The sequence below is a fragment of the Mustelus asterias genome, chromosome 18 (genome assembly GCF_964213995.1).
Source record: "Mustelus asterias chromosome 18, sMusAst1.hap1.1, whole genome shotgun sequence".
In the NCBI taxonomy this organism is placed as follows: domain Eukaryota; kingdom Metazoa; phylum Chordata; class Chondrichthyes; order Carcharhiniformes; family Triakidae; genus Mustelus; species Mustelus asterias.
Window position 1 is genome coordinate 48,216,533 of NC_135818.1, and position 144,179 is coordinate 48,360,711.

Sequence of the window (144,179 nt, forward strand, 5' to 3'; positions counted from 1 at the left end):
TGTCAATGAGAATGGGAGAATGCAATGTCCAATGAGATGCAGAATGAGAAATAGTGGAAGGTTGAATGGGCGGCACAATGACACAGTGGTTAGCACTGCTGCCTCACAGTGCCAGGGACCCGGGTTCAATTCCTGGCTTGGGTCACTGTCTGTGCGGAGTCTGAACGTTCTCCCCGTGTCTGCGTGGGTTATCTTCGGATGCTCCGGATTCCTCCCACAGTCTGAAAAACATGCTGATTAGGTGCATTGGCAATGCTAAATTCTCCCTCAGTGTACCCAAACAGGCACCGGAGTGTCCATGGGGAATAAGGGATTGATCTCCCCGTGGGGCTTGTTGAGTATGAGTTCCCCTGGTAACAGGCAGTGGCCTACCCAGCTGGAACTCATTACCTGAGCCTTTTATAAGTGAACTATATCCCAGGCAGGATATACAGCACGGTAGTGGTTTTACTTTGCACTCTGTCAGGTTTCTAATGTCACGACAAGGAGGTTTAATGTGTGCTAGCACAGGAAGCCACTTGAATTGTGTTGATTTCAACTCTACCAGAAATAACCTTCATGACTTCTTGGAGTTGGATATCTAGCATGTTTTTTGTGGCAGCTCCTGTGGCAGACTGAGCAATAGTGGATGATTCACCCACAGACAATGAGCCAAGGATCTGCCTTCAGGCAGAGCAAGAAGTTTAACAACACCAGGTTAAAGTCTAACAGGTTTACACAGGGAATGGAATTACAGTGGAGCCCTGTTTTAACGCGATGGTTGGGGTCTATAAAATGTGATCGCAAATGTTATCGGGGTCGTGCTAAATTGGGGTTGCGCTAATTCACTAAACCGGAAATAGTACAAAAAAAGGGTCCGTCGCGCGATCGCGTAATATCCGATTTCGCGCTAAATCGGGGCGGGTAAAATCGGGGCTCCACTGTATATCTTTCAATACTTTTCCCTGCAAAAAAATTATTGGAGGCAGCACCAGAAGCAAAGTTCATGTTCTGAAACAAGGGCACATATTACTAGCCAAATTCTACTGGACATAAAACTTTTATAGCGATATCAACTTGATTATATTGTTGAGGAACAGGAATATAGGCCTTCAGGTGAATAATAGAGATTTTACCCGGATGGCAAAGAAATGGATAAGTACACAGGCAGCTTTGTCATGAGATTTCAGAGAATGAAGGCAAGGAAAATATATGCTGTTCTTTTGTCCATAGTCAAATCCACTTGATATCATCCAGGAATTTCCAATCTTTAACAAGATTTGATTTAGTGCTGGTACAGCTGCGGCAGAGCTGATCCTGTGGTGCACTGGGTGGCATCGCTGCCTTTGAGCCCGAAGTTCTGAGTTCAAGTCCCACTTCTAGATTTAATGGCCAAGAAAAGTGCATTTGTAATGCAGCCTGAGGGTAGGAGTGTCTGGCCCACCGCAGCGGTGGAAAGCACAGAAAGCATTCTTTCTGGTTGTATCACAGCTTGGTATGGCTCCTGCTCTGTCCAAGGCCACAAGGAACTACAAAAGGTCGTGAACGAAGCCCAGTCCATCACGCAAACCAGCCTCCCATCCTTTGACACTGTCTACATGTCTCGCTGCCTCGGAAAAACAGCCAGCATAATTAATGACCCCATGCACCCTGGACATTCTCTCTTCCACTTTCTTCCATAGGGAAAAAGATGCAAAGGTCAGGTCACATGCCAACAGCTTCTTCCCTGCTGTCATCAGATTTTTGAAAGGATCTACTTCACATTAAGTTGATCTTTCTCTACACCCTAGCTATGACTGTAACACTACATTCTGCACTCTCTCCTTTCCTTCTCTATGTACGGTAGAGCGCAAGAAACAATACTTTTCACTATGTTAATACATGTGACAATAATAAATCAAATCAAAATCAAAATGTGTTTTCTGATGGTGGCGGCAGCTTGCCATAGGCCGCTGGTGGGATCTTCCAGTCCGACCAATATCTACAGCGTTATGCGTGCCTTGCCCATCCTGCCGTCAGAGAACTCGCCATGGAGGATCCCCTTTGGAGGGACTGGAAGATCTCATCTTGCCAATGCGAAGGGCTGGAAAATCTCACCCTGAGTGTTAATCTGTAAATCCTTCCAACATATGGCCAATAGCAGGCAGTACGAGTGAGAGAGTTTCCTGGCCAGCCATGTGGAGGAAAGGAAATTGGAACCTCTACCATCACCATCCATATCTCCAGACTGCAGCATGAATGTAAAAGTGCATGTTGCTACAGCAACTCAGATTCCATAGGTGGCTGGTTGGCTCAGTTGACTGGGTGGCCAGATTAATAGATCAGTTTGGTGCCAACAGCATGTGGTTTGATCTCTATCTGCGGTGACGGTCATGGTGCTATGGGCAGAACTTGCCCTTCGGCAGAGAACTGAGAAGGTTGGCATTGCGATTAAAGTTTATCTATAAGACCCCATCTATCTTTCATTAGGGACAGGTCCTCAGATCTTTTTACCTTTTCACTTTTGCTTCCAATGACTGGAAATCTGAGTAATCACAAAGGTGTCACCCGATGCTGATAATTCAGGCCACTGCATGAGCCACTTCAGACCGTCAGTGGTCAGGTACAAACCTACTTCTGGACCACCCAGATAGCCAAAATGACCAGAAAAGGGATACATTCTCATCCTATCTAAATCAATTGATGGAGATGGAATGTCACCGGCTTCAAACAAGCAAAGAACATGGACCTGGCTTCAGGTCGGATCAATCTGAATGAAACATTGCAAAGACTAGGCAGGAAAACAGATTTAAATAGAGTCTTACTCATGGGAGGAAAAAATAACCATGTGGAACTTTGGAAATCAAATATTTAACACAAACCATTCTTTTATTTTGTAAATCCAAAGAAATGGCACCATTAATTCAAAAAGGCATCATTCATGGTTGGCCATGATAACACCTTAAATGATGACGGTGCTGTAGCACTATGCATTCACAGAGAACATCTTTTGGCTAGATTTCTTTCTGAACCAAATGTTCGTTTAGCTAGCCATCCAGTGGGAGCTGAAGAAATCTGAGCAGCAAAAGCCTCTTGCATTCATATCGTACCTTTGACAGATAAACATCCAAAGACAATTTACAGTAGTGTACTCAGATGAAACCAGCTTACCAAAGCAGGGGAGGCCTGACACTTGCTAACTCTGTGTGGCACGTCTCACTGTTACATTGGCATATTGAGCCCATTATACACCCAAAAAGCAGGCACAACTCATACATTTGTCTTTCTACATCAATGCCACAGGAGGATTGTTACTCATCAACTGGTTTGGATTACATAAGAACTAGGAGCAGGAGTAGGCCATCTGGCCCCTTGAGCCTGCTCCGCCATTCAATAAGATCATGGCTGATCTTTTCGTGGACTCAGCTCCACTTACCCGCCCACTCACTATAACCCTTAATTCCTTAATTTACAGCCTCAATGCTTCTCTTGGTTTAAAATGGAACAGGAATTACAGCAAATCCATGAATATACAGACGCACCATTAATTTTAAATAAAATAAAATAGTCTTCAGAAAACAGATCAGCCATCCAAAAATAAAGAATTCTTAGCCAGCTTTCTGACGGCATGCTGACTCAGTCCCCTGGTGCTGCAGTGAGCTGTAATGACTCAGGAAGCCCAATGGAAAGGATGATAGTTTATTACAGAATGCAAAGTAAAACCACTATCATGGTGTACACACACTAGTTCCTGTCTGAGACTATAGCTCAGTAGGCCCAGTCCTGGACCTGCCTTATAAAAAGCTCAGGGAATGAATTCCAGGTGGGGCCTGTTACCGGAGGAACTCACACCCAACAAGCCGCATAGGGAGATTAATCAGAGATTCCCCATGGACATCCTAGGGGTTATCACATGAACCATGCTGAATAAGAAGGTCCCAAGTTTGATCTATGAGTTGGCTGATCACAGTCAGAACCTGGAGGCTTTTCCATTTCTGGGGGCTGGAAAGATCCTCCCGTATTCCTGCATCCAGTAATAATGCAATGACCCCTGTTGGAATGTGCATATATGAGGACAAGATGAGGACATTGTGCACCTCTGTACATACAAGGTGACATCTGACAATGGCAAAATCATCAATGACTGTGATGGCTGGAAGTTGCCTACCATGCTGAGTACATTGGATGAGAGAGAGGAAGCCTCATGGTACCAAAACCCGACCTGAGTCAGTCATCTCATTCAGAAAGGCTAGAACATTGGAGGGAAAAGGAAAAATGAATAGCAAACGCTTAGTGGAGTGTTAAGCTGTGGATTAGCCCTGATGATTTGCTTAGTAAGTATATGCAGAGCAACCAGAAGTCAAATCTCTATGACAAGCAAATGCAAACCAAGCACTATAACAGGTGATAGAACTGTGATAGAAACCCAGAAAAAAAAAATCTACCCACCCTTTTAGCTGGAGAATGGTTCAGAGAACACAATAACTACCATATGTTGCTATCATATATAATAATCAGACAGTGAAAAGATCTATAATATCTGTCTACAAATCCTCTATATTCCTGATATTCATGACAAAATGGTCCTTCAAAGTATATCATAGAATCATAGAATCCCTATAATGCAGAAGGAGGCCATTTGGCCCATCCAATGTGCACTGACCCTCCAACAGAGTATTTTACCAAGGCCCTATTCCTGTAACCCTCGGTATTTATCCCATTAATCTCCCTAACCTACACACTTTGGGGCACTAAGGGACAATTTTGCATGGCCAACCTACCTAACCTGCATATCTTTGGATTGTGGGAGGAAACCGGAGCACCCAGAGGAAACCCACGCCGACACAAGGAGAATGTGCAAACTCCACACAGTGACCCAAGGCTGGAATTAAACCTGGGTCCCTGGTGCTGTGAGGCAGCAGTGTTAAGCACTGTGCTATCATGTCACCCACAGTACATGACAGTGATCTATATTTTAAATTATTATATATGATAGCAACATATGGTAGTTATGGTTTAATATGCATCAATATTTAATGATTAGGTACAGGAGTAGCTGCAGTTATTATTTCAGTCGCTGATCTTTTGCTGAAACACCCTACCTTATCCAAAATGTTAGGTTCGAAAAATAGAAATCCTTGGCTTATATAGATCATTATGCAATGACATCACTGCAAATAAAGGATCTTGAGTTTAATTTTAGGGCAAGATAACTTCTAACTCGATGGAGATTTACATACTGCAGTACAATAAATCAGCCATTAGAGGGCAGACTAGACTAGTGCAGTATTCTGCACTCAGGGACAGACTTGGCAGAGTTTAACCATACTTGTCACATCCAGTGCGTCATTTATCATTTTGTATTTCTAAACTGAAGGCTGTTTTCTATTCACTTCTACAAGAAAGTAAGTTGATTTGACAACTGTATTTAAAGAAGCATTATATTAATCAAGGAGCCATATAAATCTTCCAGTGAGTTTAAGTTTAAGATTATTTATTAGTGTCACAAGTAGGCTTTCATTAACACTGCAATGAAGTTACTGTGCAAAATAGTGAAGGTGCTCATGAACAGTTTCTATGATATAATACAAATTAAGTCTTTAAAACTCTTCACCAATTCAATTCATGTGATGGTCATTGATGTTTTCGCAAGATTTGAAGTACATTCTAGTAGTGCAGAAATTTCAGGCTTGCAAGCCAGAATGTTTAAATGATAATACCCCCTTTAAGATGTATTGACATGTTTCCAATCCCAGAACATACTGGAATATTATCAGTGTAGCATTGCAAGGTGTTTCCCACAATTGCCTGGCTCTAATTATAGACTGTGATTATTAATAAAACAAAAACATAAAGGTTTAAATCATGTGAAAGACCAGCATGTATTCTGCTAAAATTGATCAAAACCAACTAAGTTGGACACCTCCCAAGTATGGAAGTATATCGACACACTGCTACTGACAGTGCTTCCATGTGCACACAACGGAAGCTGATAAAGTCCAAAGTAATCGTACCTATAGGGAAGTAATCTTGTGAAACCTGGGTTAAAATAAATGGTAAAGCATTGTTTGCATGCCTATGACAGGATACAACAGGTACGAGTGACTCCTAACACAAACTCACAAGTGATTATCAAGGGCAAAAGTTTTGCTTTGCAGTAGAAATAATTGATGGTGGTGGGGAATGCTGGTCATGTTCTTTTTTTATATATTTGTTATCCATTATTAACTATTATTTTTAGAGATTACTCTTTGTTAGCCATTTCAGAGAAATCAGTGCAAACCATAGTGATGCCATTCACAACAGTAACTAACTTTGGAATTTAACAGTTATTGGCTTTCATTTTTTCCTGCTGTCATTTTGATGACTTTATTTGCAGAGAGGTCTGGCTCACAATATCTGAGAGTTTGAGAATGAAGCATATTCTGTGAGTTTGTATTTTTAGAAATACACAACATGGAAATGGAGATATTCAATTCAATTTGAATGAAGCTATTGAGAAAAACATATGCACTAGACCACACAGAAATTCAAAGCCCATGTTTGAAAGTTGATATATTAGTGTCACAAGTAGGATCACGTTAACACTGCAGTGAAGTTACTGTGAAAATCCCCTAGTCGCCACATTCTGGCGTCTGTTCGGGTACACTGAGGGAGAATTCATCATGGCCAATGCACCTAACCTGCACGTCTTCTGGAGCACCCGGAGGAAACCCACCCAGACATGGGGAGAATGTGCAGACTCCACACAGACAGTCACCCAAGCCGGAAATCGAACCTGGGTCGCTGGCGCTGTGAAGCAATAGTGCTAATCACTGTGCCACCCCTTACGTCTAAAGACTTACAGCAAATATTGTATCAAACTGGAACTATGTGGTACAAATAATGTGTAAAATCTTGGTGGAGTTTTAGAACTTTTTTTGATTGAAACCTAGACATTTAGTGAGAACAAAGAGTGGTATGTACTACTTAGGAAACATTATTATAATAAAGTTGCTTTGATTAATCTAATACATTAAACTGATGGGAATTCCATTTAAAAATCTGTTTTGTAAAATATTAAATTTAATCATGCCTGAAGTAAACTCCACATTTTAAGCTATTTAATGCAGATCCTCATATAGGAAAGGGAAAATAATATTTTTACTGTTTTAGTTCAAAATGGACACTGTATACAAACATTATAGATGATTTTGGAAATATTAAAAAATATTAAGATGTGAATATTAATTTATCCTTTATTAATGTGACAGCTGAATCCCCCTGCGGACAGAGAAAGAATGGCTGCAACAGTGATTTAACAACAATAATGGCAATAGTGGCTTTAAAATGGCTTTTCTGGCTGAGAGTTAAGCATGCTTGGATTTTTGGTCAACTTATAATTAAAACCAGATGCAGGTTGTCAAGTTGGTCTGGTCTGGGAGCTGTGATCTGAAGCTTCCTAGATAAGGGAACTTGTTTACATTAACCCAGACAGTGTGGCTTCGATTTATTGCCGCTATGTGTGGAGCATGCAGTTTGAACTAAGTGTAATGGCGTCATTTGCAAGTAATTTAATTGGATGTTTGAGCCATGTGATTGGTTTCTAGTTACACAGTTGGCTGGATGACAGAGAATCTTCCGGAAGTGAGTGGAGTATTGTGGATAAAAGACATGTGCAGTCTTTGTTTTGCCAGCAATAACTCAGAAGAGAATAACCATCGCAAGACAGGTACCCTGAAGGATGCTTCAGAGAAGAAGAAGATAGATTCTTCACTTTAACTGAACATCAACTTTAATTATTTAACTGAAAACAAATACTACCGAGTTTAGGAAAAACCTTGGTCAAGAAATATCCTTGAAGAAGATAGATTCTTCATCAAGGATATTTCTTGACCAAGGTTTTTCCTAAACTCGGTAGTATTTGTTTTCAGTTAAATAATTAAAGTTGATGTTCAGTTAAAGTTAATGTACAGTTAGAGTTAAAGTTCAGTAAAGAGTTAATGAGTGGCAACTGTTTATGTTTGAGTTGGTACCGGAAGTATTAATAAAGAAATAGTTGAATTACTGTTCTTGTTTGTCTCATTAAACTGGAATGCTTGGAGGATGTTTAAATTAAAAGCTGGAAAACACCCCACTATCAACATCTTAGGGATTGCCATCAACCAGAGACTGGACTAGCCATATAAGTACTGTGGCTATAAGATCAGGTCAGAGGCCAGGAATCCTGAGGCAAGCAACTTACCTCCTGACTCCCCAAAGCCTGTCTGCCATCTAAAAGGCACAAGTCAGGAGTGTGATCGAATACCGTCCACTTGCTTGGATGAGTGCAGCTCCAACAACACTCAAGAGCTAAACACCATTCAGGACAAAACAACCCAATTGATTGGCACCCCATCTACAAACATTCACTCCCTCCACCAGTGATGCACAGTGCCAGGAGTGTGTACCATCTACAAGGTGCAGTGCAGGAACTCTCCACAGGGCTTCTTAGACACCACTTTCCAAACCTATGACCAATACCAGCTAGAACGACAAGGGCAGCAGAAACATGGGAACACCACCACCTGGAAGTTCCCCTCCAAGCCACTCACCATCCTGACTTTGAAATATTTTGCCGTACCTTCACTGTTGCTGCATCAAAATCATGGAATTCTCTCCCTTAACAGTACTTGGGTGTACCTACACCACGTGGACTGCAGTAGTTCAAGAAGGCAGCTCACCACCACCTTCTCCAGGGCAATTATGGATGGGCAATAAATGCTGGCCTAGACAGCAAAGCCCACATACATCCACATATTTCCAGTTTGATACAATATCTGCTGTAACTCTGCACAGGGTTGTAGAGCTTTACAGCACAGGAAGAGGCCCTTCAGACATGGGCTTTGAACTTCTTTGGGATTCAGTACATATATTTTTCTCAACAGCTATTGTTAATTTGTTAGAATGCAGGAATAAATATTGACTACACAAGCAATATTATTCTTTGCATTCTTTCATAAGTTCTTTGCTTTTCTTTTCAGAATCTGAAAAAGCAACGTAGCATTACAGGATGCATGTCTTGTTAAAATTAAAAATGAGAATACATGCTCATGTGACAAGATGCTGCAAACATTATTGTCTCCTTTGGGAACAAGTACCAATCTTCTTAATTCAGCTCTTGACTAGAACTGAAGGCTATTTTCAATTCTAACGTTTAACTTGTTGAGTACCCTTGTGGTATATCTTGTTACAGCCCCATGCCAAACTTCTTCTGTCGTTTCAATAATCACTTTGTTTGGCATTTTACCTGAAGCAAAAAATGACGCTGGAGTAAATGCTATGTGAGTTTTTAGTGGTTAGTTCAGTTCTATTACTCTGATATTATCTTTATGTTTTAATGAATGGAATTCTATTCAGAATTCTTATTTTCTTTTATTTGTCTATAAGTTACCAGAAGGTTGAAAACTTTGACTTGAAATTGCCAAGGTTTCATTTTAAAGCCCTAATTGACTGATGTTCAATTCCCCATAGTTCATTGGCTTATTTAATGACCCCTTATGTTTAATGCAAAGCTCCTGGCACAATAATAACTTCTGACCAAGATAGAAGTTTTCCTGAGATAGAAGTTTTCTGGAATCTACAGAATGCTACCTGACATGCAAAGTTTGCTCCCTGGGAAAACCACAATGTTTTCATTGTAAACTAAGCACTACATTTATAGAAATTTCTGATGTGTAAGTTCCTTCCGCTCAGATCCCGACTTTATGGGTAAATATAGGAACCAAATAGCAGCCTGCCAATCCACAGTGCTCTGTATTATCGCAGGAATGGACAGACTGATGACTTGAGAAGTTTATTTATTTGTTAGTCACAAGTAAGGCTTACATTAACACTGCAATGAAGTTACTGTGAAATTCCCCTTGTTGCCGCAGACCGGCACATGTTCGGTTCAATGCACCTAACCAGCACGTCTGGTACGTCTGGGAGGAAACCGGAGCACCCGGAGGAAACCCATGCAGACATGGGGAGAATGTGCAAATTCCTCACAGACAGTGACCCAAGCCGGGCATCCCACCTGGGTCCCTGGTGCTGTGAAGCAGCAGTGCTAACCACTGTGCTACTGTGCCGCCCTCGAAAGAAACTGCAGGATTATTTTATTTCTGTGAAACGTTGGTTTTGAATAGACACGGTGTTAAGCTGACTCAGTGATAGCACTGTCATGTTTAATCAGAAAATCATGGGTTTAACTCCCACTCCAAACATGAGCACATGAATGTAGGTTGTCAGTGCTGTACTGAATGGTGCACTATCGGAGGTGCTGTCTTCTCGCTGCCGTGTTAAACTCAGGTCCAGTTCAAGTGGTGCAAAAGATCCAAAGGCACTATTTGAACACAAGTGGAGAAGGTCTCTTGGTATTCTAATTAACATTTGTCTTTCCATCATAACCATCAAAAGAGATCGGATGGCCAATTATCTCATTGATATTTGTGGCACATTGCTGTCTAGAAAACTTGCGTCAAGTTTGTCTGTGAAACAGAAGTGATTGCACTGCCAAAGTTATTCATTGGTTTTAAAGCATTTTGGGATGTTCTGAGAATGTGAAAGGTGCTATATAAAAGCAGCTTTTCTATTTTCTTCTAAATTGCCTTGAAGATTTCCTTTCCATTGACATGATACGTTCAAGTACTTTCCCTCTACTGTCCCAACTTTCCTTAAAATATGATGAATAATCCAAACATATAAACAAAGAGCTTTTATTTTTTTTTATAATTCTCATGCTGCTTTTATATACTTAGCATCTCAATAGCATAAAAGCCTTCTAGAAACCCTATTTTTAATAAATACATAACAAAATCTCTTGATATAATACAGTAATTGACACTGTTTCATAAAGATTCTATTCAGTTCCTGCATTGTGGGTGTAAATCATTCCAAATTCATAAATAACCCTAATGAATAAAAAAATGAACTAACCTAAATTCAAAATAAAATTAAAAGCTGTGTCAGGGAATTGGATATTATATAACCTCTGGGTTTCACTGCTGCAATAATATGATTTAACACAATCATATTGTTACTGCCTTCAGCCCAGCTGTTTTAATGTTATATATTGTACACACAATGTTGATGTCATAGAAAACAGTTTCAGAATACTCGTGTGCATCATATATTCTGACATCATGCACGCTAATATCACAGATATCAACAATATTTATTCTTTGCAGGGTGGCACGGTGACACAGCGGTTAGCATTGCTATCCCATAGCACCAAGGACCCAGGTTTGATTCCCAGCTTGGGTCACTGTCTGTGCAGAGTCTGCACATTCGTTCTCCCCGTGTCTGCGTGGGTTTCCTCCCACAGTCCGAAAAACGTGCTGGTTAGGTGCATTGGCCATGCACCCTCAGCTAAATTCTCCCTCAGTGTACCCGAACAGGTGCCTGAGTGTGGTGACTAGGGGATTTTTCACAGTAACTTAATTGCAGCGTTAATGTAAGCCTACTTGTGACACTAATAAATAAACGTTAAAACTTGATATCACACAGAAGGAATAAACAAAGAGCTGAGACTGTTAAATCACTAGGTTTCCTCCTCCTCCCGCTTGTTTATCTCCCTTTACTCTCTGTTCAATTTGCCATTTTTAGATATAACTGTGATCGCATTCAATGCGTGAGATGGAGTGAATTGGATAACATTCATGACAGAACTGCTCCGTTAGAACCCATAGAATCCCTACAGTGCAGAAGGAGGCCATTTGTTCCATCAAGTCTACATCACTCTCTGAAAGAGCATCTTACCCAGGCCCACCCTCCCACCCTATCCCCATAACCCTGCGCATTTACCATGGCTAATTCACCTAACCTACACATCTTTGGACACTAAAGGGCAATTTAGCATGGCCAATCCACCTAACCCGCACATCTTTGGACTGTGGGAGGAAACCGGAGCACCCGGAGGAAACCCACGCAGAAACGGGAGAATATGCAAACTCCGCACAGTCACCCAAGGATAGTATTGAACCATGGTCCCTGACACTGTGAGGAAATAGTGCTAACCACTGTGCTACCCTGTCCAGGAAAGAAAAGGTAATACACAAGAGTGGGTCATCATACAGTTATGTGACAAGTGGACGACAGTGACTATAGCAGGGATTGATTCTATGATAACATGGTTTGATAGTTCTTTGTGTTATACTTTTTTGACCAGTCAACTTGTGCCCTGGCCTCTTCTAATGCTGCTCGGAACAGTGCATGATGTGGTCTACATGGACATGAAGATTTTCTTTATTCAGGGGTATTTCTCCCCATCCCGCCAATTCAATACTCCCCCATTAGTCCCCTGCACATTTCCCCTGCAGGAACAAGAAATGGCCTTTTCACAATGCCTCCCCATAACAACAAACAACTTGGAGTTGTACAAGAACAATCAATATCCTTTGATCTTTACCCGCCAATGTCCCTTTCCTGAGAGTCTGGCTGAGATCAAGAATTCATATGTGCAACAATACATTTTATCTGAACATACTTTGTTTTTAAAAAAATCTTTGTAAATTTGAATCACAGGAAACTGAGCCTTGCTTTATTGTTTACAATAAATTATCATTTTATTGAATTCTCAAATTTGGCACGACCAAAATATTGCATACATGCCTGCTCATTTTGCTTTAACACTGCAGCTGCGCTTATTTTTCAAACAAATTCACACAAAAACCTTTTTAGCATTTAATTTGAAATTTAAAATAGCTTCTTTGATAGATTGTTAGATACAAATACTCAGAGAAACTATTTCAACAGATATGGAGTTTATTAATTAACTAAGTCCTTCAAACATTTTCTTTCTCATGTCCTACCGTGGCCTGTCAGGAAAATAACGCCAAATTCACACATTTATGAGACCAATCACAGTTAGAAATTCGCGACTCTTCCAAAATGGAAATAGCACTAGAATTGAAATCGGAACATTGAGATTTCTGCAATGTTGGGTTTGCAAGGCAGTACTCGTTGGAAGTGTCTGAAAGGACTGTGCTGTTACCTGTAAACAGCAAGTGAAAATAACGGGAGTATTTTGTACAAAAAACATTTTTCACAGTCTTCGGCTTTGATTATTCAACCTTTCTCTGCACCATGCTACTTTTTTCATCAAGGCGACAGCTATGTGAAGGGGAAATCTGCTTATTTCTTGATGAGGGTAAAGGGATAAAGTGACAGTTCCGTGTTTGTGATGAACACGGAACATTCGTCCCTTCACCAAATTGGCGTTTTGAGTGTTGACATAACTGCCCGATCAACAAGGATGTGTAACGTTAACAACAGAAAAGCCCTCCTTGTTTGCGTAAAAAAAACAGTTGCAGTGTTAAAATAAATACAATCAACTTCCTGACTCCATTGACAAGCGCCGCACAGCATCAAATCCTACAAATAGATTGCTTTCCTCGCCCCTGCTCTTAGAGGTTATGGAAAATAAACCTACACCCTGATAGCATTCCAATGATCTCCCTAATCTCGGTTGCACTCTGTCAGAAGAGGTAACTGGTAGTTTAGCAAAATACCCTAGATCAAAGGGGGATTAATCACCAATTGAATCCACACAAAGTAAACCTGTCATTCAAAAAAATATTTCCACTGAACTAAACAGGGGGATTTTAAGGTATTTGCATAACAGGGAGTAACAGGCTTGAGCCAGGTTAAAAGGTTCAGAATTCAGCTAACATTTAACTTTTTTTTGTGATTGCAGTCCTCTTTGTAAAAACAGATAACAATCCCTGCAATGTATTCGAACCTGATAATACGGCTAACCCGGCTGAACGGTGGCTGCAATTGGAAAGTATCGCAAACTTTAGTAAAGGAAGTATCGGTTTCACTTTCAGTTGCTACAAATCTGATTTGCTGGCATTTAGCATGTAATCCCAAAAAGTCCCTGAAATCTGAACAATGTTAATTGTTTTTCAACATCTTTGTTAACTGTCTTCTTTTTCCAAATACATCTTATTCTACGCTGTTGAGCTGTACTGCGCTACTTTTATGTGGATAATACTGTTTACCGTCAGTTTTAGCATATTGAAAACTTTCACTTTGAAACTGTGTCAAGGGTTATATCATTCGGCTAATATGTTTAAGCGAGTTCTCGGATAGTTTTCCATAGTTGTATTCCCACCAGTGTTCTCCCTAATTTTCATTAGTTTCTGAACATTCACAATATGGATTGAACCAATATGTCGCAGTGATAACAGTACTTGAACAAGTTTGGTTAGGCAAGGGCTGGACATGTAAGTGCTTTATATAGAGAACAGCAGCATGACTGGCTACTTTTAAAAGGTTAAAATAATTAAATATTTACATCCGCAAAATTTGTTCTGGAAATTGGGTATTTAGCAGTTATCGTGGAATACAGCACTATATGCAGTGTACTGGGAATTATATGTGCCAATGAGTTTTGATGACTAAACATTGAGGAACAAGAGATGGGTTTTAAAGTTTAGTTTATTTATTATTGTCACAAGTAGGCTTACATTAACACTGCAATGAAGTTACTTTGAAAATCCTCCAGTCACCACACCCTGTTCTGGTACACCGAGGGAGAATTTAGCATGGTCAATGCACCTAACAAGCACATCTTTTGGACTGTGGGAGGAAACCGGAGCACCCGAAGGAAACTCATGCAGACACGGGGGGAAGAACATACAGACTCTGCACAGTCACCCAAGCCGGGAATCGAATTCGGGTCCCTGGGACTGTGAGGCAGCTGTGTGAACCACTGTGCCACCAATGAGGGTTCCTGCATGAGATTAATTTATCTCAGGTCAGCCATTAGGGGAGACACCTTCAAATGGGAAATAGAAGCGTGGAAGATGATTGGAAGACAGAACAATCAATACAACTAGTAATGAACAATTTAGCAGTGGTCTTAGAAGTGGTCTGGGAACAAATTGTCTCCTTGTACTTTGCAAAAGGAATTGTAGCTGAGTCCAGGCAGATGTGTAAGAATTGTTCTTAAATGGTGGGTGATGGGGCTGGGCAGGGGACTGGAATTGTGTAAAATTGTGTAGAAGTGGTGGAGTTTGGCACTGAAATCATTTACATAATATTGACATTTGGATTGTTTAAGTTTATGCTTCAGTTTATTTGTTAGTGTCACAAGCAGGCTAACATTAACACTGCAATGAAGTTACAGTGAAAATCCACAGGTTGAAGTACTGGTGCAAGGCTTCAAACCTCATGCCAAGAAATACTTTGCAGTCTCATTTAGAATGTAACGTTTTATTTTAAAATGAACTTCGAAAGTAGATGAAAGCAAATTACCGCAGATGTTGGAATCTGAAACAAAAACAGAAAATGTTGGAAAATCTCAGTAGGCTTCATGGCACCTATGTAGAGAGAATAGGGCCAACATTTCACATCTGCATCATCCAGACTTGAAACGTTGGCTCTGTTCTCTCTTTACAGATGCTGTCAGAACTGCTGAGATTTTCAGCATTTTCTGTCTTTGTTTCAAAGTAGATGAACAGTTTGAAGACATTTTAGAATGCGGCACGGTGGCACAGTGGTTAGCACTGCTGCCTCACAGCGCTAGGGACCTGGGTTCAATTCCAGCCTCGGGTCACTGTCTGTGTGGAGTTTGCATGTTCTCCCCATGTCTGCGTGGGTTTCCTCTGGCTGCTCCGGTTTCCTCCCACTCCAAAGATATGCGGGTTAGGTTGATTGGCTATGCTAGATTAACCCTAGTGTCAGGGGGATTAGCAGGGTAAATATGAGTGGTTACAGGAATAGAGTCTGGGTGGGATTGTGTTCGGTGCAGGCTTGATGGACCGAATGGTTTCCTTCTGCCCTGTAGGGATTCTATGATTCAATGCCTCATGGTTTTATGTCAATGAAGAGGACATATTACCACAATTTTATGCATGTCGGTTGAAACTTCAAGCTCAGAACTGCATTAATGATGAATAAAAGATTGAGGTTAAAAGTTTTAGCACAGCAAAAATTACTTGTGTATCATTATACAAAAGAAAAATTAATAGGTTTATATTTAAATCATTTGCCTACCAAGTTAACCATTTTAATTAGAAATGCACCAAGTATTGTTCTGTCTGAGTTTTGATTTAGTGGTGATCATACATATTCTACTCACACATGAATTATTTCTCTGCTGAAGCTTACAGTCATGGATCAACTTTGATCTCTTGTTAAATCAATTTTTATGTTAGGTTAGTTGGAATTTGAACAGCTATATATGCTGAAATATATTCTATCAAAACTGCATTTTTTTATTATGGTGCTCACTCACTACATAAATTCACTGCCAACAGTAGCTCAGTGCCAGTCCAGCATTGAGGTAGTTGGGGCAGTGATAAGGGTTCTTCAATTGACATTAGACTCTCTTTGGCCGGAGAAGGAAAAATAAATCTACCATTATTGCTGCATCAGAGACCATTAAGTGACCTTTGCTGAAGACTATACCTGAACCTCATGCAAAAGCAGGATTAGACTCAGTTGTGATGCCCTCTGCAGTCAGATAGCTTTTCACTGTCTTGACTCACACATGAAGAATGATCACTTTAGTTAAGTACCAAAGATCAAACTATGTCAGAAAGACAGTTCTTTTCTTTTGTTTGGGGGTGGAAGGGAGTGGAGGTGAGGTAGAATGCAGGAAGAGGGGAGTTGGTGGAAGGAAAGAGGAGGAAGGGGAAGGAGGAAAAAGAGAAAAGCCAATTTATTAATAGTAAAAGTGTCTTTAAGGTTGTTGGGTCTTAATTTGTCTTCAGACACTAAAGACATTAAGACAAAACAATTGAAGGCAACTGCACACCCCAAACCTGATCTCTTTAAATATAATTATTGAATAGGTACAGTTGAGAAAAACAAGGTTATGCTCCAGAATGCAGCTACTAATCTACTTACAACTTCTCAACATGACAAAGTATCTTTTAAAATGTCGTCTCCTGTATAAAAAGCCGTGAAAATACTTAAAACAGTAGCTTTAATGTGCACACTTCCTGGACATTTTAGCTTATAGAATGCCATGCTGCAAGCTACTTTTATGTACACAGATAAAAGTGTTGTGACAGAAGACCGTCTGCAGGATTTGCACAATGTTTTATAACCATGTTGTGAAGCTAAATGGATTTTAGCTTCCTCCCCATCAACAATATAGGTCTGGCACCAATCTTGGGATGAATGCATTTCATATATACTGCAAATACTAAGCATCTTTCAACTTTGTAAAATTGTATAGTAGAATAGTTATAAAAGGAATAGAATGAAATCCAAATGAGATAATTTTTGAAAATGATTGAAGTTTCAGCAGAAGAAAGGACTCCCAGAGTTTTCTTATTGCCCAGAATAAGAAGGCCTTGTCAATCACGATTAAGCTTCTAGAATCGGAATCCCTTTGAAATGCAGCTGTTTCTTCTTTAATTGTGGCAACGGATACTGAAAAAGAGAGAAGACCAGCCTTAAAGATGAGTAAGGAATACAAAACAGCACAGGATTAGCTTCAGAGTTCAAAGGTCACTAATTACACTAAGGAGTTCCCAGACACACTGAAAACACAAAACAGGTCACCTACCAAACTGGAAACAGACTCTGCCTTCAAAAAATCTTTCTGAAGTAGTAGATTTCCAGACATGACCAAAAGCAACTCAGTGGGATCAGCTGACCACAAAAGGTAAAAAGTATGGGCTTCTCTCCTGCCTCCTTTGTCTCCTCAGAGGCCTGATGGAGGGAAAACGAACCCTGCAGATGGCATCGGCCTTCCCATTTGTTCACTTTTTCTCCCCCAACTGGAGGCATGGCAATTATGGAGGGAATATTTCAAATATAAATTAGCACAGAATTTATCTGGCTTTCAAATCCCACCCCCTAATCCATCCCTTAATTAAAGACTGGAATATGTTAATAAGATACCTATATTACCATGATATCAATTTAGTTTGCCATTCCTAACCTACATTAAAAAAACACTAAAAAGAATATTCTATTTAATTTACATTAGGCCTGTGGCACAGAAATCATACTGAAATGCAGATTTGGAAAAAAATAGTTCCCTTTCAAATGGTAAACAGCATTGAGTATCTGTATATAGTTACAAAAGGCTTTAAAATCGTATTGCTCATATATGGCAATACTGAAATGTTAGCCTGAAATGTTTTGTGCAAAATGTATATCATTCTTAAGTAAGTATATTAATTTGCAGACAACAGGGACAATCTGGTGAAGGTTGTCAGCATAGTGTTTGTGCAGACATATATTTCATATATTGCTTTTGTAAAACTTGAGAGGAAATCATGAAATCAGTACAATAGTTGGAAGAACAATATTGAATTAATACATTTGTTTCACCTTCATCACAAGTTTATGGTCAAGTCATCAACAGCTGGTACTAAGTATTGCTTAGACTGGCAGTAATTGCCTGACTCACAAATGTTCATTCATCAATGGTTGCTCTCTGCATTTACAATATGCTGCCCAAGTAACTATTCTTAAGATGCCAACTCAAAATCAAACTGTGCTCTGAGTTTTTAATCATGATGGAGGCAGGGCCAAATTTGTTGGCCATTTTGTAAACGTTGGTTGATATATCACTAATAAGGTAGAGCTTAACACCGCAAGATTTCTTTTCAAGTGCCCCTCTTTTAATTGCCTGAGAAAGGAAGTAATAACAGAATAGCTGTTAAAACTTGGCCCTTAATTATTGGTTGATTTTAAACATCACTACATATTTACCTTGGGAAAGTGTGTTTCTTGCCTATTTTGGTATTTTATTGTGTGGATGACAAAAAACTGCAAATCATTAAAGTATGAATAAATCCCTGGAGATGTGTTCAGTGTTGTTCGTTTGGATTGGATAGGTGCAGAAATAACTTTTCTGCTATGTCAATGATGGAATATTGGTTCATACCCACAATTCTTCACAAAATGAGTTTGCAGTCTCATTTGTTCTATCTAGCTGTGAGTTAGGAGTGGAAACTTAGAGCTTTGCCACAGGCAGGAAGAAAGAGTGAATAGACAAGTGTTTCTGATGTGTTCTTGCACAATTCTTGGAAGCCGGCTATGGAATCACATTTGTAGTGTTCTGGAATAAGCTTGTGTTTGAAACGAGTGCATTGGGACAAGACATTCGAATAAAATAAGACAGGTACAAAATAAAACAAAGGTGAGTTTTGACACTACTTTCCTTAGGATTTGCAATTCTGGTGTAGGGTGATGTTGTTTTTGAAGTAGCTGGATTGTTCAAATACTAATCAACCATTAATCTAGTGTATGGTATGTGAAGCTACAGTTTGAGCAATCTTCTGCTTCTTGGTGAAAATGTTTGATGCGTATCACTGTCATACAATGCGGCACCCAAATACCTTCTTTTAACAATAAATTCAAGTTAGAGTGAATTATAGATTAACTACTTCACTTAAAAATATTAACATTGGGGCAGCATGGCGGCACAGTGGTTAGCACTGCACTAGAGACCCGGGTTCAATTCTGGCCTTGGATGATTTTGTGCGGCGTTTTCACATTCTCCCCGTGTCTGCGTGGGTTTCCTCCGGGTGCTCCGGTTTCCTCCCACAGTCCAAAGATGTGCGGGTTAGGTTGATTGGCCAAGCTAAATTGCCCCCGAGTGTCCCAGGATGCGTAGATTAGAGGGATTAGTGGGTAAATATGAGGGTTAGAGGGATTAGCAGGTAAACATGTAGGGATACGGGGATAGGGCCTGGGTGGGATTGTTGTCGGTGCAGACTCGATGGGCCGAATGGCCTCATTCTGCACTGTAGGGTTTCTATGGTTCTATGTGCAGGTTAGGTGGATTGACTAAGTTACATTGCCCCTTAATATCCAAAGATGTGTAGATTAGGTGGATTAGCTATGCTAAATTGCCCCTTAAGTGTCCAAAGATGTGTAGGTTAAATAGAGTAACCTTGATAAGTTTGTGGGGATATGGTGGGGAAAGAGGGCCTGGGCAAGATACTCTTGTCAGAGAGTCAGTGCAAACTCGATGGGCTGAATGGTCTCTCTACACTGTAGGGATTCTATGATTCTAATTATGTGGGGAGATTACAGATAGTTCCAAGAAAATAGGGTGGTGACAGTAGGGGACTTTAACTTTAAAGTGTATTTATTTATTAAATAATTTTCCCAACATTGACTGGGACAGCCATAGTATTAGAATCGTGGATGGAGAAATTTGTTGAGTGTATTCATGAGGAATTTCACATTCAGTATGTGGATGGCCCGGCTAGAGAGGGGGCAAAACTTGACCTCCTCTTGGGAAATAAGGAAGGGCAGGTGATAGAAGTATTAATGAGGGATCACTTTGGGACCAGTGACCATAGTTCCATTAGTTTTAACATCGTTATTGAGAATGATAGGTCTGGCCCAAAAGTTAAAATTCTAAATTGGGACAAGGCCAATTTTGATGGTATTAGACAAGATCTTTCAAAAGTCGATTGGGGGAGTCTGTTGGCAGGCAAAAAGTCAGCTGGTAAGTGGGGGTATTTCAAAAGAGTATTAACCAGGGTTCAGGGTAAGCACATTCCTTTTACAGTGAAGGGCAAGGCTGGTAGAGGTTGGGAACCCTGGATGACTCAGGATATTGAGGCCCTGGTCAAGAGGATGATGGAGGCATATGATATACATAGGCAGCTGGGTTCAAGTGGATCCCTTGAAGAGTATAGAGGGTTCAGGAGTAGAGTTAAGAGAGAAATCAGGAGGGCACAAAGGGGACACAAGATTGATTTGGCAGATAAGGGAAAAGAGAATCCAAAGAGCTTCTACAAATACATGAAGGGCAAAAGAATAACTAGGGAGAGAGTAGGGCTGTTGGGCCGAAGGGCCTGTTTCCATGCTGTAAACCTCTATTTCTCTATGACCTCTTAAGGATCAACAAGGTAATCTATGTGCGGATTCACAAGAGATGGGTGAAATCCTAAATGAATATTTATCATCAGTATTTACTGCTGAGAAAGGCATGGATGTTAGGGAACTCGGGGAAATAGTGATGTCTTGAGGAATGTACATATTACAGTGAAGGAGATGCTGGAAGTCTTAAAGTGCATCAAGATAGATAAATCCCCAGGACCTGACGAAGTGTATCCCGGGATGCTGTGGGAGACCAGTAAGGAAATTGCGGGTCCCTTAGCGGAGATATTTGAATCAACCACAGCCACAGGTGAAATGCCTGGAGATTGGAGGGTGTCAAATGTTGTGCCTTTGTTTAAGGAGGACTGCAGGGAAAAGCCTGGGAACTATAGGCCGGTGAGTGTTACATCTGTAGTGGGTAAGGTATTCTGAGAGACAGGATCTACAGGCATTCAGAGAAGCAAGGACTGATTAGGGACAGTCAGCATAGCTTTGAGAGTGGAAAATCATGTCTCAAAAATTTGATTTAGTTTTTTTTTGAGGGGGTAACCAAGAAGGTAGATGAGGGTCGTGCAGTTGATGTTGTCTACATGGGCTTTAGCAAGGCCTTTGACAAGATACCACATGGTAGGTTGTTGTATAAGGTTAAATCTCATGGGATCCAGGGTGAGGTAGCCAATTTGGTACAAAATTGACTTGATGACCGAAGACAGAGGGTCTTCTTAGTGGTTGAAAAGAAAAGGGCGGCATGGATAAGTTGGGCTGAAGGGCCTGTTTCCTCTATGACTTACTTTGACGGTGGAAATACAAATCTTCAATTATTCTTTAAAACATGGGGACTGGAAAATTATGTGTAAATTCTTCTTGAATTTCTTGTGATTTGCAGTTGAAACAAAGAATATGTATAGTAATAATAATTAGAATTACACTGTAGCCCAGCTTTCCCAATGTCTTAGTGATATTATCAGTGATTAGCTGTATCAAATAGACCAGAAAAGTCTCACTTTATCCATTGATTAGCTGAAACATTGTGATCAGGAAAGCTCCAGATTTATTCCATGGTCTGACTGTGATGGCTGATCCCCGCTGAGATGAGGATAGTGACACTACAATTGACAGGGAGGGAGTGAGGAGTAGAATACAAAATCTATCAAAGGTTCCTGGTCTGGACCTTCTTTCAACACACATGTTGGCAACACGCGTGTGAGACGTTGAGGACCCGATGAATAAGCTCCTGCCACTGACAATAATAATGGTGATTTCGACAACTTGCTGGAGGGTACCAGTGGAACTCTGTCCCAGTGAGTCAAGTGTATTTGACAGAGCAGTGGAGGAGAGAAATCTTCAGAATTTTACAACTTGTCGCATTTAGAATACAATAGTGTTTCAATCGAGTTTTTCATCATGTTTTATTAATCATATTTACAATTTTTAACACTGGTACATCACCTGATCAAACTTTACCATAAAACATTTATTTTATACAATTTGAAATAGATTAGCTTCTTGAACACAGCTGAATATTTAACTAGTGCAATTTTTAAAAAAGCATTGAATTATCAAACCAGTTATCTTTGTTTTGAAACATTTGGTCCATATATCTACTCTCAGTTGAATTAGGAATTCAATGGCCTGCTGGCCACAGGTGCATCACCTTTGGAGTTCCAGATGTAGTACTCGGAAGAAAGTAGTTCCTTGGCTAGAAAAACAAAAAAGGCACTCAGTTAAAAGAGGCATATTGGTCATATTTCAATGGAATGCAGAACTCAGGATTAACACACACTGACCAAAGAAAATACATTCATTTGTCAAAAGTAATTGCAACTCAACAGAAGTATGGCATTATTAAAAAACTAATAATTTATGAAGTTGCAATAAATTGGCAATTTACATAAGTGTCAGTCTATATTCCATTTGGATATAGAAGAGCCTCTTCACTGACTAGTTCGAAAGCCCCATTTAAAAATAACAAAAGTCAGCCATTTAACTGTGCTTTTGGCCAAGAAATGATATGATACCAAAGGGAGAATTAGATAGCTGGCTTCCAGCCATCTGTCAATGCTACTTTTGAGCTGCAACTGTCTTGAGTGGGAGATCTGGAACAGATGACTTCAAAATCTGGAGCAGGGAGAAGCAAGGCAGTGTGATAACCCCCATACTATTTATAATCTATCCGATCATGACTATTCACCTCACTAAAGATCATCATCATCATATCCTCCCTCTTCCCCCTCTGCGTTCAAGATACTTGACCTGTCCTTCAATGTTTCCAAAACAACCAACACCTGGTCAGCCAAAAATTCCACCTCCCATACACGTTGGAGGGACTCTGGAATACATTGAGTACTTTCTTTACCTTGGCAACCACCTCACTCAAAAGGCCCCCATTGATGAGAAGATCCAATGCCAGATCAACTGTGCCAGTTCAGCTTTCTACTAACTAAGGCAGTAAGTATCTTATGACAAAGGCCTCGGCAAGTCAGCAAAAGTTCTCCTGTACAGAGTAGTTGTCATCACCATTTTTCTGTACTGCAGTGAGACTTGGACTATGTATCAGCAACACACAAGTTTTAAAAATGCATTCAAGGAATGTGAGCTTTGCTGGCTAGGCCAGCATTCATTGCCTATCCCTAATTACCCTTGGGAAGGTGGTGGTGAGCTGCCTTCTTGAACTGCAGTCCATGTGGTGCAAGTACACCAGAAGTGTTATTAGGGAGGGAGTTCCAGGAGTTTGACCCAGCAACATGAAGCAATGGCAATATATTTTTAAGTTAAGATGGTAAGTGGCTTGGAGTGAAACTTCCAGGTCGTGGTGTTCCCAGGTACCCTTGTCCTTCTATATGGTATTGGTCATTTGTTTGGAAGGTGCTAAGGAGTCTTGGTGAGTTCTTGGAGTGCATTTTGTCGATAGTATACAATGCTGCTACTATGGTGCGCTGATGGTGAAGGGAGTGAACGCTTGTGGAAGGGATGACAATCAAGTGGGCTGCTTTGTCCTGGATGGTGCCAAGTTTCTTGAATGCTGTTGAGGCAAGGAGAGAGTATTCCATCACAATCCTGATGTGCCTTGTAGTTTGTGGATAGGCTTTGGGGAGTCGGGAGGTGAGTTGTTTGCTGCAGGATTGCTAGCCTCTGACCTGCTTTTGTAGCCACAGTAGTTAAATGGCTAGTCCAGTAGATTTTCTTGTCAACAGTACGCCTAGGATGTTGATAGTGGGGGTTTCTGTGATGGCAAAGCCATTAAATGTCAAGGGGCGATGGTTAGATTCTCTCTTGTTGGAGATGGTCATTGTCTAGCACTTGTGTGGCAAGAATGTTACTTGCCATTTGTCAGCCCAAGCTGATATAGTCCAGGTTTTGTTACTTTTGGCCATGGATTGCTTCAGTATCTGAGAAGTCACTAATGGTGCTGAACATTGTGCAGTCAGCAGTGAACATCCCCACATCTTATGATGAAGCAGGTGAAGACGGTTGGGCCGAGGACATTCCTCTGAGGAACTCCTGCAGTGATGTCTTGGAGTTGGGATGAATGACCTTCAACCACCACAACCATCTTCAGTTGTATCAGGTATGATTCCAATCAGTGTAGAGTTTTCCCCCCCCCGATTCCCATTGACTCCAGTTTTGTTAACTTCAGTCAAATGCTGCCTTGATAGCAAGGGCAGTCACTCTCACCTCACCTCTGGATTTCAGTTCTTTTGTCCAGGTTTGAACCAAAGCTGTAATGAGGTCAGGAGCTGAATGTAAACTGAGCAACAGTGAGCAGGTTATTGCTGAGTAAGTGCCGCTTGATTGCACTGTTGATGATCCCTTCCATCACTTTACTGATGATCGCAAGCGCATTGATGGGGTAGTTCGATTTGTTCTGCTTTTTGTTACAGGATAGATACCAATGTTGTAGCTGTACTGGAACAGCTCGACTAGGGGGCATGGAAGTTCTGGAACATGTCTTCAGTACTATTGCTGGGATATCATTAGGGTCCAAAGCCTTTACAGTAACTCGTGCCTTCAGCTGTTTCTTGATATCACTTGGAGTGAATAGAATTGAAGACTGGCACCAGTGATGCTGGGGACCTCCGGAGGAGGCCAAGATGGATTATCCACTTGTCTGGTTGATGAGTGTTGCAAATGCTTCGGAATTATCTTATCAGCACAGATTTGCTGGGCTCCTCCATCATTCGAGGATGGGGATATTTGTGGAGCCTCCTCCTCGAGAGAGAAGTTTAATTGTTCACCACTACTCATGGCCAAATGCGGACTGCAGAGCTTAGATCTGATCTGTTGATTGTGGGATCGCTTAGCTCTATCACTTATTGGTTGTTTTTTGGTATGCAAGTAGTCCTGTATTGTAGCTTCACCAGATGGACACTTCATTTTTAGGTATGCCTGATGCTGCTCCTGATTTGCCCTCCTGCATTTTTTATTGAACCAGGACATACCCACAGGATAATGATCGTGCTGTCTTCAACATTATTTGTGAGGTATGATTCTGTCAGTATGACTAAGTCAGACTGTTGCTTGACTAGTCTGTGAGACAGCTCTCCCAATTTTGGCACAAGCCTCCAGATGTCAGTAAGGAGGACTTTGCAGGGTTGACATGGCTGTGTTTGTTGTTGTTGTTTCCATTGTTTAGATCGATGCTGAGGAGTGCATCCATAGAACATTACAGCGAGTACAGGCCCTTCGGCCCTCGATGTTGCGCCGACCTGTGAAACCAATCTAAAGCCCATCTAACCTACACTATTCCAATATCATCCATATGTTTATCCAATGACCATTTAAATGCCCTTAATGTTGGCGAGTCCACTACTGCTGCAGGCCCTTACTACTCTGAGTTTCATTCTTTTTTTTACACTTCGTAACAGATGGATATATTTCAGAGGACATTTAAGAATCAACCATTGCTGTGGGTCTGGAATCACATGTAGGCCAGACCAGGTAAGGATGGCAGGTTTCCCTCCCTAAAGGACATTAGTGAACCAGTTGGGTTTTTAATGACAATCATGGTTATTATTAGGCTTTTAATTCAGATTTTCTATTGAATTCAAATTCCACCACCTTCCATGGTGGGATTCAAATGCGGCACCCCAGAGCATTACCCTGGGTCTCTGGATTACTAGTCCAGCGACAATACCACTATATCACTCATACTAGAGATATTCCATCAGCAATCTTCCATATTCAATGGTAGGACCACCAAACAAATGCTAGCATCCTCTTGAATCAAGCGCCACAAGAATTCAGGCAAAACCTCGGCAAAATCAACTTTGATGGACTGGACACTCTATCTGGATGGCCAAAAAGAGTCTCCCCCACCAGGTCCTGTTCTCCAAATGACCAAAATTCCAGGGGAGGACAAAAAAATGAACATTTCAAAGACACTCTGAAGCTCCCCTTAAAGTGTGTCAGCAGCGGCATTAATAACTGGAGAAGCTGATGCATAATCGATCAAGGTAGAGACAACTTGTCCTTCACTCACGCCTCGAGTCACAACATCTCAATGATCAGGCAAAGTGGCAACAGAAAAGGAAAGAATAGGAAGTAAATCCTACTATTCCGATCCCATTAGCTTGTGGGATGCCCTGCTTCATGTGCCCAAAGACCCATGGGTTGAGAATTGATCTATTCAGTCACATGAAGACCCATGGCAGAAACTCTTGACCATGAATAGACATCATCAGCAAATTGAGGGACAATGGTCAGTGACGATGGTATATGATACAGGGACAGCAAAGAACCTAAAATGTTTACAAATTGGGGTGAGGGGGTGAAAGAGTGAGGATCAATAATTCTACCTACCATAATAATTAGATAATGATTAAATCTTGCAGCATTTTTTATGTTGAATCGGACTTATTTCATCAGGCAATTGCAAGTCTTGTGCCATGACAATATGAATGGACATGCCAATATTCAGCTACGTAAAAGCAGGCAAGACTGACCCCTGCAGGTAAAATCTATTCTGGCTAGAAGACAATTAAAAAATGTTCATGGCTCAAATACAAGAAAACAATTGAATCTTACATGTGATGATTCTGGGCTTTGCTGACGAGTACACTTGCACAGAATGTTGGTCCACATAGCAACCAGTCAGTGTATAATCTGGGATTCGAAAGTAAAGCTGGGACGATAAAATAGAAGCAAGAAAGTAAACGATTAACTTATAGCTTCAGGACAAAATGAGACCACTCAGGTTTTATTATCCTGTCAAAGTCTACTTTGAAAACTTTCCACTATTTAGCTTGTTTCCTATCTAACCTCAATTGCCACAGTGAATTTCTTCTCCAGCCAGCTGAACTCTAAATACCTTTGTAATTGGGATATTAATAAATCAGCTGTTCAACAGGTTCAGTGTACTCAGCTAACTATAGGATAAGAGATTAACTCCAGTCCAAGTTACACGCCTTTTCTATTTTTAGCTGTTAGATATGAAGGATTTAAGTTACCACCTCATGTTGAAAGACGTGAATTACATTTTGGGTATCTCATTTCAAGCAGATTTTCTGAAACAAATCATTGGATTCAGTTAATAAGATTATACCTTGTTTCCTAATACTAATCCAACTTAAAGTTAACCACCACAATCACACCCCATTATACCATCCCCCTCTCACCTCTGCATTTTCAGAAACTTGAATGGATTGGCACTTTTAACCAGCTTGTCTTCATAAAGTTCTATCTTGTGTGCTGCACTGAATAGGTTTCAAATTAGCCTACAAAATCTATACAAACAATGTATTATGGAGAAATAAATCTGCATTTTCTTGGAATAAATTACATACTTAACTCATTGCTCTGTTTAAAGTTCTTGTTCATTCTAAGTTTGTGTAGTTATACATTGCTTAATTAGAGGTTTCCTTTGAACGGACAACGTTTGAAGTGCTTATTGTATCATTTGATGTTGTTCAACTTATTTGAACAGTTAGCTCCCTTCTAAGGTTTTTTGGAAGTTAGTGCAAACACTACTAAACATTTTAAACAACCTTATAAATACATTAATTCCTATTGTAAATGAACTCATTTAGACATCCTTTATCATATCCTACAAGAGACGAAGTTATGTTGTCCAAGATTGTGTAAAAACAGGGAAGAACCACTTTATAAATTAACTTTTCAAAACCAGAGATAATTAAATGATTGTGTCCAAGTATCCAAAAGGCCATCTCTGTTACATATATCTCCCTATTCTAAAGTTTGGAAACTACTAATCCACTTATTTCAGTCTACAAAATGTGAATTTTGTGTGTTTCAGGAATTAATTACATCTAGTCAGAACTTACAGCAATTAATGTTTATATGAAAATCAAAGCAATGTTCACGGTTTGGAATTTTGATCACTGTCTAAAAATGATTTTGATAATCTAGCTAATGGCAGTATTTAGTTTGTCCATTAAGCAAAGTTTTAGCTGAACATTATTTTTATCATTTTGAATTCAGGAAGCTGAACTGCCTGAAATTGTCAGTGTGGCATTAGTAAAAATTGAGGGGATACATACAGTTTTCATCAAAGATAATGACAAGTGATTTTTGATTACAACATTCTTAATGCTGTAGGTTTTTATAGCAGAGTGTGGTTTAAAATGTAGCTGCAGTCACCAACTGAACAGATTTTAATAGGTGGTCAATGTATCTACTAGTTATGGCAAATGTTCCCCCATTGAATCTTTTTGTACTCACCCATTACAAAGTGTTGCAACAATTGTACAATTATCAGTAAAACATATTGTTTGACTAAAAAGGAACAGGAACATTACCCAAATTGCAAGCTTTCTTTGCATAATCTGAATTACTTTAAATGTACACATTTTAAATCTTAACTTCTTCAAACGACAAGTTGAGATAATCATTTTAAAAGTAAAGTATCAATCTACAAACCTTAACATATGCAGTAAGTCCAGTGCAAAATGGATCAGTTGGCTGCATGGAATGCTTTGCAGGGAACATTACTACACCAGTTAAAGATACTTCCAAAGATTTAGGGAATTTCTGACCTAAACACACACAAAGCCAACAGCATTTGCAATATATTCATAATACTAAATGCATTAAAATACTTTCTAATATTAGAGAAAATATTCTTATTGATTCATCAAAATAGTCGATCTCAAAATTAATTTCCATTGTCACATCAACCAAAATTTCTATATAAAAAAATCAAATTTAAGGCTTTCCAACAACTTTACAGGTCAATAAAGAGCACAGAAGCTTCAACTTTCCAAAGGGTTTCCTGTTCCATTATAGAAAGTTAGCTCAATAGGGGGGATGATCAGCAATGTAAACTGAGTTGAGTGATTAGAAAAATCAGGCAATTAACCTCTATATTATCATAGTAATCTTTATTAATCCAACATTAGGAATATGCTAGAAACCAGTCAAATTATAAATATCTGAAATCAGATAAAAAGTTCTGAACTTTTTAAAATGGAAAACAAAATAAATTGGCTTTATTATGCGCAAGGTACAGGGAAAAGGCAGATGAATAACATTAAACCATGATGCTCTTTTGGAGAGCTGGTGCAGACACAATGGGCCAAATGGCCACCTTCTGCACTGCAACAACTCTATATTCAATTACTTGTTCAATAAACATATACCAACACGTAGAGTATAATTCCTCTAATTGTTGAAGGGAACAAGCACAGGTGAATTTGAAGCATTTTTTGAAGTTATTATAAATTAATCTGCTGTTTGTGTTATGTAAGGGGAAGATCCAAAGATACAATTCTTCCCCGACTATAAAACAAAGTAATGCTAAGATGACAGGAAATGCTCAGCCATCCTGAGTACACAACTCCATTTATGTTTGGACAATTTATCTCATTCCACCCTCACAAATAATCTCCTCTCTGTGTCAACAAGCAGACATCTTGTGAATAATAAATGTGTAATTTAATAGTGACACTGATGACATTGCTGTGCAAATAGCTCCACTAGAGCACAGGCCAATTTGAAGTCACCAACATGCTGGAAATGAACTTAAGGCATCCCCTGCATTTTAAAAATGTTTCCTCCACTGCTGGACTACTGAAACATATTGAGTGAATGGCACACAATTAAATGGTTCATAGATTTGGGCATTAACGTGTGGTATATAAATTGTGGACTGTACAAAGAACTTTCTATTTATTAGTAAAGTTGGAATTGCTGCAATCATAGAGGGAAAATCGAGTTAGGTTTCCCTGTGTCACACAAGTTATTAAAAGTAGTTCCATTGATGACTTTGCTAGTAGCTTCAATGATGGATAGTTGAACAATATGTTAACTGATCTGTGTGATTAAATGCAAGGTTAATTTCTTTATAGTGAAGGCTAACATTTTTTTAAAAACGTTTCATGAATGACTACAGTTAATCTTACAAAAGAACTTTTGTTTCTTGAATAAAATTGAAGTGAAACAGAACAGTTGAACTAACCGATGACCCAAATTAGTAAGCTTTTTTCCCGCGACACCTCCAGCTGCCCGTGGCTCACCTTACATTCAGCATGTGCTATCGGACCCCTGAAGAGAAAAAGAGATTAGCAAAACCAGGTACATTCTGAAGCACCTGGAATTCATGTCTGTTTCTTTATTTCAAAGGATTTAAATTTTCTTTTGACTTCCTCCAGGAATAATATGTTTAAACTTATGCTTAAACATTTGTGGCACTTAGTGAATTGGAGAGAATTCAGCCAATACAACAAAATTAAAGGGCGGCACGATAGCACAGTGATTAGCACTGCTGACTCACAGCACAAGGGAACCATGTTCAATTCCTGCCTTGGGTCACTGTCTGTGTGGAGTTTGCACATTCTCCCTGTCTCTGCATGGGTTTCCTCTCACAGTCCAAAGATGTGCAGGTTAGGTGGATTGGCCATGCTAAATTGCCCGTTAGTGTCAGGAGATTAGAAGGGTAAATATGGGGACAGGGCCTGGGTGGGACTGTGGTTGGTGCAAACACAATGGGCCGAATGGCCTTCTTCTGCACTGTAGGGATTCTATGATGATTCTATGAAAAAATAACTAAACAAAATAAAAGTCCAGTATGTTTATCCTCAATAACCCCATCGCTCTGAATTTATTGGAGTTCTGCTGATATTCCAATGATTGTAGACTGGAGCTGATTAGTAGTGGCAATTTTTAAGGCTGCTTTCTACACTCAAAATAATCTAAATAACATTACATCCTTTGCTAATAACTGCATAATATTGTTATATGAAGATCATAATGATGTATTAGGCAACGTTTTGAATTAGAAAACCTCAAAATCTTGATTTCCTTTCATAAAGTGGAATTCTACAATTTTGTTTAGTGATTATTTAATTCAGTGTGGGCATAAAGCGTAGCAACCACCTTGGGAAAATCGTCGACAGACTGAGCTCCTATTTGACTTCTAATGCATGTCCAAGTGGGACTGCATTTTCTGACCCTTCCACTTTTGCAACTATTCCATAGCACGTAGTTGAATTCTAAGGATGTAAACAGAAACCATACACGATTTTCTGTGTGGGCAAAGGTTCCATTGACTTAATCTTGTCTTTAATGAATTGGAATTTATATGAAAGATGTTAAACATTCTACATGCCCTCCAAAAGGACAATTGAATTTCAAGCACAGGAACAATGCACACAACTGGAAGATGGACTATAAATGGCTAAAACATTGCAAAGATTAACTTAACTATTGAAAAGAACCAGAGAGAAAATGTAATTACTGCTGAAATTATTTAAGAGTTAAAGAAAAAATATAAAAGATGTTGCTGTTTTATTTTTGTAACCACCTACTTTGTATCTAGACTATAATGAAATGCATTATTGGGCCATGCAACCCTTTGGAATTTTGTTAAATTCAGAGTAGTTATAACAAAATGAAATATTGTTGGATTTTTAAAATCACTGCAAACAAAATGAAAACATACCATACTCTGTGTAAAGGGTAATAGATAGGATAGTCATAGAATTCAAAAATGGTTACACTTGGGAAAAATAGCTTCCAATAATTTTGTAGTAATGGAATTAATATTTATTTAAAGTGTAAAAATAGTTAGTAAAACTATTTAACAGTTTGGACATGAATCAATCTGGTTAATGTAACTGGTATCTCTAAATGTCAGGCTTGTTTGCAGTGGTTCTAACTACCTATTTAAATTACTAAAGAAAATCCCTTGGATAAACAGTCCACAAGGAAAGTCTGTATAGCCTGTTCTTTTATATACAGAAGGGAAAATTCACAATGTTCAGAGGCAATTCACCAAGGAAACAGATTCCGAGGTCCATGCATTGTAATAAAATTTCATCTGTTGTACAATGAGATTTATATCACAGTTGTAATTTCAGAGCAACTAAGGTACCTTCACTTGCAATTGAATATCCTAATGCAATAATATTTAAGTGTAAATGTCTCACTGGTAGTTTATACTTTTACATTTTCACTAGTCCCACTTGAGAAGGGACTCCACATTTACCAAATCATCTGTACCCAGATTCCTAAACTCAGCCTTTCACAAGATCCAACTCATTCAGAATCCCACTGCTCGCATCCTATCCCATACAAAGGTCACTCAGATATTATCTTCATCAATTTGCCATCTTCACCAGAAATCAGACAAAGTGCCACAAAGCAAACAACTGGGTAATTTACCACACTGCTTACAATTTGCTACCTCTCCACAAGTTTTCTGGTTATTTGCACTCGTTCTCAACATAGACCTCTCAATGGAACATAGAACAAGAAGTCCATTTAGCCCCTTGAGCCTATTCTACCATTCAATGAGCACCTGTTTCCCCTCCCAGTCAGACATCATCCTAACTTACACTAAGAAATAGGAGCAGGGGTAGACTTCACAGTTCATCCAGCCTGCTCCGCTATTCAACATGATCATGGATGATCCATTTTTCCAATGCTCCCCATATTCCTTAATTTCCTGAGAGGTTAAAAATATGTCTATCCCAACCTTAAATATATTCAACAATGGTGCATTCGCAACTATCTGGGGTGGAGAATCCTAAAGATTCACAACCCTTTGAGTGAAGGAACTTTTCATCTCAGTCCTAAATGATCGGCCCGTTATTCTGTAACTGCCACCTGCCACCCACTCACACACCCCCCCCCCCCCCCCCCCCCCCCCCCACCATGTTTTGGATTTCCTGACCAATGGAAACAATCTCTCAGATTGGCACTGCGTAAATCATTCCTGAAGCTGTCACTTGCGTTACCTGTTGAAGAAGGGAATGTGAGCTTCACAATATTCAAATCCATTTTTGACACTTTCATGTAGTTTCAGATTAACTGCAATCTTTACAAGTTGCTCTTCTTCCTTCATTTGATAGGAGCCAAGAATTGGAGGGATTGGTACCTGCAAACAAACAAGAGGGGTCATGTTACTTAACTGTTTTCCTAAAAGTTAACTACATTAATTCAGATGACTATTTAGTTTGACAAGGAAGGACAATTTGTTGTTTTTGCTCAAATCAAGTTGGAATTTTTTTTTGTCAACTTGAAAGATTCTGAAAATTCAAAATAAGCCAACTTGAATGCAGGGAATCTGAACTAAAGATATGGGGAGGCGGGGGGGGGGTGTGTGTGTGTGATTCTCCCATCCCGCTGCGCTGCTTTTGTAGTGTAGCGGGCCGGGAAACTCTAGCGGAGGCCATTTCACGGGCTCCCCGCTGGGCGCCACGGCCTCCACGCGTCTCTGGCAGCCAGATTTCCAGCACCGTCAGCTCTGGGCCGGAAATTGGCGTGGAGCTGCATAATATATGCAAATACTAATTTGCATGCATTTTAAATAGCATTAGCCGGTACAGAAATTGAACACCCGCTGTTGGCGTTGCTCTGCATCACTAACTAGCTGTCCAGCTAACAGACTTAATAAACAGTCTTTGGCTGCAGGCTGCATTAAGGTTTGCGACTGACAGCTAACAGCTTCTGGGAAACATGTACCTACATATTGGTCCAATTCAATAATGCCACGCATACGATTCTGTAACATGATGCATCTGAGAAAAGTCAGCACAATTAAATACACAAAAAAATCCAAGATAAATAATTGACACCCACTGAGGGTGTCTGCACATTTACAATAATTAGTTGAGGGAGAAAACTGAAGTGAATAAAGAAAAGACTTCGATTTACATAGCATCCTCTTTGTCCTCAAGGTGTTCGACAGCACTTCACAGCCAACAAAATACTTTTGAAGTAAACTCTCTGTTATAAAGTAACCAAATGCAGCAGCATATATGCAATAGGAACTACAAACAGCAGTGTAATAGATCGTTCGGTATGTGTTCATGACACATTGCTTTGGACCCATGGCACTCTGACTTTGAGGGGAGAATGCTACCTCTGAGACAAGGTTGACACCTGAGAACAAAATGAATCCAAGCTAAAAACTGACAATCCAAAGCAAGCTAAATTCGATTCCACTTTAAAGAAAATGTCACTTTATCTTTTTTAAAAAATCGCTTATAAAGAAATCGTGCTAAATTCACTTTTTGCTTTAAATTCAATAAATATAATATATTCTTACCTGTGAGGTGTAGCAGCAGAGTTTAAATACATCTAATGGTGGTGTGAAAGGAAATTTGTATGGCCCATTGAACAGTGAATCATCCATATCATCAACACTGTTAAAAGTAAGGATAGTGGAGTCAACTGCACTGACACACGGGTGCACGAGGATATCCTGGAGAGGAGACCCGTTGATGGGTAGATTCAGACTTACTGTAACAGTTGGCATTATTCCTTCTAGATCACACTAAATTGGAACAAATACAGCAAGTCAGAAACAAAAGCATATGAAGAAAATTAGAATTGAGCACTTTCTTTAAATAAAAGAAAGCAAACATAGCCGAGTACTTGCAGCAAAAACTCCCAAGGCTGAATAAAGACAATATACAGATGCTCTTTTCTTTCTATCTGCATATTGTCTTTTTTCGACCTTGGAAGTATTTGTACAGGCGGTTCAAACCTTGGGCTAATATCTGTTTGGAAAGACAGCATCGCTGGCAGTGCAGCACTTGACTGGCACCATCTTTGGATATGGGCTTTTGCCCTTGGGTGGGGTGAATCAATAATGTTCGCACTCTAAAACAAGTGTGTCACCCACGCAAAGGAATTTTCATTTGAGTGAAAGAGATGCTACCTGCCAGAACTCTCATTTTCGAGTCCTAATTAACATAAAAAGGGTACCAATAAGTAGCGGAAATTTTATTCATGAAACTAAACATGAAGCTGTAACTTAATACATATCCTTTCATTTATTTACCAGTTGTTAGAATTCAGCAAATAGGGAGAAATGTATTGAAATTTACAGTTGTAACAAAAGTATTTTACTAAATAAATGAGGAACATAAATGTAAAAAGAAAATCCCTCTCTATGGTGTTTCCATATTAAAAATTTAAATGTTCTTAAAATACAAGACAGCCTTCCTTATTTCAGTTGGAAAAGTGATTTCTAAAACCGGTTTACTGTACATGAACCTCACCTTACATGTTACAGTTCCATACTCCTGCCACACGTCAATGACATCTTTCTTGTCGTACTGCATGGATGTAATCTGTTCAGTGACACATACATTAACCTGTGGTTTCCCTTTGTATACACCAGGCTTCCAGGCTGGTTGCTTTTGTGCCTGCGCTGAAGAGATTGCATTCTGAGGAACAAGGCTGCCAGACAGGGTCTGCATTAATCCAAAATCAGTTGCTGTTGGAGTCCCCAATGGGCAAGCATGCATCAACATAGCAGGGAGCTGCGCCATTTTGGTAGCAATTTCTGATTCATTTCTTTGTCCCATGTGTAAAAAGGCCATTAACCCTGTGAGTAGTGCAAATGCAGGAGAAATTCCACGTAGAGACATTAAAGATGGGTGGGGAGTCAAAGACTGTTCAACTAAAGGAAGACAAGCATAGAGGATTGCATTTTGTGTCAATACAAGGACAGGCCAAAGAACGCCATCTCCAATTGCAACTTCATAAATAGATGTCCTATTTATTCTGCAACAGCCATCCCTGTGTTCCACAAAGTTCTTATCCAGATCAGTCATACCGAGCTCAGCTAACAGTGCATTTAGGAAGATCTTGTCTTCTGGTACCTCCATATAGCTTTCTCCATTGAAAATTCGGGCTCTTTTTTCAACTGTTGGATATCGTCTAGAAAAAAAGGCATGTTTTTTTCTTCAATAATGATCAGTAAAAGTCAATTTAATTGTGAGCAACTAGTTTAAAGCAGTGCTTTATGTGCCTGATGAAATTATACAAAATGCAAATAATGGGTGTAATATTAATGCAAAAGAGGCTTTTTTATTATATTTTAAGTGCAATAACAAAACTTGCAAATTCAACTTGATTTTAAAATTTCTGTACCTATTTCCTGTCCCCCATCCCTACCACAGTAACTTTATTGGCTTTAATGTCAATACACCATTGCACTTTTTTTTTTAACTGGTTTGAAACTATTAGTATTGCCCCCAGTATGTAGGCGGCAAATTTACTGAGTAGAAACAGAAAATGCTGGAAAAACTCAGCACATCTGGCGACATCTGTGGAGAAAGAAATGGAATTAATGTTTCAAGTCCGTATGACTCTTCTTCAGAGTTTCTGAATTACTTTGGGAAATCCTGAGCTCATGAAAGCGGCTGTATTAATGTAAATCATTTTCTCCTTAGCCAAATGAATCATAAAATAATATAGCATAGGAAGCCATTTGGCTCAGTGAGTCTGGCGCTGGTAGACAGTCCCACTCACTCACTCTTTTCCCAAATTTCTGCAATTCTTCCTCCTTCAAATATTGACACAATTACTTTTTGGAGGTTGCTACTGAGTCTGTATTGACTATCCTAACTGGCAGTCCCTTCTAAATCCTAACCACCCATTCCATGAAAAAGATTTTTCTTGTCCTGCCTTCGATTCTTTTGACATTTAAATCGGTGTCCTCTTGTTATCAACCCTCAACCACTAGAAACTTTGTTTCTATTTACTCGAAGACCATCATGATTTTAAACACCTGTATCAAATTCCTCTTCAGCCTTCTATGCTCCGAGGAGGCTTCACCAGTCTTTCCATATAGCAGTGATCCCTCATCACTGAAACCATCTACTAAGTCATTCTACTAAAAGGTTCTTGATCAATAAAGGGATCAATGGTTATGGGGAGAAGGAAGGAGAATGGGGATGAGAATCGCATCAGCCATGGTTGAATGGCGGAGCAGACCCAATGGGCTGAATAATGTAATTCTGCTCCTATATCTTATGGTCTTAAATCGTGCCTGTACCCTGTCCTTCCTACTATGCTTCCTAAAGTGCAGTGACATAATGGAACATAATGCTCAAGCTGTGGCCGAGCTAGTGCTACACATAGATTTTACATTCTATGCCTCCATTTATAAAGCCCAGGATCCCCTATGCTTTATTAGCTACTTTGTTAACCTGGTTTCCCGCCTTCAAAGATTTGTGCACATAAACCCCAAGATTTCTCTCTTCCTGCAGCCTCATTACAATTGTACCTGTCAGCATGTATTTCTTTTCACCGCCTTATCCCTCCCAAAATGTAGCACCTCACACTTTTCTGCATTGAATTTCATCTGCCATGTGTCTGCCTATTCCTCTCTCTCCCCCCCCCCCCCATCTATAATCGCTTGAAGTCTGTTACTGTCTTCCTCAGTGTTTACTATATTTCCAAGTTTTGTGCCATTGGCAACTTTTGAAATTGTGCTCTGTAGCCCTAAGTCCAAGCTAGTAATGTAAGTGGTGGTTCTAGTACAAATCTTGTTCAAGTCCACTATACCATACGCCTCTCTTCCAATCGAAAAACAGCTATTTACAACTTTTTCTATTTTTTAAACTTCTTTTATCCATGCTTCTACTTCCCTTTTTATCACATGGGCATAAAATTGCTAACAAACATATTTTGAAAGTCCGTATACGAAACCTCAATTGCACTGTGCAGTATCTGACATAACCAACATCTACATTTAAGTCTCATAAACAAATAGAAAAGCATACATTTCAAAGTTAACGAAATACACTTTTATCAGGAATGGTTCAATATCAGGAAGTACTGGTCGAGTCAAAGCCTAATCCATTACATTTGTAATTTGGTATAAATGGTATCATCTCCAAGTTATTTATACTTGAAATAGAAAGATATAGTTGAATATATGAATATATAATCAAATATAGTATTGTTACCAATTACTTTACATATATATATATATATAATATATATATATATATATATAAACTGGAGGAATTCATCACCCAAGTTGAACTGTACTGTTAAGTTAAAGTATGCGATTTCCTCGAGGTGTTCCTCACAGTTATGCCCATACTTGCATTGGCCTGAGTAATTTACACATTACAAATATCAAAGCAAATTACATCCCTTTTCATTTTCCTCTGAGAATGTGGTGTTCCTTCATTCCTGGCCTATTGTGCATCCTCCACTTCACTCCATTAGTGGCAGCTGTCTTGGCTTTAACCTCTGGAATTCACGTATCTTCCCCTTTCATCAAGCTTTTAGTCACCTATCCAACGTTTGTTTGGCTCAATTTTTGTCTTGAATAAGCTCCTTTGAATCAATTTGGGTCGCTTGCCCGTTAATGGCATTACACAAATTGAAGTTGCCAGAAAGCCACTCAGCTTTCTAGGCATCACTTGAAATGAAATATCATTTCAAGTGGACATGGGTGGCATTGTGGTTAACACTGCTGCCTCACAGTGCCAGGGATCCGGGTTCGATTCCCGGCTTGGATCCTGTCTGTGTGGAGTTTGCATGTTCTCCCCGTGTCTGCGTGGGTTTCCTCAGGTGCTCCAGTTTCCTCCCACACTCCAAAGATGTGCGGGTTAGGTGGATTGGCCATGCTGGGGTTATGGGGATAGGACCTAGGTGGTATTGTGGTCGGTGCAGACTCAATAGACCAAATGGCCACCTTCTGCACTATGAAAATTGAAATAAAATGAAATTTTCTCTTCGCAAACAAGCAGAGGTTTTTAAACAAGAGCCTAGAACTGATTAAACGACTATCAAAAAGTTCTATCCATCCAACCTAACCTTAGTTAATGTGCAAAATATAATATTTTAACATTATGAGAGCATTATGTTTCCAGTACTCGATACCATTCTAGAGGTTAGTACTTCATACTTGTTTATTTGCATAACATGTTTCGCTAAAACTACATTAATGTCCGAAAGTCTCCTTTGCTATTCAGGGGACAGCATTATGATGAAGAACCGATCCTGGATGATTTATTCATTCAAGAACAGCTTCTTCCCTGCTGCCATCAGACTTGTGAATGGACCTACCTTGCATTAAGTTGATCTTTCGCTACACCAGGGGTCTCCAAACTTAAGCCCGCAGCGGGCCACATCCGGCCCGCAGTTTGGAGACCGCTGAATTACATCATTGTGTTTACCGTGTTCTGAATTCCAACTCACAATTACTGTTGGACGACATTTATCATAAAGATGCTGGGATTCTCACTGAGCAGGAATACTTTGTTGGGATACATATAGCTAACCTAAATGACCAACACGGATAGAGACAAGTAACATTTCGCACTAACGATTACCGTTGTTTAACAAAAGACGTTGGAGCGGTCTCCAAACTGCGGGCCGGTTGTGGCCTGCGGGCCGTAGTTTGGAGACCCCTGCTCTACACCCTAGCTATGATTGTAACATTATATTCTGCACCTTCTTTCCTTCTCTACGAATGGTATGTTTTAAGACCATAAGACCATAAGACATAGGAGCGGAAGTAAGGCCATTCGGCCCATCGAGTCCACTCCACCATTCAATCATGGTTGATTTCAACTCCATTTACCCGCTCTCTCCCCATAGCCCTTAATTCCTCGAGAAATCAAGAATTTATCAATTTCTGTCTTGAAGACGCTCAACGTCTCGGCCTCCACAGCCCTCTGTGGCAATGAATTCCACAGACCCACCACTCTCTGGCTGAAGAAATTTCTCCTCATCTCTGTTCTAAAGTGACTCCCTCTTATTCTAAGGCTGTGCCCCCGCGTCCTAGTCTCCCCTGTTAATGGAAACAACTTCCCTACGTCCATCCTATCTAAGCCGTTCATTATCTTGTAAGTTTCTATCAGATCTCCCCTCAACCTCCTAAACTCCAATGAATATAATCCCACGATCCTCAGACGTTCATCGTATGTCAGGCCTACCATTCCTGGGATCATCCGTGTGAATCTCCGCTGGACCCGCTCCAGTGCCAGTATGTCCTTCCTGAGGTGTGGGGCCCAAAATTGCTCACAGTACTCCAAATGGGGCCTAACCAGTGCTTTATAAAGCCTCAGAAGTACATCCCTGCTTTTGTATTCCAAGCCTCTTGAGATAAATGACAACATTACATTTGCTTTCTTAATTACGGACTCAACCTGCAAGTTTACCTTTAGAGAATCCTGGACTAGGACTCCCAAGTCCCTTTGCACTTTAGCATTATGAATTTTGTCACCGTTTAGAAAATAGTCCATGCCTCTATTCTTTTTTCCAAAGTGTACAACCTCGCACTTGCCCACGTTGAATTTCATCAGCCACTTCTTGGACCACTCTCCTAAACTGTCTAAATCTTTCTGCAGCCTCCCCACCTCCTCAATACTACCTGCCCCTCCACCTATCTTTGTATCATCGGCAAACTTGGCCAGAATGCTCCCAGTCCCGTCATCTAGATCGTTAATATATAAAGAGAACAGCTGTGGCCCCAACACTGAACCCTGCGGGACACCACTTGTCACCGGTTGCCATTCTGAGAAAGAACCTTTTATCCCAACTCTCTGCCTTCTGTCTGACAGCCAATCGTCAATCCATGTTAGTACCTTGCCTCGAATACCATGGGCCCTTATTTTACTCAGCAGTCTCCCGTGAGGCACCTTGTCAAAGGCCTTTTGGAAGTCAAGATAGATAACATCCATTGGCTCTCCTTGGTCTAACCTATTTGTTATCTCTTCAAAGAACTCTAACAGGTTTGTCAGGCACGACCTCCCCTTACTAAATCCATGCTGACTTGTCTTAATCCGACCCTGCACTTCCAAGAATTTAGAAATCTCATCCTTAACGATGGATTCTAGAATTTTGCCAACAACTGAGGTTAGGCTAATTGGCCTATAATTTTCCATCTTTTTTCTTGTTCCCTTCTTGAACAGTGGGGTTACAACAGCGATTTTCCAATCCTCTGGGACTTTCCCTGACTCCAGTGACTTTTGAAAGATCATAACTAACGCCTCCACTATTTCTTCAGCTATCTCCTTTAGAACTCTAGGATGTAGCCCATCTGGGCCCGGAGATTTATCAATTTTCAGACCTTTTAGTTTCTCTAGCACTTTCTCCTTTGTGATGGCAACCATATTCAACTCTGCCCCCTGACTTTCCTGAATTGTTGGGATATTACTCATGTCTTCTACTGTGAAGACTGACGCAAAGTACTTATTAAGTTCCTCAGCTATTTCCTTGTCTCCCATCACTAGATTACCAGCGTCATTTTGGAGCGGCCCAATGTCTACTTTTGCCTCCCGTTTGTTTTTAATGTATTTAAAGAAACTTTTACTATCATTCCTAATGTTACTGGCTAGCCTACCTTCATATTTGATCCTCTCCTTCCTTATTTCTCTCTTTGTTATCCTCTGTTTGTTTTTATAGCCTTCCCAATCTTCTGACTTCCCACTACTCTTTGCCACATTATAGGCTCTCTCTTTTGCCTTGATGCATTCCCTGACTTCCTTTGTCAGCCATGGCTGCCTAATCCCCCCTCTGATAACCTTTCTTTTGTTTGGGATGAACCTCTGCACTGTGTCCTCAATTACTCCCAGAAACTCCTGCCATTGCTGTTCTACTGTCTTTCCCATTAGGCTCTGCTTCCAGTCGATTTTTGTCAGTTCCTCCCTCATGCGCCTGTAATTACCTTTATTTAACTGTAGAACCTTCACATCTGATTCTGCCTTCCTTCTTTCAAATTGCAGACTGAATTCTACCATATTATGATCACTGCTTCCTAAGTGTTCCCTTACTTTAAGATCTTTTATCACGTCTGGCTCATTACATAACACTAAGTCCAGAATAGCCTGTTCCCTCGTGGGCTCCATCACAAGCTGTTCCAAAAAGCCATCCTGTAAACATTCAATGAATTCCCTTTCTTTGGGTCCACTGGCAACATTATTTACCCAGTCCACCTGCATATTGAAATCCCCCATGATCACTGTGACCTTGCCTTTCTGACATGCCCTTTCTATTTCGTGGTGCATTTTGTGCCCCTGGTCCTGACCACTGTCAGGAGGCCTGTACATAACTCCCATTATGGTTTTTTTGCCTTTGTGGTTCCTCAACTCTACCCACACAGACTCCACATCGTCTGACCCTATGTCGTTTAGTGCTATTGATTTAATTTCATTTCTAATTAACAAGGCAACCCCGCCCCCTCTACCCACCCCTCTGTCTTTTCGATAGGTTGTGAATCCCTGGATGTTTAACTGCCAGTCCTGAACCCCCTGCAACCACGTCTCTGTGATGCCTACCACATCATACCTGCCAGTCACAATCTGGGCCACAAGCTCATCTATCTTGTTCCGGACACTGCGGGCATTTAAATATAGCACCTTTAATTCCCTATTGACCGTCCCTTTTTGTTTTCGTAGTGTGGTGGACCTTGGTCTACTGAGCCTTTCCAGACACTGTGTCATATTTTGTGAGATGGGGACTATCGTAACCTCTCCTGAGTGCTGTCTTTTCGTGATTTTTTGTAATCCTAAGCAGCTACGCTTCCCACTGATTCCTTCACCTCTTGGTTCCCTGACTTTCCCTTCCCCCCCAATCTCTAGTTTAAAGTCCTATTGACCACCCCATTTACTGTTTTGTCTGTATAGCGTGCAAGGAAGGACTTCTTCAGAGAGTGGTGCAGGCTCGAAGGGCCGAATGGCCTACTCCTGCCCCTATTTTCTATGTTTCTAATACTATTCACGGCGTTCCCCCCATACATGTGACAATAATAAATCAAATCCGCACTTTCCACATCTTTTACCTAGACAGCTTCACGGATGTTTCACCCTTCTCGAGCCCCAGCAGCCAAACCGCCCGAACACTCATTCTTGCGCCAAGCCCAGCGACATTAAGGCTGAAACAGGCGCTGCTGCACTGAGGAAGCCCAGCCACAGCCTGCAGCTGACCGGCGCCAACCCGCCGAGGTCAGAGGGCAGCGCCCGGCTGCGCAGAAGCTGCGACTCTGGGGTGTTATTGCGCAACTTCCGATGGTGGCAAGATGGCGGAAGCGCCGAGAGGGTAGGCGGGAGCGGCAGGTAGTAGAGTTCAACGCCCTTAGATTTCCCCCACCATCAAAAACTCAGCAGCATCGCCCTCAGCCCTGCTCACTATGTAGGCGGCTGAGCCGGCAGTTAGGGAGCGGCTCCTGTGTTCGGGCGGAATGGCTGCGACAGCGGAACTTTTCGAGGTGGGTCCCTGTCTCGGGATGAGGCGCTGTGTTTGCTGCCCCCAGCCCCATTGTCAATGCTGGCAAACCCAGTCTGCTTCATCTCGGGCCTCCGTGCTTTCGCTAGTTAGGGAAAATGGCTGACTCCAGATGTGTTAGGCACGGAAATAAGCTTTTAATCGTTAACTGTCATTGTAAGGATCTAATGCTTTAGCTGTTGGTTGTTGTACTATGTTCAGGGACACCCATTGCACTGTGGCTAATTCAACAAAATCAGTCACTATAACTGATTCACAGGATGTCATTTGGCTCACCGTGTTTATATTGGCTCAGCTGGGAATATCTGTTCAAATCTTGCTTCCCTGCTTGTGTTCAATTCATTTTAAATGGTATAATTTGAGCACCACTTTGAGTAACCGTCTATAAAAGTGCATTCTTTTAATTTCCTGCATCTAGCTGATCCTGAATTAATGTCCTCTTTTAGTGATCCATCAGATAATGAAAGCAGCATTGTATCATTTCATCTGAAACTGCTAATTTTAAAAACCTTGATGCAACCCTTTCTATTTCAGTGAAAAACAGACTTATTAAATATTTTTCTCAACTGTAACCTCTTCTGGTATAATAGTGAATTTTAGCCATATCTTTTCTACAGTTTTAATATCCTGCCTTAAAGGGCACCTAGAATTTTAGGCAGTACTTCACTCAATACCATCCCACCGTTTTAAAGACAAAACTTAACATCTGCTCCTATTTTGCTTCCTTTTACTTTGCAGGTTTTGATTTAATTGTCTTATCAAAACTTAACATCTGTTCTGATGGTGCTACCTTCGAAAATGGCACTTCTGACATGTCTGCTTTTTCCTTAACTGAGGTTTCCCCCTCTGTGGTTGACGGGGCACTCAACTGGGTTTGACTCATTCCCGCACCCTACCCCTTCCCCTCCTTCCCAGAGCCATGACGGGGTCCCCTTTGTCCTCACTTTACATCTCATTAGCCTTAGCCTCTGCAGTCAAAGGATCATCCTCTACTGTTTCTGTCAACTCCAACATGATGTCACCATGAAGCCTCCTGTATTCACTGTTCCCAGTGCAGTCTTCTCTGCATTGGGGAGACTAAACACAGACTGGGTGACCGCTTTGCAGAACACCTTTGCTCAGTCTGCAAGCATGATGTCAACTTTCCTGTTGCTTGCCATTTAAACTCAGCATCTTGCTTTTATGCACACATGTCCATCCTTGGCCTTCTGCAATGCTCCAGAAGCCCAACTCAAACTGGAGCAGTACCTCCTCTTCTGATTAGGCATGTTACAGCCCTTAGGACTCAACATTGAGTTCAACAACTTTAGACTGTTCTCCATTTTGACCCTTTTTTAATATGCAACACACTTTATGTCCTAATGCTATTTTACCTTTATGCAACTACTAGCACCATCTACCATTAACACTTTCCCTGTATCATAACCTATGCATCTTTGTTGCAATCTCCCCTAGCTCCCACCAATCACTGACCTTCTATTCTGCTCCAATTGCTCCATCCCCTCTTGTACGGTATTATCCATAATTTTTTCTCTCTCTCTTTAGCTGTGAAGAAGAATCATATGGATTCAAAGCATTAACTTATTTTCTCTCTCCACAGATGCTGCCAGACCTGCTGAGTTTTTCCAGCATTTTCTGTTTTTCTTTCAAATTCTAGCATCCACAGTATTTTGCTTTTATTGATACAGATGGTTGGTTGAATCAGGAATGTGTCTATTCATGAAAAAGGCCAATTTTTTAGAATGGGTTTTTAGCTACTGTATTTTACAAGTTATCTTAGACCTCAGAAGTATTCTGAATTATATTAATCTGTTTGAAACAATAGTTTAATGTATGACTATTGGCTGATTAGTCACAATGCAGCTTGTATGTATTAACTTTCATATGAAATTGTAAATCTTAAATGTAATTGTATTTATATTACATGCAAGACCCAGAAGTGCCGGACCCTCGACTTATTACAGTTTATATAAGTGACTTAAATGAAGGGACAAAAAATACAGTTGTTACATTTGCTGATGATATAAAGATAGGTAGGAAAGTAAGTTGCGAAGAGGACGTATGGAGGCTACAAAGGGATATAGATGGGTTAAGTGAGTGGGCAAAAATCTAGCAATGGAGTATAGTGTGGGAAATGTGAAATTGTCCATTTTGGTAGCAGCCCGGTTTACTCCTCCATCACCTTCGATACCCTCTCCACTTCTCATGCATGCGCAGGAGATGCAGTGTTACATTCCTCACTGTCTTTAGTTAGAGTAGATTTATTCATAGAATGAAACATTACAGGTGTACATCTCTAGACTCAATTCAATTTTTAAAGTGTCGCTTTGTATAAGCTCCAGGAACCATCTGATCAATGCCCTCCAAATGTATGCACTTCAATTGATACAGTGCAACACCTGCCCTTTTACCTTCTCATCGTCCACGGTCCAAACGTTTCTTCTAAATTAAACAGCCGTTTACTTGTATTTTCAATTTTAGATACTGTATTCGCTACTCATGATGTGGTCTCTGGGATGGTAACACTTCCATTCAGTTCATAAACCTGACTTTGAGCTCCTAGTCGTCTGCCATTTTAATTCTCAGGTTGAGAACATAGAAAAACTACAGCACAAACAGTTAACTTCAGTCCTCGACCTCCAACACTGAGTGCAGCTGAATGTAAGTTTGAGGTACAGCACCTCATCTTTCAATTAGGCACCTTAGAATCTCTACAGATCATACGTAACCATTGCCCCCGTTTCATTGAGTTTTTTCGATTTTCTTTTTGGATGGCAGCTGTTGGAAATGATTTTCCCATTTACACCTCCTCACAGCACGTCTTTTGTTTCTTTACTTCTCTCACCCCCTTTTGCCTTGTACCATCATCGTTTTGGCATTTGATCTCTCCTTTCTTCCACCCCACCACTCACTTCCCATACCTCTATGCTTGCTTTAAACCTCGCACATCTGAATTTTTCCAGTTCTGTTGAGAGATCATTGAGCTGAAACTTTAGCCCTCTCTCCACAGATGTTGCCAGACCCACTTGAGTATTTCTGGCATTTTCTATTTCTGTTCAGATTTACAGCATTTTGCTTTTATTGCTTTGCTGCAGTTTCTTCCAGATAAATACCAGCTCAAACCAGTCATGTTATTCTAATATGAAGTACATGCGACTATTATATATGCAGCCTTGATCTAAGTATAAATGACCCACTTGCACATTTTTATAAATGTTCTGTTAAATAATTGCAACCATAGCCAACCTACATTTTTAACACTTATAGAGCTCGTGTTTTGTCAAACATGGCAATAGTGCCCAGGAGGTTCAGTTGGATTTTTTAAAATTGCCATAATAGAATTAGATATTCAGTGTGTACAAACATTGTGGTCTGTAATCAAAACATTTGAATTTTAATTGCCTGGAGTGGAGATCTGCATGTAGCTGTAACTACTCGGGTAGTGGCTATGCAAATCATTCATCGATTCAAGGGCTTTTATTTGTTACTACGTTGTTGTGTATAGCATTTCTTTTATTCTTTCATGGGATGTGAGCATTGTTGATAAAGTCAGCATTTGTTGCCCAATCCCAGTTGCCCCCGAGATGATGATGGTGACCTGCTTTCTTGAACTGTTACAGTCCATCTGATATAACGACACCCACTGTGCTGTTGGGTAGGGAGTTCCAGGATTTTGACTCAATTAAAGTGGAGGAACAGTGATATAGTTCCATGTCAGGGTGGTGAGTGGCTTGGAAGGGACCTTGCAGGTGGTGGTGTTTCCATGCACCTGTTGCCCTTGTCCTAGGCGGTAGAGTTCACAGTGCTTCCAAAGGGGGCTTGGTGAGTTACTGCAGTGCATCTTGTAGATAGCACACACTGCTGCCACTGTGTGCCAGGGCTGGAGGGGGTGAATGTTTATGTTGGTGGATTGGGTGCTGATCGTGAGGGTGTTGTTGGCGCCTCCAGGCAAGTGGAGAGTATTCCATGAACGGAGTGGGAATGGAGAAAAGCAGAAATCAGAAATGGAGTGGGAATGGAGGGATACAAAAGAATGGTCTAGTTGGACCAGGGAGCGGCACGGGCTTGGAGGGCCGAAGGGCCTGTTTCTGTGCTGTATTGTTCTTTGTTCTTTGTACCTACCATTATCCAGGTGCAATAATTTCTTAGCTTCCCTGTGATCCTCCCAACAATTACTTAAGATCTAAGCCTCCTGTTATTGACATCTCTACTAACAGAAATGGATCCTCTCTGTCTAGGCCCCTCAGAATTTTATACACCTCAGTTAAATCTCTCAGTTTCTCTCCATTGTATATCCAATCTTTGCTCATAGCTAAACTTCTCCAGTCCTGGCAATGTCCTCATAAATCTCCTCTGTATCCTTTTTGATGTGATCGCATCCTTCCTATGACACACCTGGAACTGTATGCAGTACTCTAAATATGATCTAGTTCTATACAGATCTAGCATAACCTTTCTGCCATTGTACTCTATGCCTCGGCCACAACGAAAGTATCTAATATACCTTCTGAGCCACCTTATCTACCTGCCCTGCTTTCTTCAGCATCCTGTGGACATGTGCATCAAGGTTCCTCTGTTTCTCTACAATTCTCAGTATCCTTCTATTTGTCATGTAATCCCTTGCCTTGCTTGCTGTCTCTAAATGCATTACCTCACACTTCTGTGGATTGAATTCCATTTGGCATTTTTTTTGCCCACCTGACCAGTCCATTAATATCTTGTCGTCTGCAGCTTTCTTCCTTTCTCTCAACCACAAGGTCAATTTTCATATTGTCCGCCAACCTCTTAACCATGTCCCCTAGATACAAATCTAAATCACTGTACACCACAAACAGCAGGGAACTCTACTCAACCCTGTGGAACCACCTTGGAAATAGCCTACAAAAATGCCATGTGACCATTACCCTTTGGTTTCTGTCGCTGAGTCGATTTTGCATATATCTTACCACTTTCCCCTGACCAGTCTGCCATATGCAACCTTTTCAAAAGCACTTTTAAAATCCATCTGGACGACATCAAATGAGCCATCCTCATTGACCTCAAAACATTTGATCATGTTAATCAACCAAAACCTCTTGCTGAATCCATGCTATCTTCCTCGATAGTCCATACCGTTCTAAATGACTGTTTTACTGTCAGTTAGAATTTTTTTTGACAATATTTCACCCATCACCAAAGTTAAGCTGACTCGCCTGTGATTATTTGGCCTTTTTTAAAAAAAAGTTTATTTATTCACAAGTGAGGCTTACGTTAACACTGCAATGAAGTTACTATGAAGTCGCCACAGGCTGGCGCTTGTTCGGTAAAATGCAACTGACCAGCACGTCTTTCAGAATGTGGGAGGAAACCCACACAGACACGGGGAGAACACGCAAACTCCACACAGACAGTGACCCAAGCCAGGAATTGAATCTGGGTCCCTGGTGCTGTGAAGCAGCAGTGCTAACCACTGTGCTACCGTGCCGCCCTCCCTTTTTAAACAATGATAAAATATTTGCTGTTTTCCAATCTTCTGGCATATAGCTGTAGCCAAAGAGAATTGGAAAATGATAGTTAGAGCCTCTACTATTTCTTCTCTTGCTTTTCTTGACCTGGGATGCATTTGATCAGGGCCTGTTGGTTATCCATTTTCCTGGATCCTGAACTGCTTAAGATTTCCTCCCTCACTATATCCCATCCAATATTTCGCACTCTGCCTTAACTACAAAATCTGCATTGTTGACCTCTTTAGTGAAGACAGCCGCAAAGTATTCCTTAAGAACCAGGCCCATGTCATGCTGCACCACAGTTGTTAACTTTTTGGTTTCAAATTGGCCTTAATATTTATTTACAAAATGTCTTTGTGTCTTCCTTGGATTTTGCTTGTCAATATGTTTGCATGCTTTCTCTTTACTTCTCCATTTCCCTTTTAATGTCACCCCTGCACTTTCTGCCTAAGTTGTGTCAACATCACAGACTAATATCCAACATCATAGTGCTAATATTAATCAGACAGGACCTGCTGATTATGGTAGCCCTGATGATTTTTGTTATTTCATGTTTTTCATCACTTGCTCAGCCAGCATTTGTTGCCCATCCCTAATTACCCTTCAACTGAATGGCTTGCTAGGCCATTGCAGAGCGCAGTTGAGAGTCAGCCACATTGCTCTGGGTCTGGAGTCACACACAGGCCAGACCAGGTAAGGATGACCGATTTCCTTCACTAAAGGGCACTGTGAACCCGATGGGTTTTTACAATTGATAGTTTCATGTTTACTGAGACTAATTTTCAATTCCAGATTTTATTAATTGAAATTAAATTCTACTTGCTGTTATGGCTGGGTTGAGCCAATGTCCCCAGAACATTAGCCTTGGCCCCTGCCTTATTAGTCCAGTGACATTACCATTACATCACAATCTCCCCCTGAAAAACTTATAAATAATCTAGATATAGATCTTGAAGATTTCAAGTGGTAGGGCTTCTGACTTTCATATGGCAGCTTGTTCCATTCTGGGACTGTCCTTGGGAAGTAGGATTGTTGAATCATTGTCTTGGAAACAAATGCTCTTTGTATTTTGCGAGGATAGCTCCCTTATGTTTTGGTATTGCCACAGGACACTTGGTGCTGTGAATTCCCACCAGCCCATTCCAAATCTTATAGAATCTTAGCTTGCTTTTCTCCCTTCTTTGCGGTAATGATTCCCATTCCAAAGCTTCGATCAAGTATGTGACACTCATGTATTTCCCATACTGATTCGTCAGAATCATGCGGCATGTCTTTGGATCAATATTTCTCTTGGCATCTGACAAAAGTTTTCATTTTTGCCTTATCCTGCTCTATAAGCTCTTTTACATCCAGCTGGTTGGGCTTGGGGGCGTGGTGGAGAAGGTAGCAGGGTGGGTTGGTATTAGGATTTGGTATTTAGATTGTTTGGTATTTTGGAGTCTCGCCCTTTTTTTCTTGGGAACATATTTACTCCAAATCAGCATTATCTCCGTGAACACTTCCTGCTGTTCTTATACTGCAGTGGTTAATGGGTATCGAAACAGAGACGATAGGAGGAGGCCATTTGGCCCTTTGAGCCTGCACTGCCATTCATTGCGATCATGGCTGATCATCCAACTCAATAGCCTAATCCTGCTTTTTCTCCATAACCTTTCATCCCATTCGCTCCAAGTGCTATGTCCAGCTGCCTCTTGAATACATTCAATGTTTTGGCATCAAGTACTTCCTGTGGTAATGAATTCCATAGGTTCACCAATCTTTGGGTGAAGAAAATGTTTCCCCACCTCCGTCCTAAATGGTCTACCCTGAATCCTAAGATTGTGACCCCTAATTCTGGACACTCTCTCTCTCTCTCTCTCTCTCTCTCTCTCCCCCCCCCCCCCCCCCCCCAACCATCGGGAATATCCTCCCTGCATCTACCCTGTCTAGTCCTGTTAGGTTTATAAGTCTCTATGAGATCCCCCCTCATTCGTCTGAACTCTAGTGAAAACAATCCTAACCTAGTCAATCTCTCCTCATACATCAGTCCTGCCATCCCCGGAATCAGCCTGGTAAACCTCCACTGTACTTCCTCGAGAGCGAGATCATCCTTCCTCAGAAAAGGAGACCAAAACTGCACACAATAGTCTAGGTGTGGCCTCAAGGTCCTGTATAATTGCTACAAAACATCCCTGCTCCTGTACTCGAAACCTCTTGCAATGAGGGCCAACATGCCATTTGCCTTCTTTACTGCCTGCTGCACCTGCACGCTTGCCTTCAGTGACGGTACACAAGGACAACCAGGTCCCACTGCAGACTCCCCTCTCCCAGTTTACAGCCATCCAAGTCGTAATCTGCCGCCTTGTTTCTGCTTCCAAAGTGAAAAACCTCATTTATCCAAATTATACTGCATCTGCCATTGATTTGCCCACTCACCCAACCTGTCCAGATCATTCTGAAGGATCTCTGCATCCTTATCACAGTTCACCCTCCCACCCAACTTGGTATCATCTGCAAACTTTGAGATGTTACATTTTGTTCCCTCATCCAAATCCTTAATATATTGTGAATAGCTGGGGTCCCAGCACCGATCCCTGTGGCACCCACTAGTTACTGCCTGCCAATTTGAAAAACACCCATTAATTCCTACTCTGTTTCCTCTCTGCCAACCAGTTTTCTATCCATCTCAATACATTTCCTCCAATCCCATGTGCTTTAATCTTGCACGATAATCTCTTATGCAAGACTTTGTCAAACGCTTTCTGAAAGTCCAAATATACCACATCGACTGGCTCCCCCTTGTCAACTCTACTAGTTATATCTTCAAAGAATTCCAACAGATTTGTCAAGTATGATTTCCCCTTCATAAATCCATGTTGACTCTGTCTGATCCTGCCACTGCTTCTAAATGCTCTGATATAACGTCCTTGATAATGGATTCGAGAATTCTCCCCACTACCGATGTTAAATTTACTTCTCTATAATTCCCTGTTTTCTCTCTACCTCCCTTTTTGAATATTGGAGTGACATTAGTTACCTTCTAATCTGCAGGGACTGTTCCAGAGTCTATGGAATCCTGCAAGATGACCACCAATGCATCCACTATTTCTAGAGCCACTTCCTTAAGTACTCTGGGATGTAGATTATCGGGCCCTGGGGATTTATCGGCCTTCAATGCCATCAATTTTCCCAGCACCATTTCTCAACTAATATTGATCTCCCTCAGTTCTTCCCTCTCACTAAATCTTGCATTCTCCAACATTTCTGACATCTGATTTGTGTCCTCTTGTGAAGACAGAACCAAAGTATGTATTCAGTTGCTTGGCTATTTCTTTGTCCCCTATTATACATTCCCCCCCCATTTCTGTCTGTAGGAGATCTACATTTGTCTTCACCAACCTCTTTCTCTTCATGTATCTATAGAAACTCTTAGTGTCAGTCTTTATGTTCCCTGCAAGCTTACTTTCGTACTGTGTTTTCCCCTTCTTAAATCAATCCCTTGGTCCTCCTTTGCTGAATTCTAAACTGCTCCCAATCCTCAGACCTCTTATTTTTCTTGGCCAATCTGTATGCTTCTTCCTTAATCGGCTAGTCTCTCTAATTTCCTTTGTAAGCCATGGATAGGCTCTCTTACCCATTTTGCTTTTGTGCCAGACAGGAATAAACAGTTGCTGCAGATCCTCCATGCGTTCCTTGAATGTTTGCCATTGCCTATCCACTGTCATCCTTTTAAGTAACTCTCCCCAATCTATCAAGGCCAATTCATTTCTTATATCCTCATAGTTTCCTTTATTAAGAGTCAGCACCCTAGTCTCCGAATCAACTACTTCACACTCCATCTTGATAAATTCTATCATGTTACCGTCGCTGATCCCCAAGGGGTCTCGTATAGCTAGATTGGCAATGAGTACCCAGTCTAAGATGACCTGCTCTCTGGTTGGTTCCTCCACATATTGGTCAAGAAAACCAGCCCATATACATTCCAGGAATTCCTCCTCGATGGCATTATGGCTAATTTGATTTGCCCAATCTATGTGCAGATTAAAATCACCCATGATCACCAATATTCCCGTATCACATGCATCTCTACTTTCGTGTTTAATGCCATTCCCAACATCACTGCAGTTTGGGGGTCTGTATATGATGCCTACTAATGTTTTTTGCCCGTTGGTATTTCTCAACTCTACCCATACAGATTCCACGTTGTCAGAGCTAATATCCTTTCTCACTAATTTCCTCTTTAACCAGCAGTGCCACTCCACCACCTTTTCCTTTATGCCTGTCCTTCCTAAATATTGAATATCCTGGGATATTCAATTCCCACCCCTGGTTACCCTGCAGCCATGCCTCCGTAATCCCAATTATATCGTACCCGTTTACATCTATCTGCGCGATTAGTTCATCCACTTTATTGCAAATGCTCTGTGCATTAAGGCACAGAGTCTTTAAGCTTGTCTTTTCAACATCGTTTGCCTTGCTCCCAATTTTTTTCTCTACAGCGCTGTTTGAACTTTGTCCTTGGTTTCTCTACTTTGTCCTTGGTTTCTCTTGGCTTTTCAGGTCAACAAGAAATGAGTAATAAATGTGTTCCTGCCATAACCCCACGAAGCTTTCAAAAATTCAGTGTAATGACTTGAGTAGGCAGTGATTACATACCAGCTACCCCCAAATTCTGATACCAGAATAAAGTAAAAAGTGATTTTAAGAGAAAAATTAGACCTCCATTCACCTCTTATTTAAAAGCTGCTATTGTAACTCCTCCTAAGTACAACATTGACAAATAATTTTAAGTTATATGATCAAGTTCTAGCAAGGAGCATGAACTATAAGCCACACTGACACCTAAAGGTAAACAAGCTAATTTTTAATAGTTCTGAAATCTTTTGCAATTTGTTGTTGTTGTTTGAATTTAATCGCAGCTTTGGGGGAAGGAACTGGTGCTGTGAAATTATGTTTCATATACTAGACTTGTTATTTAGCAGCTCTGGTAAATAGTAGCATTCTTAGCTGTGTGCAACTAGCTGTCAAAAAAAATCAAATGCCTGATTTCAGTTCACACCTGCATAGACAAAAACTGAAAATGCTGGAAAAATTCACAGTTCAGGCGGCATCTGTGGAGAGTGAAATAGGTATCAACCTGAAATGTTAATTCTATTATCAGAACTGGAGCAAGTTAGTGTTGTGACAGGATCAAAACAAGTACACAAGCAGGAGAAGTGTGGGGAAGATGGGGCAAGAGCCCTTGTCTTCATTGGAGATGCCGTATTGATGTATGTTTTACACTGATTTTATAGCACAGAATAGCCAGCTGAAGATCATGTCATTAAAGTTGGCCTCAAAACAACAGTAAATTTTGGTGTAATTTCTGTGCATGTGATCCAAAATATTTTGGCCAGAGTTTTACATTGTCAACTTTCAATAAATAATAAATGTTTATTTTATGTACGTAATGCAGTGTGACTTGTGTTCAGATTCAGCAAGGTTACATAAAGACTTGGTGTGAAATCATATTGGGCATTGCTAACTTCATTGCTAAACTTCTGTTTTCCTTTCATATTTTTGTAGGTTAAACTTGAATGAAAGTACAAAATAGCTTGCACGTATAATTATGCATATACTTATGTGAAATGATAACATACAACATCTATTGTTATGCTGAATTAGGATAATGTTAATTGAAAAGAGCTCAAATAATTTATGTAAGATCACTGGGGCAGACATTTTCACCTACACAAAAGATTCATTGAATTGAAAGTAACATGCTCTTGCCTACAAAAATTGGGTTAACTAATTAATGCATAAGTATATATTTTAGTTCTGGAATTTCATCTATAAACCTGTTCACATCTTTATCTCTCGTTACTCCTTTAAGAAGCTCCTTCAAACCAGTCTCTTTGGCCAAATTTTTGGTCACCTCTCTTAATGTCCCTATGTAGCTTGGGGTCAAATTTTATACTAATAACACTCCTTTGAAGCACCTTGGGTCATTTTGCTACATTAAAGGCCCTGCATAAATGCATGTTACTGTTGTGTAAAAAGGACCTTATTCACTGATCTCTCTTGAGGTAACCTCTCTTGTTAACAGGATAATATTGCATTGATAGAAATTAATTATGGATAATGTGTCAATACTGTTGTATACTGGAAAGTCTCAATGCTTTGCCCAAGGTTTTATTGGGTGCACTCTCAATTTCTCCTAATTAGCGATGCCATAATTATTTTATTAATGCATATTGTATGTGCTCGGCACTTTAGATGTGAATTTCTAGTGGTTAATTTTTATTTTGTTTCCAGGAACCTTTTGATGTTGATGAGTATATTGAACGTCTAGCATGGAGGACACCTGGTGGAGGTTCCAAAGGTGGAGCAGAAGCCTTTGATCCAAAAAGGTGCTGGATTTTAATGAAAGTTTTTATTTTAAGTCCAACGTTTAAGCTGTTGCAGGAATGGTGTACTTAGTGTGGTGCAGTTAGAGAAATAGATAAATTTATAATTAATATTCTAGTCCAGTGGAATTATTTTTGTTCCTGGGGCGCATGAAGTAGAGAGCTTTAACTTATTAAATGACAAGCTGAGATACAGTGGAGTATTTGATACCCTTGTGCTTCTTATATCATTGCCATTTGCAGCCCAAGACTTTTCTGGTTTGACTGGTTCAAATTTCGCACCTTCGCCGAGCACAGCCCAGGCATTCTTCCCCACATAGCCAATCCCAATTCAACTTAACATCACTCCTTAAAATACTTTTTCCCATTCATTATTGATTTCATTGCTCTCAGCACTTTATTCAACTTTTTCAAAATGGAAAAACCTTTTGTGCCTTTCCTATTGCCCCCACTTTTAGATCAAATTAAACTTAATAACCTTCCCTTGTTTACTTATGAAACCTTTGAAAGCTGTAGAAGTCTTTTACTCCCCTTTGAAATTTAACAGCTGATCACACCAAGTCCATCGCTATCTCCCAATGCAAATTTCTGAACTTTACTTATGTACTTATAAAACCGTTTGATCACAGCTTCATTACAAATGCATGCATTTAGCACCACTTCCTTTTGTATCTCTCAATTCTTCAGGAAAACTGACTCAATTAAGCTTTGCCCAGCTTAATTAAATCATTTACACACACAACCTTCTTTACAAAATAGCACAATATTCCCCCAAAATTTTTTTTAAAGTAACAGCTATCCTCACACTATTTAAGAAATGTTTTGTCTTTCTGTTTTTTCTACCAAAGTGGATAACTTCACACTTGAGCACATTGTATTTCATGTGCCATATCTTTGCCCATTCGCCTAAACCTATCCAAGTCCCATTGAAGCTTCCTTGCATCCTCCTGACAACTTGCATTCCCATCTAGTTTTGCGTCAGCAAATTTGGAAATATTGAATTTGATGCCCATCCCCAAATCATTTGCAGAGTTTGGGAACAGCTGTGGCCGCAGCACTGATCCTTGTGGTACCCCACTCATAATAGCCTGCCATCCTGTGAATTACTTGTTTATTCCTTCTGTTATGTCTTTTAACCAATTCTCCATCAATAGCAGTGTGTTACCCCCAAGCCCATGTGCTCCAATTTTGTTCACTGACTTCCTATATGACACCTTATCAAAAACCTTCTGAAAATACAAATACACCACACTCACTGATTCTCCTTTAATCTATGCTACAAGTACTATCCTAAAAACACTCCCAACAAGTTTGCCAACCACGATTTCCCTTTCATAAATCCAAATTGACTCTAGCCTAATCATATCATTATTTTCTAATTGTCTCGTTAACATTTTCCCAGCTACTGATACCAAACAAATAGGTTGTCTGTTTTCCCTCTCCCTCCCTCCCTCAAATAGTTGGGTTACATTCCAGTTTGCAGGAATCTTTCCAGATTATGTAGAATTTTGAAAGATAACTACCAATGCACCCATTATCTCCATATGCATCTCCTTCAATGCCCAGGGATGTATCTCATTAGTTCCAGGGGATTTCTGAAACTTCAATCAAATTAATCTTTTTTGAGTAATAGCTCTATTAATAATTTCTTACAGTTCTTCATTTTCACAAGCCCCTTTCTTCCCCAGTATCTCTGGGAGATTTTCTGTATCTTCCTCTTGTAAAGACATAAAGTAATTGTTTAGTTTCTGCCTGTAATGCAACATATTTGTCCTTGCTAATCATTTGTTTCTTCTGTACTAAAGCTTTTACAGTCTGCCAGTATGTTTTGCGCTAGCTTGCATTCATATTCTTTTTCCTATATCGGTTTCTTAGTCTTCCTATGCTGGATTCAAAATTGCTCCCAATCCTTGGGATTACCACTTTTACTGGCATCCTTATAAACCACTTTTCTTGATCTAATGCAATCTTTAACTTTTGTTAGCCATTGACAGCCACTGCTGTCTTCTGTCAAACATTTTTGTGTATTTTCCGAATCTACCATAGCCAAATTACCCCCCATCCCTTCACAATTTAAGACCATGGTCTCAAATCTCAGATTTAAGACCATGGATGGGATTTTACAGCCTTGCTCAGAGCAAGACCGGAAATTCCCGCCCGCGGTCAAAGGACATTTCCATTGTCCGCCCCTTATCCGCTCTGATTCCGTGGCGGGCGGGGTGGTAGAATTCCGGCGTATGTTTCAGAATTAACTATATCACTTTCAAACTTTGTGTAAAATTCTCGTGTTATGGTCACTATTTCCTGAAGGCTTTTTTATTCCAAGGTTGTTAATTAGTCTTTTCACATTACATAAATCTAAAATAACCCAATTCCTGGTTGGTTCAACGTACTGCTCCAGAAACCCATCTTGTGTACACTCCAGGAATTCTCCTTCAGAGCATTAGTGCTAATTAGATTTCCGCAGTCTACAGGTAAATTGTAGTCGCCCATTATTACTATATTACACACGTTACATGCAGCTCTAATTTCTTGTTTTATGTTTTGCCCAATGTTGCCATTACCGTTTGGTGGCCTATAAACAACTCCCGCAAATGTTTGCTGCCCCTTGCTGTTGCTTAGCGCCATCTAAACTGATTCTACATCTTGATCCTTCAATCTAAGAACCTTTCTCATCAATTAACTGATCTTGTCCCTTATTAACAGAATTACCCCTCTTCCTTTCCCTTTTTGCCTATCCTTTCTAAATGATGAATATCTTTGAATATTCAGTTCCCAGTCATGGTCACCCTGTAACCACATCTCGAATGGCAATTAAATCATATCACTTACCGCTATTTGTGCCTTCCAGTCATCTAGCTTGTTGCGAATGCTGTATGCATTCAGATCCAGTACCCTTAACTTTGTCTTTTTAATGTTATTTTGTATTCTGATCCTATTTGATGCTTGCCTTTGCTTCATCTGTCTTTCAATTTTGCCTCCTATTTTCCTACATCCTGTTACCAGTTTTGCTTCCCTCCAATCTGAGCTCCCTGTCCAGTTCCCATCCTCCTGCCAATTTAGTTTAAACCCTCCCCAACAGCAGTATCTCCCTGGGAAGACGTTAGTCCTGGTCCTACGAAGGTGCAACCCGTCCATCTTATAAAGGTCTTGCCTGCGCCAGAACTGGTCCCAATGCCTCAGAAATCTGGTGTCCTCATCCTACACCAATTCTCTAGCCACATGTTCAATCCTCCCATTACTGTGTTCACTTGCATGTGGCACTGGGAATAATCCTGAGATTACTGTTCTTAAGGTCCAGCTTGTTAATTTCTTGCCTAAAACCTTAAAATCTGCTTTCATGATATTGTCCCATGTCCTACTTCTATTGTCGGTACCTCTGTAGACCACAACCTCTGGATGTTCACCCTCCCTTGGGAGAATGCCCTGTAATCACTTAGAGATGTCCTTGGCCCAGGCACCAGGGAAGCAACATATTCTTGAGTCACGTCTATGGCCACAGAAGCACCTGCCTATCACCTACCGAATTACCTATGACTATTGCTTTTCTGCACTTCTTTCTCTCCTCCTGTGCAGCTGACTCACACATGGTGCCACTGACTTGGCCCTTGCTGCACTCCTCTGAGGAATGATAATCTTCACCAATATCCAAAATGGAAAACCAGTTAGTAGCAAGATCGACTTGGGGACTCTTGCAATACCTGCCTGGCTCTCTTAGATAGCCTGGCAGTCACCCATTCACTCTCTGCCTGCATGCCCCTCGCCTGCATTGTAACCACCTTCCTAAATGTGCTATTCAGCGATTCCTCAGCCTTGCAGATGCACAATAGTGACTCCAGCTGCCACTCGAGTTCCGAAACCCGAAGCCCAAGCTTTTGCAGCAGGTGACACTTCCTGTAGATGTATCCATGATGTCCCACTTGCAACAGGGTGCACGTTTCGCTTGGCTGAGCTGCTCTGCCATACTTTAATATAAAACTATTTATTATATGGCGAATAACTTGCCAGTTATTCAGCTTCTTTCCTTGTACTGAATTGAGAACCAAATACTGAAGACAGGAAAAGGTAGAAAAAGAATGGAGCACCTCCTTCTCTTCACCAAACTCCGTCACCACCAAGTTCCCAGCTGCTTACTCTATCCAAGCTGCACTCTTATTTCTAGTTTTTAATAAATTAGCTCATTTGAGTTTCATAAAACACTGAGACTGTTCTTTGCGTGGACAAACTAGATAGATTATTGATCAACATGGGGGTGAAAGGTCATTGCAGGTAGTGTTAGGGTACCAGAGCAGAAATCCCAAAGTATGTTATGAAGCCCCACTAGACCCCAACAATTTTTTTATTTTGGCATTAGTGTGAGGATAAGGTGTTTCACTTCAGATGTAATTCTATTGACACACTAGGAAGCTTTTATCAAAACAATACAGTTTAACTATAACAAATGAATTAGCTGAACTTAAACATGGCAAGTTACAATTCTTAAATGATAACTTATCTCTGATGGTTTCAAGTCAAGCAATATTCCTCTTATAGACTTAAACTCCTCTTCAAAATCAGTTAACAACATACAGGCTTGCGTGCTTGGGCTTGTTAATTTCCCTAGAGCCTTTTGAACACCTCTGGAGAGAGAGAGAGAGACACACAGTCTTCTGACAGGCCCAAACAGCAACCTCCAGAGAGAGAGAGAGAAAGAAAGATACCTCTTGCTGCTTTCAGAACCAGGCAGAAACTGCTCTTGATTTTAAAACGCTGTCTCTCCTACAGGCCTGGCTCTGCCCATTAACACATGGCTGTCTCTGTCAGTCAACCTGAACAAAACCCCACTCTGAAACCCCAGAAGGAAAACCAAATAAACAAATACATTAGTAAAACAAACACTAAACTAGCTAAAACCAATTATCCCCCTGTACTCTCAACATGGAGCTACCAAGATAAAAACCCAAAATGTAACATAATTGCCAGCATACAAATTAGGAGCAAGAGTAGGCCATTCAGCCTACCCCCTAGCCTGTTCCCCCATACAATAGGTTCATGGATGATCTATCTGATTGTAACTTCAACCCAACATTCCTGCCTACTCGGATGATATTGTGCCTTTAAGAAATGTATTTATATCATTTTTCTTGTGAGGGGTATATTTAAAACTCAGCTCTCCACTATAAGTGTGAGGTTGTCCATTTTGGCAGAAAAAATAGAAAGGCGAATTATTACTTAAATAGAAAACAGATTGAAAATGCTTCTGGGCACAGTATGCAGATGCAGCATGTAATAAAAAAGGCAAATGGGATGTTGGCATTTATTGCAAAAGAACTGGAATATAAAAGTAGAGAAGTGTTGTCCCAATTGATAGGGTATTGGTGAGACCACATCTGGAGTATTGTGTCCAGTTTTGGTCTCCTTATTTGAGGAAGGGAGTGGTGGCATTGGAGGCAGTTCAGAGGAGATTCACTAGATTGATTCCGGGGATGAAGTGGTTGACATATGAGGAGGGATTAAACAGTTTGGGGTTTACTCGCTGGAGTTTAGAAGGATGAGGGGGGATCCGATCGAGGTATATAAAATTTTTAAAGGGATTGATAAAGTAAATGTAGACCAAATGTTTCCTCTTATGGGGCAATCTAGAACAAGAGGCCACAGGTATAGGTTGAGAGGCAGTGGATTTAAAACCGAGATGAGGAGGAACTACTTCTCGCAGTGGATGGTGAATTTGTGGAACTCACTGCCCCATAGCGCAGTGGAGCCTGAATCGTTGAATAGTTTCAAGAAGGGGATAGATATATTTCTAATAACAGAAGGAAAGAGGAATATGGAGAACGGGTGGGAAGGTGGATTTGAGACCAGGCAGAGATCAACCATGATCTGATTGAATGGTGGAGCAGGCTCGAGGGGCTGAGTGGCCTAATCCTGCTCCTAATGTTTATGTTTGTAATTTTTTTTTCTTACTACAGATACATTGACCATTGTTTTCCAGACTATTTTCATAGTTATATTCTAGCTCACTATATCCTAACAATACTCTTAGTCCTAACGTTGAAATATAATTCGTGGTGTGCCCAGCTGATGAAAAGCGAAACTGTTTCAGATTATTTCAGCTGTTTTTTTTATGGAATGTGGGCACCACTGACGAAGCTCGCATTTGTTGCCCATCCCTAACTGCCCTTGAATTGCATGTGTTGATATGCCATTTCAGAGGGCAATTAAGCGTCAACCACATTGCTGTGGATCTAGAGTCACATGTTGGCCAGGCCAGGTAAGGATGGCAGATTCCCTTCCCTGAAGCACAGTAACAAACAGATTTTTATGACAATTGATACTTTTGTGGTCATTTACTGTGCTTAACTTTATATTTCAGCTTTATTAAGTGAATTTAAATTCCACCAGCTGTCGTAGTGGGATTTGAACCAATGTCACCAGAGCATTAGATTGGGCCTCTGGATTGCAGAATAGCAAAAAATAACACGATAGTAGAACTTAAGCTTGATTTGCCAAACAATTTTAAGCATCAATAGACTAAACTCACTTTTCCACAATATTTGTTAAGTGTGACAGATTTTTTTGTTGCACCAAACTAAGATTATAATTTCCATATAAACTAGATTGTTAATTTTCATATTTCCAATGATGGAAGTTATCTGGCTGAAGTAATTTTCTTGGAGACTTCAGGTAAATTCACTGTGGAGGCTCCATGTAGGTTCACTGAATTGAACTGCCAGTCAAGCATAGTTGAACAAATCTGTTTGAAGTATATCTGTGACCTTTTGCCCTCTCAAAGGTCACAGAATAGGCAAGCAGTATCTGGAATGGGTAGAAGAGAGAAGGGAGAACGCTCATCTTTGCCTGACAGTGATTCATGGTGGTTTCATCTGGTTAGATTATTTATGCTGAGGAGGGGGTAGAGTGGAAAAAAGAGAATTCCTTTTATACAAGATGGCAAATTCCAGTGTACAGGTACTTTGAGGATCCAAAGGATGTCCTTGATCACAACAAGGTGTGAAAAATCCTGTTAGAGGGCATGCCTTCTATTTTAGTGTGGTTGAGTGTAACTGAGAGTTGTCCAAATTTTTTTATGTTTTAGAAGATATTAAGGGAAGAGGTGGTTGTTTGTTACACGTAGCATGTCATTTGGATGCAGAATGACTTGTCTTTCTTCTCTCTGTCATGGATGCTTTGGTTGACTTGTTGGAAGTTCTGTGACCAGGGCAAACAGAAGTGAAATGGGGATAACCTTGCCTGGGCCTATTCTATAGTAATAATAGAAGAGAGCTGTGAACATTGACATGCACAGTTCATGTGGGATGTGAATTCTTTCCCGAGGAAGAATTTCTGATTGTTTATTGAATATATGTTCCACAGCCAAGGCGGGCGTAGGTAGGTGTGTTATTGCTGTGCTGCATGATATTGAATAGCCACCTAGTGTTTTTCCACAAGAGATGCCTGTTTGGGCTATGTAGTCAAGCCTGGAATTAACTGCATGTATACTGGAAACTAAGATTTTGACCAGTATTTCATACTTTATTGAGGAAAAATATAATTCTACTCTGTGTCCACCTTTGTTTCCATTTTTCTCTTGGTTGATACCCTGGGGTAAATTGGGTGCTTGGCAGTGATGTAGAGTTGTTCATTTCATTTACAAAGCTGAACTCCAGAGGTGAGGGTGACTGCCCTTGATATCAAGTTAGCATTTAACCCATTGTGGCATCAAAGGGCACCAGCAATACTAAAGTCAATGGGAAGTAAGGTAAAAATTCCACTGGCTGGAGTCGTACTTAGCAGAAAGAAAGATGGTTGTGGTTGTTGGAAGTCAATCATCTCAGTCCCAGGGCATCACTTCAGGAGTTCCTCAGGGTAGTGTCCTCGGCCCTACTATCTTTAACTGCTTCATCAATGACCATCCCTCCATCGTAAGATCAGAAGTGGGGATGTTCACCTGTTCACTTGATGATTGCACAATGTTCACCATTTACAATTCCTCAGAAACTGGCTGATCCTATATGCAGCAAGTACTGGGCAGCATTCAAGCTTGAGCTGATAAGCGGCAAGTAATATTTATGTTGCACAAGTGCCAAGCAGTGACTGTCTCCATCAAGAGAGAATCTTAACCAACTTCCCATGACATTCAGTGGCATTACTATCACTGAATCCCCCACTATCATGGGGTACCATTGACCAGAAATCAAACTGAACTGGCCATCTAAATACTGTGGTTACAAGAATAAATCAGATGTTGGGAATTCTGTGGTGAGTAACTCGCCTCCCGTTTCTCCAAAGCCTGTCTAACAAGGCACAAGTCAGGAGTGTGATGAAATACTCTCCATTACCTGGATGACTACAGCTCCAACAACACTTGAGAAACTTGGCACCATTTGGGACAAAGCCGGCCACTTGATCAACCTACCATTCAGCAACATTCACTTCCTCTATCACCAGCTCACAGTGGCTGCAGAGTGTTCCATATGCAAGATGCACTGCAACAACTTGCCTAGCCTCCTTCGACAGCACCTTCCAAACTTGTGGCTTCTACCACCTAGAAGGACAAGGATAGCAGATGTATGGGAACACCACCAACTGCAAATTCACCTCTGAGCTACATGCCATCTTGACTTGGAACCATATCACCATTCCTTCATTGTCGCTAGATCAAAATCCTGAATCTCCCTTTCTAACAGCACTGAACACTATGGGTGTACCTACACCAGATAGACTGCAGTGACTTGAGAAGACAGCTCAGCACCAGCACCTTGAAGACCATTAGGAATGGTTATCAAATACGGCATTGACTGTGATACCCATATCCCAATAAAGAATCAAGAAAATCTTCCCATGTGCCTACACAGACTCCAGGCTGCTGTGAATCCACGTGCCTTTTGTGATCAGTGTCCAATGTCAGATCCACTCTCTCATCTGTGGCTGGGAGATACCTGAAGATATCTGGATGAACAGAATGGGCTTTTTCCCAGGATGACAGCTAATATATGTTAGAGCAACACCTGTGTGTACATCTTTTATAAGGTCTCATTGTAGAAGAGTAACTGGGCCTTGTTCCTGCAAACTGAGCATGGTGACCCTTTTAATTTCTGCATAGGTGTTCTGACTGGGAAGCTCATTGACTATTACCTTTGTGTTTTGAATGACTACTACAGCACTTTTGTTGAGCTTTCTACTTTTTATTTTCCTAATCCCTCACCTCCCCAAATTGAGATTAGATCGGTTTATTCTATCTGTCCTTAGAATCTCATTTCACTGGGTGATTCAAAATGCATTGGTGTGTGGACAGTATCAGAGGTCAAAGGAAAAAATTATGGAGATGGTCTAGCGGAAAGAAAGGAGAATTTGAAATGATGTTTAGACAGCAGTAAATAATTAGGATTTTAAAGAAGAAATGGTTGCAGGGGTGGAGGTTTATTGTTGATGTTTCAGCAGGAAGGGGGAGAGACAGATGTGTGATTTGGTGATATTGACTGATCTGGCACTGCTATTGTTTAGTTGAGGGAGATCATGGATAGTGTCACCGAGCAGGACAGTTTCAGTAAGGAACTTAATTTTACCACTTTTGAGCCAACTTTCAGCCAGGGCCATGATATTGATGCATTTGTCCATATTAAGGTTATGAAAATGTGGAGAGAAGCAGCAATTGTTGATATGGTGGTATAAAACTAGTATGTGAACATATTGAATGAATATACTTTTATGCAACAGGCTTTTGGAAGAATTCGTGAATCATATTGAGGAGCTGAAGATGCTGGATGAACGCATCCAAAGGAGAGTGGAGAAACTGGAACAGCAGTGCCAGAAAGAAGCGAAGGAGTTTGCTAAAAAGGTCCAAGAATTACAGAAGAGCAATCAGGTCAGTAAAGTATCTCTGGAATATTGTGTTGGATTTAAAATACTGTATTTTCCGCTTCAATACGTTTAAACCAACCAGACTTTAAGGTTTAGATTTCAGTCATGGTGGTGAATACCTGCCCACAGCTGATGTTGCCATTTGCATCAATCATCAGCTAGAGTTTCCCACTTTAGGTCATTAATGTTGAGCGCTTTCATGTTTCTTTTGACAGCATCCTTGAATCAGAGCTTTGGGCTTCCTGCTGGTCTCTTGGCACAGGCTACATTCCGTCTAGTTTATACCTGGGATTGTGGCCATCTTCCATCCTGTGCACATGTTCAAACCAGTGAAGCCTTCTTTGCTTGATTAGCGCTAGCGTGCTTGGCATGTTTGCCTCAGAAAGGCCTGCTTCATTAGTTACATTTGTCTTTCTATGTGATACCAAGAAGGGGTTGTAGACACTGGAGGTGGAGATATAGTTATAGGGGATTCATTTATAAGGGGAGAAGACATGTATTTCTGTGGCCGCAAACGAGACTTCAGGATGTGTTGCCTCCCTGGTGCTGGGTCAAGGGTGTCTCGGAACAGCTGCAGGACATTCTGAAGGGGGAGGGCGGAACAGCCAGTGGTCGTAGTGCACGCTGGTACAAACGACATAGGTCAAAAAAATGGGATGAGGTCCTAAAAGCAGAATATAGGGAGCTAGGAAGCAAGCTGAAAAGTAGGACCTCAAAGGTAGTGATCTCAGGATTACTACCTGTGCCACATGTTAGAATAGAAACAGCAGAACACATAGGATAAATACTTGGCTGAAAAGATGGTGTGAGGGGGAGGGTTTCAGATTTCTAGGGCACTGGGACTGGTTCTGGGGGAGATGGGACCTGTACAAACTGGACGAGTTCCACCTGGGTGAGGGGATGGCGGTAGTGGGGGTGGGGTGTACTTGCAAGAGTTGTTGGGGAGGGGTTAAACTGATTTTCCTGGGAGATGGGAACCGTTGCAAGGATTCAGAGCAGGGGGAATTAAGAACAAGAGGAAAAGACAGCACGAAGAATGAGGAAAGTGATAGGGAGAGAAATCAAGGGTCAGAGTCTGATAAGGACCGAGTAAAAAAAAAAGTAGGAAAGGGAAAATAAATGTTAAAAGTGCCCACCTTAAGGTTTTGTACCTGAATGTTCAGAGCATTCAAAGCAAAATGGATGAGTTAGTTGCACAGATAGATGTAAAGGGGAATGATATAGTTGACATTACGGAGCCATGGCTCCAAAGTGAGCAAGGATGGGAGCTAAACATTGAGGAAAAGTTTCTATAGATATATAAAGAGGAAAAGATTGACAAAAATGAATACATGCCCCTTACAGTCAGAAATGGGAGAATTCATAACGGGGAATAAATAAATAGCTGAGGAATTAAATTTGTATTTTGTTTCAGTCTTCACAAAGGAAGACATGAATAATGTACTTTTCAGCATGGAGGTCGGTCACCAGTGGAGTGCCCCAGGGATCTGTTCTGGGACCCTTGCTCTTTGTGATTTTTATAAATGACCTGGATGAGGAAGTGGAAGGATGGGTTGGCAAGTTTGCTGATGACAAAAAGGTTGGTGGGGTTGTGGATAGTGTAGAGGGATGTCAGCAGTTGCAACGAGACATAGATAAGATGCAAGACTGGGCGGAGAAGTGGCAGATGGACTTCAACCCAGATAAGTGCGTGCTGGTTCATTTTGGCAGGTCGAATAGGATGAAAGAATATAATATTAAGGCTAAGACCCTTGGCAGTGTGGAAGATCAGAAGAATCTTGGGGTCCAGGTTCATAGGATGCTCAAAGCAGCGTCGCAGGTAGAGGCTGTGGTTAAGAAGGCGTATGGAATGCTGGCCTTCATCAATAGAGGAATTGAGTTTAGAAATCGGGAGATAATGCTGCAGCTGTATAGGACCCTGGTCAGACCCCACCTGGAGTACTGTGCCCAGTTCTGGTCGCCTCATTACAGAAAGGATGTGGAAGCCATAGAAAGGGCGCAGAGGAGATTTACAAGGATGTTGCCTGGATTAGGTGGCATGCCTTATGAGGATAGGTTGAGAGAGCTCGGTCTTTTCTCCTTGGAGAGGCGAAGGATGAGAGGTGACCTGATCGAGGTGTATAAGATGTTGAGAGGTATTGATAGAGTGGATTCTCAGAGGCTTTTACCCAGGGCTGAAATGGTTGCCATAAGAGGTCACAGGTTTAGGATGCTGGGGAGTAGGTACAGAGGAGATGTTAGGGGAAAGTTTTTCACTCAGAGGGTGGTGGGTGCATGGAATCGGCTGCCAGTAGTGGTGGTGGAGGCAGATTCGATAGGGTCTTTTAAGAGACTTTTGGATAAGTTCATGGAAGTTAGTAAGATAGAGGGTTATAGGTAAGCCTAGTAGGTAGGGACATGTTCGGCGCAACTTGTGGCCGAAGGGCCTGTTTGTGCTGTAGCTTTTCTATGTTTTATGTACCAGAAGTGCAGCATGTTTTAGTGAAGAGCTGAAGGAAATCAGCATTAGTAACAAAATGATTTTGGAGAAATTGATGGGATTAAAGATGGATAAATTTCCAGGTCCTGATGATCTTCATCCTAGAGTACTTAAGGAAGTAGCCCTGGAAGCAATAGATTCATTGGTGGCTATTTTCCGAAATTCTTTGGACTCTGGAATTGGAGGGTAGCTCATGTAAGCCCGCTATTCAAGGAGGGACTATAGATCAGTGAGCCTAACGTTGGTACTGGGGAAGTTGCGAGAGTCTTGTCAAGGATTTCATAACTCAGCATTTGGAAGGCAGTGGTATAATCAGACAAAGTCAGCATGGATTTACAAAAGAGAAATCGTGCTTGACGAATCTATTGGAATTTTTTGAGGATGTAACTAGCGGAGTTGACCAAGGGAAAACAAGTGGATGTAGTTTATTTAGACTTTCAGAAGGCTTTCAACAAGGTCTCGCATAACAAACTACTATGTAAAATTAATGCACATGGGATTGCAGATATGTTTTAAGATGGATAGAAAACTGGTTAGCAGATAGGAAGCAAAGAGTTGACATAAATGGGTCTTTTCTGATTGGCAGTCAGTGACTAGTGGGGTTCCGCAGGGATCTGTGCTAGAACCCCAACTGCTCAATTATATATTAATGATTTGGAAGAGGGAACTGAATGTATCATCTCCAAGGTGTCTGATCAAGGCATTCGGCACTTTGTCTTGGCTTTCAATCTTGATAAGATTGAGGAGTTCCCTGCATGTCGGCAGGGAAAATATAGATCGGCAGGGAAAATCTAGGACAGCAGGACTGAGGAAAAGGTACCAAATCATGTAGGGGCTGAGATAGATTCAGGTGTGTTTCACCCCATCTTTAATCTTCAAACTGTCAGGTATGGTGCCATACGTGTTATCATGGAAGGACAGTATAAGAGTGTGAAGAATCACATAAGTATTATGGCACAGAAGGAGGCCATTTGGCCCATTGCGTCTCCAAATGAGTGTTATGACTTTGTGCCATTCCCCTGCCTTGTCCAATACCCCTGCACATTAGATGATATGAATAGAAATAATGTCTTCTTGAATGCTTTGATTGCACCTGTCTCCACCACACTTCCAGGCAGTGTATTCCAGACCCCAACCAGACCAGAAATTTTTTTCCCACATCGCACGCAGTAGTTAGCCTCAGTTTTTCACCCCACAAATGCATATTTCCTTACCAGTACCTTATATTTGGGTGCAAGGGATCAAGCAGGTGATGGCGGGGTGCATGCAGGAGTTTAAGACTTTTAGAACCATGGAGTCCCTAAAGTGCAGAAGAGGCCATTTGGCCCATTGAATCTGCACTGACTCTTGACAGATTATCTTACCCAGACCCTCTTTCCCCCACCCTATCCCTGTAACCCCATACATTTACCATGGCTAATCCATCTAACCTACAGACCTTGGGATACAAAGGGGCAATTTAGCATGGACAATCCACCTAACCTGCACATCTTTGGGAAGAAACTTAGCACCCGGAGGAAACCCATGCAGACACAGGGAAAATTTGCAAACTCCACACAGACAGTCACCCAAGGCTGGAATCGAACTCGGGTCCCTGGTGCTGTGAGACGACAGTGTTAACCATTGTGCCGCCCTTCATTAGATGCCAATGACATTTCACAATAATGACGACCCACACCAGTAGTTCACTTCTATACTCAGTGTATAAATTGAACCCCAATTTTTTTTTTGAGGGATTTTTTGAGCACCCAAGTTTTTATGTATGTTTGGTGCTGGTGGACCATAGAACATAGCATGGCGACAATGCACTCTAGATAGGGGACTTGCATCCATCATCAATAGCCCTGAAGGACAGCTACCAGACTTGACTTGTGGCAGGTGGTGAGGAAGTAAAACTGAACATTATTCCACAATGACCATATTGCTGTAATCAGTGTTCCATTTATGTTGATCAGTGCCATAGTTTTGGGCTTCTTACTTTATGGATTATCAAGTCTCCCACATGAAAGTCATCTCCCATGATACCACCTTTTGAAACAATTCTGTTATAGAGTGATATACCAATTATTATGTATAGTTGATTATAAAATCCTTTCTAGTTAGTCTGAAGCAAATGAAAGAGGGTATTATGATCCCAGACCAGACCCCCAAATTTTGGTTAAAAGCAAATTACTGCGGAAGCTGGAATCTGAAACCAAAAGAGAAAAAGCTGGAAAATCTCAGCAGGTCTGACAGCATTTGTAAGGAGAGAAAAAAGCTGTCGTTTGGAGTCCAGATGACCTTTTGTCAAAGCTGAATTTGTCAAACCCAAACTTTGGTTCGGACCTGTACAAGAACTCCAAATTTCACAATGATCTGTTTAGAAATTTTTTATAGACAAAATATGAAATCCCAATTACTTGGAGAATAGAGCCACAAGTTTTTGCAGTTTTAAACAAACAGAATTAATTTATTAAACAAAAATCTGCAAAGTAAACTATCAGCACCGTCCATCTTGTACTCAACACCCAGAGTTAACATGAGATGAATATGTATTAGCAAACTGCGGTCAGATATGCCAGAAACTGCACATGGAATGACAGACGCAACAAAGACTGATTGCATGGCTTTCTTCAGCAATCCACGCAGAAATCAGTGAGTCACAAAAATTCTTCAAACTCTGTCTTCCTCATAGAGCCATAGAAAAGTTACAGCGCAGAAGGAGACCATTTGGCTCATCTTCTCCATGCCAGCCCAAGGACACCTAGGAGCCCTTTCTAACCTCACCTTTCAGCACCCAGCCCACAGCCCTATAGCTTACAGCATTTAAGATGTAGATCCAGGTACTTATTAAAACGGTTTAGGGCCTGTCTCCATCACCAACTCGGGCACCGAATTCAAGACACCCACCACCATCTACATTTAAAAAATGTTCTTCCTCACGGTAGCACAGTGGTTAGCACTGCTGCTTCACAGCTCCAGGGTCCTGGGTTCGATTCCCGGCTCGGGTCACTGTCTGTGTGGAGTTTGCACATTCTCCTCGTGTCTGCGTGGGTTTCCTCCGGGTGCTCCGGTTTCCTCCCACAGTCCAAAGATGTGCGGGTTAGGTTGATTGGCCAGGTTAAAAATTGCCCCTTAGAGTCCTGGGATGTGTAGGTTAGAGGGTTAGTGAGTAAATATGTGGGGGTAGGGCCTGGGTGGGATTGTGGTCGGTGCAGACTCGATGGGCCGAATGGCCTCCTTCTGCACTGTAGGGTTTCTATGATTTCTATGTCCCCTCTACACCTACTGCCATTTACCTTGGATCTATGCCTCCTGGTTCTCGAATCCTCCACCAAGGGAAACAATTTCATGAGGGATTTAAGTTGCTTTTTTTTTGAGGATCTAGCCTTTGATTTCCCTCAGCAGCAGCTCAAACTCAAACTGTCCCAACAACTTCTTGCCCTCAGTTGTTCATTCGCTTCTCCTGAGACTGCATCCTATTGGATTCATAAGGCTGTACCCAACAGGGAGCTGTCAACACCATTCCAGTTCTAGTAGCACCCCACTATTCAAAGGCTTTTCTTTGCCCCATCTGTCAGTTTTATAGACTTATTACTATCACCAGGCTTCTCCGAGGCTCAGCTTCTTCAGTAGTTTAGAAGTATTTCAGCATCAGTGAGCCTCTCTCCTCCCTATCTGCTGTTCACTCTGATCAGTGTGACCTGTTAATATGTCAAACAGGTTCTTGGGCAGCATCTAATGTAGCCAAGCTAGATACATTATACACCTTAAATGTTACAATCTGTGGTCAACCAAAGGTCACCTGCTCAGGTGATAGCTTGGAAAAATATGGACAAATTCGAAAATATCGATTCCTTCATGAGGGATTTTTTGATACTAGCATTTCCACTTAAATTGAATACACTTTGATTCAAGGAAAACATCTAGGGAATTGAGACACTGGCTATCATATATGTGAAATACCTATGTGGTGCTCATGAGTCTTGTATCTTCAATCATATTGCTCACATCTTTGTAGAGGTTAACAGGGCAAAGCTACTTGACTCATATGTTAGCACTTCGTTCAGCAATCCAAATTAAATTACTGTTCTCTCAGGCCCTGCATATTCCTTTGCTTTGTTTATCTATTTCCCTTAATAAACGCAAGAGTCTGTTTCAACTACTCCCTGCAGCAAAGCAATCCATGCTCCAGTAACTCTCGTATGCTAAGAAATTTCTGCTAATCTCCCCTTGTTTTTTAATGGCATTTTTAATTGATCCCTTTCCACTGACTCCTCAACCAGAGGAAATCATCTTTTCCTATTCGCTTTATCAAAATTCATATTTTAAAAAAAACCTCTTAGACGACTTTTCACTGGTGGGAGTGGTCACAGTGTCTCATCTCTCCTCAGTGAATTTCCTGGTATCATTCGAGCAAATCTACACTTTCAATGATGTTGCTGCCTTTCTATGGTAATGGAGTTCTCACAACTGTACACAATTCTCTAATTGAGCCCTACCCATTGCATTGTATACATTCTTGCCTCTTTGCTCTGTTCCCCTATTAAAAATAGTGTTTTTGGTCTTTTTGTGGTTTCATTTACCTGTGGTGTCAAATAATTATGTATTGGAACTCTTTGATACTCCTATTCAAGCATTCCCTTCAATGAATTTCCATTGTGTAAACTTAAACCAAACTTGTAGAGCTGTTTATGATTTTTAAGAAAATACTTTATATGCAACTTGGTTAAACTTAAGGACATTTTGTGCACTAATCCAAAAAGGATGGGTGTTCTTGAGAATGGACAGACTTGATTTGAAAGTTGCTTGCATACCTAAGATTAAGTTTAAAAGGTGCTGTTGTAATTAATCATAAATTGCCTTGGATCAGGGTAACACTAAAATTCAGTTGACTAAGCCAACTTGAATCAGTTAGCCAGTAGCATGTGCAAATATATTCATCCAAAGAAAGGGCAAGAACTGTACATTGATGCTAAGCAGAGACTGAACAGCATTCAATGCTGCACTCGTTTCTTCAGTTATTTAAAACAATGTAAGCCATAAGTGATTGCATTCCTTGATATTTCTGGATAGTTTTGCTAATTAGCATTTTAAAAGTTTAATTTCTGACCAGTTTTAACCAAAATTATCTCCCTTTCAATTGAATTATGTCATGGCAACAGAGCCTGAACTTTATTTGAAAATATAAGCATGGAAATTTGATGGAGTTTCCAGGCAAGGATGCCTGGAGTTGGTACTAGATTAGATTGATAAATTGGTACTAGATTAGATTGATACTAACATATCTATTGCATTCAAGATCCACCTATTTCTATACAGATTTATAGAATGCTGTCAAATTAGATTGATAGTAAGGTTTCCAAAACAGGTGATGGTGCAAATTGAGTGTCTTGATAATTGTGTCTAGATACTTAAGTCATTTTTCTGTGTTTGATAAATCCTATCGTTAATGGTTTTCTGAATTGTGTTTTCCTACAATTTTCATTCAAATCTGTTTCATAACTGTAATGTGTATAGCTTTAGAAAGGGAAGAAGTGAAAGACATTGTTGGGGAGAGTTAAATGAAGAAATGAGGTGAGTGTGACTGTCCTTGACATCAAGGCCGCATTTGACTGTGTGGCACCAATGAGTGTGAGCAAAACTGGACTCAGTGGGAATCAGGGAAAACTCTCTGCTAATTGGTGTCACACGAGAAGGTGGTTGTGATTGTTGGAGGTCAGTCATCTCAACTCCAGGAAATCATTACAGGAGTTCCTCAGGGTAGTGTCCCAACCTTCAACTGCTTCATTACAAGGTCAGAAGTGGGATGTTTGCTGTTGATTGCACAATGTTTAGCACCATTGGTGACCACTGAAGCAGTCCATGTCCAAATGATGAATGGTGACAGTTTTGCTATCACAACTACAAAATTCAGGCCATTATTTTAATGCTACATGAAGTTTTTAAAAAACATTGTCTAGTATCACCTGAACAGAAACAAAAGGGATCTTCGTAAGTTGGGGTCCTGCTCCTTCACATGTATGGTCAAATGACCAAGCTGTGCCTAAACTATTTTAAGATGTCAAACAACATTTTTCTGCTGATAAGTAATTTGATTTGAAGTGTACTGGGCAAAATAGAACATTTTTGAACATTTGTCTTGTTCATGCACAGTTCAGTAGGAACCTACATTGTCATTAATAAATATTCATTTACTCTAGTTACATTTGCAGCAATGAATACTAATTAAAAATCCCAGTTATAAGTATCTCTATTGTAACTAACTTTCCCCTTCTCACCCCTCTTTACTTGCATTATGTTTCTGACCTCTGTGCACATGAATGTTCAACATTCAAAAATAAAAATAGAAGATGTTGGAAACACTCAGCACAGTCAAGCAACACCATGGGGAACAGATGATTTAACATTTCATGTGTGGACCATTCATAAAGTTAGAACCACTCAAGTTGTTCCACGCTGACCAAGATAATTTGAGGTGAAAAGTTTTTGATTTCTCAAGGAACCAAGAGATATGAGGAGTGACAGAAAAGTCAAGTTGAGGCAGCAGATAAGTCATAATGGTAGGAAATGGTAGAACAGGGTTGAGGGGCCATACAGTCTACTCCTGGTCCCATATTTCATGTTGTTCACCAAACTGAAAAAGCAGATGGAACTCAATGGTAAGTATAGTTTGCTATCAGTCTTCTCCCTGATTCCCAATGAATCCAGTTTTGCTTGGGTTCTCTGATGTCATACACTATCAAAGACTGCCTTGATGTCCAGGGTAGTCGCTCTCACCTCAACTCTGATGTTCAGCGCTCTTGTCCATGTTTGAACCAAGGCTATAATGAAGTCAGGAGCTGAGTGACCCTGGCGGAACCCAAAATCAGCGTCCATGAGCAGATTATTACTGAGTAAGTGCCACTTGGTGCTGTTGGTGACCCCTTCCATCACTTTACTGACGATCAAGAGTAGACTGATGGGGTGGTAATTGGCTGCGGTGAATATGGCCTACTTTTAGTATCTAGGACATAACCTGGGCAATTTTCCACATTGCCGGGTAGATGTCAGTTTTGTAACTGTAATGAAATAGCTCGACTAGGGTGAGGCAAGTTCTGGAGCATGTTTTCAGTACTATTGCTGGAATGCTGTCAGGGCCCATAGACTTTGCAATATTCAGTGCCTTTAGCTGTTTCTTGATATCACGTGGAGTTTGATATCTCCATTATTGTGGGGACTACACCATGAGCAGTGAAAGAAGTATCTTAGTTGGAGGACATGTGTGTAAATTGCTATCTTGCCCAGGAGTGTTTGGGCCTCTGGACAGTAATGTGGGACATGGTGAATGGCAGATAATGCATCTACTGCAGTTGGTTGGAATGTTTCAGGTGGGGAGCAGATTGTAGATGTGGTGGAAGCATGTGGTCTTACTGAAGGAATAGTCTCTGAGTGGTCAGATAGATTGGTGAGGGCAAGGTCAGGTAGCTTTTTCATCTTGTCAGTTCTGTTCTCATCTGCTGCAGGCCCAGCCTGGCAGATATGTCCTGCATAACTGCCAGTTTGGTAATTTATGATCTACCGAGCCACTCTTGGTGATGGACATTGATGTCCCCACGCAGAGTGCATCCTGTGCCCTTTCTACCTTCTTCCCTTTATGCTGTTCATATGTAACATATTGCATTTCTGATGAAGGGTCTATGCCTGAAACATTAAATCACTTGTTCTCCACACAACTGTTGAAATAGATGGTGAGTGTTTCAAAATGTTTTCGGTAGTGGTTTAGATTTCCAGTGTTTTCAGTTTTTTCACTCTTTTAAAATTGTTCTTTAATGTTGCCTTTTTTTATGGATTTTTTTCTTATTAAGAAGTATGAAAAATTTGAAGTTGCTGTTTTGCAAGCCATTTGTCACTCCATAGAATGTTTTGCCTTTTATCTCCTTTAAATCTCTACATATGACCTTGGTTGAAAATTGAAACTTTACTGACTTTTTATGCAAATATAGATTAAGACACTACTTGTAAACATTTTACTGAACTGATTATATATCCCTCAGGCTTGGAAATATATCATAGAATGGACTTCAATGCTATATCATGAACAGTGCCATGCATCATTTAAATAATCTGTAATTACGATCAAGTCCAAAGATGTGTGGGCGAGGTTGATTTGGCCATGCTAAATTGACCCTAGTGTTAGGAGATTAGCAGGGTAAATATGTGGGGTTGCAGGAATACGGCCTGGGTGTGATTGTGGTTGGTGCGGACTCGATGGGCCGAATGGCCTCCTCCTGCACTATAGGGATTCTATGAATATATGCCTGCCATTACTGTATTCACAGGGTCACTGATAGAAAAGAAAGTAAGAGTTTTAACAACACCAGGTTAAAGTCCAACAGGTTTATTTGGTAGCAAATGCCATTAGCTTGCGGGGTGCTGCTCCTTCATCAGATGGAGTGGATCCACTCCATCTGACGAAGGAGCAGTGCTCCGAAAGCTAATGGCATTTGCTACCAAATAAACCTGTTGAATTTTAACCTGGTGTTGTTAAAACTCTTACTGTGTTTACCCCAGTCCAACGCCGGCATCTCCACATTAAGAAAAGAAAGCCAGGGAACCATTTATTGAAACTGGTAAAATACTTAGACCATCTATTTCATGCTCACAGAGCAGTACAACAGTGAAATTAATCTGTAACATGTTATCTAAGTATGTTTAGAAATGTTTTGGTAGGTATGAAGGTATGCTTTGAGCATCCAGCACTGCTTTTATTTTGTATAAGATCTATTGGTTTACCACCCCCCGACCTTGTCTTAGATTTGGAGAGAAACATTAAAAAAAATACAACTGACCGTATTGTACAGTTAATTGCATTTATGTGACAGAATATCCCGAGGTAGAGAAAAGGCACTCAGCAAGATTCAAAACAGTCAAAGAACTATTGTGCAACGGGGTAGGATTGATTAATTACCTCAGATTGAAGGCAATTCTAGGTAGCAGTGATCATAATATGATTGAATTTTACATTCTTTGCAGGAGAGAAGAGTGGATCTAAGACTAGTATTTTAAACATAAGGGCAGCACGGTAGCACAGTGGTTAGCACTGCTGCTTCACAGCTCCAGGGTCCCGGGTTCAATTCCCGGCTCGGGTCACTGTCTGTGTGGAGTTTGCACAATCTCCTCGTGTCTGCGTGGGTTTCCTCTGGGTGCTCCGGTTTCCTGCCACAGTCCAAAGATGTGCGGGTTAGGTTGATTGGCCAGGTTAAAAAAAATTGCCCCTTAGAGTCCTGGGATGCGTAGGTTAGAGGGATTAGCGGGTAAAATATGTGGGGGTAGGGCCTGGGTGGGATTGTGGTCGGTGCAGACTCGATGGGCCGAATGGCCTCCTTCTGCACTGTAGGATTTCTTAAGGGCAATTATGAGGGCATGAAGGCAGAGTTAGCTCAAGTGAACTGGCTATTTGGGTTATGGGATGGGTCAATAGAGATGCAGTGGCACATATTTAAGGGGATATTTCAGAATACATGGTAGATATACCTTTTAGCTAATTGGAATATAGCAAATGTAGTTCCTTCATTCAAAAAGGGAGGCAGACAGAAAGCAGCGGTGGCATGGTGCCAGGGACCCAGGTTTGCTTCTGGCCTTGGGTGACTGTGGAGTTTGCACGTTTTTCCATGTTTGCACGGGTTTCCTCTGGGTACTCGGGTTTCCTCCCACAGTCCAATGAAGTGCACGTTAGGTGGATTGGCCATGCTAAATTGCCCCTTAGTGTCCAATGTGTAGGTTTGATGGGTTAGCAATGGTAAATGCAAGGGTTACAGGGATAGGGCAGCGGGGAAGGCCTCAGTGGGATGCTGTTTTGGAGAGGCAGTGCAGACTTGATGGGCCAAATGGCCTCTTTCTGCACTGTAGGAGTTCTATGGAAACTACTGGTCAGTTAGCGCAACATCTGTCAAAGAACAAACAAAGAACAAAGAAAATTACAGCACAGGAACAGGCCGTTCGGCTCTCCAAACCTGCACCGACCATGCTGCCTGACTTAACTAAAACCCCCTACGCTTCCGGGGACCATATCCCTCTATTCCCATCTCATTCATGTACTTGTCAAGATGCTCCTTAAAAGTTGCTACCGTATTCGCTTCCATTACCTCCCTTGGCAACAAGTTCCAGGCACCCATTACTCTGTGTAAAAAATCTGCCTTCTAGATCTCCTTTAAACCTTGCCCCTCACACCTTAAACCTGTGCCCCTAGTAATTGACTCTTCCACCCTGGGAAAAAGCTTCTGACTATCCACTCTGTCCATGCCTCTCATAAGCTTGTCGACTTCTATCAGGTCTCCCCTCAACCTCCGTCGCTCCAGTGAGAACAAACCAAGTTTCTCCAACCTCTCCTCATTGCTAATGTCCTCCATACCAGGCAACATCCTGGTAAATCTTTTCTGTACCCTCTCCAAAGCCTCCACATCCTTCTGGTAGTGTGGCGACCAGAATTGAACACTTTATTCTAAGTGCGGCCTCGCTAAGGTTCTATAAAGCGGCAACATGACTTGCCAAATTTTAAACTCAATACCCTGGCCGATGAAGGCAAGCATGCCGTATGCCTTCTTGACTACCTTCTCCACCTGCATTGCCACTTTCAGTGACCTGTGTACCTGCACACCCAGATCCCTTTGCCTATCAGTACTCCTAAGGGTTCTGCCATTTACTGTATATTTCCTATCTGTATTAGACCTTCCAAAATGCATTACCTCACATTTGTCCGGATTAAACTCCATCTGCCATCTCTCCGCCCAAGTCTCCAACTGATCTATATCCTGCTGTATCCTCCGATGGTCCTCATCGCTATCCGCAAATCCACCAACCTTTGTGTCGTCCGCAAACTTACTAATCAATCCAGTTACATTTTCCTCCAAATCGTTTATATTACAAACAGCAAAGGTCCCAGCACTGATCCCTGAGGAACACCACTTGTCACAGCCCTCCATTCAGAAACACACCCTTCCACTGCTACCCTCTGTCTTCTTTGACCGAGCCAGTTTTGTATCCACCTTGCCAGCCCACCTCTGATCCCATGCGACTTCACCTTCTGCACCAGTCTGCCATGAGGGACCTTGTCAAAGGCCTTACTGAAGTTTTTCATAGGAAAAATGTTAGAAGTTATTATTAAAGACATTCTAACAGGACACCTGGATAAATTCAAGTAATCAGGCAGTGTCAGCATGATTTTGTGAGAGGGAAAATCATGATTAACCAATAATGTGCTGCAGATATGAGGCAGCTGAGGGCTGTGCTGTACTTGGATTTCAAGAATGCATTTGATAAGCTGCGACTTCAAAAGTGTTGTTAAAATAAAAGCTCAGTGTAGGGATTTAACATATTGACATTGGCTGGCTAGCAGGAAAAAGTCCACATAGAATGGCCATGCTCTGGCAAAATGTAATGAATGATGTGCCACAGAGATCAGTACTGGGCCCTCAATTTTTTACAATTTATATCATTGATTCGGATGAAGGGACAGAAGACGTAGTTGCTAACTTTGTTGACGATACAAAAATCAGTTGGAAAGTAAACTGCGAAGAGGACTTAAAGCTACAAAGGGATATTGATAAGTTAAGTGAATGGACACAGATTTAGCAAATGGATTATATGTGCAAAATGTGAAATGGTCCATTTTGGCATGAAGAATAAGAAGAAGCATATTTAAATGGCGAGAGAGTGCAAAGCACTGAGATGCAGCGATTTCTGGATAACCTAGTGCACTAATTGCAAAAGGTTAGTATGTAGGTGCAGCAAGTAATTAGGCAAGCTCACTGTGTTATTGTGAGGAGAATTCAATATGAAGGTAAAGTCGCCATAGTCACAAATGATCATAAGCTGCCCTTTGAGGGGGAGAGCGGATTGGTGGTGATTTAACCTGAGGATCACCACACCTCAGGCGAGGGTTGAGGTGGGCCTTCATGAATAACCTAGCTGGTACAGGAATGTTAGCATCACTTTGTTTCACTAACCAGCCATCCACTCAACTGAGCTAACTAACTCCCATATGAAAGTAAAGAGGTTATGCTTCAGTTGTACAGTACATAGGTGTGACCACGTCTGGAATACTGTACAGTATTGGTCTCCCTATTTAAGGAAGGATGTAAATGAGTTTGAAACAGTTCAGAAAAGGTTTACAAGACTAATACTTGGTTGTCTTGTGTGGAAAGGTTGGACAAGCCAAGCTTGTACCCACGAGTTTAGAAGGGTAAGAGGTGGCTTGATTGAATCATATAAGATCCTGAGGGATCTTGACCAGGTGAATGCAGAAAGGATGTTTGCTCCTTGTGGGAGAATCTAGGACTAGAGGTCCCTGTTTAAAAATAAAGGGCTGCCCACTTAGGACAGATATGAGGAGAAATTTATTCTTTTGAGGGTGGTGCGCCTCTGGAATTCTCTTCCTCAAGGTGGTGGAAACAGTCTTTGATCACTCTTAAGGCAGAGCTAGATAGATTCTTATAAGAAAGGAAGTGAAATGTTATCATGATAAGTGGGAATGTGGAGTTGAGGTTACAATCAGATCAGCCATGGACTCATTGAATGGCTGTGTAGGCTCGAGAGGCTGAGTGGCCTATTGTTCCTAATTCATATTTCTGTATGTTCATAAGAAGGTGACAGTCTGGTTGAAGAACAAGATTTTGAAGCTTTTGTAGGTGGAGAGACAGAGCACAGTGAGGAAACTTGCATTTGTCATGTCTTTGGCATGTCCCTTAATTCTTCACATTCAATGAATGTTATTAAAGTGTGGTCACTGTTATTGTACGAATGAGTGCACCAACCAATTTGCGCACACTGTTTCATGAAGAGCAAATTAAATAGAGGATTCATTATTCTGTTTTTGGTGGTGAGGAATCAGGTTAAGGGCGAACTCACTGCTGTAAATGTGGGACAGAATCTTGAAATCCAACCTGATCAGGAAAATGGGATCTTGATTAAACCTCTTGTATGAAAGTGACATTTCTAACAATGCTGTATTTGCTGCATGGGGACACTGGTCTAGGTTATGTACTGAATTCCGAGAGTAGAGCAAAGACTCGTGGCTTTCGAATGCAGACAGGAATGCTACCAACTGAACCAAGCTGACACTTAGAATCCTAAATTTTAGAGATGCAACAGCTGAAGGCTATGCAAATGGTGGGGTGGTTTGCCACGCACGGTAGACCAGAGTTGGACAAGTAGATCGTGAAGGTTTGTGTGACAGGGACAAGTAGCATTTGGCCATGTTTGCATGTGCAGGCAAGGACAAGAAATTTGAAATCAACTTCTCTAGTAACATTTTGAGTGAGATTGGTAAAAATGGATGAAGATTGATTTTGTCCTTCGAAACATGGAATTCTCAACTAATAAGGCACTAACTGATGCTTCGGTGAAATCTACATTGCAATATAACTTTGTCAACGGGTACTAGGATTGATAGGTTTATCTTTTTAAAGAGAAAAACTGAGCATTCTTTATGGTTTTTTTAACGTAAAGGTCATTTCATTCTTCATGACCATTGAACCTTAAATATCAATAATTAGTGTTTCTTCTATTAAAGTGAGATATTTGGTCAATGTGTGTTTGTAGTAGTAACCTTAATTTTGACACTTCACTTTTATGCCTATAGATTGCCTTCCAGCATTTCCAGGAGCTGGATGAACATATCAGCTACGTAGCAACAAAGGTTTGTCACCTTGGAGACCAACTGGAGGGAGTAAATACACCAAGGCAACGAGCTGTAGAGGCGCAGAAACTGATGAAATACTTTAATGAGTTTCTGGATGGAGAGCTGAAGTCTGACGTTTTTACAAATCCAGAAAAGGTAAGTGCTGTCAGCAGGGTAAAAATGGTTCAAAGCAGTAAGCAGTGCTTCTCTAATTACAAGCTGCTACCATGACTTAGCACGGTCAGACTTCAAACCACTGAGAGTCTAAACTTTTCAAAGAGTCTAACAGTTTCATTGTTCAGAAATGTAAATTAAAAGTGGTAACCTGCAGAGTGCTGATAAAGCATTTGTTGGTATTTTTTTTTCATTTTATTTTCCAATTTTGCTAATGAAGCTAAGAATTTTGGCTCTTGGCTTAATCATATTCACACGGATAAAGAAGTGAGATTCCATCCCCCCCCCCCCCCCCCCCCCCCCCCCAACACTTTCGTTAATTTTAATTGAATTCTATTGTGTGCTGAAGAATGTTAATAAAAATGTATCAGCAGCATAAATGAGGAATAAATTAGTATTAAGATTTTTAAAATTTTGGACGGCAAAATCTATAATGTGTTTCAGCAACAGTTAAAATTTTACAGTACTTTATTTCAACTTTCAATCCACAGCTGCTATCAAGAAAGTCATATTGTGTTTGGGTATATGTATAATCATTATGTGGCTAAATAAGCATAATGGAGAAACACCTAACATGTCCACTGCTTCCTCATCCCCTTGCTGACACCTTTAACAAAGTTTAGGAGCATCTATCCCAGAGTTTGAAGCACTCCTCCCTACTCACCCACGTGCCTCTCAATCTATTTTCACAGAGTCATGAAAGTCAAACTAAAACAGCTGCTGGCAACTTATCGTATCCGTAGAAAGAGCCCAATGAAGCCACAAGAACGATTCTCCATGGCATTCATTAAGGCTGGCTGGAGGAAAAGGAAGCACTTGGCAATAGATGAAATAGAAATAACAGTTGGAAGATTAATAACTTTGCTTGGGAAATCACTGACCACCAAAGCAAAGAAGAACATGATGTAAAAAAAACAGGGAAACAGAATGTAGAGTTGCACCTACCCATCCGTGGTCTGACAGCATTAAATAGTCCAATTAAATAAATAATGCAAACTGTTTGAGATTCACCCCGTACCTGTCACAGAAACTCTTGCATTACCCCACTCCACCTCCAGCCACGCAGTGCAGATACCCACTTTTGTTTTCTTTAAATGAGAAAGTTCCACCTCCCCCAGCCCATCAAACAGTTATGGATCTGCACACTCTCAGCTGAAAAAAGAGAGTTGTTTGAAGGATGCATTGTTTCAGGAGAAGCAGCAGGGTGAGAGTAGATTACATCTAGACCATTCCTGCCTCGACCCATCAGAGAGAAAAATATCCCCCCCCTCCCCCTCTCTCAACAGTACTGGAGTTCAACCTTTCTCACTGTAGAGATCAGAATGCTTAATCCCCTCGACCCCCAAAACACTTATTGGAAATAATTATCTACTCTCAATGAAGAAGCTCCAACCCACAACTGAAAAACTGCACCCACTTTCTTCCCATTACCCCCACCAAGCATTGTATCCGTACTCATGCAGACATCATGCCACCCCCTTTCCCCGACTTACCTCTGCTCACATCTCTGATGATGGTGATGGTATCAGATACGCCATCTGCTCATTGGCAAATAAATAGGCTTGATCCAATACCACCTAAACCCAATTTCTCCCTTTCCTCTACACCTTTCTCTCCTCTCCATTGTTTCCCCATATTCCCCTCACTGCTGAGAGCCCTAGTCTAGTGTTCCAGTGTCAATATTATCTTATGTTGCTCCCTGTCTATCTTATATCCCCACCCTCCTCTTTCTGCCTTCCTTCTTCGCCATCACACTCCTACTTCATGCTGGTCAAGTTAACCATCCAGTTTCTAACCTGCTTGACCTGAATACTGGACTTGATATGGACACTCACAATGCAGTGTCGTAGGCCGGTGATTAGTATTTTAATATAATTCCAGTATCCTTTAATAGTAATCTGAGCTAGTTTAAAATGGTAGATTTTTTTTTACTGATTTCAGTGCTCTAAAGTGTAATCAGTATCCTTTCATACTAGAAATAGAACAGTTAAGACTTAATGAGGTTATTATTATCACAAATTTAAACAGTGTCATTTCAAGGTAGATCTTGCCCCAACACAGTTCTATTAGGAGATTTACTGCATTTTGGGTTATAGAAAGAAAATCTTACATTCCAGTAGTACCATTTGCAGAATATCCCAATAATGTTATGCAGCCAATGAAGTACTTTTGAAGAATAGACGCTGCTATAATGTAAGCAGTGTTGTAAATTGTTCTTCAATCAATATCATCTGGATTGTTTTCACTTAATCATTCCATGGAATATTCATTGTTTCCATTTACTTGAAGCTTATGGTTAAAAGGAAGCTGAGCTGAGCATCATGAGGATGTGATACGATGAAAAAAAGGCTACAGATGGCCATCAGTGTAGTAAATTACTCCTAATTCTCAAACAGGGAAAAGAAAATCAGTACTTGAAGCCACAAAATAAATTGTACTTTTTCCTTTGCTAGGATCCAGAGTAATGCACAACCCTGATGGCTGACTCAGTGCCATTAGTAACCTGCAACTTTCTATAAACTGTGTACGTTTTCATTATGCTCAACTTTTGAGCCCTTCTAATGGAGAGTTAGACCGAGTGAAGGTGGAACAGAAGAGCATTAATAACCTGCATTATTTGTGTGTGGTCTTTTTTTAGCTCTGTTTCCAAGCTGTTGGTTTTACTTTTAATCTCAAAATTGTGTTTTGGATAAAATAATCCAAGATTGTATTCTTCACTAACCATGTTCCTTTTGAGGTACAGAAGGATCCTTAAATTTGGCACGCCAGTTTTATATTTTTGCTACCTTTTTAGAACTCTTAATTTTTTTGAAGCAGAGAAAAAAGTTATCTTTTACTTCACAGCTGAATATGACCTTTTTTCTTCAGATTAAGGAAGCAGCTGATATAATTCAGAAGCTGCACCTTATTGCTCAAGAACTGCCCTTTGACAGGTGAGCAAATATTCAAAATAGAATTTCATTGTATAACCTTTAACTTGGTAGGCATTTGAATGAAATTGGCCAGGATTGAAAAAGAAACCATGTTAACAAAGTAACCATACGCACCGCAATAAAGTACTGTTTTCTCTGTTTTATGTAAATGACTTTCAACATTCAGTGCAATGATATATTGAGAATGAAGTGCTTAACCAATGAGATCATGACTCTTGTGTTTCAAATGTGTTGATTAAGGATAAGGAGATATGTTAGGATCCAAAAGTTAATTTATCTTCTGAGTGCACAGTCTTGCACATTTTTTTGTGAAGTGTTGGAGTGTTCATCAGACATCTGTTGAAAGTTGTCACTTGTTGAATTTTCAATAAAAAGTAAAGGATAGTAGTAGATGATCTCTTATGGGGTATTTCTCTTTCTTCATTCCTTGTAGGTTTGCAGAAGTGAAGTCAAAGATTGCAAGTGAGTTCTTGTAACTATATTGATGTTCTGTAACTATTGTAAGGAAACCCTCCAAATTGGCATATTCAGAAATACAGTTTGGACACTAATGTTCTCCCAGTGTGCCATGATAACTTTGTAGAGACTAGAAGTTAACTTTTTATGGTAAAATACTATAATTGGTTAATGAGAAGTTGAAGGATGTCCAATAGTCACAAAACATCAGTTTACAAATCTTTGTGTCATATTATGATTGGATGTTTTGCATTTTGACAAAATGCTGTCTTAAAAAATATATACAATGTTCCTATCTAAAATCTGAGAATTTGTTACTCAATGATTTAATAAATGATTTCAGACTCCAAGTACCAAACAAAGTAAAAGATGATTTCTGACTTTTCTAGGTAAATATCATGACTTGGAATGCCAGTTGATTCAAGAATTTACAAATGCACAGAAGAGAGGTGAAATTTCCAGGATGCATGAGGTTGCATCAGTTTTACTCCATTTTAAGGTATTCATTTTAAGTTTAACTATAGTTGTCTAACTATATTAATTGTTAAAGTTTACTAAAGCCCCCATTCTCCCTTACCTCCCTCCCCCGGCCTTTATAATCCAAGATCATTTGAGTCATTTTCTTTCAAGGCTGAAAACTGATGTACCTCTGATCACTTCTCAATTCAGACCTCAATGCTGTCTCTCCTCCTCTGCAGCGAGTTCCCAAAGCTTTCAACTCCTGAATTAATTTCTTACACATTCCCAAACTTTCCCTGAATCCCCACAGGTTTGAAGGGATTTTCGCAGTCTCTGTTTGATGTCTCTAAGAGGTTGATCAGGCAGGATCTTCCCTCCTGAACCAAGGTTGACTGCAGTTCATTTATTATAGCGCAGATAGACCTCGAGTGTGCTCTTGATTTTTTTTTTATTATTGTAAGGGAGTGAAGCGAGACTAATGGGTTTGTAGTTGCTGGTGCTTGTTTTGTCATCCTTTGTAGGTGAGAACTGAGGTCTGTTTCCAGTGTGCTGGCACCTTGCCAATATTCAGTAACTCGTTCATTTTGATTATCAATACTTCTTGCAGCATCTTCCTGGTTTCTCGCCTTGCTGGGATAAATATTATATTCTCTGGAAATCTTTTGAGACTTTTGTCTATCAGGTCATTCATTTTGCAAAAGCTTCTCTATTTAGGAAAAACAAGTTTTAACTTCCTTTGCGAGTACTTGGAAGAAGTAATTATTCAGAATGTTTACTGCCCTGTACTGGTCCTGCTGTTTTTAATCCAAACCTTGACTCTTATTGGTGAAGAATTGACAATTTTTTCCTGTTATGTTTCACCTCTGCAGTTATGTTTTTGTTCTAACTATTTGTTTGTATCTATCTCATTAGTTTTAATCTCAACTGTTTCATATCTCTCAATTATTTTCATCCTTTGTCTCTCAATTCCAGTTGCTTCCCTCTCTCTGATTTCTGATTCTTACCTACTTGGTTTCATCTACTTCAGTTGCTGATATCTCACCTGTTGCACTTTCATCTACTTCAGTCTTTCATTTTAGTTTCAATCCTCTATCTCCTATCTGCTTCTATCTCGCACATCTATCTCATTCTTGTCAACTTCTCACATTTACCTACTTTAACATCAACTTCATATTTCCCAATGGCAAAATACTGCAGATTTTATTTATTTATTAGTGTCACAAATATTCTTGCATTAACACTGCAGTGAAGTTACTGTGAAAATCCCCTAGTCGCCACGCTCCGACGCCTGTTCGGGTACAGTGAGGGAGAATTTAGCATGGCCAATGCACCTAACCAGCACATCTTTTCAGACTGTGGGAGGAAACCGGAACACCTGGAGGAAACCCACGCAGACACGGGGAGAATGTGCAGACTCCACACAGACAGTGACCCAAGCCGGGAATCGAACCCAGGTCTCTGGCGCTGTGAGGCAGCAGTGCTAATCACTGTGCCATCATGCAGATGCTGGATGTCTGAAATATTAATCGAAAATGCTGGAAATACTCAACAGGTTAGGCAGCATCTGTGGAGAGAGAAAAATTCAGTTTTGCCTGACCTCAGTTTTCAGCTTTTCTTGTTTTATGCTGCTTGTTGTTGCCAGCCTTGTGTATGTACGTATTTTTAATTTTTTTAATTGATTTTTTAAAAGTGGGTGACCAAGAGACATTCATTGCTGTTCATGGAAATCCATTGCAATCAAGGAACTAAGAATTCTATTTTTACTAGAATATTTGCTTTCTAATTTAATCTCAATTTTTCATTTAAACCTTTTGAAATATGGTATCTATTTTCTCTCTTTCAGGGTTATTCTCATTGTGTGGACGTATATATAAAACAGTGCCAAGAGGTAATCTGCTATAATCCCATCTTTTGTGCAGTGGTTTCATTTCCTTCTGTTAAATATTCGCAGCGTTTATGTGCAAAATATATTTTCAACTCTGACTATATTTAGTACAATATCTTAATCCATTGGATTCCATGACTTGTAATGTTTAAAATGTTTTCTGTGTAGGGCTCATACTTCAGGAATGATTTATTTGAAGATACAGCCACGTTATGCCAACGAGTAAATAAAGAAGTTCGTGAAGTCTTCAGCAGTCCTGAGAATGTGATGGCCAAACTTATACAAAACATTTTTGAGATTAAACTTCAGGTAAAGTTTTTTACTATGCACGTACTTAAAATCCCAGTTGTGCGACCATCTACTCTTGCTCCAACTGATGCAAAGAATGGTTATAACAAAAATGGAAGCCTGTCGTCCTATCGTGACTGTTGCAAGAGCAACTCACCAAGTCCCATTTTCCCACTTCACCCATTGTCCTGCAGTTTCTTTCCTCTCCAAATAATTATCCAATTCTCTTCTGAAGGCTTCGGTTAAATATGTCTCCACCACACACTCAAGCCGTGCATTACAGATCTTAACCACTCATTGCATAAAAAAGGTTTTACTCATGTCACCATTGCTTCATTTGCCAGTCACCTTAAATCGGTCTCCTCTGTTTTTTGATCCAGCCTTGCAGGCTGTCCTGTCTGGAGACAAAACACATCTCTTTAACCTGTGCTTAATGCTCCCTCCACCCACATTGTCTGTATCTTTAAGATCTGGCTGGCTGTAGGGATTTGCATTCTAAACAGTATTCTGTAACTTGATTTTTGTGTCTCTGTGCCCTGTTTGAGAGCACATTTGCACTCCATCTGACGAAGGAGCAGCGCTCCGAAAGCTAATGGTATTTGCTACCAAATAAACCTGTTGGACTTTAACCTGGTGTTGTTAAAACTCTTACTGTGTTCACCCCAGTCCAACGCCGGCATCTCCACATTTTGATCCTTCCACCAGTGGGAGCAGTTTTCCTCTATATACTCAGTCCAGATCCTTTATAATTCTGAACACCTCAATCAAATCTCCTCTTCGTCTCTTCTTCTTCAAGAAGAACAACCCCAGATTCTCCAATCTATTCACGTAATTTAACTGCTGGATGGAACTATTTTTGTCAGTCTTCTCTGCACCCTCTTTAACGTCTTCTCATCCTTTTATATGGTGTGGTGCCCAGAACTGGGCATAGTACTTTCGTTGAGGCAGAACCAGTGTTTCAAATAGGGTTATCATAACTTCCTTGTTTTTTTTTCTGTCCCTATTTATAAATGATGGAATCCTGTATACTATATCGTATTTCCAAGCAAAAACACATGAGCTACATTTTAAGAAGAGTAAACTTTGGGATTTAGAAATTTGGTCTGGGAATCTTGTTGACATTCAAACCAATGTGACACATTGCCAAACTTTAATTAGCCTGAAATGTTTCTGATGCATCAGCACTGTTGCTTAACAAGGCATTTCACTAATTTCTTTCTCTCAAGTAAATTTAAACATTGAGTACTCATTGTTTGTAGTTGCACTTGTTGCAGACGTGATTATTTGTTGTGTACTTTCACTGGTGATGTGATTGAGTTCTGTGCTGCAATCAATTTATTGTCACTCGTTGGTCATAGATTATGTATTCAAAATCCTAGAGTTGGAAATAATTGCCCTTTGCATATCTGTTTAGAGTTTTATCCGAGATCGATTAGAAGAATGCAAAAGATCTGACGCAGAACAATACTTAAAGAACCTGTATGACCTATATACAAGGTAAGATGTTACCATGTTACGTCTTAATTATAAGAAACTCATACTTATGTTTTAAGTATCGTGCTTCAAATAGTATTTGTGGCTCATTTTCAAATAAAGTAGATGTTTTTAAGTGTCAGTCACTGACTTCAACTAATTACGATATAGTTAAGTGATTTTTTTAATGCTTAAATGTAAAGAGCTACCTTTTTTGTTTGGGGTAATAGAGTAACCTTCAAAAAATGTTACATCCTCATTTTGGCTTAAAATGTAATTTTGCCAGTGGCATGGTTGATGTGCTGTATATGCTGAGGTCAATGATATTTTTCCTTAAATGCAGTGACGCTTTTTCTCTTGTTGTTTTCTATAGTACAGTATTCCATAGTATTTGTATCATTGCCTCAGCTATATTGTGGAAAGTTACTCAGTTTCAAAATGTATATCTGGCCTTTCATTACTACGGGGTATCCCAAAGTGCTTTACAGCCATTGAAGTAGATTTGAAGTGTAGTCATTGTTGTAATGTAGGGAACGCATTAGATAATTTGTGCACAGCAACTCTCTCAAAAAAACAGTGTGATAATTACCAGATAATCTGTTTTTGTGATGTTGATTGAGGGCTAAATATTATCTAGGACACTAGGGAAAATTCCCTCTCACGTCTTCAAAATAATGCTATGGGATCTTTGGCATCCACCTGAGAGGGCTGACAGTGCCTCGGTTAATGTTTCATCCAAAAGACAGCAGCATCTCTGAAAGTGTAGCACTAGCTCAGTATTCAGGCGGCCTTAATTTTTTTGTGTTCAAATTCTAAAGTAGAACCTGAAAAACTTGATGCCAACAACTGAACTGCTGTTAACATAAAGTAAATATTAAGCTATTTGCTTACTGTGCAAATCTGATGCTGAAAAAGGACACCTCAGAACTAAAGAATCCCTACAGTGCAGACGGAGGCCATTCGGCCCATCGAGCCTGACAACTCCACCCAGGTCCCATCCCGTAACTCCACATATTTATTCTGCTAATCTCCCTGACACTAAGGGGTAACTTAGCGTGGCCAATCAACCTAACCTGCACATCTTTGGAGCGTTCCCTGATGCATTCTCTTTGGCAAACTCTCAATCAATTGGAGTAAACTTGTCAACCCACCAGCAGCCTTTTCTCATGGAGTATAAATTGTTGCTCTCTTTGAAATTTGGCATTCTTGCACCTGTCTTGAGTGCAAGATGAAAAACTTTGACATGTCTCTCTTTTTCAGCAGTACTCAAGCTGAAAAGATAATTCAAATTAAGCTGCAGGTGTAGGAAAATGGGGGGAGAGATTCAAACTATTGAAAAAAAAACTGATATCAAAGATTGTCTTCATACATAGTGACAATTTTATGGAATGGGACTTCTCAATAGAATCGGGAAGATAAAAGCATAATACTTATTTAAGACACAATTAGATGATGCAGCGTGGAACGTGCAGACCATTGCGGATAGTTGACCTAAGATGAACAGCTTTCCTTGTCTGCAGATGTCTTGTAACAATGACTATTGCTATTTGTTGGGGAATCATTTCAATATCAGCACTTACACTGCAGTTACAAAATTTGAGTATTAATCCCCTTCATTCAGGTTGATGAATGCACTTCAAGCTGCTGTTTCATAACATGAAAGCTAGTCAACTGCTTTTATATTTGCATATTTTGCCTGCATTTCTTTCAATTTTCTGTGGTATGTGATATGTATATTGGAGAACAAAACCCAAACACCAGATTCTTGCAAGGCTTACTTTTAACAGATTACCCAGAGTCGCATAGTAGCACAGCATGTCAGTGCACTAATATACTGTGCCTTGAATGGTGGAATACAGTTTTAAATTAAAACAAGCATGACGGTATTCAAAAATTATGCATTTAAATCTCAGCTGAACTCTCCGGAGAGCTTGCCAAGCTGAGTTTGTGAGTGTGTTGAGCTGTAAAGTATGTTACAAATGGAAGGAAAACGTGAAAGTCAAATCCGCAGGGTCTATATGTATAATAAAAATGCTCTCTAGCAGTTGGTTGAGTACTATTGGCAGGGTTTTGGGAGCAAGTAATAAATGTAATATTTATTGTGTTGTTTCTGCCCTACAGGATCACAAATTTAGCAAGCAAGTTATCAGAGTTCGACCTTGGCACTGATAAGCAGACCTTTTTGGCTAAGATGATCAAAGGCATCTTCATTTCATACCTTGAAAATTATATAGAAATTGAGACTGGGTACTTGAAAAATAGGAGTAGTATGGTGTTACAACGTTATTACGATTCCAAAAATCATCAGAAACGGTCTTATGGCTCTGGAGGGTAAGTGGAAATTCAACCTGGTTTTTGCTATTTTCTGACATTCTCATCATCTTTACATCAAGCAGTCTTGGTTATTGCTACCCTAATTTTAGATTGGGTACAAGATTAATTGTTTTGAAATTAAAACACTGACCTAGATTGGGTCAAGTAGGGACTAGAATGCTAAAATAAAACAAGTATTAGAAATGCTCAGCAAGTCTGGCAGCATCTGTGGAGAGAGAAGCAGGGTTAACATTTCAGGATGGTGATCCTTGGTCAGATGTGGAGTGCTTAGAGTTGCAAGTATTTAAGCCAAGGAAGGGTGGGTCAGAGCAAACAGGAAGGTCTGTGATAAAATGGAAGATCGGAGAAATTAAATGAGAAAAGGAATGATGATGAAAGGCAGAGAGAGATAGGAATAGACAAAAGATGTGTCGAGAGGAGGTGTAAATGGGAAGACAGAATCACCAACAGCTACCATACCAGAAAGGACAGAGGTTATAGTCTGAAATTGTTGAACTCTGAAGAAGGGTCATCCTGACTTGAAATATTGGCCCTATTCTATCTCCACAGATGCTGTCAGACCTGCCGAGCCTTTCCAGCATTTTGTGTTTTTGTGTTGTTATGCTCATTCAAGTCTTCGTGACTTATCAAGTCTGGATGAGGCAAAGGAAAATCCAAAGAGCTTCTACAAATACATAAAGGGCAAAAGAGTAACAAGGGAGAGAGTAGGGCCTCTTCAGGATCAACAAGGTCATCTATGTGCGGATCCACAAGAGATGGGTGAGATCCTAAATGAATAGTTCTCATCAGTATTTACTGTTGAGAAAAGCATGGATGTTAGGGAACGTGGGGAAATACATAGTGATGTCTTGAGGAGTGTACATATTACAGAGAAGGAGGTGCTGGAAGTCTTGAAGGGCATCAAGGTAGATAAATCTGCGGGACCTGATAAGGTATATCCCAGGACATTGTGGAAGGCTGGGAGGAAATTACGGGTCCCCTAGCCAAGATATTTGAATCATCAATAGTCACGGGTGAGGTGCCCGAAGATTGGAGAGTGGCAAATGTTGTGCCTTTGTTTAAAAAAGGCTGCAGGGAAAAACCTGAGAACTACAGGCCAGTGAGCCTCACATCTGTGGTGGGTAAATTGTTGGAAAGTATTTTGAGAGGCACGATCTACAGGCATTTAGAGATGCAAGGACTGATTAGGGACAGTCAGCATGGCTTTGTGAGTGGAAAATCATGTCGCACAAATTTAATTGAGTTTTTTGAAGAGGTAACCAAGAAGGTAGATGAGGGCAGTGCAGTTGATGATATCTACATGGACTTTTGCAAGGCCTCTGACAAGGTACCGCATGGTAGGTTGTTGCATAAAGTTAAATCTCACGGGATCCAGGGTGATGTATCTAAATGGATACAAAATTGGCTTCTTGACAGAAGCCAGAGGGTGGTTGTAGAGAGTTGTTTTTCAAACTGGAGGCCTGTGACCAGTGGTGTGCCTCAGGGATCAGTGCTGGGCCCACTGATATTTGTCATTTATATTAATGATTTGGATGAGAATATAGGGGGCGTGGTTAGTAAGTTTGCAGATGACACCAAGATTGGTGGCATAGTGGACAGTGAAGAAAGTTATCTCCAATTGCAACGGGATCTTGATCAATTGGGCCAGTGGGCTGACGAATGGCAGATGGAGTTTAATTTAGACAAATGCGAGGTGATGCATTTTGGTAGATTGAACCAGGGCAGGACTGACTCAGTTAATGGTAGGGTACTGGGGAGAGTTACAGAACAAAGAGATCTAGGGGTACATGTTCATAGCTCCTTGAAAATGGAGTCGCAGGCCGACAAAGTGGTGAAGAAGGCATTTGGCATGCTTGGTTTCATCGGTCAGAACACTGAATACAGGAGTTGGGATGTCTTGTTAAAGTTGTACAAGACATTGGTAAGGCCACACTTGGAATACTGTGTGCAATTCTGGTCACCCTATTATAGAAAGGATATTATTAAACTAGAAAGAGTGCAGAAAAGATTTACTAGGATGCTACTGGGACTTGATGGATTGAGTTATAAGGAGAGGCTGGATAGACTGGGACTTTTTTCTCTGGAGCGTAGGAGGCTGAGGGGTTACCTTATAGAGGTCTATGAAACAATGAGGGGCACAGACAAGTTGGATAGTCAATATCTTTTCCCAAAGGTAGGGGAGTCTAAAACTAGAGGGCATAGGTTTAAGGTGAGAGGGGGGGAGATACAAAGGAGTCCAGAGGGGCAATTCTTTCAAAGAGGGTGTTGAGTGTCTGGAACAAGCTACCAGAGGTAGTAGTAGAGGCGGGTACAATTTTATCTTTTAAAAAGCATTTAGATAGTTACATGGGTACGATGGGTATAGAGGAATATGGGCCAAATGCGGGCAATTGGGGTTAGCTTGGGTGTTTTCTAAAAAAAAGGGCAGCATAGACAAGTTGGGCCGAAGGGCCTGTTTCCATGCTGTAAACCTCTATGACTCTGAGACTGGACCAGTGTTCCGTGTAATGTTTTGTTGTATGTGGCCAGTCATTTCAAAGTGTGGTACTGTTAAATTTTCTTTTAGACTTGAATATTCTAACACGGTTCTGGCCGGTCTCTCAGATTCTTCCCTCTCGAGGTTACACAAAACTCTGTCCATATCTGAATTTGCACCAAATCCCATTATCTATCATCCACTGACATGGCATGGCTCCTGGTTAAGAAACATTTTGATTTTAAAATTCTCATCCGTGTTTTCGCAACCTCCGTGGTCTCCCATCTTCCTAGCTCTGTAATCTCCTCCAGTCCCGTAACTTGCTGAGATATCTGCACTCTAGTTCTGACCTGTTATCTCAATTAAAATCCTCTATTTTAATTGTTGCACCATTGGTGGCTGTGCTTTCAGTTGCCTAAGTTCCAAAGATTGGAATACAGCCCCAACACCCCTTTGTCTCTTACTTTAGTCTCCTCCATTTAAAGAACTCAAACACCTGCCTCTTTGACCAAACGTTTTGTCATTTGAACTAATCATAGAATCTGTACAGAGGAGGCCATTCGGCCCATCAAGCCTGCACCAACTCTCTGTGGCAGTCTCTTATCCAGGCCCTTTCCCCCACCCTATCCCCATAGTCCTAGATGTTTACCATGGCTAATCCATCTAACCAACACATCTTGGGACACTAATGGCCAATTTAGCATGGCCAATCCACCTAACCTGCATATCTTTGGACTGTGGGAGGAAATCGGAGCACCCGGAGGAAACCCATGCAAACGCTGGGAGAACGTGCAAACTCCATACTCAATCACCCAAGGTTTGAATTGAACCTGGGTCCCTGGTGCTATGAGGCAGCAGTGCTTGCCACCGTGCTGCCCTAATATTCATGTGGCTCCTTATTTATTTTATAATGCTCCTGTGAAAAGTTGTAGGACATTTTATTACATTAAAGGTACTATATGAATATATAGGTTGTGTTTTTGTTGCTTGTTGCCTTCCAGGTTTTTGTGCATATGCATTCCTTGCAGGGAACATTGGATGTGACTAATGTTTACTGACAGTATTTATAATCAATCACTGATTCTAGAACCAAAGATTAGTCTGCTCAAAATGTCAGTCTTACTCCTGTAAAGAATTTTGACGTTTTGGACTTCAAGACTAAATTTTTTTTTTCATTCATTTATGGAAAGTAGGCCTCGCTGGCAAGGCCAGTACCATCCCTAAGTAGTCTTGAGAAGGTGGTGGTGAGCTGTCTTCTTGAACCACTACAGTCCCTGTGCTGTAGCTACACCACAGTGCAGTTAGGGAGGGAGTTGCAGGATTATGACCCAGCGACAGTGAGGGAACGGCAAAGTATTTTCAAGCCAGGATGGTGAGTGGTTTGGAGGGGAACTTCCAGGTGGTGGTGTTACCATGTGTCTGCTGCCCTTGCCCTTCTAGTTGGGAAGGTGCTGTCTAGTGAGCCTTAATGAGTTACTGAAGTGTATCTTGTATTTGGTAGAAACTGTTGGTACTACTATATATCTATGATGGAGGCAGTGAACCTTTGTATGGTATACTGCTATGGGACTGCTTTGTTTTGGGTAGTGTCAGGCTTCTTTAGTGTTGTTGGAGCTGCACTCCTCCAGGCAAGTGGAGAATATTCCATCACACTTCTGACTTATGCCTGATGGTGGGCAGGTTTTGGGGAGTCAGGAGAGTAGTTAACTGTTGCAGGATTCCTGGCCTCCAACTTGCCCATGTCACTACAGTATAGTTAAATGGTTAGTCCAGTTCAGTTTCTGGTTAATGGTAACCTCCGGGATGCTGATGGTGTGTAATTCAGCGATGGTAATGCCATTGAATGTCATGGGGCAATGATTATTCTATCTTGTTGGGGATGGTCATTGCCTGGCACTTGTGTGACATGAATGTTACTCGCAACCCAAACCTGGATATTGTCCAAGTCTGGCTGCATTTGAACATGGACTGCTTCAGTACCTGAGGAGTTTCGAATGCAACTGAACATTGTGCAATCATCAGCGGGCATCCCCATCCTTCATCTTATGATGAAGGAAGGTCATTGATGAAGCAGCTGAAGATGGTTGCCCTGAAACTGAGATGATTGACCCCCAACCATCACAATCATCTTCATTTGTGCCAGGTATGACTCTAACCAGCAGAAGGCTTTGCCCCAGATTCCCATTGACACCAGTTTTACTAGGGCGCCTTGATGCCATATCTGGTCAAATGCTGCCTTGTTGTCAAGGGCTGCCACTCTCACCTCACTCCTGGCCTTCAGCTCTTTTGTCCATGTTTGAACCAAGGCTGTAATGAAGCCAGGCACTGAGTGGCCCAAGCCCAAACTGAGTGTGAATGCGCAGGTTATTGCTAAGCCAGTACCACTTGATAGCACTGCTGATGACCCCTTCCATCACTTTACTGACGACTGCAAAAGGACTGATGGGGCGGTTGTTGGCCACGTTGGATTGTCCTGCTTTTTGCGTACAGGGCATACCTGTACAATTTTCCATATTGCCAAGTGGATGCCAGTGTTGTAGCTGTACTGGAACAGCTTTCTGAAATTGTTTTATACTAAAGGTTTTGGTTGGAATAGATAATCTTTCTAACCTCATCAACATAATTGAATTCAAAGTAATTTAGTTTTTTGAAGCACAATATGGTAGTACATGATCTCATCAAAGCTGCCTCAATGACAAATTAAGTGTAAATCAGTTTATGAAGCCTGTAGCAAAAAACTGAGTGATGTGTGAAACACAATTTCAGATGATGATTAAATTGGGTCATACTCATCGAGTGAAAGTGATATGCAGTGGGTCAATCGAAAAGAATGGTTTGGTGATTTCATTCCACTGCCCTTGGGCCATTCGCCCGTCCCCGGCCAATGACCCATTGTGGCAATTGTTTATTACCATAGCAGTGATCATTTTCCTTCTTTGAAAAATAATTTTCAATGGACCTTCTAGCTTGAGTGGTAACTAGCGTTCGGCCTCATAAAATATTTCCTTAAAAATTGCTCATATTACACTTTCTGGAACAAATCTATGAAAATCTGCATATCCCTCTCTTTGCACTTTGTTAATATGCTTATTACTCAAGTCATTTATATCGCAATCAAACAATTTATCAGATTCATACAATAAAGGTTTCTTATCTTTGATAGGCAGCCATTTACAGTGCCAATTTAATGATTATTTTGGTGACTGAGTTTGCTTCAGGCCTGACATCCAATTTGGATTTCACAGAAGAGTCTAGAAACCAGCTTAGCTTGTCTATACATGAAGAGCGTTTATGAATTTATCTAATTAAATACCATGACCTGAATGCACAGCAGGTGCACTCCATCACTATGTCCCCTTTTGTAATGCTTGGTATGTCTGTACAATTACATAATTAAATTTAAGGGACAGTGCTTTGAAAAAGCATTTGAAAATGCAGTACAGTGAAGTGTGAAGAAACTAATTTGTAATTTAGTGCAGCTGATTTTTTAAAAAAGTTGTTGAGTTTGCTCAAGTGTGTTTATGTTGTCTGTACATCGAAGTTTGTTTCCCCATATTAAAGCTCTGCGTTCTGTTGAATGGAAGAGCGATTTCCTTTTAGATGAAAAGTCAATGTTTTGATTCAGCACATGCAATTACTAACTCATTGCAATGTCCTAGTATTTGCAGTGCTGCAAAGCCACACAAAAAATGGCTATGCATTTGGAGGCACTAATGCTGTCTGGTCAACCTACCCCTTTTCTACTTCGATTCATCCACACTGATGCAAACTTGTCACCTGTTTCAAAATGCTTCACTTAATTCTGGACAGACTGCAGAATTGTCGAGCACATTATGTAAGCTTTCTGTAAATGGTATACTTTGCATTTTAAAACACTGTTCTAATCATAATTAAAGCAACACACAAACTTATTTTGCACTATTGAAGTCACTCTAACCTCATCTCTGACGTTCAGCTCTTTTGTCCATGTTTGAACCAAGGTTCTAATGAGGTCAGGAGCTGAATGACCCTGGTGGAACCCAAACTCTGCATCCAGCAGATTCTTGTTGAGTAAGTGCCACTTGGTGGCGCTGTTGATGACCCCTTCCACCACTTTACTGACTGTTGAGAGTAGACTGATGGGGTGGTACTTGGCCAGGTTGGATTTGTTCTGTTTCTTATGTACAAGACATACCTGGACAGTTTTCCACGTTGCTGAGTAGATCCCAATATTGTAGATGTATTGGAACAGGTTGGCTTGAGGCACAGCAAGTTCTGGAGCTCAAGTCTTCAGTACTATTGCTGGTGTATTGTCAGGCCCATTGCCGTTGCAGTATCAAGTGCCTCCACCTTTTTGGTATTACATGGAGTGAATTGAATTGGCGGAAGACTGACATCTGTGATGTTGAGGACAACCGGAGAAGGCCGAGATGGATTATCCAATCAGGACTTCTGGCTGAAGATGTTGCGAATGCTTCAGCCTCATCTTTTGCACTGATGTGCTGGGCTCCTCCATCATTGAGGATGGGGATATTTGTGGAGTCTCCTCCAGTGAGTTGTTTAATTGACCAATATCATTCATGCTCGATGTGGCAGGACTTAGATCTGATCTGTTAGTCGTGAGATCGTTTAGCTCTGTCTATTACCATCTGTTTATGCTGTGTAGCATGCAAGTAGTCCTGTGTTCTAGTTTCATCAGGTTGATACCTCAAAATGAGGTATGTCTTGTGTTGCTGCTGGCATTCCTTCCTGCATTCTTTATTGAACCAGGGTTAATTCCCTGGCTTGGTGATAATGGTAGAGTGGGAATATGCTGGGCCATGAGGTTACAGATTGTGGTTGTACAATTCTGCTGCTGCTGATGGCCCACAGTGTCTCATGGATGCAGAGTCCTCCGTTGCTATATCTGTTCGAAGTCTATCCCATTTAACTTGGGTGGTAGTGCCAGACATCATGTTGGAAGGTATCATCGATGTGAAGATAGGACTTGTCTCCACAAGGACAGTGTTGTGGTCACTCCTACTGATGCTGTTATGGACAGATGTATTTGCCGGAAGGCAGATTGATGAGGATGAGGTCAGTATGTTTTTTTCCCTCTTGTTGGTTCCCTCACCACCTGCTGCAGTCCCAGTCTAGCAGTTATGTCCTTTAGGACCCAGCCAGCTCAGTCTGTGGTGGTACTTCCGAGCCACTCTAGGTGATGACGTTGAAGTCACCCACCATGAGTACATCATGTGCCCTTGCCAATCTCGGTGCTTCCTCCAAGTGGTGTTCAACATAGATGAGTACTGATTTAGTGGGAATAGTACGTGGTAATCAGCAGGAGGTTTCTTTATCCACGTGTGACCTGGTGCCATGAGACTTCCTGGGTTCAGAGCTGACATTGAGGACTTCCAGGGCAACTCCCTCTTGACTGTATACCAACCACAATGCCACCGTCACCTCTGCTGGGTCTGTCCTGGTGGTGGGACAGGGCATATTTGATTTTTAATTTGATTTATTGTCACATGTATTAGTATACAGTGAAAAATATTGTTTCTTGCACGCTCTATAGACAAAGCATACCGTTCATAAAGAAGGAAAGGAGAGGGTGCAGAATGTAGTATAATAGTCATAGCTAGGGTGTAGAGAAAGATCAGCTTAATATATGGACAGGTCCATTCAAAAGTTTGATGGCAGCAGGGACGAAGCTGTTCATGAGTCGGTTGCTACGTATCCTCAGACTTTTGTATCATTTTTCCGACAGAAGAAGGTGGAAGAGAGTATATCTGGGTTGTGTGGAGTCCTTGATTATGCTGGTTGCTTTTCCAAGGCAGCGGGAAGTGTAGACAGAACGGGAATGGTGGTGACTAGGACATTATCTGTAAGGTATGATTCCGTGAGAATGACTATATCAGGCTGTTGCCTGACTAGTCTGAGGCAGCTTTTCAAAATTCAGCACAAACCCCCAGATGTTAGTAAGGAGGACTTTGCAGTGTCGGCAGGGCTGGGTTTGCCATTGTCATTTCCCATGCCTATATTGATGCTGGGTGGTCTGTCCGGTTTCATTCCTTTTTGTTTTCTTTGTAAGGACTGAACACAACGGAATGGCTTGCTTAGCCATTTCAGAGGGCATTTAAGCTCAACCATATTGCTGTAGGTCTGGAGGCACATGTAGGCCAAACCAGATTTCCTTCCCTAAAGGATATTTGTGAACCAGTTGCATTTTTACGACGATTGATAATAATGACTTTTAATTCCAGATGTTTTATTGAATTTTAAAAAAAATTCCACCATCTGTCATGGTGGGATTCGAACCTGGGTCTCTGGACTACTAGTCAAGCGGCAATACCACTGCCTCCCCTCAAACTGATATGAAGCTCCACTTGTACAATGGAGTAATTACGAGCTAACTAATTCAGCAAGTAATTTTGTGGTCATGAAAATTTATACACGTGATGAAAGCTTTGGCGCTCTACACACTGACACAGAGCATAAGAACTGCACCCTGGCAGAGATTACATGAGTTACACAGTGCTAAACCTGCAGGAAATGGGTACAGACCAAGGATCAGTAATTCTGCGCACTTAACTCACTTTTTTTAAGGAGAAGATAGCTTTTGTTACGGTTATAATATTACATAGATTCAAAAGCAGGGATGTACTGCTGAGGCTTTATAAGGCTCTGGTCAGACCACATTTGGAATATTGAGAGTAATTTTGGAACCCATATCTAAGAAAGGGTATGTTGGCCTTGGAGAGGGTCCAGAGGAGGTTCACAAGAATGATCCCGGGAATGAAAAGCTTGACGTATGAGGAGCGTTTGAGGACTCTGGGTCTGTCCTCGATGGAGTTTAGAAGGATGAGAGGGGGGATCTCATTGAAACTTACAGAATAATGAAAGGCCTGGATAGAGTGGACATGGGGAAAATGTTTCCATTAGATACTAAGCCATGGGTACAGCCTCAGAGTAAAGAGCTGACCCTTTAGAACCGAGATGAATCTATAGAATTCATTGTCACAGAACAAAGGCTTTGGAGGCCAGGCTATTGAATGTATTTAAAACAAAGATAGATGAATTCTTGATTGATAAAGAGATCAAAGGTTATGGGGAAAAGGTGGGAGAATGGGGTTGAGAAACTTATCAGCCAAGATTGAATGGCTGAGCAGACTCGATGGGCCAAATGGCCTAATTCTGCTCCTATGTCTTATGATCACAAAATGTCACTCATAGGTATGTCTGGCATCAGCATAATGATAAATGATTTAACATTGTGCAGTCACAACTTTTTTTTGCTAACTGTATACTTTTACACACGCTTGTCTGCTATGAATTAGTACAGTTGTAAATCTTTGTACACCTAAATTGAGGATGATCTTGTTGAATAATGGATGTATATTTTGTAGGATTCAGGATCTAAAAGAGCGAATTCGCCAACGTACCAACTTACCATTGGGGCCAAGTATTGACACACATGGTGAGACTTTCCTGTCACAGGAGGTAGTTGTCAATCTTTTGCAGGAGACCAGACAGGCCTTTGAGAGGTGTCATAGGGTAAGAATGTTATTTTAAAAATCACTATATTGTACTGCAGTTTTGAGATTGGAACTTTGCGGTGTTCTTCGAGTGGGTTACAAGTAGTAGAGTATCATTGTGGGCTTCTGGTCTTCCATTTTGAACACACTCTTGTGAGAGGTTATTCTGAGAAGCGTTTCTTTGTGGCAGCTCAATATAACTATTATATCAAGCAATGTCTACTTTTACTAATTCTTATCTTTCTTTTATAGCTGTCTGACTCTTCTGATTTACCAAAGAATGCTTTTCGAATATTTACTATTCTTGTGGAGTATTTGTGTGTTGAGCATATTGACTATGCTCTCGAAATTGGACTTGCAGGTAATTAATGGAAGTTCCTCTATGGATTAGTTAAATTTCTTTATTTACATTAAATTTATCACCCAATTTCTGTTCCTAATCTCTACTTTAGCTGATGTTGTAAGTGATTTGATCATCTTGTACACTATCCCTATCTTTCTTTCAAATTTATTGTCACTGATACCTCACCAAAAAACAGCCTTCATCTCTCTGTCGTCACTAACTGCTAGAACATCTCCAACTACCCTTTCTTCTCTAAAATCCTTGAACATGTTGCTATTCTGTCTCCATGTTTGAATCACTCCAATCAGATTTCCATCCTTAAGACCCAAATGACCCTAACCAAAGTGATGAATGGCATTCTGTGATGAGCCTTCCTCATCCCCCTTGACCTCGCTGCGGCCTTTTTGCACTGCTGATCATGTGATCTTTCTCCAAAGCCCTTTCTTGAATTTGAAGCTTGGTGAGATGGTTCTTAGCTTGGCCTTGTGTATCTTTTTGCAGCTTCTCTAAAAATGGCCTATCTGCCTCCCCTCTCTTTCCAGTGGGGACTATCCATGGTTCTCTTTTGCTGAACTCCATGTCTTCTGTTGATGATACCATCTGAAGCCATGGAAATCAACATCCACATCTACGATAATAATACCCTATTTAACATGTTCATTCTCTCGCAAACTCTTGAAATAACCTCTGTGTGGTCAAACAGCTTGTCTGAGATGCTGTCTCATATTTTTCTCCAGCTAAACACTCAGTAGAACAAAGCCATTGACATTAGTTTCTGTGCACTGTTACCATTGACTCCATCCACTTCCCAGGGCGCACACAGGCTTAACTAGGCCATTCTCAACTCTGCATTCTATTTGAACCTATATCTAATCTCTCACAAGGATTGCCTGATTGCATCTCCAAGTCATCAGCTGCCTCCTGCCTTCTTCAGCCAATCTCAGACTAAAACCCTCGTTCATGTCAGACTCAAAACCTCCAATGTTCTATTGGCCAATATCCCATCTTCCATATACTTTAAATATCGACACTTCCAAAATTCTGTAGTCTTGTACTGAGTTACATTTGCCATTACCCCTAACCTCACTGATTAATACAAATTCCAAGTCAATTTCAAATTTAAAATTCTCACCTTTGGTTTAAATCCTTTTGAAGGTCGCATCTTTGTAACCTATAATCAAAACCAACCACAACAACTTCCATCTAAACATTAAATTTCTCAAAGTAAAACATCGCATAGAAGTTTTAACAAATAAAATTAGATACCAAATTACATAGAGATATTAATGACCAAAACCTGGTCAACGAGGTAGGTTTTAAGGAGCATCATAAAGGAAGGAAGGAATTCGAGAGTTTAGGGCTTTACTGACTGAATGCACAGATGACAATCATGGAATGATGAAAACCGAGGATATACAAGCGATCAGTAAGAGTTTACAGAAAAAAGGAGGGGCAAGGCCATGACAGGACATGAAAAGGAAGATGAGAATTTTAAACTGGAAGTGTTGCTTTATCAGGAGCCAATGTAGGTCAATGAATACCGGGATGAATAGGAGTTGGAGTGTTGGGACACGAGCAGTAAAGTTTTTGGATGACCTCAAATTTATGGAAAATGTTCCCCAAGGACATTTCTTGCAACTCTCCTGTTTCTCATCTCTATCCTACCCCTCAGCAACATCATTGGAATAACCACGTCTATAGGTATAGATGGAAGTCTCAGCAATAGATGGACTGAGATGGTGTGGAGTTGGATGATACAGAAGTGTAGGTTGGTGACTTGATGCGGATATACGGTCAGAAGCGCATCTCGTGTCAAATATGACACCGAAGGCTCAAGTTCAGACAGATGCTCGGGTGAGAGTAGGAACAAGTGGCAAGGAAGCAGAGCTTGAGTTGGGCCTGAAGACAGTGACCTGGGTCTTGCCAATATCTACTTGAAATTTCTATTCGTCGAGTACTGGATGTTTGAGCAGTGTGATACTTTTGATCAGTGGAGGTGGGGAACAAGGCACTAATGAGGTAGACTCTGTATACATGTGGACACTTTCAAATTATGTTGTTGAGGGATAGCATGTTGATGGAAAATAGGAGACTGCAAAGTCAACCTTACCAGAGCAGGAAGAAAAGCCATTGCAGGTGATCCTCTGTTGATGCCCGGATGGTTAAGAATAAACAGGAGTGCAGTCCTACCCATCTGTATGACTGTGAAAGGGATTGGAGGTGAATGATGTGATGGACCCTGTCAGAGGCTCAAACTGGTTGAGAAGACTAATAGTTTATGACTCTCATAGTTGTATAGGATGTCATGTATACTCCATGTCCATTCCCACCATCTCTATGTTTCGCCAACTTTTGTCTCTTGTGAACTTCTGGGTGTTTTCAGTTTCCTAGGTTCCACTCTGAAATTTCCCTCCCCCATAAGCTTGTCTTACTCTCCTTTTAAGGTATTTTCGTTTTAAAATTAATCTCTTTGAGCAGGCATTTGAGATCTCCCTCCTAATCTCTTCTTTGGTTCACACTCTGTTTTTCTTAGTTGCTTAGTGCATTTCTCTACATTGAAAGTGCTATAAATTGCAAGTGATTGTATAATTTTGACTTTTGTAAGTTGAATCTAATTTTAATAGAGTTTAAATCTGTATTTGCAAGACCAATTGGTAGTTACGGATCAGTAAGGCCATTCATCTAGAAAGTTCCTACAATCCACGCAATGCAGTGCAATTTCTAAAATGATTTCCAGGTTTGCGCTTCAAATTCTATCTGTTAAGAACTTCCCGATGAGCCAAAGTTTTCTTCATACTGATTGGAACTTAGGACTCTAAACCAAAAGGTACTGTTCTGGATTTATTTCCTCTCAACCCTTGATGATTTTGAATATTCAATAAAATCACACCTCAAATACACCCTTTCCAAGATGAAAACTGGGGGTCTCTTCTGTCCACATGTGTCCATCACTACTTTTTAATGCAATTATCTAACCTCTACTCTTAACCACCTAAATGCCATTTTGGGACTCTATTCATTCCCCATGTCATTCAACATAACACTCATTTTACACAATTTTCTATCCTTCAGCTAATGTCTTGTCTGTTCCCAAGATTTGCTCTGAAATCCCACAGCTTTGAGTGTAACTAATACCTTAAGGTTGGAACTCTCCAAAACCTTTTGGAAGTTGTGATGAACTGTTATGTAGGGATTTCCCATTCCATTCGAGTTATCTCTTCCTCTGAGAAATCAAGATGCATGAAGTAGGAACTTCTGTTTCTGAAACCTTGTTGTATCTGTAAATTGTTTTTCATTATTTTGTAGTGATTTGAAATTAGGCTGAGTCTATCGTTGCCTATCTCAATGAATTTGGTTAAGTTAGCCTGCTTCTGTGAACTAGGCGATTAATAAAACAGATAATATTTAATTACAGTGTTCTGATAATTGGTTCCTTATACATGATTGAAAGCTGAGAGCATGTTGTCTTTTATTTCCCTCAGCAATCCCGTCTACAGATTCCAAGACTGCACCTCTTTACTTTTTAGATGTTGTACAACAGGCAAATACCATTTTTCATTTATTTGACAAACAGTTTAATGACCACCTCATGCCACTGATAAGGTGAGAGAATTTTGTTAATTGGCTAGAACACTTTAACGTCTCACTGAATTGTGCCAATAATCATATGGAGCTCACGCAATGAGAATTAAAAATATAACACATCTTTCCTGGGTACCTCCCCCATATGAAGTGTGTACGTACTCGTGAATATGTTGCACCCTCAAGGCTCATAAGCAACAAATTTCTGGGAATGATGAACAACAGTTAGTGGAGATCACTTCAACAGCAGTTTGGAACATATAATTTGAAAGCCAAATGTATTAAGACTGTTAAAAATTTTGCAGCGCATATCTTCCAGCAAGTTCTGTTCTGCACCTCAGTTGGAAACAGGAACTTTATTCCAAATTCCATTTACAGTGTTAATTATTTATAAACCAATAACTTTGATTCTGGGGGTCAAATGGAAGAATCTTTGTCTAATCTTTTTTGGAGTAAATGGTCAAATTCTCCATTGTGAAAGTGATGGATTTTGGTTGGTTTCAAAAACCTGACCAAGATCTTTTTTCACAAGAATTGCAAAAACGAAAGGCTCTCCTCTGTGTCCCCTCCATTTGAGGAGTTACCCCAGTTCAAAATCTGGGCAGTAAGATAAGTTAATGTTTGCTTTACCTGCAGCTCTTCTCCGAAACTGACTGAGTGCCTGCAGAAGAAGAAGGAAGTGATTGAACAGATGGAAGTTAAACTGGATACAGGGATTGACAGGTAAATATAAATTCATTGCAACATGCTGTATCAGGGATGTCATTAAACCCCACAGTTTTTCATCTGTCTATACAGCATCTCATTATCGTTTGGTTAATCATCCATCAGACATCTGTTAGATGGAGCCTTTCACTAAATAGTGTCATTATTAAGCTGTTTAATCCATAAACAAAATGAACATTTTTCTCCCCATAAAAATTATTTTTTTTGTACTGTAGAAAGCCTTTTATTTTCAGTGCGTTTTCGTTTAGAATGAAATCTCGTTTTAAATTAAGATTTTGAAGGTTCTACAGTAGCTAACTATCTGAAAAATCTTTAGTGTAATGTGGTTGATTACAGTGCATTTTGCATTTATATTTGGAAGCACAATGATAAACTAGTAAATGTGTTCTAATGATTTCAGATTCTATTAAAGGACCATGTGCTGCGAATTGAATATTTTTAGCATTTATTTTGTTTCCACCAGATCCTTGCTGGTTTTTTGAAAATGTCCTTTTTTTAATGAGAAAAATATTTTCCAGTTGGTTGGACTTTTGAATCCTTGGCAATACCTAAATTAGATGCAGGTGCATAGCTCTATTTTGTAAATTTAAGGTTCTAGAATCATAAAATTTGACATTCGGCCCATCGTGCTTGCTGGAAGCAGCTATCCAAATAGTTGCACTCCCGTGCTTTCTCTCCATAGCCTTCCAAATTCTCTTGTTGAGCATATATCCAATTTCCTTTTTAAGATTAATATTGTGTCTGCTTTTGTTATCTTACCAGACAGTACATTCCAGATTATAACTGAGTTTTTTTTTAAAAAACTTATCTTCCCACTAAGTCTTTTCCAATTGTTTTAAATTTGTGTTCTCTATTTGCCAATCCACCTGCCAGTATAAACAACCTCTCCTCATTTACTTTATCAAAACCCATCATTAAAATTGAACATTCCTGTTAAATCTTAACTTTCCCTGCACCAGAAACAATCCTAGTTTCTCTGTCTTTCCACGCAAGTGAAGTCCCTCTTACATGATGGACTGGAAAAAAATCTCTAGCCCATCCAACCAATTTCCACTTAATTGTTTTAATTTGTGAATCACAGTATGTGCACTGCTGCCTCACCTAAAGCCATTAGATTTGGAAGAGACGAGAAACTAGATTTGAAAAATCCAGGTATTTGGGTGAAGCAATCCTGGGAAATTACACCTTTGGGCAGTCCGGGAGATCACTCTGGCCCTGTTAATTCTAATGATGTGGAGATGCCGGCGTTGGACTGGGGTAAACACAGTAACAGTTTTAACAACACCAGGTTAAAGTCCAACAGGTTTATTTGGTAGCAAATACCATTAGCTTTCAGAGCGCTGCTCCTTCGTCAGATGGAGTGGAAATCTGCTCTCAAACAGGGCACAGAGACACAAAATCAAATTACAGAATACTGATTAGAATGCAAATCTCTACAGCCAACCAGTTCTTAAAGATACAGACAATGTGAGTGGAGGGAGCATTAAGCACAGGTTAAAGAGATGTGTATTGTCTCCAGACAGGACAGCCAGCAAGTCCAGGAGGTAAGCTGTGGGGGTTACTGATAATGTGACATAAAGCCAACATCCCGGTTTAGGCCGTCCTCATGCGTGCGGAACTTGGTTATCAGTTTCTGCTCAGTGACTCTGCGCTGTCGTGTGTCGTGAAGGCCGCCTTGGAGAGCGCTTACCCGAAGATCAGAGGCTGAATGCCTGTGACCGCTGAAGTGCTCCCCCACAGGAAGAGAACAGTCTTGCATTCAGCCTCTGATCTTTTATGTCACACTATCAGTAACCCCCACAGCTTACCTCCTGGACTTGCTGGCTGTCCTGTCTGGAGACAATACACATCTCTTTAACCTGTGCTTAATGCTCCCTCCACTCACATTGTCTGTATCTTTAAGAACTGGTTGGCTGTAGAGATTTGCATTCTAATCAGTATTCTGTAACTTGATTTTGTGTCTGTGCACTGTTTGAGAGCAGATTTCCACTCCATCTGACGAAGGAGCAGCGCTTCGAAAGCTAATGGTATTGCTACCAAATAAACCTGTTGGACTTTAACCTGGTGTTGTTAAAACTGTTACCCTGTTAATTCTGTCCAGTATTATACAAGGTGATCTCTACCCCACTGAGAACATAAATCAGCTTTTGATTATAGGATTTTAGCAAATCAACATCTATCAGTATGAATGTTTTTTCTTGAGGGATATACCGCCACCTCACAGCGCCAGGGACCCAGGTTTGAATCCTGGCTTGGGTCGCTGCCTGTGCGAAGTCTGCATGTTCTCCGTGTCTGTGTGGGTTTCCTCTGGGTGCTCTGGTTTCCTCGCACAGTCCGATAGACGTGCTGGTTAGGTGCATTGGCCATGCTAAATTCTCCCTCAGTGTACCCAAGCAGGCACTGGAGTGTGGCAACTAGGGGATTTTCACAGTAACTTCATTGCAGTGTGTAGTAAGCCTACTTGTGAACTTTATTTTATTGACCCAGTCTATAACACGGCACTTTACCAGCTTAAACATCATTTGCCTGTCTGAATCCCCCAATATCTACCTTGGATATCATCTATAGTCCAATATTCATAATCTTTCATCATCATTCATTTGCAAACCTGTAGACACATACATATATAATCTAGATCACTAATAAAAATAGTCAAGATCAGGCTGTGCTAGCACAGAATCCATCTCATCTCTGGAATAATTCTGGGAAGATTGTATATTTTGTTATTGTGGAAGTCAAAAGTAAATTAAAGTTTATCAAATATTATCAATATAAATATTTCAAAAGTTGCCCCTTTTTACACAATTTATGTTGAAATTTACACTACAGTAATTATATTATTTGTTCACATTTTTAAAAATTGCCCAAATGTACCAGCATTGAACAAAGTAACTGCTGTATCTCACAATAAAAGTTTTTTTCTATGAAGGACATTGAATTGCATGGTTGGACACATGAAACACATCCTGAGTGTGGAACAGAAAAAGACCGACTTCAAACCCGAGGATGAAAACAACGTACTAATTCAATATACTAATGTATGTATCCATAAACCACTGCACAGTGTGAAGAATATATCCCAGAAAACCATCTCAATTATTGTGCATATAAATGTTACACTTAATTCTCCTGAATTGCTGTCAAAAGATTGTGCTGACAGTCTTCGGATGGAATTACTGATCTGCAATCAGTTATTTCCATGGTTATTGCTTTCAGTTTGAATCTGTTTACCATTTTTTTAACCTTTTGTTTTACTTTGTGTTTTATGAGAAACAGAGAATGAGAAGGAGAGAATTTGCATTACATAGTTAGTTGCTGCATGCTTGAGATGTTCCAAAGCACTTTGCATCTAAAATTTATTTTTTTTGAATTGTAATCGCTGTTATGCAAGAAAACATGGCAGCCAGTTTGTACATAGGAAGATTCTGCAAAGAACAAAACATCAACTGCTTTTTAATGATTGAGACAAAACGTTGGCTACATCTCTTTAAAAAATATCTGCTCATTGAAGGGTGCCACAGAATCTTAGTTACGACAACATGTTTTGTTTTGGTGTCTTATCCAGAAGGTGGCACTTCGATCAATGTAATTCTCCAGTGGTATTGAACTGATCATCTACATTATGATTCAATTCCTACAATGGAGCTTGAAAACCTGATAGTCTTACTAAGGCAAAAGTTCGACCAAACGGGTCATGCTGGTTGATAGCACTCTCCACTGAGTAGATTGGATCAATACTGTCTCTTTAAGGAAATAAGGAGACAATATTAATTATACTATCCTTACAATATCTGGAAAGATTATTGATGATGTATATCAAGACTTAAGGGGTGGTACTTTTTTATAATTTGCACAGTATCTGCTGCTCCTGTCTTGGACAGTGAACATGGCAAAATTAGCTCACTTTTTCTTCTGTATAAGCATAAAATAGATTCCTTACAGTTCAGAAGGAGTCTGTACCAACTCTCCGAAGGAACATCTTACCCAGGCCCACTCCCTGCCCTATCCTGTAACCCCGCACATTTATCATGGCTAATCCACCTAACCTACACATCTTTGGACACTAAGGGACAATTTAGCATGGCCAATCCACCCAACCTCCACATCTGTGTACTGTGGGAGGAACCCAGAGGAAACCCACGTGGACACTGAGAAATTTTGTGTAAACTCCACACAGACAGTTACCCCAAGAACCAGGGTCCTCGGTGCTGTGAGGCAGCAGTGCTAACCACTGTGCCACTGTTGTCGTCCTTTCAAAGGCCTGCTGCTGACTGTAGTACAGGATGGTTGGACAAGTTCAGTTTAGCAAACTTGTTGGCTTGTAGAAGCACAACATTGCTTTCATTTCTGTCATTGGAATCAGAATGCAACCTAGTTAGATGGCATGATATCTCCTAAGTAAAAAGTTGGGAAGAGCTGCATTTTCTATATCATTAATTTCTTTTGGGATTTCTCTGAATGTATCATATTGTTAGATGATCCCTAGAAACCCCAGATTTTTGACTGTCAGACCCTAATGTGCTTTGTTTGAGCTGCTTGATGTTTACCACATGTTGCTGCAAAACGTTATCTTCCCTGAAACTGATGGAGCCATTACTTCACTTTTTCCCCTAGAGGGAAGGCAAATGGCTTAATCTTGAGTCATTACTTGTTCACAGTCTGAACTCTCATCTGCAAATTGTGGACATTTGGAATTTTCAAAATGCACAATTTCATACTGGCTTAGTTAAACACATTACCTATTAAACATACATTACATGTAAAGTAAAATTATTGTCTGATGCAACTAGCTGGCGATAATGGATTGACGTGTAGTTTTGGTCTCTACAGTAATAGCGTATACATCAAAGACTATTTTATGCAGTGATCCCAAGATAGAAGTGACAATGTTTTGCCAGGGTTTGCAATAATTTTGTTGCTTACACAGGAACAGCTGCTTTAGAAACACATCAAGCAATAAATCCCAGCAGGAGTCTGATTGTAAAACAGCTCCATGAGTCTTTGTTAATTTGGGATCAATGTTTTGTACACAAGTGTTGGTGTGCTTATCCCTGAAGGTAGAATTATTAAAAATTCAGTATAGATGTACATAAATTTTGGTTTCAAAATTAAAGCTCTGTTTGGCTCATTAATGATTTGAATCATGCAGGTAAAAGAAAACCATTCCAAGTTAAAAGTTCCTTTTAATATTTACCAACCTTGAAACTGATTTTAAAATAGCATTAAATGTTTTATTGTCATACAGTTTTGAAGCAACTGCATTGAGCACAGAATATTATGTTCCATTTCCATCTTGTAATAGAATATAATAGCAAACTGTATTAATGTCATACTTTGACCTTTTTGGGTAGGCTTGTGTCAAAGTCTGTGGCTATGTTGGAAAGCAAGTAGAAAAAAATCGAAAGTCAATGGATGGAAAGAATGTGGATACTGTTCTAACAGAATTTGGAGTTCGCTTCCACCGTCTAATTCACGAGCACCTTCAGCAGTATACTTACAGTTCAATGGGTGGCATGCTGGCTATCTGTGATGTAGCTGAATATCGGAAGTGTGCCAAAGAATTTAAGGTGTTGTATACACTTAATATTAACTTATTGTCTCAACATGTCTTGTACTTTTCACTGCCTTTCTGCTGATTATGTACCATTTTCTTTTCTCTTTGAATTCAAATTAAATAATTCGGTCACGTATGGAAACTTTTTTTAAAAATTCTTAAATTTTTGCTATTTACTTTTGAAAATTTCTTCCCCCCCGCCCCCCTCCAACATAATGCAAATCTCATAGAAAAGTGGCTTCTAATAATAGCGAACAGTTTATTTTTAGAATACCTTCCCCATATTAATTTACATAGATGCATATTCTATTGATTTTATTGGCATTTTCATTGCTGTCTACTTTGGTAGTCAGTGCTGCCTTTTACTGAAAAATAAATTGTAAGGGTTCTTTTTAATTGGTCAGGGGTCATGCAATGTTGTTAGGAGTATATTACATTAGCACCTAAAATTTTGGTTGCCCAAAAGCCTTTAATCCAAACACCTGTTTGTTTGTATCTCAGAAATCATAGAAAATTATTTATGTAAAGTAGTTAAATGCAACCATGCAGACATTCAGCAAATCCATATTCAAAATTGAAGATCAGACAGAGCTGCCCCATTTTCAGTAAATTAATTGAAGCAGTTTTATACTTGTATCACCAGATGGTCTTGCATATCAGGCTGATACGAGGGACTTACAACAATAAATAATTATATATAGAAATGTGAAGTATTGAATCAAAATAGTTCAATACTTTATTTTGTTATTGCAGTATATTTTTGAAATCATTATAAATACAACAGAAGAAAATGAAACCCTGTGTAGTTATGGAAGTATAAATTTGCTGAAAAGCTAATGGATTTTTTTTTTAAGGTGACAAACTTTTGCCTAATATGTAACTTATTCAAATCCTTCTATCCTGTATTGCTTGTAGCTACTCCTACCAGGAGAACTGCTGTCATTGTATGTCACACACGCCTGTCTTGTGCCATGCTTACAAATCCACTGTGGCTCATGTATAACAGCTCTGCAATTCCATCATCCTATGCCTAGGTGGACCTCTCTCCCTTCTGCCTGCCACTTTGCCTTCTAGAAGAAATTGCTGTAACCTTTCAGCTCTGACCAAAGGCAGAAATACTAACGTTGTTTCTGGATGTCACTTTTAAGAGTTCTTTTTGTTCTTCCAATTTCAATTGTTAATGGTCTCTGTAGGGAATTTTAAGCATATGTTTTAGCATCCACACTTCGAAGGCCTCTATTTACTAACACTGATATTTATTTATTGTCCAGTTTCTGAAGCACACAAGAAAATGGATAGAATGTAGCATCTAAGAAAAGTGATGGAAAGTGGGATATATTGTGCTATCAAGTGCATTTACTCACCAATAATCTGCTCACTGACACTGTTTAGATTCTGCCAGAGCCACTCAGCACCTGACCTTATTACAGCTTTGGTCCAAACATGGACACGAGCTGAACTGGTGAGGTGAGAGTGACTGCTCTTGACATCAAGGCAGCTTTTGACTAAGCGTAGCATCAAAGATCCCAAGTAAAACTGAAGTCAATGGGAATCGGTAGGAAAAGTCTCAAGTGGTCAGAGTCATACCTTGCACAAGTAAAGATAGTTGTGAATTTTGGAAGTCAATCATCTCAGTCCTGAGACATTACTCTGAGAAATTCTTGCTGCAATGTCCCAGGCCCAACCATCTTCAGTTGTTTCAATAATGATGTTCTTTCCATCTTATAGTCAAAAGGGTATGTTTGCAGATGATTGCGCAATGTTCAGCAGTATTTGTGACTCTCTGGATACTGAAGCAGTCAGTGCCCATATGCAGCAAGATCTGGACACCATTCAGGCTGGGCTGATAAGTGACCAATAACATTGGCACCACACAAATGCCAGACAATGACCATCTCCAAGAAGAGAGAATCCGACCACCTCTCCTTGGCATTCAGTGGCATTATCGTTGCTGAATCCCCCACTATTAACATCTGGGAGGTTATCATTGACCAGAAACAGACTGAATCAGCCATGTGGCTAGAAGAGCAGGTCAGAGGTTGCATATTCTGCAGAGTAACTCACCTCCTGACGCACCTAAGCCTGTCCACCATCTACAAGACACTAGTCAGGAGTATGGTGGAATACTCTATTGGACAAAACAATCCACTTGACTGGCATTCCATCTACCACTTTCAATATTCACTCCTTCCACTATCTATGTACAGTGGCAATAGTATGTACTATCTATGAGATGCGCTGCAGCATGGCTCCCGCGGCAGTACTTTCCAAACCCATGACCTCTACCACTTAGAAAGACGGGCAACAGATGCATAAGAATACCGCCATCTACAAGTTCCCCTCCAAGTCGCACACCATCCTGACTTGGGACTATATGGCTATTCCTTTACTGTGGCTGGGCCAAAACACACACCCTGACAACACTCTGGATGTACCTACATCACATGAACTGCAGCAGTTCAAGAAGATGGCTGATCACCTCGAGGGCAATTAAGGATTGGCAATAAAAATGCTTGTCTGGCTGGTGATGCCCACATTCTGTGAATAAGAACAAAAAGAAAATTGACTAAGTTGTTTCCCCGTTTCAAGCTTGAGATTTCTTTTTCAAATCAACTGTCCATTCTCAATGGATGCTGGCTCACCCACAAATTTCTGTTTTTGTTTTGATTTCCAGCATCTGCTATTTTGTGTCTTTCATTCAAGCAGCATTTGTTTCCATTATTTATTGTAAAACTTTGTTTTAATTTGTAATCTATTCTGTTGGCCATACATTGCTGTTTGATTTTATTAATTCATTTGGTTGGTATTTCACTAACACTTAACCTTGTGGTAACAAACCTGAACTTCAATATGTCTCTGAGCATTGAAATAAGTGTGTTCCTCCACACCCACTTCGTAGAAGTCGTTCTTTTTGCCTTTAAAATGAGAATTTTATCAATTCATTTTCAATTTTGTATTTTAAACCTATCTAATATTCTATATTCACAACTTGACTATTGAAATATTTTAATGTTTCTGTAAACATCTTTCATTTGCGTGTCTTAAACAAATCAGCTTTCAAAAAGCTGGTACATCAACACACCAGACATCACAACTTCTTGTCAATGAAAACCTGAAACTGGCCAGGGCTTTTCTGTACCAAATTTATTGAAAAGCTTCCCCATGTTTATCCAAGTAATCTGAAGAATACAATGTTCGTTAGCAGAATTGTACGTGCTATGTTACATGTTGTAACATTTTGCCCTTACTAAAACAAAATCCTGCAACTTATCACAAAAGCTCCACAAGAGATTCACTTCTATATTCATCTGTACTTAAATAATGTATAGTGCACTATCATGTGTTTTCCACTGCACTCTTCTGTCAGCATTTCTCAATCATATAGCAGAGTGGCGCAGCGGAAGCATGCTAGGCCCATAACCCAGAGGTCGGTGGATCAAAACCATTCCCTGCTATCCTGTTTTTGGGACGGCATGGTAGCACAGTGGTTAGCACTGCTGCCTCACAGCGCCAGGGCCCCGGGTTCAATTCCTGCCTCGGGTTACTGTCTGTGTGGAGTTTGCACATTCTCCCCGTGTCTGTGTGGGTTTCCTCTGGGTGCTCCGATTTCCTCCCACAGTCCAAAGATTTGCTGGGTTAGGTGGATTGGCCATACTAAATTGACCCGAGTATCAGGGGGATTAGCAGGGGAAATATGTGGGGTTACAGGGATAGGGCCTTGGTGGGATTGTGATCGGTGCAGACTGGATGGGCCAAATGGCCGCCTCCTGCATTGTAGGGATTCTATGATTCTATACTTAATCATCACCAAATCTAAAAAGTTTATGTTTCCCAGAAATGATTCCAGGTCGTGGATTTCTCTTGGGGAAGAGGGAACAAATTTTTTTTTTTTTGCCCAAACCACTTTGGTCACATGTCTTCTGTATCCTTCAGATTATAAAAGTTTTTTCCCCAAAGATGTGATTTGCTCTTTCTAGACTTACAACTCCTCATTTAATTGCAAGTTTTCTCCCTTTCCTTACAGATTCCCTTGGTGTTGCAACTTTTTGACACGCTACATGCACTCTGTAATCTCCTGGTAGTAGCACCTGACAACCTTAAGCAGGTCTGTTCTGGAGAGCATCTGACTAATCTTGACAAGAACATCCTTCATGCCTTTGTGCAGTTACGATCCGACTACAGATCAGCACGCCTTGGTCGTCACTTCAGCTGAAATCCTTGATTTTTGAAAGAATATAGTGTCGAGCTTGATGTGCTGGACTTTTCGAGCTTAGGCTGTTTGGAACTTTGGAAGCTTTAAGTACAGGGCATTCCAACCCCTGTTAGATAGCCATTTACAAATATATTTGGGATATTTGTGACATCATTAAAAGGCAGCCATTATCGAACTGTGTTTCATTAAAAACAGAGGCTGAGTTAATCCAAGCTAAACAGTCATATTTTTGCACAATTTATGCTCTAACATTATCTGGAGCTGAACCTATCAGAAGCTACTAACGTTATTCAAGTTTTGCATATGTTACAAAATTTACGTTCATAACTAAATACAATCAGGGAGGTTGTTGAAGCACTGAATAAGTTTAAAGCTCAGTTCTATAAACACTTGTTTGAAGAAAATGTACAGTGTTTTATCCAGGTATAATGGATTTACTTCCTCTTGCTGTACACAGATGTAACACTATATTAATAGGAGTATATTTGTTTATACAGGTCTTTGATTAAACAGCTACAGCAGGTGCCTCGGCATATCGAACATAGTTATTGCTTCTTGGGTTATTTTGTTGGTCTGGAAATGGGATGAGGGTTGAGGAGGTTGCAATGTATCACTGTTATGCCATTCCTATGTAAATTAACTTAGCAGCTTTAGTATTAATGAGCTACTGCAGGTAGTGCTCTATTAAATACATATTACCTTTGCCATCTCTGGTGTTGATGTTACTGTTCTCTGCTGTGGTAATAAAATTACTAAAGAAGAAAGAAGAATTGAATGTCATTGCTCTTCTAAGTTAATGGGGGAATGCATTTCTGTTTCTTAAAGTGAGTGAGTTTTAATCATCTTTGCCATAATCATCAGTAATTGCAAAAAAACTCAACTTATTTTGGAGATAATTTAAATGTTCTCTGAGCAAATCTTGTTCATCAGTGTGACTCAAAGTACTATAAACAAATGGTCAGAATTTTTTACATTTTGTATTGTTCTTTTTTGACATTCTAGAATTTGATTTTGCATTATTTCCAAAAGGTTGTATTAGCTGTAATTATCTTCCGTGCATGCGCCCTGTGCAGTATTTCTTCTCCATTATGAAGAGCAAAGAGTTGGAAATGATGAGTGGTGGAAAACTGAAGAATTCTTCCACTGATGGTTAAATTGTAAACGTTGCTTCCTCATCATTAAACTGCAATCGCCCCCTTATACAACATAGTGAAGTATTTCTCTTTATTTCCATTATTGTCAATAACCTCGGATGTTGTTATCCGTATGCGGTGAAAAGAGACGTTATCCAATTTAAGCAATTCTTCAATGGTCAGGACAAAGGATTTTAAAATCTGAAATGCCACTTGTCATGGTAAACAGACATGATTTTTCATTATCTAACTTTTAAACCTCCTGATGGCTGCAGATCTAATATTGTTCAAAGGCAGGAAAACTCGATGAGAAGAAGGAAAGTCAAACCTACTGAGGTTCATTTCTGTCTTGAGTTTTCTGAAATTACTTTTATTGAATATGATATGTTTGATTTCCCCCCCATATTTGACTTCCTTTCCAGGCCACTTAACAACAGGTATCTTGGAACTAGTGGGAGTAATGCAGTGCAGGCTGGAAATGTATCCTCATTACAATCTTTGACTCAGAGGTATGTAGTAGTTCTAGAAGTACAGTTTACTCTTAAAATTGTTGAATCTGAATTAAATTTCCTCTTTCATTAAAATTGTTTAATTGGAATGACTTATTCAAGCGAGAGCTTTGGATTAATGGGAATACGCGATAGAGTTGCAGCCTTTTGTTCGAAAGTTGAACTAAGCTGACCTCAAAAGAACCCCTAGCTAAAGCTGTGGGCCAGCACCAAAGGTCAGAGAACTTTAGGCAATGAGGTATGATGGAGCCAGATAAACCTTGAGAACATGATCTTCAATGTGCAGACATGATTGTAAACACACTGATTCATACTAGTATGAATTTAATAAGTGATATAAGGCAGCACTTGTAGCATATTTCTCTTCCTGTCTCTCTCTCTCTCTCAGCCCCTCACCCCTGGCCTTGCTCCCCCTTACCTTTCCTGTGGATGATAGGAGCCACAGGTCATTTCAAATTTTGGCTTGAACCTCCGACAACAGCTCTACAATTTTCATATTTTAATTTAGCTGTAGTGTGTGCAAACTCTGGTAAATGCTCCAGTTTCCTCCCACAGACCAAAGATGTGCGGGTTAGGTTGATTGCCCATGCTAAATTGCCCTTTAGTGTCAGGGGGACTAGCTAGGGTGAATGCATGGGGTTATGAGAGAGGGTCTGGGTGGGATTCTGGTTGATGCAGATTCGATGGGCCAAATGGCGGCCTCCTGTACTGTAGGATTATGTGAAATCATGTTCTACAAATGACTTGCTTTCAGATTTTGAAACAAATGGCTTTTCCCTCACTTAATTCTTATTGACCTAGCAGGCCCTGTTAGTCAAAATTATTTATATTAGGAGCACTTTAGGGGTTTAGCTGGTATAGTAAGACACAACAGGAATGTAATCTGTTTTTTACACTTATATTTACTAATCAGTGTGATTCCATTACTTGGGGGTGAACGTGACAAATAATAAGCTTAGTAAAGCTGCTTCTAATGTTGTTGTGCATTGTGCCATGAGTTGTTTACCCATTGCATGCGACTAAAAGAAGTAGGATGTTTGTGGCACAGTCGTGTTTTTAAAAAAGTACCAGAAGGCTTGGCGAAAGGCCTACTTACCCACAGAGATCTATTCTTGGCTTCCTCCTCCTCTTTTACCTGCAGCCTTTTGGTGACATCCTCCTCGGCTTCCACATGTGCACTGACAATACTTGGCTCTCTGCTGTCAGTTTCTCTGACATCTAGCTGTATAATATTTTCTGGATAAACACTGGGAAGCTCAAAGCCAGTACCTTCTGTCCCTGTCACGTCACCGACGTCCTTCATCGCTCACACAAGCTGAACAAGACTGTAGCTGTCAAATCCTATTTTACTCCAAACAGAGCTACCAATCCCATATCTTCTCTATCATCATGACCACCTGCTGCCCTCTCCATAATAGCCCCATAGCCTTGATGCAACACATTTGGTACTGAAATTTCTACACCCCACCTGCAAAAACATGGGCTCCTCTTTGTAAACTTTAGCTCATCCAAAAGTCTGCAACCTTTATTCTTTGCCACATGAAGCTTTATTCCTCTTGCACTCCTTCACCGACCTACCTTGGCTCCCTTGTCATTTCATCCTGTCCTAAGCTTGCTCCTTTCCCAAACACACTGTTTCTTTAATTCTGGACTGCCACACACTTCCCCCCTCCTTCGCTCCACCATGCTGCCAATGTGTAAGTAAGCTATTCATGGGCAACCACAGTCTGCCGTTCTGTCCCTAGACTTATTCTACTTTTAGCACCACCTTTTTTCACCAAGTTCCTTTGGATCAGCATCCAATATTTTGTTTGTCCCTCTGTAAATCACTTTGGAATGTTTTTATATATCGAGTTGGATTATTAAAGCAAGTTGATGCTTCATTTTACTCAGAATAGCAAGTGAGCTTTGGCCAGTGTTCTGGAAAACCTGAAGGGGCGATTCAGCTCCAAAAATCATGGCTGTGGCTGTGAGGTTTGGTTGTCGGTTATAGCAATCTTAAATTTAGACCATTATCAAAAGAATGGAGGTGAGGAATTATTTTGTTATGCACAGGGTTGTTAGGATGTGGTAGGTGCTTCCAGATACAGTAATGGAAGCAGAATTCATCACTTTTGTAAATTAAGTGGATAATTAATGTGGAACGTTTTAAAGGATCTGGAGGAAAGGAAGAGCAATGGGACTAAGGGGAAAATTTATTCCGTGCTGCAAAGTTCCATGTACATTTGACTGGCTAGTGTACTCCCAGAAAATGTCTGCCGTTTTAATTGATAAACAACAGTTTAAAATATAAGGTGCTACATTTTTATTCGTCCACTGTGCTTGGTCTTCAACAATATTTATAGTAGCACCACATCAAAAGATTACGAGTACATTCCTTTAACCAATCTATGCTTTAGAGAATTGGATTGTAGTGTAGTGGCCAAGCTTACACAATTCCGTCCAGTTGGATCTCCCTAATTGGGAAAGTTTGCCATGGATTCTGCCACTGAAAGGCTCCTAAATGGAATGGAAGGCATTTGCCCTTTGATGCTTCATTTAGAGTGAGTTAACTCAGAAATTTCTATGTTGTGAAGCTTGTTAGATGGGAGAAAGAAGTTGGTCTCCATTGCAATGTAGTGGCTGTTTGTACCTGTTACTTCCACCTGATAAAGGATAACTATGTCAGCTATTGTCTGATCTTTTAAGTTTACACAGCACCTCAGAGCTGCTGCTGTTTTTGACATGAAACTTAAACCTGACACTCCATAAGCTCTTGTATCCTTTTTGAGTCCATGTTTGCTTTTGATCTGAAACTGGCACTCCAGAAGATTTGTTGTTTGCTGGTTTTGTCTCAGCCAAGTAAATCTGTTCCATTATTTTGTGGTTGAACAACTCTCTCCGAAGGAATGAAGATAAAAATGACTTCTGCTCTTATCCAAAATTCCTGCCCAAGTTGTGGGAGAATTTCATTTGACTTGGAGATTACAACCACTTCCTTAAATGCAGCACTTCACTCATATGAGAAGATTGTGTCTTTTGGACACCCTGACTTCAAACTATGCGAATTTACTAGTTGTTCAACTATATCCGTACACTTATTTTTCAGGGCATAAAACTTCCTTCACTCAACCTTGTTTGTTAGAGGATTAGGCTTTATTTGGGCCAGTCGAGAACAGTTAGTATGCAAGGCTTATTACCCCGAGTAATGCGCATGTTTATTAAATGGTAATCCTTTGATATTGCTGGTAAAGACCTGACACAACTTTGCTTAATTTTGTTTTGACATTAAGTTGCGACCTTGTCTTAAAAGGAGTGAGTAAAGTATGCAGATTGTATTTCTGGGACCATGCATCTTTTCTCCCCTGTTTCAACTTTTAAAATTTAAAATCAGTACTTAATACTGTATTGTTAGAGGTGATTCCATCCCGCTACTTTGTTTCAAATTAAAGGGAACCTCATGACCTAGTTTTATATTGGGAAGCTTTGTCAAAGAAAGTAAAGACAGATATTTGAGGGTACACTTCATATTATGTCAATCTAGACATTTGTTTAGTCAGTGTAGTGCGCCAGGAAAACAAATGACTATTTTGGAAAATACAAGTTAACTGAGCCAGTTAACAGTTTCAGCCAAGTTCTCTCATCTGATTGTCTTTTAGAAAATAGTGTGCTGTACAATCCTAGGTATAATTTGTTACCGACCAGTTAGTCAAGTGCTCTTCAAATAACCTTTGCCCCTACTGTAATGCATTCATCAAATTTGATAGACCTCTAGTGGCCATAAAAGTATTGCAATAAAAGATTTGCAAAATTACTGAGGGAAATCTTGATAGGCCTAACTTTTGGCAATTTGATCAGTCTGTGCTCTGTAATATTTAGAAGAAACTAGAAAATGCATTCAGAACAGAATAATACCTTTTTTATTGAATTTCTCTTTCGGCATATAGTGTGTCTCATTCAGTTTACTTGGGTTGAGCTATTATGTCAGATGTCTGCTAGGACACAGGTTCGGCTCGGCTCAACATTGGGAAATATCTGGGTTGCCCACTTACATTAATGACATTAGCTTCAGAAAAATTGAGAGACTTTTGCTTCCTTTCTGTCTTTTCCTTTTTTGGGGTACAATTGGGCTGGGCGATCATCAATTTACACAACTTTAAAAGTTGGGTGGGATTTTACAGCCTGGCTCAGGCACAACCGGAAGTTCCTGCCCGAGGTCAATGGAGCTTTCTGATGTTGGACCCTCGCCCGCTCCGATTCCGTGGTGGGCAAGGTGGTCGTTTCCGGCCAGTAATATATCTAGTTATTTTCCAGTTCTTAAAGGAATAATTCTTTGTATATACAAATGATTCCTAACCAATTAAAGTGGCTTACCTGCATAAAATCCATTTTAATATGCACAAAACGATGTGTGCTTTATACAAAAAACAAACTTATGAAATATATTTACATATTTTAATGATGCCAAAAACTGAAACCATGACTAAAGTTATTGCTGGTGAGAATTAGCTATTAATTAATATTAATAGATGTATCATCTTAGAGTCACAAAATTGCTCACGAAGGAATTAAGTGCATCAGGTTATGCTCATAGTTTTCCAAACATCTTCCCGCTGTAATTCCACATTGTACCTTTAGATGGCATGTTTTGATAACTGCAGTCAGTTGCTCTGCACATTTGAAGAAAAGTAAGTTTTTAATTGACATTTCCCTTTGAAAGTTCTGCTAACGTTTATTCCAAAAAAATGTCTCAATGGGTAAATAACAGTTATTCTGGTGACTTATTTTTAACATAGTGGGTGTATAACCCTTGAAAGCATTTTCAGCTTTTATAGCACATTCAATGGCCGTTATGGTGTATACAAAAATTATAGTATGAATAATATGATTAACTTTGTGCCCTGAAATCAAAAATGTTGTCATTTACAGTCAGTACAGTAGCTGCTGTTCTGTATTACAAAACAAAAAATTCTGGAAACAGTCAACAGGCTGTGCAGCATCTGTGGAGGGAGGAACAGAGTTAATGTTTCAGATTGATCTTTTGTAAAAACTGCTGTTTTGTAGCTGACTTGTGAGTATTTGAAATGCAAAATTTTAACTGTTAATCTCAAACTCTTCAGTGGCCACAACTGCAGTCAGTTTTTTTTAGAATCAGTTATAGTCTTTGTATAGCATGTGAAAAAGAAATTGAAATGAAATGGAATATTCTCTAGAGTGCTATGTCTAAACTTGTAATTAGAACTTCAATGTGAAATGTAAAGTTTGGCTGCCACAGTTGTTAAGAAGGGCCTAACAAGCATTTTCTAAAATTGTGTGCATGTATCTAAATTAATGGTTAAATAAATTGTCTAATGAAATGAATTTTGGGTTGCATGAATATATTTAGATTTCATTGCTATTTGTACAGGAAGCATTATGAAAAATATACCTCACATCTAAATATCTCAGCTCATTTTTAATGTCAAGTATGATGCATGTTATATTATCAGATTTCTGGTATCTGGGTGTCAATTCCACAATTCCAAGCTGTGTTCAAACTACTACCAAATTCCCTGCTTATCCCCTCCACTTTAATTTTAAACAGCTAATCTTTGTAAATTGCCATACATAATTATAAATGGATTTTCTAAAATGTTACCATCTAAATGTCCTTCGTATGCTTTAATTGCTAATGGGGAAAAATGTCTAAGTAGGTATCATATTCTACAATCAAAATATTGGATCTTAAAGCAGACGTTTCTGACACCATTGACTTGGGCTATTCCATAAATCTTTTGGTAAATTCCTGATGCAATTTATCTAAAACTCTAGATGCTGTCAGATGGATTTTCTATTACATAAGTAGTATTATTATTATTACAATTGAGGTTTAGAAGATGGTTATATTTTAGGAATGTCTTTAATTTTAGGGTAAAATGTGCCCTGTTCTGAAGTCTTCGCAACCAGATTAAAGAGCAGCTTTGGTAGTTTTTGCTGGGAAAAAAATTGCAAGGATGTTCAAAATGGAGACAATGTTAGCAGCATTTGTGTTTATGCTGGTGAAACTTTGCTTGTCACCAAAGTCACAAGAAGGTGTTGACAATGTTGGGTTGTAAGCAGTTATGATTTAAACTGTCCATCTACTTCCAAGATTAAAAAAAGGAGTTGAGGTCTCAAAGATAGCTAATGAGCATTTCTACCTGGATATAAAGCCCATGTGATTCATGCTGCCATAGAAATATATTTTCAGAGGAAAAGGGGTTCGAAGCTGTCCCGAAGTGCACAGAAACTGGCAATCTGCCAGGATCTAGAAGAGAGGGCACAGCTAGAGGCTGAGACTCGCAATGAATCACCACAGAGGAAAGAGGGTGGAAGCTCACAATTAGATTCAAAAGACCAAATTAGTGAGGATTTAAAATGAAGCTGGAGGGTGAATCACCAAGGAAAACCCTTGCCGTGAAAGACAAGTCTGTGGTGAAAGGTTTAGAAGTTAGGAAGGGAAAGTATAGAAGTAAACCTTTGGGAGCTAAGGATTACTTTGGATTGGGTCCAAGAAAATCAAATGACTACTTAAGGGACTGTGTAAGTGGGAGCTTTTAGTTGTGTCGAAAGTAAAATTGGAAAGTTCTGTAGTGTAAAATACAAGTTCCCTGCAACAGTAGTTTTTATTCTATGGTACAATTAGTCTGTTTGTTATAGTAAAAGTCTTGAAATACAAAATCTTGTCATGCCATCCTTTATCTGTATCAATTGGAAGTTCGAATTTTGTTTGTTAAGTCATTGGTGACTACAGGGATTGTACAAATAGGGGGCTCTTGCGGCATCTCCAATCCACAGGCTGAGACAAGTACACTGGATTTGGTCAGAGTTTAAGCAAGCAAGATTTTGCAGTAAGTTTTGCAGTATTTATTGGAAAGTGCTACATCTATTGCTGAAGCAATGGAATTTAAGCACTGGGTGAGTAAGTTCTTTGCCAAATCAAAACTAGTAGTTAAATCTGGCCCAACATTAAATCTACCTGTTCTTCGGAGTACCCTGCAACGGTCAATAAAGGTTAATTTAAAAATGGCAGCAGAAAATATAAAAACATATTTAAAAATAGGCATGAAGAAGTCCGAAATAGTTGAAGTATTGGCTCAGCACTTGAACCTTGGAAGAAAAATGTAATATCGATAAAATTAAAATCGAGTTGGCTCAGATTTGGTTACAAACGAAGGAACTTGAAAATAAAAGAAAGGAATGAAGAAAACTTGAGAGGACAAAGAGAAAGAAAGGGAAATGCAATCTTGAATTTCAAAGAGGTTAAAGAAAGGGAAAGCCTTGAATTACAAAGAGTGACGGGGGGGATTTGATCTGAATAGGGAAAGACTTCAAGTTTGTGAACAGGGAGTAGCAGGTAGATTTAATGATGGGTCAGATTTAACTTCTGGTTTTGACTGGGCAAGGAATATATTCTCCTTCTGCTTAAATTCAGCGAGGAAGGAGTTGAAATGTGTTTTCTTTAGTTTGAGAAAATTGCTATCAAGCCACAAAGGATGAGAAATTTGGACAATTGTCACTTGGCAGTACAGAACTTGTATTATGGAAAAAAGAGACATGCTGTTGAAGATTTCCATCTTGCATTCATTAGGACAGCTGCAAGAATACCAAATTTCAAAGGGAACACCAAATTATACTACATGAGAAAAAGGGTGTTGATTGGTTGGCAAGTGGACTCTGAGTTGTTGCCATGGAGAGGAGGCACCAGAGAACAGTTATCCCTCAGGCTTTTATTGTTAACGCTCGTCAAGGTGTTGTGGAGGGGAGTGCGCCAGGAAACAGTTGTCCCCCAAGTGTTTGTTTAATTGAAAAAGCTGCAGTGCCTGGAAATGGCATTTCCGTTTGCAAGGGCAGAGCCCTGTGTATGAATATATATAGCTTTTAGCAAGCCTGACTGATCACGTTAAATTGATAGTGTAATTCTTAGCACACTTGGGTTTGTTCAGTAAGTGATGTCTAATCGTAAAATCACATCTAATGTTGGATATTATGTTCTGAGTATTGCAAGCACAGGCTGCTCAGCACTGTCTGTTGCGAACAGATAAAAGGACGTGCTGTTTGCTATGATCCACCAATTGTTGTAACGTACGGCCTACATATCTGACATTATACTGACACTGAAATTCATATACCACATTGCTCATTTGTATGGGAGGCAGAACATCTTTCTGGCATCCTGTTGGTGGAGAATGCCCTTCGTGTTGCTACTGCATAGTAGCAGCACAATACAACTAGCTTCACCTGTAGTTCAAATCTTTGAGACACTTTACCCATTTAATGCAGACTGGGCACTTTCCAGGACCGAAAGTGGTGGGCTTAGGCCCATTCATGAGTTGCGCAACATAAAGCGAACAATGATTTGATCGGGGTGGCTAGTATCCCGCAGGATAGTTCTATGCCCTATTTTGACATCAAGCTTTCATGGTGAGAAAATGGCTTGAGCCCTATTTGTAAAGTTGCCAACAAGGCCAATCTTTGGGTATGGAGATGTAGGAATCCCAATATGCATTATGAACAATGAAGGTAGGCTTGTGGTAATAACAGAGAATCGATTAGCGGATTTCTCAACTAGCACATTGAGGAAAGGAAGCTCGTTAGACTTCTCCATTTCAACGGTGAATTTGAGAGCGGGATGGAGCCCATTAAAGTGTGTAGTGAAATTCTTACATGCAGATTCAAATATAGCAAATGTATCATCTATGTGACGACGCCATCAATCTGTGCATACATATCGTTAAAGTTGAACTCAGCTGCACAAGTTGATAAGTTAATAAGTTCAACGAATACAATGATTCAGCCAATGTCAACAGCATTGCCAAGGAAAGTGACACAGTGCACATGTTTACGGCTTCCCTGAGGCACACGGTGAATAAGCTAGCAGTGTTGAAAGGACACAGTATTGAAATGCAGGTCTTGTATAGTCTTTGTGAAGGTGAAGGAATCCTTCACCATTTGTAAGAAGACTCGCTCAGAACTGGTTGTTGCAATTCATTCAACCATTTGGCCAATTCCTGTTGTGCTGAACCAGTCAGTGGTAAGATAAGGTGTAAAGTTTTGTATGTTTTGAGCAGCCCATACATTTGTGGATGTAGTGAATCATTCAGCGGCTAGGTTTTCTGAGGCCTGGATGTAATGCCCTGACTGTTAAGAGTTATGAGTTTTAAACAAAAAGATGCAGTGTGCACACGTAGACTCAAAGTAACACAACATGTTTGTTGAAAGAGATGTTCTCTGCGCCCCAATGACCTCATCATCATGTCATGTGACCTGTTCTTAAAGCAATCATACAACCACTTTAACATTGGGGAACCATTTATACCATTTATATAGACGATCTAGAGGAGGGGACTGAGTGTAGGGTAACAAAGTTTGCAGACGACACAAAGGTAAGTGGAAAAGTGAATCGTGTGGAGGGCGTAGAAGGTCTGCAGAGCGATTTGGACAGGCTGAGTGAGTGGGCGAGGATCTGGCAGATGGAGTATAACGTTAACAAATGCGAGGTTATTCACTTTGGAAGAAATAATAGCAAATTGGATTATTATCTAAATGGAAAGAAATTACAACATGCCGCTGTGCAGAGGGACCTGGGGGTCCTTGTGCATGAGACGCAAAAACCCAGTCTGCAGGTGCAACAGGTGATCAAGGAGGCAAATGGGATGTTGGCCTATATCGCAAGGGGGATAGAATATAAAAGCAGAGATGTCTTGCTGCATCTGTACAGGGCATTGGTGAGGCCGCAGCTGGAATACTGTGTGCAGTATTGGTCCCCTTATTTGCGGAAGGATATATTGGCCTTAGAGGGAGTTCAGAAAAGGTTCACCAGGTTGATACCGGAGATGAGGGGTGTTGATTATGAGGAGAGACTGAGCAGATTGGGTTTGTATTAGTTGGAATTTAGAAGGCTGAGGGGGGATCTTATAGAGACCTACAAGATAATGAAGGGGCTGGATAGAGTAGAGACGGAGAGATTCTTTCCACTTAGAAAGGAAACTAGAACTAGAGGGCACAGCCTCAAAATAAAGGGGGGTCGGTTTAGGACAGAGTTGAGGAGGAACTTCTTCTCTCAGAGGGTGGTGAATCTCTGGAATTCTCTGCCCACTGAAGTGGTGGAGGCTACCTCGTTGAATATGTTTAAATCACGGATAGATGGATTCCTGATCGGTTAGGGAATTAGGGGTTATAGGGATCAGGCGGGTAAGTGGAACTGATCCACTTCAGATCAGCCATGATCTTATTGAATGGCGGGGCAGGCTCGAGGGGCTAGATGGCCTACTCCTGCTCCTATTTCTTATGTTCTTATGTTCTTATGAACCCAACCAATCACTCAAACTTACAAAGCTCTTTGAATACCATTAAAATATTTGAATTGCCAATCCCTTGTTCCACTACTGTTAAACTCAAATGAGTGGGCTGGAGTCCAGTTTCAGCATTTTAAAATTTTAATACCTGATCTAACCCTAACCTGTTCATGTTTGGTAGTTAAGATTCAGCCCTGCATGCCCCATTCTTTTGTTTGCCCCATCACACATTCCATATCCTCTGTAGAAGATGCCATGTTGACGTGCATCTCAAGATGCCATAAATTGTTGAGTAAAATCTTGAGTCTGTGGGCTGCAGTAAATGTAATGTTCACTATTGACCATAAAATGGAATACAGCAAGAAGTTTAACAACACCAGGTTAAAGTCCAACAGGTTTATTTGGTAGCAAAAGTGTGGTTTTTGCTACCAAATAAACCTGTTGGACGTTAACCTGGTGCTGTTAAACTTCTTACTGTGTTTACCCCAGTCCAACGCCGGCATCTCCACATCATAAAATGGAAGCCATTGATGATTCAATTGGAAAGGTCATGGTACGTCAGCAAGCAAACCACACTGAATATTACTTTAGAGAGAGTTGGGAGGCCTAATGAATCAATATCCTTTTACCTTTAGGACCCAAATTCAAATCTAGCAATGGTAATGGGATAAAAGACCCTGAGTCTTTGATACGAGAAGGGCATCTTCTGAAATGAGTTCAGAAATATTGAGGTAGAGCAGAAGGAGTCTTGGGTTCCTATTTGATTATTAGCAATAATACAGATAGCAAATTTTGAAAAATACTTTTGTCTTGAAATTTCTCACCTACATGGGCACAAACATTTTAGCAAAAAATCAACAAAAAAGATTAAAGATGAATTTACTGGTCATATCCAACATAGGATCTGGTCATCCCCCAAGAACACCAGCTTGGAAATCCCATGACCTATTTAAGCATTAAATATTTTAGATATTTTTTTAACTTAGTTGTTTTCAGATGGGGAACAAAGTTCTAGAAAATGTTTAGCTTCATGATTGAAGGCTTCTACACAAAAAACATTAGAATGGTTAATTAAAAAATTCATATCTGCGTTTTACCAGTGCTACTATTGACACCATCCTGGTTTCAGTGTGGACAGTATAAACACCAATATTGATTTTCATAGGGTTACAGACTCGATCTGCATTAGCATAACAGCTTGGATTGCACTGCATCAAATATTAGCTGATAATAATGGGCTTTATAGCCTAATCAGAAGGTTTGCTGAAAATACAGTTTTAATGATTGTTTACATAACTCCAGAAGCCAATCAGTTTCATTACACGGTGCATGTCTTTAAGCTGCCAGAATGCAGTCCTGCAGGATGTATACAGTAAATTCTCTAGATGGATTACTGCTGAATTTATGTTAGTCGTTATATTTTCACTTGTTATAACCTCACAATTGCATTGAGTTTCAGCATGTTTCACTTTCCAATACCAGATCTGAAATGCTTATTTTTAAAAAAACCTCTTAAAGCTGCAATTTCTTATGTGGTAATTGTTATAGTTTTCTAAACCAGTATATCCTTCAAGATACCTACTGGTCCACAGAAACATACAAGATAGAAACAGGAGGAGGCCATTTGGCCCTTCGAGCCTGCTCCACCATTCATCACGATCATGGCTGATTGTCCAACTCAATAGCCTAATCCTGCTTTCTCTTTCTTATTTGACACCTTGACCTTTCCTCTCTGTGATATATTTTTGATGGCTCCTTGGTTCAAATAATTAATTTCAAATGTGCAGCAATGATGTTGGTATGATTGGCCCCAGTATCCTTGGCCTTAGGGTATATTCCTCAGAATTCAGAAAACTGAGGGTGATTTGATCAAAGTTTTCAAGGTCGCAAGAGGAAATGATAGGGTAGATGTAGAGAAACTATTACTGCTGGTTAGGGAGTCTAAGACAGAGACGAAGCTTAAACATTGAGCCAAATCTTTTAGAAGTGAAGGCAATAGTCACTTCTACATGTAAAAGGAGGTAGAATTTTGGAACTCTCTTCCGCAAACAGCAATTGATGCTAGATTATTTGTTAAATCTAGCAATCTCATTTAAAATTCTGTGGGATCTGGGACAGAGGATATAGATCACAGCTCTTACTGAATGGCAGTGTAAGTAGGGTTAAGTGGGCTACTCCTGTTCCTAAGAGTAAGATTTCCTGTTCCCACTTCTGATCACTGTCTTTGGGATTGTATCTTTGTGGGTGTCGGATTGAAACATTAACGTCTCTCTCTCTAAGTGCTCAAGTTGAGCATGTCCTGTGACCTGAAAAGAGCGATGCAGGAGGTAGAGAATGGGCTGTGTGCACCCGTTCATGTGGGGCTCATGTTATCAAACCTCGGTGTATTTCTTGTGTGCCTATTTGGGGATGGGGTAGAAATTGCGAGTATTTGACACTACCTAAAGGCAGCCAAAATTGTTTTAAGGTAATTGAAGAATTCCAGAACTGAAAAATGGTTTGAAAACCTGCAGGAACCTGTTTTTAAGGTTCTGGTTTAGGAGGTGAGTAGAAGAGGAACATTGTGCCTCGCCCATGTTCCAAGGTAGAAGGGCCCTCCAGCAACATCATCAACACCAGTAGAAAGTGATGGTGGAGGAGGTGAGTGCTGTACGTTCAGCAACTCCTAGCAGATGCCTGGAAAGAGGTTCAATGAGCTCAGGAGAGTTGACAACATAAGACTCTCAACTCAACTACTCTCTCTACACACGTGCAGCCCAACTATTCTCAGTACTCTTCCCCATGCACCTCCTTTAATCACTGAAGCACTCAACTCCATGTGCTTCTCTTACCCACACAGGCTGCATCTCTTAAGCTCAGCATCCCTCAGTTCTTCACATCTTATATATAACATCTGCAGTCAACAGCACCTTCCAAACCTGTGGCCTCTCCCAGCACCCAGAAGAAAATGGGTAGTAGGTGCATGGGAACACCACCACCTTCAAATTTCCCTCCCCACACACCATCCTGGCTTGGAGCTATATTATTGTTTCTTCGCTGGCATTGGGTCAAAATTCTGGAACTCTGTCTTTAAAAGCACTGCAAATGTTCCTACACTGTTGTCATCCATTCCCTCCAATTACAGATGATATCTGCTCAGTATTGTACGTTTGTGCCATGGGCCTTTTGTGACTGAACTGGCTGAATCTCAATCTGCAGATCTTTGGACACACGAAGCAGGACATCTCACAAGGTGATGGGTTCGGAAATGCAGGATTTGCTTCATTTTCCTTCCTTCTCTGCCTCGCTCTCATAGAATCCCTAAAGTGCAGAAGGAGACCATTCAGCCCATCGAGGCTGCATCAATAACAATGCCACCCAGGACCTTTCCCCGTAACCCCATGTATTTATCCTGCTAGTCCCCCGACAAGGGGCAATTCAGCATAGCCAATCAATCTAACCTGCACATCTTTGGACTCTGTCTCAGCATTATGATCTTACAATTTAACATGGTGCAGTTTGATGGACAAGTTGTCATTATTCTCAACAATTGGTAGCAAAATCCTCCTGGTCATTAATGCCACTGCTGCTGCGCTTCAAGTGTTCTCGAGGCATTTTCTTTGTCCTCCCCAGGATCTTTGACTATTCAATAGTCTATCCTTCAAGACTATTCAAGGACTTGGTGGCGAAGAAGATTTTCAGCCATGAAGAAAGAGCGTGCAGTTTGTGGAAGTTGATTTTGCTGGAGTTTTGCCTGAATATTTGTGGAGCTGGCTTCAAGAAGGTCATTAGCAATTGTTTGATGATTCTCCCATTGACTCTGCTGGATGTGGCAGAGGTCTTGCTGGTGGAATTTCTCCCGATTCTTGTGTGTCACTGATGCACAGACAAGGACTCACTATATCACAGGAGAATGATGACAGCAACTGCTCTGTGAATTAGGACTTTTGTTGACTTGCAGAGGTCTTTGTTATCAAAAATTCTCTGCCGTGATTTGTAGAAGGCTGAGCTTGTGCACCTGATCTGGTCTTGGATCTCATCGTCAATGGTAGCCATTTGAGAGAGGTGGCTACCAAGGTACAGGAAGTGCTTTCCAGAGTGTCTCCTTTAATCTACAAAGGAGCTGGAATATTTGGCTGTGATGTGGGTTGATAAGTTTTGTTTCAGCTACAATTGGTGGCACGGTGGCACAGTGGGTAGCACTGCTGCCTCACGGCGCCAGGGACCCGGGTTCAATTCTGGGTCGGGTGACTGTGTGGAGTTTGCTCATTCTTCCCGTGTCTGCGTGGGTTTCCTCCGGGTGCTGTGGTTTCCTCCCACAGTCCAAAGATGTGCAGGTTAGATTGACTGGCCATGCTAAATTGACCCTAGTGTCAGGAGATTAGCAGGGTAAATATGTGGGGTTACGTAAATAGGGCCTGAGTGGAGTTGGTGCAGACTCGATGGGCCGAATGGCTTCCTTCTGCACTGTAGGGATTCTATACATTCAAAGACACACTGAATGTTTTGTAGGCAGAATTAACGGGATCGAGAATGACTTGCAAATCTGCTGCACAGAGAGCAATGACACAGCAGTCACCTGCAAACTGTACATCATATATATATACCTGTGATGATCAGTTTAGTTTTGGCATGGAGGTGACTGAGGTTAAAGAATTTTCCATCTAGGCAGCAATGCTCAAACCCAAGGGCAGTTAAGCCACTTTCAGGTAGATTGTAACTATTATGGGATGGTGGCTGAGGGGGAAATGACGACAAAAGGAGAGATCTGCCTTTCTTGGATCAGTGCTGGGAGCTTTGGTTCAAACTGCAGTATAAACCATCACCAAAGCAGCATTACCATAGTGCAATACTGCACTGAGTGTGGGCCAAGATTACAGCCTCAAACCTCCAACCCACAATCGCAGAGTCAATGCAGCACTGATAAAAATGGTTAAAAGGTGATAAACTGCTTGATTGTAGCTGTTTTAGCAGAGAAAGATGATTGGCACAATTTTAACACCTCGCCACGCCTGGGGATCAGGGCGGTGAGCTGGGAAAATAGCGTGCAAAGCTAAAGATCCAATCTGTCACTGGCGTGAAATGGTTTGCGATCTTCCTGGCGCCTTTCTAATGGTGTGAGCTTTCAGAAAGGGCGCAAAGCCGATTAGCATATTTAGAGTGGTGTTTAAATATGCATAGCTCATTCAGATCCCAGTGCACGGAATCTTCCGGCCTTTGGGCACGGTGCCATAGGCATGAATCAGTACAGGTCTTCACTAGTGCAGACTTGGCGAGCTGGTCACACTTGGGGGGAGAACACTTGGAGACCATAGAAGTCCCTGGGTTGTTGAGGCATAGCCAACGCCCTGCGGTGCCCACCGAACACCCTAGCAGTAGCCACCACACCCCTTGGCAGTGCTGGTTGGGCACTGCCAGTATGCCCGGAGCAGTGACAGGAAGGTGGGGCCTGGTGGAAGCCATGACAGGGAGACTATGCGAGGGGATCGTGCAGGAGTGGATTATGGAGGGGGTCTAATGGGGTGTGTTGGGGGTCTGGCAGGGGCACTAATTGGGAGGGCTCTGATGCCGCGATGCAGGCGGTCTGTGTCGGAGGGGTAAAACATGCCACTGATGAGGGTGGAGGTCCTGATGTCTGAGGGGGGAGGAAGGGGGTCTCCCAGTGTAGTGTGAAATCGGGGCACCGTTGCGAAACAGCACACAAGCTTTCTGCAGCCATCTCACCAGGATGTTTGGGCCCTCACGCCCCAAGACTGGCGCGCAACTCACCGCTCTCCAAACAAGTGGCTGAGCGCGGGACAATTGCGGTGTAGAGGGTGGCTGAGAGACGTCTACGGATCACTCCATTATTATCAGCGTTAGTTTTTTGGGAAAATTCCACCCAATGTCTTTTTGTTGAACCCTGGCACTGTCATGTTGCTCCACCAAAAGAAATAATAAGTTACGAGGAGGCAGAAAGTTGGCCTGAATGAAGAACTTCTAAGTTTTCTTCAGCCAAGCTTATAAATACTAAAAAAATGTTAGCCCCGCCTGGAACACTAGCAAGTACGGGGAGCTTCAACAACACATTGAAAGCACCGTTTTAAGTGATAAAAAAGGGGTACTCGCTTATAAGTATGAACGTACTCCCAGAATGAGGTTTTGTGCTGCATTATTACATCAACATCTCAAGTTACAACTACATTGCCAACTCTATTTTTGTCAATGTTTCGTTTCCTTGATTGATAAACATGAAACGTTATAATGAAGCAATTACTGATGAAAGAAAACACGGTGACAGGAAAATAAACACGAGCTGCTTCGAACACACCTGAAATCCTCTGGCAATACACAGAAATATTTCAAATCGTTTTAGTTTTATGCTTCTTGTATGTTTCCCCTGATGATCAGAAATTAAATGAGAAAATCCTTTTCGTTTTCTGCGCACGCATAAATTTAGACAAAGGAGTTAAGACCATAAGACCATAAGACATAGGAGCGGAAGTAAGGCCATTCGGCCCATCGAGTCCACTCCACCATTCAATCATGGTTGATTTCAACTCCATTTACCCGCTCTCTCCCCATAGCCCTTAATTCCTCGAGAAATCAAGAATTTATCAATTTCTGTCTTGAAGACGCTCAACGTCTCGGCCTCCACAGCCCTCTGTGGCAATGAATTCCACAGACCCACCACTCTCTGGCTGAAGAAATTTCTCCTCATCTCTGTTCTAAAGTGACTCCCTTTTATTCTAAGGCTGTGCCCCCGCGTCCTAGTCTCCCCTGTTAATGGAAACAACTTCCCTACATCCATCCTATCTAAGCCGTTCATTATCTTGTAAGTTTCTATCAGATCTCCCCTCAACCTCCTAAACTCCAATGAATATAATCCCACGATCCTCAGACGTTCATCGTATGTCAGGCCTACCATTCCTGGGATCATCCGTGTGAATCTCCGCTGGACCCGCTCCAGTGCCAGTATGTCCTTCCTGAGGTGTGGGGCCCGAAATTGCTCACAGTACTCCAAATGGGGCCTAACCAGTGCTTTATAAAGCCTCAGAAGTACATCCCTGCTTTTGTATTCCAAGCCTCTTGAGATAAATGACAACATTACAGTTTATATAATTTTCCTCCTTGTGTTATTGCAAGAGGTTTTTTTGAAAAATGATGCATTTTCCTCCCGTTTCCTGCTGTTAATCTGTGTGTGTGTGTGTGTACATACACCATTCACAGTCGAAGATAAATAATCTGCCATGCTGAAACTAGCTGTGGCTCTAGGGTTACTCAGACTCTTCAATTGGGAAAGTATTTGGATGCCATTTTTTCATGGAATGTGAGCATCACTGGCTACTAATGGCCAACATTTATTGCCCATCTCTTGTTGCCCTTAAGAAAGTGCTGGTGAGCCGCCGCCTTGAACCACTGCAGTCCATGTGGTGGAGGTACACCCACAGTGCAGTTAGGAAGGGAGTTCCAGGATTTTGACCCAGCAACAGTGAAGGAATGGTGATATAGTTTCAAGTCAGGATGGTGAGTGGCTTCAGGGAACTTACAGGTGGTGGTGTGCACAGGTATCTGCTGATCTTTTCTGTCTATGTGGGAGGCACTGAAGTTTTGGAATGTGCTGTTGAAGGAGTCTTGGAGATTTACTGCAGTGCATCATGTAGATGGTATATACCACTTCCACTGTGCATTGGTGGTGGAGGGAACAAATGTTTAAGATGGTAGATGGGATGCCAATCTGCTTTCTCCTGGATGGTGTCTTGCTTCTTGAGTGTTGTAGGAGAAGCACTTGCCCAGGCAAATGGACAGGCTATGAGGAGACAAATTATTTGCTTCAGAATTCCCAGCCTGTGACTTGCTTGTACCTGCAATATTTATATTGACGGTCCAATTTCTGCTCAATGGCAACCCCCAGGATGTTGATAGTGGGGGATTTAATGATAGTAATGCCACTGAATGTCAAAGGGAGATGGTTTGATTCCCATTTGTTGGAGATGGCCATTGCTTGGCACTTGTGTCGTGTGAATGTTACTTATTAACCCAAACATGAACGTTATCCAGGTCTTCCTGCATATGGACAAAATGATTCAGTAAATGAGGAGTCACAAATAATGCTGAACGTTGTCAATCATCAGTGAACATCCAGTATCTAAGTTTAAGTTTACTTGTTAGTGTCACAAGAAGGCTTACATTATCGATGCAATGAAGTTACCATGAAAATCCCCTTGTCACCACAATCCGGCGCCTGTTCGGGTACACGGAGGGAAAATGTAGCATAGCCAATGCACCTAACCAGTACATCTTTCAGACTGTGGGAGGAAACCGAAGCACCCGGAGGAACCCCAGGCAGACTCGGGGAAAACATACAGACTCCGCATAGACAGTGACCCAAGCCAGGAATCGAACCCAGGTCCTTGGCACTGTGAGGAAGCAGTGATAACCACTGTGTTACCGTGTCACTCGTCATTAGCTATTTCTTGACATCATGTGGAGTGAATTGAATTGGCTGAAGACTGACATCTGTACTGCGGGGGATTTCAGGAGGAGGCCGAAATAAATCACCTACTTGGCACTTCTGGTTGAAAATGGTTGCAAATGCTTCAGTCTTATCTTTTGCACTGATGTTGCTGGGCTCCCCCATCATAGAGGGTGGGGATGTTTGTGGAGCCTGCTCTTGAGTGAGTTGTTGAATTGTCCACTACCATTCATGGCTGGATGTTGCTGGACTGCAGAGCTTGGATCTGATCCATTGCCTGTGGGAAGGTTTAACTCTGTCTATCACAGACTGTTCTTTCTGTATGGCATGCAAGTGGTCCTGTGTTATGGTTTCACCAGATCAACACATTTTTTGGTATGCCTGGTGCTGCTCCTAGCAAGTTCTCTTGCAATCTTCATTGATCCAGGTTTCTCCCCCAACTTGATGGTAATGATAGAAAGGGGAAAATCCCAGACCATGAGTTTACAATTTTGCTGCTGATGGCACCTCATGGTTGCCTATGTCTGCGCTGCTAGATCTGTTTGAAATCTATCCTTTTTAGCACAATGGTAATGCCACACAACACGATGGTGGGTATCCCCAATGTGAAGACAGGACGTTATCTCCACAAGGACTCTATGGTGATTACTCCTACTGATATTGGCATGGACAGATGCATCTGCGACAGGTAGATTTGTGAGAATTGAGTTTAAGTAGATTTTTCCCTTTTGTTGGTTCCCTCACCCCCTGCTGCAGACCCAGTCGAGTAGCCATGTCCTTCAGGACTTGACAAGTTCAGTCAATAGTGTTGCCACTGAGTCACTCTTAGTGAAGAAGGACTTCACCTGAAGAAGGAGCCTGAGACTCTGAAAGCCTCAGCTGCCAAATAAACCTGTTGGACTTTAACCTGGTGTTGTGAGACTTCTTACTATGCTTACCCAGTCCAACGCCGGCATCTCCACATCATTACCACTGCACCATTGCATCTATAAATGATGTAAACCAGATTGGAACAAGACACTATCAAGCTGAAAGAATAAGTATGAAGAAAGGCAAGGAATAGTGGAAATCCAGTGCACAGAGAATGATAGAGAACAACACAGAAATACAAAGTAAGTAATAAGGTGCAAAACAGAATATGAATAAAGCATACAAGGAATGTCAAAGCGGCAAAAGATTGTTTAATAAATTTGTTTAAGATAAAGCTGTGTGGAAGAGGGAATCTGAGCCCACTAAAGACAAATGTGAGCAAGAATGAGAAAATATCAGCTTTATTCAATGATTTCTTTGGATCTGCTTTCAAAGTGTATGAAAAGGACAAGGCAACCTAAAAAATAAGTCAGCGGGAGGAATATACTGTACTGAGTGTAAGTGGTATGGTAATGGAGATAATGGGATTTCAGATCAACAAAACTTCAAGACCCAATGGTATTCCACCCTGGGGGTATTGAAGGCAATAGGTGAGGAAATTGCATATACATTAGTCATAATTTCCCAAATGTCTCTCGATTCAGGAATTGTGCCTTTGAATTGAGAAACTGCCAATGTCACTCCATTATTTAAGAAGGGAAGGAGGAGGAGAGAAACAGCTACCTCCAGATTTATCAGAATAATGTCAATTGTGAAGTTATGGACATTTATCACTTTGCAAGGAGACCTGAATGAGGGGCCCTGAACATAAGCTAGTCACTAATAATAGGAAATTCAGGAGAAACATCTTTTCCTAAAGACTGGTGGGAATGTGGAACTCATTACCACAAATAGTCATTGAGATTTCTAGCATAGATGTGTTTAATGGGAAGCTAGGCAAACAAATGAGGGAGAAAGGAATTAAAGGAAGTGTTGATTGGATTAGTTGAAGTAGGAAGAGGGGTGGCTCCATGGGAGCATAAAAACTAGTTTTGTTTTGTTTATATATCCAATTCAATCCAATAAAGTCCAATTCAAAGTCTCAGCAAGTGAGACATTCCAGACCCAAGCTGACAAGACAGGCTTGCCACTTCCTGTTTTGGGCTTGATCTACATGATCCAAGCTGATTGGAGCAGCCATTGCACCTTCTCCAAGGCTTGATCTTATTTGCATCTTAGCCAAAAGGCTGAGATGCCGCTTTAAAAGATTGCTTCAAATGAAGTCTTAGTGTAACCTCATGACTTCAAATAAGTGCAGTACATCAATACTACACTTGATCTTAGCCACAAGGCCGAGAAGCAAAAAACTAGTTGGGCTAAATGGCCTGAGTTTATGCTGTAGATACCATGACCTGGAGTTTGTGGGCAGTGCGCTGCCACTTACCTCTTAGTAGGTATAACTGAGAGATGGCGGCACGGTAGCACAGTGGTTAGCACTGCTGCTTCATGGCTCCAGGGACCTGGGTTCGATTCCCGGCTTGGGTCACTGTCTGTGTGGAGTTTGCACATTCTCCTCGTGTCTGCGTGGGTTTCCTCTGGGTGCTCCGGTTTCCTCCCACAATCCAAAGATGTGCGGGTGAGCTTGATTGGCCATGCTAAAATTGCTCCTTAGTGTCCTGAGATGCGTAGGTTAGAGGGATTAGCGGGTAAATATGTAGGGATATGGAGTAGGGCCTGGGTGGGATTGTGGTCGGTGCAGACTCGATGGGCCAAATGGCCTCTTTCTGCACTGTAGGATTTCTATGATTCTATGTAACGACCTCTTTGGCAAGAGATTTGCCTTTTCCATCATGCATTGGTGTAGCAAATGACTGCAACATTCTTTACTGGGGAATTCCCAAATTGGAGCTGGAGTGGTTTCATTAGGCACTCTGAGTAGCCAATTATATTGAAGGATTTTTATCAATATCGAACCAGGAAACAAAACAGTAAAATAAGGGCAGCATGGTGGCACAGTGGTTAGTACTGTTACCTCACACCAGGGATGCGGTTCCAATTCCTGGCTTGGTTCACTATGCGAAGTCAGCACATTCTCACCGAGCCTGTGTGGGTTTCCTCCGGGTGCTCCGGTTTCCTCCCACAGTCTGAAAGACATGCTGGTTAGGTGCATTGGCCATGCTAAATTCTCCCTCAGTGTACCCGAACAGGTGCCGGAGTGTGGTGACTAGGGGATTTTCACAGTAGCTTCATTGCAGTGTTAACGTAAGCCTACTTATGACACTATTAAATAAACTTTAAAATCACTTTTTAAAATGCTTACATAAAGCAAGTTAACGACTGGGTGAAGGAAGAAGCTAAAATATTGCATAAATATTCTCTTAAAGAAGATTATTTTTTAAAAAACTTAAAAATGCCAGTTCTGTTCATCAAATGTTATTAATCACACATCTGTTGCCAGAAATGACCCTGCAGTTCTCTAACAATAAAGACCCAGTTACGCTTGATTGAATGAGTTAATATTTATGGTAACTGGTATATACTGCGATAACCATGGAGGCGATCCCCCCCAAAAAAATCTATGTGTCGAATTCGTGTAAAAACTGGAGTAAATCCTGCTGTTTTTTTTCAGCGGGTGTTTTAAAATGAATCTCCCACACTCTGCACTACAGAGTGCACTAGTGTGAATCCCGTTGAAAATCAGTGGGCTGATTTCCGCTGGAGAGGCCGGCAGCATAGTGCTGAGGGAGCCACTGTGCATGCGTCAATCTGTCAGTGCCGGGATTGGCACAAGTGCAGTAGTCCCTCGCTGCCAGCCTCCCGATTGCTGACCAGCTCGATTGCTGATTCCCCTGAATGTGCCCAGGACAGCCTCGTGCCTCCCCCCTGCCCCCGCAGCTCTGACCACCCCCCCCCCCCCCCCCCCCCCAAAATCAGGCTGAACCCCCACCCCCTCCCCGATGCCCAGCCCCGATCGCTGGCCTCCCTCCCTCTGTCACTCAGCCCAAAGACAGAGTGACAGCGGGGCCCCACACCCCCACCAATCGCTCTGCAGAGGCCCCACCTCAATATGTCCTGTCCCATTAGGCCTTGGCACAGCCCGATGCCTGGTGGGCAGTGCCAGGGAGCCAGGCTAGCAATGCCCAGAGGAGTCGAGCCACCAGCTCCCTGCAAGTGAACCTCACTGGAGTGAAACACTCCTGGCGGGAGGGGGTGAGTGGGGAGGGGGAGTGGGGAGGGGGAGTCGTTAGTGGGCTTGGAGATTTCAGTCCCGGGCTCGCTAATGATATGTAAAACAGATTTAAATGCACATTTAAATGAATTATATAACTCCATCCCAGAAATCAAGAATCAGGAATCCTGAGTGGGGTTGGCCCAATACTTGCCCCCTTCACAATAAATTGTTAAATTACTTCTTCAGTTGGCATTCGATCCCAAATTTACATATGTAGGGATATGATACTAATTTTAGGTTGGATGCAGACTAGGTGCAGGTTGGTGCACTCTACACGAAGCTTCTGTCCATTGTATATCAGCTTTCTTCCCTGAACGTTCTGACATGCTGAAGAGTCATCTTTGTAGAAAATGGTTAAATTGGTATTTGTGGTTTCTCGAGAACAGTTAGTTTTTAAAGTTTTTATGTATTAGTGTCACACGTAGCCTTACATCAACACTGCAATGAAGTTAGTGTGAAAATCCCCGAGTCGCACGCTCTGACACCTGTCCGGGTACATTGAGGGAGAATTTAGCATGACCGATGCACCTAACCAGCACGTCTTTCAGACTGGAGGAAACCAGAACACCTGGAGAAAGCTCATGCAGACATGGGAAGAACATGCAGACACTGCATAGACATTGACCCAAGTTGGGAATCGAGCCCAGGTCCCTGGCGCTGTGAGGCAGCAGTGCTAACCACTGTGCCACTGTGCCGCCTTGGTGTTTGAATCATAACAACTCAAGGGAGCTTCACACTATAAGAATATTGGCATAACTGAACTTTTTCATTCATGATCAAATTATTCTAGAGTGCGGTAAAAGATTTTAGGAGCAATATCAGTAAGTAAGTAAAAAAATGATAAAGGTATACAGATTCTAAGATATGTCTATTTTTGAATAAACAAAAGGAACAGCAGTCTCGAGCAAAGGAAGTCATAATTGCAGTGAAAATATGCTAACAAGATTAATGGAAAAATTAATCAATTGAAGGCAAACGGCTGAAGCAGATCCATATCAGAGAGTCACTGGACAATAGCTTTCAACCAACATTGTTCTTGTTGCTGTTTATGGGACTTTTCTGTGTTGAAACTGGCTGTTGCATTTCCTACATTACAACACTTCCAAAGTATGCCATTGGAAAGAGCTTCTGGAGGTCTTGAGGTTGCGAAAGGCATGGTGTAAATGCAGTAACCATTTTTTTTTATATCACCTCTTGCACTGAAAACATAAGATGATTCGCAACAAAATTTAATTTCCATCTAGTGAATGTTTCTTTATAATCCCAATTATATTTACACAGTCAGAATAGTGAGGTTTTGATTCTGATTTATATATGCAATCTATATTTTAAACATTATTAACTTCTACTAATCACGCTGACTACATCACCATGCAAGTTCACACATCACAACTGTAGTGTTTACTGGAAGACATATAATGGTCACGGAAGGTTCCTAACATTTCCGGTTCCTGTAGGTAGCTTGTAAATTTCCATTCCCAATGCACACCACAGGAATTGATCACTTGAACAGTGAACAACCTGAATAGTTTTTAAACAATGTTTTCCGATAATTGAGGTGCGTAAAATTAGTTAATAGTTGGTGTGTCTTTAAAAAGATTAAGACAGTTTAGCATAGTTATTTATCATTACCTTTAACATAGGAATGCTAGTTAAAGCTGACCCACACATTAAAAATTTGCTCAGGTCACGTTAGCACTAAATATATTGCTGGACTGTGACTTTATGTTAACCCTCCAAGGGTGTACGTGGTCTCCGGGATGAAAGCTTAACATTAGTGCACGAGAACACTGGTTATCTTTAAGTACCTACAGGAATGCAGTGACTTTACTTGGATTTGCCTGTGGGCTAGCTATGATAGTCACATAAACTCTCTGTAGATTTATTCCTTAAAGGGCAGCTTTTTAAAAAACAGTATTTTCATAAACAATTTTGTATCTGAGAGGCTTGAGTGATAAATTTTGAAATACGTGACTCTGAGCTCTTGACACATTTCACGTTCTGATTAAATATCTAGACTGCAGGCCTTGTAGCTTATTAGCATACCAAAGTGTGTGTTGCCAAGTGTATAATGAAGATAGTCTGACAACATTTTGGCTTGAATTTTACATTAGAAGAGTTAACTTGCTGATTCCTGGCTGGTGAGTTCATGTATGCCACTAATTTCAAGCGGTCTTTTAAGTTTAATGCACTGAGTGTGCACCCAAATTCATTCTGACTCCAGTTCCAACTCATTATCATTTTGTTTGGTCTAACAGCAAATGGGTTCTCCAAAATTAGAAGCCACTTGTTTCACGTCTCTTTATCCGACTTCTCTCCCTCCTCTCTAGAGCTTCTTTGTATGTGCTCGGTATTTTAAAAATCATATGTTATTTTTTGTAAAAAATATTGAATAATTCTGATAAATGTGCCTCTTGATGGTTTAAGGATTTGAGTTTGCGCCTGGCCACTATGGAAAGATGAAATGGTGAGGAATTGGGTGGCACGGTAGCACAGTGGTTAGCACTGCTGCCTCACAGCACCCAGGGACCCGGGTTCGATTCCCGGCTTGGGTCACTGTCTGTGTAGAGTTTGCACGTTCTCCCCGTGTCTGCGTGGGTTTCCTCTGGGTGCTCCGGCTTCCTCCCACAGCCCAAAGATGTGCATGTTAGGTGGATTGGCCATCCTAAATTGTCCCTTAGCGTTAGAGGGATTATCCGGGTAAATATATGGGGTTACAAGGATAGGGCCTGGGTGGGATCGTTGTCGGTGCAGGCTCCAAATGGCCTCCTTCTGCACTGTAAATATTTATGAAATTCCAGTGTTCTGCTGTAATTCAGATTTCATCAGTGGAGAGGGGAGATCTGCTTTCTGAGTTGTAACCTCCTGAATTCCATGCACTGTAAATATTTTTTACAATGGCTGTATCTTTAGTTATTATAGAGGTGCACATGAGGATAAATTATTGCTACTTTCCTGGTAGATTCTATAAAAATCAACAGTCATTCTGCTCTTTATAAACAAAAAGATTTAATATGGCAAGAGATTCCATGTTAGAATCAATGGTTGTCACTTAGTGATGAAGATGTCTTTTAAAAGCTTCTGCACCTGGAAAATGGTTTGGTGTGTGTATCCACCAATTAATGAGTAATTGTTAATGTTGCTTTGGAGAGATGTAACCCATGTACACAGGGATTTTGAGTATACCAAAGGAAATGATATTGCAGTTCACGGGGGCGGGGTTGCTGAATCAAAATCATTGAGGCCTCTTGTTCCCTACTGTAAGGATCTGGAAATACATGGGGTAAACTAGAATAGCTTGAAATACATTGGATAAAGACTTAGGGAGATGTAATAAAATGATCTGGCACATATATGGTTAATGTGGGACTGAGTACAGCACTGCCCACACACTGATGTAAAAGAACATGTGACCCATATCTAAGGATCAATCTATCAATTTGGGGGCGGCACGGTGGCACAGTGGTTAGCACTGCTGCCTCACAGCACCAGGAACTCGAGTTCGATTCCTGGCTTGGATCACTGTGTGTGTGGAGTCTGCACATTCTCCCCGTGTCTGTGTAGGTTTCCTCTGGGTGCTCTGGTTTCCTCCCACAGTCTGATAGACGTGCTGGTTAGGTGCATTGGCCATGCTAAATTCTCCCTCAGTGTACCTGAACAGGCGCCGAAGTGTGTCGACTAGGGGATTTTCATAGTAGCTTCATTGCAGTGTTAATGTAAGACTACTTGTGACAATAATAAATAATAAGAAAAAACATTGCAACAGCCTTATTAACTGGGACCAAGGGAAGGGTAACTGATGGGAGAGATCTCTTAAGGGTGGCATAGTGGTTAGCACGGCTGCCTCACAGTGCCAGGGACCCGGGTACAATTCTGGCCTTGGGTGACTGTCTGTGCGGAGTTTGCACGTTCTCCCCGTGTCTGCTTGGGTCTCCTCTGGGTGTTCCGGTTTCCTTCCACAGTCCAAAGATGTGGTGGTTAGGTTGATTGGTCATGGTAAATTGTCCCTTGGTCTCAAGGGGACCAGCAGGGTAAATACGTGGGGTTAGGGGGATAGGGCCTGGGTAGATTGTGGTCGGTGCAGGCTCGATGGGCTGAATGGCCTCCTTCTGCACTGTAGTGATTCTATGATTCTAGTGTTGGACAGAGCTGTGTGTAGAAGCAAGCATGGAGACAGTTCCTAACTTGAGCCCTTTACTTTAATATATATAGTTCTTGTAGTTAATAAATACATACGGTTAACTTACTTAAGACTATAAATACTTCATTAAGACCTACCAGACACTATACAACACTCTACAACATTATCTTGTCTCAATTCAAAATGGC

At 40.7% G+C, this 144,179-nt stretch overlaps 2 protein-coding genes and 1 non-coding gene across 4 annotated transcripts; 1 reads left to right on the plus strand and 2 right to left on the minus strand.

Moving 5' to 3' along the window:
* Window positions 1-16,629: 16,629 nt before the first annotated feature.
* On the minus strand, window positions 16,630-42,920 carry ap5m1 (adaptor related protein complex 5 subunit mu 1). The gene is made up of 9 exons (XM_078233861.1): window positions 42,758-42,920; window positions 35,226-35,889; window positions 34,268-34,495; window positions 32,955-33,094; window positions 30,176-30,261; window positions 28,639-28,754; window positions 26,788-26,884; window positions 22,418-22,462; window positions 16,630-17,343 (listed from the first exon to the last, which is right to left on the minus strand). Exons 1-9 carry the CDS (start codon window positions 42,820-42,822, stop codon window positions 17,114-17,116), a joined length of 1,671 nt encoding a protein of 556 aa, XP_078089987.1. The 5' UTR covers window positions 42,823-42,920; the 3' UTR covers window positions 16,630-17,113.
* Window positions 42,921-42,960: 40 nt separating this feature from the next.
* On the plus strand, window positions 42,961-116,603 carry exoc5 (exocyst complex component 5). Of its 2 annotated transcripts, XM_078233862.1 has the most exons (18): window positions 42,961-43,183; window positions 54,960-55,054; window positions 64,748-64,895; window positions 80,971-81,165; window positions 84,052-84,116; window positions 84,550-84,578; window positions 84,962-85,071; window positions 86,875-86,919; window positions 87,085-87,225; window positions 88,619-88,701; window positions 90,799-91,008; window positions 100,852-100,999; window positions 101,233-101,341; window positions 104,806-104,926; window positions 105,542-105,628; window positions 108,561-108,669; window positions 110,983-111,198; window positions 115,210-116,603. In XM_078233862.1, exons 1-18 carry the CDS (start codon window positions 43,157-43,159, stop codon window positions 115,396-115,398), a joined length of 2,127 nt encoding a protein of 708 aa, XP_078089988.1. In that variant the 5' UTR covers window positions 42,961-43,156; the 3' UTR covers window positions 115,399-116,603. The 2 variants fall into 2 exon arrangements, with proteins under 2 accessions (XP_078089988.1, XP_078089989.1); XM_078233863.1 differs by lacking the exon at window positions 110,983-111,198.
* A 21,180-nt stretch (window positions 116,604-137,783) lies between these two features.
* Window positions 137,784-137,982, minus strand: LOC144507374 (U2 spliceosomal RNA). The gene has a single exon (XR_013500077.1). It is a non-coding gene; the product is annotated as a U2 spliceosomal RNA (small nuclear RNA).
* Between the last annotated feature and the right edge of the window lie 6,197 nt (window positions 137,983-144,179).

Coding starts and splice junctions, on each gene's coding strand:
- exoc5 (XM_078233862.1), top strand. CDS start 43,157: ATGGCTGCGACAGCGGAACTTTTCGAG. Junction 101,000..101,232: donor CCTTTGAGAGGTGTCATAGG/GTAAGAATGTTA, acceptor TTTCTTTTATAG/CTGTCTGACTCTTCTGATTT. Junction 108,670..110,982: donor TACTAATTCAATATACTAAT/GTATGTATCCAT, acceptor CTTTTTGGGTAG/GCTTGTGTCAAAGTCTGTGG.
- ap5m1 (XM_078233861.1), bottom strand. CDS start 42,822: ATGAGTGTTCGGGCGGTTTGGCTGCTGGGGCTCGAGAAGGGTGAAACA. Junction 35,890..42,757: donor ACATCCGTGAAGCTGTCTAG/GTAAAAGATGTG, acceptor CTTTTTTTCTAG/ACGATATCCAACAGTTGAAA. Junction 26,885..28,638: donor GACTTACTGCATATGTTAAG/GTTTGTAGATTG, acceptor TTATCGTCCCAG/CTTTACTTTCGAATCCCAGA.